The 144179-nt window shown below is 44.0% G+C and overlaps 2 protein-coding genes across 4 annotated transcripts in view; one reads left to right on the top strand and one right to left on the bottom strand.

Annotated features, from left to right (window-relative positions):
* The window catches only part of FKBP9 (FKBP prolyl isomerase 9), a 60901-nt gene extending 18845 nt beyond the window's left edge, over positions 1–42056 (bottom strand). The window contains exons 1-5 of the mRNA XM_063452068.1: positions 41609–42056; positions 9065–9210; positions 6677–6866; positions 2921–3066; positions 2396–2585 (exon numbers count right to left, since the gene is read on the bottom strand). Of these exons, the coding sequence (XP_063308138.1) occupies positions 2396–2585; positions 2921–3066; positions 6677–6866; positions 9065–9210; positions 41609–41874 (938 nt within the window). The 5' untranslated portion in view covers positions 41875–42056. The remainder of the gene's footprint in view (positions 1–2395; positions 2586–2920; positions 3067–6676; positions 6867–9064; positions 9211–41608) is intronic.
* Positions 42057–56830: 14774 nt separating this feature from the next.
* Positions 56831–117854, top strand: LOC134608006 (membrane-spanning 4-domains subfamily A member 4D-like). 3 transcript variants are annotated; one of them, XM_063450637.1, is made up of 7 exons: positions 56831–56902; positions 61637–61725; positions 76882–76971; positions 89624–89680; positions 109720–109810; positions 111159–111272; positions 117614–117854. In XM_063450637.1, exons 2-6 carry the CDS (start codon positions 61651–61653, stop codon positions 111266–111268), a joined length of 423 nt encoding a protein of 140 aa, XP_063306707.1. In that variant the 5' UTR covers positions 56831–56902; positions 61637–61650; the 3' UTR covers positions 111269–111272; positions 117614–117854. The 3 variants fall into 3 exon arrangements, with proteins under 3 accessions (XP_063306707.1, XP_063306706.1, XP_063306709.1); XM_063450636.1 differs by lacking the exon at positions 109720–109810; XM_063450639.1 differs by lacking the exons at positions 89624–89680; positions 109720–109810.
* The last annotated feature ends 26325 nt before the right edge of the window (positions 117855–144179 follow it).

Genomic DNA, 144179 nt, shown 5'->3' with positions numbered 1-144179 from the left:
CGGTGCCCGGCCGGAGTGATAGGAAGGTGCACACTCAGTGTGCACTTCCTGTCAGTCCGGCCGGTTATAGGAAACAGAAACTCCTGTACCCTTCACACATACACACACACGCCTCACCCTTCACACACACACTGCCACACTGCACCCTTCACACACACACACACACACACACAGGGAAGGTGAGGGGAGGGGAGAAGCTGTGCTGCAGCCGCCTGAGGCTCTTAACAGAGCGCTCAGGCGGCTGTAGCATTAGTACCGGCCGCTGCGGACGGTATTAAAATTATTTAGGGCGGCCAGGGGGGCAATTGCCTCCCTGCTCCCCCGGCCCAGCCCGCCCCTGCACACTGCACCTTTCACAGGCTCACTGACCCCAAACAGACACACTGCATCTTCACACACACTGCACCCCTCACACACACTGCACCCCTCACACACACACACAGTACCCCTCACACACACACTAACTGCACCCTATTTACACACACACTGACTGCACCCCTCAGACACACACACACTGCACCCTACACACACACACACACAATGACTGCACCCTTCACACACACACTGCACTTTTCACACACACACACTGCACCCTTCACACATACACACATTTCACCCATCACACATACACACACACGCCTCACCCTTCACACACACACTGCCACACTGCACCCTTCACACACACACACACACACACACACACACACACACACACACACACACTACATTTCTGGCATACACACTCTGAATCCCCTGTGCACACATTAGATCCCCTGTAAGCAAACACACTACATTCCCTAAATACCATTCTTTACAACCCCTACACACATTACATCACCTACACATACATACTACAGCCCCAATGCACACACTCGCTACATCCCCTATACACACTATGCACCCTGTACATACACACTCTTTTTTTCACTCTCTACAGCAACAAGCCACACATATTACAACACAAGTAAAAATGACCTATTTACACAAAACACCACACCAAAATAAACACTCTACACACACACGCAATTCCATAAGCAGGCACATATACCACACACATGCACAATACCCTTTACTGGCCCTCTTCTCCTCTTGTATCCCAGTTATGGAGACACCAGAGACAAGTCACAAACAAACACACCGCAAGCATGTTAGTAAATGTATTTGCGCTGCTCAGAACAAATACAGGGCCTTTTTCTCATGCTAGAGCTCTTCACCAAGGCATTGGGTGACCTGGAAGAGCATTAAACCAACATGCTCACTCTGAGAGGGGGCATGCTTGTCATTGGTGGTGACAAAACACACCCCTCTCTGGCCCCGCCCCTTCTCAGTTGGCCGCTGTTTTAAAAAATGCCCTGGTCAGATTTTTTCCCAAGTCCGGCCCTGCATTTATGCCAAGCTCAGGGTGCTGTCAACATAGTACACCCTTAGTTGCCCAGCCTGCATGATTGGCAGACAGCCTGGCATGCATTCATGTTTTGATTCTGGTTTCAATCTGTTTTATTCTGTAATGTTTGTTGTTGCTTCTGTTAACTATGCCAGCTACTTCTCGGCTCCATATTGCCACTGCATATTAATTACATTGCCAGCTGCAAATGTAATAATGAGTATATCAGTATCCTACTGCTTTAACCTTGTGTATACTGTGTGCTGTGAGCTAATAGTGAGTCAGGAGTAGCTGACATGGTTGGAGTCTATTACTATCTTGATGCTTTCACCATGTGCACACTGTGTGCTGATAGCTAATTGAGTAGCCCATATGTTTCATAACAAGAGCTCTATTTAATTGAAAGCTAAAGTAGTACTATTGAAGATGAAATCATGAGAGGTAGAGATAAGAGAGGGCTAAGAAGATAGAGAGCACTAAAGCATTTTATGGAAACATGCTTTGTGTATTGTATAGGTATCTTTGTATTGTGCCCTGCTCTGGGTATTAAATCTCTATTGTTTCTCATCTCTGTTTGCGGTATGGTTATGTCTGTATTGTACTCAGGTCTGTGTATTTTTTAGATATCTATATGTTGTGCCCAGCTTATTTTGTTGTATAATCATCTATGTATTATACTCAGCTTTCTATATTGTATGAGTATCTTTGAACTGTATAGAGAGGAAAAAGACTCTGGGGGAGGAGAGTGGCACCCACTATCTTAAAACGTCACCAGTCGCCACTGGTCAGCTTCTTTGGCCTTAAATTTGACATTCTCTTAGAATTCACTTTGAATTGTCAGTTTAGTAAATAACCCTGTTGTTTGGTATGGATACAGCTGAAAATTGCTTTCCATAAAGACAGGCATTATATATTAAAATGACTTAACCATAAATGGTTGCAATACACATAGAATGAAGCCCATTACGTTGTTACAGATACACTTTCCACAAAATAATTTTATTTTCTAACCTTGAGTCAAATAATGTGCCATCTAGAAGTGACCCATTGTAGTGGTATCTGATGTAGTCCCCAACTTGAGTTTTCCGCTCACAGTTGTCAGGCACATACTGGCTCTCCACAGTGATACCGTCTTTTGGGTTGTGCAAATCCAGCAAAATCACATCAAAAACTAGAGAAGCCTGAGAAGGAATATCTTTACCTATAAAAGGGATAAAACATACATGTTAAATGAAAGTTGTATTAGTTAATGTGTAAGCATTGTCATGGTACTTTGGTTGTTTTTATTCATTAGATTTGATAAATAACAATTGCCATTACGTAGACGAAAATATCGTGGTAGCTTGTCCACAATGTTAATTTTCTTCTAGAAGAAAAATTGGGGCTTTGATGTAGCAAATATCGTAACATAATTTTGTCATATGGTGTGACTAAATCTATTATCCACTCTAGATAAGTGTTAAATAGCAATGAACTATTTAAGACTGTATTTTATATGTGCACGGATACATCTACAGAGTTATACATTCACTTTACCATCTCCATCTTCTCCATATGCAAGGAATGGTGGAATTCTGATCATGCGTTTTTCTCCAACACACATTCCTAGGAGCCCATTATCCATGCCAGGGATGAGCCAGCCAATTCCAACATAGGTGTCATAAGTTCTCATACGATTGTGACTGGAAGAACAAATACTGATAGGTCACATAACATTTCACAAACGTGTTACTGTGTAATATATAACTCTTTCTGAAGATTTTAGACGACCAATAAACCTTGATAAGTTCTGAGTTTCATCCTAAATTATTCATCACCAAAACCCAGTTATACAAAAAATATGTTTTACAAATCAAGACAATTTGTACTAAATTTTTCTCTAACATTTTTAAGTATGGCTTTGATTACAAGCTACCATTACAGACATTAGCAATGTTGACTAAATCGCAATAACAACTTTCCAATGTTTTTGACAACACTTTTGGCATTTTCAGCCCAGTGAAACACCTTCATACAGTGAGGAAATCACAAAGACCACAATGTTACCATTTGTTTCTTGTTACCCTTGTAATCTTGGCATATCTTGCCTTCAGGGGATATTTTAGTTTTATATTTCGTTTTAATTTATGTTATTATTTGTATTCACTTTTTTTGTCTTGGAGGAAGTCTTATTTTAGATAAACATGTTGTAGAACCTTTTTTGTTTTTTATTTTATATGTTTTCTGATTTACTTAATTAAATAATATATTTGTTACTTTTTAATACCTAACCTTGAGTCCTGAAAATTCTCGTCTGATCCTGCCTTTGGATTACCCCTTTATCTGTACTGTGTTTTTGGATTTTGTCTCCTCCTTGTGCCATCTCCTGCAACTGGGCTCCAGTTCCATAAGTCCCCAGGTGACTGTTACATAATGACCAGATCTTTACCATGGAGCCCGCGGAGATGATGAATGTCCTGAGTACCCTCACACAGCAAGTGACCCTCCTGTCCCAAACTGTAAGTGAGCTGCAGCGTGATTTTGCTGAGTTAAACACATACCATGCTCCTGAACCTGACATTGCATTACCTGACAAGTTCACTGGGAAAAGAACTGAATTGCAAACATTTATCACAGCCTGTGAACTGCTCTTCACTTTAAAATCACGCACATACCCCAATGATTATGTGAAGGTTCGCACTACTATTGCCCTGCTGTCGGGTAAACCCCAAACCTGGGCACACCAACTCCTGCACTTAAACAGTCCAATACTGGACTCCTGAGACTACTTTGCTGCAGCAATGCGTACATTATACAATAACACCCTGAGACCCTCTGCTGCACGCACTGCCCTCCGTTCCCTCCTGCATGGGAGAAGACCAGTGGAGGATTATACTACAGATTTCCAGGAGCTAGCTGCTGACACCGGTCATAATGAGACTAGTCTAATAGAGCAATACAGATTGGGTCTGTCTGAGGCATTAAAAGATGAACTAGCCAGAGTTGGGGTACCCATTTATTTTGAAGATATGTTCCTTCTGGTCACCCAGCTAGATCGCCGGTTCAGAGAAAGAAAGCAGGAGCAATTTGAAACCAGCTTTTTGCCCCATCATGTTCCAAACCTGCTGGTGAGACCTATACCCCTATCCCCACCATGGACATAGAGGAACCTTGCTCACGGTAAATGAAAAAGCCAGAAGGAGAGCCAAAGGCCTTTGCTTCTATTGTGGCAAGGGAGGCCACTACATCAGCTATTGCCCGATATATCCTCCTCGCCCTAAACATTGCCATGTGGGGCTCTGTGTCACCATCCAGCAATTCCTCCATGGCAGCCTATGTTTTGTTCCTGTGGTACAACTCTGCATGCGACCATACCGAGCAGACCACCTAACCAGACCAATGGCACCATCATGGTCCCAGCTAACCCTGATCCTGTTACAGAGCCTCAAAAAGAGGCTGTTGTGGCTACTTTCCAATCCTCAGCCTCTGTCTCCCCTAACGTTTCCTGCTTCCAATCCTCAGCCCCCAGACTGTGTAATTGCCTCCAATGAAACCGTGGTCCGCAGAGAAGATCTAAGGCTCTTAAGGCCAGAGCTGCATCCCCGTCTTGCCTCCACTGCCATTTTGCCTGTTTGGTGTTTCCTGCTGGATCTTTGCTACACTACTGACTGATTTCCTGGACTCTGACCTCTGCCCTCTTTACCGACTACGTTACTCCGCTGCCAGCCCTGACTTCTGCTTCTCGTCTGACCCTGCCTTTGGATAACACCCTTATCTGTACTGTGTTTTTGAAAATTGTCTCCTCCTTGTGCCATCTCCTGCAACTGGGCTCCAACTCCTGGTAAACTGTTCCAAAAGTCCCCAGGTGACTGTTACACAGCTGCGCAGTGTCCTTATTTGTTTTAATTGTATTACGCTATGTACTAATTTTCATTGCAGATTAAGATCTGTATTCCCTTTATATATTGTATTGTGGATATTTTGTGAGGTGACATGTGCTGGGATATCCCCTGGGGAAAGCTGTACAGTATACCATGAGATAAGTTATTTGAGGATGAGATTGTGGGTTGTTTAAATATATATATATATATATATATATATAAACAGATGCAAGCTTGGCACTCTCCTTGAACAAGGCAACAATGTCTATCTTGCCTGGGTGCAAGTTTAAGGCGTCAAGTATATAAACAAAAAAATCAAGATGCACTCACAGGTCTTCCAGTATAAGAGAAAAATGGCGCTTTATTATTCCATGTGTGGTATACAAAAAAAATCAATCGACGTTTCGACCCTGCCGGGTCTTTTTCAAGAACTTGAAAAAGACCCGGCAGGGTCGAAACGTCGATTGATTTTTTTTGTATACCACACATGGAATAATAAAGCACCATTTTTCTCTTATACTGGAAGACCTGTGAGTGCATCTTGATTTTTTTGTTTATATATATATATATATATATATATATATACACACACACATATCAATCTTGAGACTGTGCAGACATGTAATGACCATGTCAAAAGAAGAGGTCAGTTTTAAGAAGAGGCTTAACAGTGGCATTACCAGCTGAAAACGGTTAGGGCATTTTACGAGTGTGGACCCTAATGAAAACTTGCACGTAATACCATCCAACATTCAGAAAGAGTTGTCCCACGAAAACAAGAGAAGGACTGTGATCTAGATATCAACTTGTAAGCCTGAATCTACTGATAAAACAACTGTTTTTGAAGGTAACTGTAGGTCGCAACAACAGTACTGTAAAGGGACAGGAAAATTAAGAAAGAAAATACAATACAAGCTATTAAAAAATATGCACAATCTAATAACTGTAATTAATATCTTGATATATGTATATGCTATGATGGCCTAGGCTCATTAGTGTACACCCTTAAAGTAAAACTATAAGCACCAGGACCATTACATCTTAAAGGGATACTATAGGCACACTACTATGAACAGACAGTTTCCCAGAGTTTAGCTTAGTTTTAGTAATGTTTAATCCTTGCTGTTAGTGAAAACTCCCCAAGTCATATGCTAACTACTTCTGTAATATATCTTACTCTTGAGGATCCCAGTCTGGAGAAGTTGTCTAACACACACATGGAGCATGTCTTATGACACACTACCATTGACATAGAAATACTAGGATTTGAAAGTAAACAGCATATTTTACTCCTCACAGCTGGGATTATTGTACTTGTTTTGCAAATTCATAGATAACTAACATGTACCTTAAAGGCTATCATCCACAATCTGATTATAGAAAACAAAAAAAAAGCCAATGTATATTGTGTATGCAACTATATAATGCAGACCTTGAATCAAAAAGTGTTCCATCCATCAATGTTCCATTGTAATGGTATCGTATGAAATCTGACACTTGGACTGTACGAGAACAATTCTGTGGTTTGAAATATGTCTCCACTTGCACTGAGTCTTCTGGGTTCCAGATATCAAGTAAAAGGACATCAAAGTGAAGCACAGCATTTGGAGGTATGACACCAGCTATGAAAAAAAAAAGTAAAATGGATAGATAGTAAATTTAAAGTAGAAGTGTCCACAAATTTAGAATTCTAATAACTGTCTCAAAACCATTCATGTTATCGTAAAACTATTCTTACAATAACATCATATAGACCATGGATAGGCAATCTTTGGCACGCCGGATATTGTACAATAAATCTCCCATAATACTCTTACAGACATAATGCTGGCAAAGCATCAGGGGAGATGTAGTCCACAACATCTGGAGTGCCAAAGGTTGCCCTATATTCAATGTGAATCAATTGCATAATTTTAAACTAAAAAGAATTTAAATAATTTATATGGACAAGTATATTTCGTTAGAAAACTACCACGTGACAATTTCCCTTTAATAAGAAAAGAATACCTAGAATTTTCAATGGCTCATTGAACTGTCATTTTCTGGAATTTACACCTCTAAACAAAATATTGAAAATAATATAAAATAACCTTTTTTTTCATAGGGTGCTCAATTCTCTTTTACATTTATATTATAGATTTAGAAAATTCATAATTTAATTCAGACAAGGCAAATCCAGGCAAATATTGCAAATGAAGAGGAGAAGTAGATGGGGCAACCAGCTACAGTATAAAGAAGATGTGGATTTCGACATTAATTTTATTTGTACACCTCACAAATACATATTTGTTAAATTAGGTATAAATAAAATAGTATTTAAAAAAAAAAACAACAACAGGTAAATAACAGGTTCCCATTGTCATCCCTGTACAGACAGTCTATTACCTGTGCACACTAGTTATACTTGTTTAACCCCTTAAGGACCAAACTTCTGGAATAAAAGGGAATCATGACATGTCACACATGTCATGTGTCCTTAAGGGGTTAAACTACTAGTGTGTTTAAAGGGACACTATAGTCACCTGAACAACTTTAGCTTAATGAAGCAGTTTTGGTGTATAGAACATGTCCCTGCAGCCTCACTGCTCAATCCTCTGCCATTTAGGAGTTAAATCCCTTTGTTTATGAACCCTAGTCACACCTCCCTGCCTGTGACTTGCACAGCCTTCCATAAACACTTCCTGTAAAGAGAGCCCTATTTAGGCTTTCTTTATTGCAAGTTCTGTTTAATTAAGATTTTCTTATCCCCTGCTATGTTAATAGCTTGCTAGACCCTGCAAGAGCCTCCTGTATGTGATTAAAGTTCAATTTAGAGATTGAGATACAATTATTTAAGGTAAATGACATCTGTTTGAAATTGAAACCAGTTTTTTTTCCATACAAGTTCTGTCAATCATAGCCAGGGGAGGTGTGGCTAGGGCTGCATAAACAGAAACAAAGTGATTTAACTCCTAAATGACAGTGAATTGAGCAGTGAAATTGCAGGGGAATGATCTATACACTAAAACTGCTTTATTTAGCTAAAGTAATTTAGGTGACTATAGTGTTCCTTTAAATTAAAAATATGTAGTCACTTTAAAAAAAATATTTTTTAGTTATTATTGTATTCATTGTATTGATACAAATGCCGAAAGGGGCACTCTAAATACCTAGTGTACTTTAGCTTGCTAAAGTGTGAAGAGTGTATCATATTATTTCATTTTACAAAATCACAGATTTCAATAGAAACTGGCACTTTAACCCCTTAAGGACACATGACATGTGTGACATGTCATGATTCCCTTTTATTCCAGAAGTTTGGTCCTTAAGGGGTTAAAAAAATGTACCTAGTTACATCTCTTGGTTGCCATTCGGACAACCTGTCCTGTTACTTCCAGGTGGAGCTAAACTCAAGAGGTAGCTATTGCTGTTACCACCTGCCTTGCTAAGAATTCTCAATGAGCTGCATTGGGAAGTCTGTGATTGGACCGCCACAGAAAGTCTGGGCTGTGAAATAAGGGGTGGGTATGCAAAGGCGGCATACAAGAGATCTGCAGCTTTTGTAAGCTGTTTTCAAATATACCCCAAAAAGAAAATGTGTAATTAAATGCATGTCTTTATGGGGGTATATCTACTACATAGTGTTTTTTCAAGTGTATTTGGGCAGTGGAGTGTCTGTTTAGGCATAAACTAATGAAGGTATAAACCAAAGTATTGCTTCAAATATATAAATACACTATCACACAAACTGTTAATAGCGGTAAGCTTATTTTTAACTCTTTCCAAAAGAAAAATGAACATTAACTGTCTTACAATGAGATCATGATGGTAGATGACTTACATACACCTTCGCTCCCATAAGCGAGATTGGGTGGAATTTTTATCAGTCTCCTCTCATTTACACACATTCCAATCAGGGCTTTGTCCATTCCTGCAATAATCTTCCCTTTTCCAACAAACACATTGTAAGATGTTCCTCGGTCATAACTGCAGAAAATAGAGTTATTGTTAGCAAAAATATATCCTGACTGTATTATTTCCATTATAAAGAAAGTTGTATGTCTTCCAGGATAGATGCAAGAAACAGGCAACTCAAAAAGTGTTTCAGAGTAATATAGTCATGGGTTGACCAGAAATGTAGATCCCAGGTGTAGAATTAAAACTTTGAGGATGCTTTGACAGCCTCCAGGGATTTTTTGTAAATTTTAAATTAAATACGTCATGTTAACAAACAGTTGAGGACTTCATCAAGTAAGTCAAGGTTGTATTTACAAACTAAACAATCAAACGAACAGATTGCCGCAGCTATGATCTCATGTAATATCTTTGCCAGTTATTAGATGCATATCATGTGGATTTAACATACACATCCTTTGTGCTGGACTTATCCTCAAACGATACCTAATGACTGCACACTCAGACCTTACTAGCAGGGCTGCCATCAGAAATTTTGGGGCCCCTGACAAAGCACAAGGTCTGGGCCCCCCACCCCCTCCCGGGCCCGCCCACACCCTACCTAGTCCGCTGACAATGATGCGGGACTGAATGTGGTGTGTATAGTGGAAGTGAATTAGATTGTGTGTAATGGATGTAGTGTTTGTGTGTATTAGATACTGTTTGTGCAGTGAATGCAGAGTGTGTTAGTGTAGCGGATGCAGTGTGTATAGTGAACGCAGAGTGTGTTTGAGTAGTGGATGTAGTGTGTGTACAGTGATGTAGTGTGTGTTTGTGTAGTGGATGTAGTGTTTGTATGTACTAGATGAAATGTGTTTAGTGGATGCAGTGTCTGTAGTTGATGTAGTGTGTGTATTAGACGCAGTGTCTGTGTATAGTGAATGCAGAGTGTTTCAATTTGTGGTGGATGTAGTGTGTGTACTGTGAATACAGGATGTTTGTGTAGTGGATGCTGTGTGTACAGTTAATGCAGAGTGTGTGTCAGTATAGTGAATCCAGAGTGTGTGCATAGTTTAGTGAATGCAGAGTGTGTGTTAGTGTGTAATGAATGCAGAGTGTGTGTTAGTGTGTAGTGAATGCAGAGTGTGTCAGTGTAATGAATGTAGTGTGTGTGTTAGTGCAGTGAATGCAGAGTGTTTGTAAATGTGTAGTGAATGCAGAGTGTGTGTTAATGTGTAGTGAATGCAGATGGTGTGTTAGTGTGTAGCGGATGCAGAGTGTGTGTTAGTGTAGTGAATGCAGAGTGTTAATGTGTAGTGAATGCAGAGAGTGTTTGAGTAGTGGATGTAGTGTGTGTACAGTGATGTAGTGTGTTTTTGTGTAGTGGATGTAGTGTTTGTATGTACTAGATGAAATGTGTTTAGTGGATGCAGTGTCTGTAGTGGATGTAGTGTGTGTATTAGACACAGTGTCTGTGTATAGTGAATGCAGAATGTTTCAATTTGTGGTGGATGTAGTGTGTGTACTGTGAATACAGGATGTTTGTGTAGTGGATGCTGTGTGTACAGTTAATGCAGAGTGTGTGTCAGTATAGTGAATCCAGAGTGTGTGCATAGTTTAGTGAATGCAGAGTGTGTGTTAGTGTGTAATGAATGCAGAGTGTGTGTTAGTGTGTAGTGAATGCAGAGTGTGTCAGTGTAATGAATGTAGTGTGTGTGTTAGTGCAGTGAATGCAGAGTGTTTGTAAATGTGTAGTGAATGCAGAGTGTGTGTTAATGTGTAGTGAATGCAGATGGTGTGTTAGTGTGTAGCGGATGCAGAGTGTGTGTTAGTGTAGTGAATGCAGAGTGTTAATGTGTAGTGAATGCAGAGAGTGTTTGAGTAGTGGATGTAGTGTGTGTACAGTGATGTAGTGTGTTTTTGTGTAGTGGATGTAGTGTTTGTATGTACTAGATGAAATGTGTTTAGTGGATGCAGTGTCTGTAGTGGATGTAGTGTGTGTATTAGACACAGTGTCTGTGTATAGTGAATGCAGAATGTTTCAATTTGTGGTGGATGTAGTGTGTGTACTGTGAATACAGGATGTTTGTGTAATGGATGCTGTGTGTACAGTTGATGCAGAGTGTATGTTAGTGTAGTGAATGCAGAGTGTGTGTCAGTATAGTGAATCCAGAGTGTGTGCATAGTTTAGTGAATGCAGAGTGTGTGTTAGTGTGTAATAAATGCAGAGTGTGTGTTAGGGTGTAGTGAATGCAGAGTGTGTCAGTGTAATGAATGTAGTGTGTGTGTAAATTTGTAGTGAATGCAGAGAGTGTGTTAATGTGTAGTGAATGCAGAGAGTGTGTTAGTGTAGTGAATGCAGAGAGTGTGTTAATGTGTAGTGAATGCAGATAATGTGTTAATGTGTAGTGAATGCAGAGAATGTGTTAATGTGTAGTGAATGCAGAGAGTGTGTTAGTGTGTAGCGGATGCAGAGTCTGTGTTAGTGTAGTGAATGCAGAGTGTTAATGTGTAGTGAATGCAGAGTGTGGTAATGTGTAGCGAATGCAGAGTGTGTGTCAGTATAGTGGATGCAGTGAGTGTGTTAGTGTGTAGTGTATGCAGAGTGCATGTTGTATTAGTGAATGCAGTGTGTGTATTGTATTAGTGTATGCACTGTGTGTGTTAGTGTATGCAGTGTGTGTTGTATTAGTGTATGCAGTGTGTGTGTGTTTGTGTATGCAGTGTGTGATGTATTAGTGTATGCAGTGTGTGTGTTAGTGTATGCACTGTGTGTTGTATTAGTGTATGTAGTGTGTGTGTTTGTGTATGCACTGTGTGTTGTATTAGTGTATGTAGTGTGTGTGTTTGTGTATGCAGTGTGTGTTGTATTAGTGTATGCAGTGTGTATTGTGTTAGTGTATGCAGTGTGTGTTGTGTTAGTGTATGCAGTGAGTGCTGTGTTAGTGTATGCAGTGTGTGTGTTGTGTCAGTGTATGCAGAGTGTGTGTTGTGTCAGTGTATGCAGTGTGTGTTGTGTTAGTGTATGCAGTGTGTGTGTGTTGTGTTAGTGTATGCGGTGTGTGTTGTGTCAGTGTATGCAGAGTGTGTGTTGTGTTAGTGTATGCAGTGTGTGTGTTGTGTCAGTGTATGCAGAGTGTGTGTTGTGTTAGTGTATGCAGTGTGTGTTGTGTTAGTGTATGCAGTGTGTGTTGTGTTAGTGTATGCAGTGTGTGTTGTGTTAGTGTATGCAGTGAGTGCTGTGTTAGTGTATGCAGTGTGTGTGTTGTGTCAGTGTATGCAGAGTGTGTGTGTTGTGTCAGTGTATGCAGTGTGTGTTGTGTTAGTGTATGCAGTGTGTGTGTGTTGTGTTAGTGTATGCGGTGTGTGTTGTGTCAGTGTATGCAGAGTGTGTGTTGTGTTAGTGTATGCAGTGTGTGTGTTGTGTCAGTGTATGCAGAGTGTGTGTTGTGTTAGTGTATGCAGTGTGTGTTGTGTCAGTGTATGCAGTGTGTGTTGTGTCAGTGTATGCAGAGTGTGTGTTGTGTTAGTGTATGCAGTGTGTGTTGTGTTGGTATATGCAGTGTGTGTGTTGTGTCAGTGTATGTAGTGTGTGTGTGTGTTGTGTCAGTGTATGTAGTGTCAGTGTATGTAGTGTGTGTGTGTGTGTGTTGTGTTAGTGTATGCAGTGTGTGTTGTGTTAGTGTATGCAGTGTGTGTTGTGTTAGTGTATGCAGTGAGTGCTGTGTTAGTGTATGCAGTGTGTGTGTTGTGTCAGTGTATGCAGTGTGTGTGTGTTGTGTCAGTGTATGCAGTGTGTGTTGTGTCAGTGTATGCAGAGTGTGTGTTGTGTTAGTGTATGTAGTGTGTGTGTGTGTGTTGTGTTAGTGTATATAGTGTGTGTGTGTAAATGTCCAATGAGGAGGGGGAGGGGGGCATTTTAACATTATTTTTAAAAAAAAATGTAATTAATTAAATTGTTTCTCCCCCCTCCCTGCTTACCTGTGTCTAGGGAGGGGGGAGATTCCATCCCTGGTGGTCCGGTGGCATGGTGGGGCCCCCCGGCTTCCTGTTACCGCAGAGGGGGTCCAGGCAGCACACAGCCTCTCCTCTTCTCTCCTCCAATAACTCTCGCGAGACCCGCGGAGCGTTGCCATGGCAACCGGGTCTCGCGAGAGTTATTAGCAGGGAGGAGAAGAGGAGAGGCTGTGTGCTGCCTGGGCCCCCTCTGCGGTAACGGAAGCCGGGGGGCCCGCGGCTGCACACATAGATCGCGATATTCGCTATCTATGTGTGCAGGGAGGGAAAGTGGGGCCCAGGACTGCCAGAGCAGTCCGGGCCCCCCAGGGCCGCCGGGCCCGTGACAACTGTCACGGTTGTCACCCCCTGATGGCGGCCCTGCTTACTAGTATATTCCACTGCACACCAATCTTCTTAGAATAGGTATATATATATACATATATATATATATAGTTCAAGTAGAGATTGTAGCCGTATTAGTCCAGTGATGTAGATGTAAAAAACAGATAAAATTCGTATCTTGTAATACCTTTTTTCTTGGACTAACAGAATTTTTTAGTGACAAGCTTTCGGGATAACCTCCCTTTCTCAAGTCTGAAGCATTTCTGAGCAAGACGACACATAGAATTCAAAGTTGAGTTGTGATATAGGGGTTAAAGCGACATGAGTGTAGATAAGACACAGGTATGTTAGAAAATAGACACCATCTTTGCAGAGGGTCATAAATATCTTACTGAAGAGCAGAGTGAGGGGGGAGAGAGGGAAAAGAAAAACAAACAAGCAGACAGTGCAGAGGATGGTACACTTTATACATGCACACACACATAAATGTGTATATGTGAATGCATAAACACATGTACATATACCGGTATATATATATTATTTATTTTTTATGCAAAAAATATAAAACATGGAAGTACAAGCAAAAAATTGCCTAGAACACTCCTCATATGCACCAGTCAAATATCATATAGTATGTGAATGTTGATATTAACAACATTCTGTTTGAATCAATGCTTTTCTATGGTGAAATAGCTGACACTGGATGTCCTAATGCAGCCACTGGAGGCTGACTTAGTGCTTCAATGTATACATTGCAGTTTCTCTAAAACTGCAATATTTTACATTGCAACACTAAGTAGAAGAGGGACATTGTACCCAGACACTTCAATGAGCTGAAGTGGTCTGGGTGCCTATAGTGTTTCTTAGATAGTTCGACCAAGGCAACAATGAGATAATACTACAGCATAGAAAGATTATTGTGAAGTCAGCCAGATAACACCCTTATAATAATCTACAATAATAATCTTTACTCTGACTTTAGTAGCAATACCTCAAAGAGCAATATAAAAATAAAGATGGTGCCAAGTGGATGAACAATCACAAGTGTGGCATTTAAATGTAGAATTCTAAACTGATTTATTGTAAATAATTGGTAATAACTTTTGGTGTATATCAAATACTTGCATTTATCCCAACCTAATTGTCCATTGACGTGGATCTGTCATGTACAAATGTGTAAAAATGTTTGCTTTTGCTCAGAAGTAAAAAGTATCATCAGGTCGTGAGTAGATAGGTTAGCTGTTAGGGTTGTATTGACCTCCTCTACTGCAGGGTCCAGCTTGAGAGGTTAGAGAAAAAGGTAAGTTCCATCTCTTTGTACGGCAGCTTTATCTTGCCCATTTTGGAACATTTTGGTTCAACTGGAGTTTTGGTATGCGAAACATGCCATCCAATTGTATTATTTTTGCTTGTTTAACCCCTTAAGGACCAAACTTCTGGAATAAAAGGGAATCATGACATGTCACACATGTCATGTGTCCTTAAGGGTTTAAGGGGCCGTGAATATCCTGTGTAGAAAACGTGGTCGTTCTGGCATGGTAATTCCACTTTCTTTTATCCTCCATGGCCACTAGTTTCTAGTTGTAGCTGGTTTTGGGCTGAGATCAGGTCGCCAATTGACTTTCTGACTGAAGGCTCAGAGAGGCAGACCTGCAGCAATTTTTACACTTACCACTTTTATCAGACAATAACCATGATCTTCAAAGGAACATTTACCTATAACATTCTAATAAATCTATATATTTTTTTAATGATAGAGACCCCTTTGTTTTTGTTTCCATTATTGTGCCTCCCTTGTTAAAAAAAGAAAAAAGTTTATAATCGCTAAAGAGAACTCACCTGCAATCCAGCATGGGACACTTTTCTCTACTGACTTTTGCCCAACTCAATGCATATTATCAAGATGCATTTAGGACATAGGGCAATTGCCGTGCTCCACTAATCTTCATTTTTCAAGAACAGAATCCATTACTTCTCTATAATAAGCATTAGGTGTTTTAGTGTCAAAATGCTGTGAAAAAAGGTCATTAATTAGGAAGTGCCTCTAGTGGCTGTCAGTCTGCCAGACAATATGTCTTTGAACTCAAACTACTTCATTAAAATGAAGTGGTTTTGTTGCTTTGTGTTCCTTTCATTATGTACAGTTTAACAGATACATATGAAACTATGTATTGGTTCTTTGCTGCATAATTGACGTAAAAAATAAGAACAATCCAGCTATTGCTGGGCCTGTCTTTGAGGCCGTAGCCGCTTGCAGGATGGAGCTGTACACTGGGGTACTCCTGTTTACAAGCAATAAGCTGAATGAATGCCCAGCTCAGTCTATCAGTTACTGACTCTTATTTCACTTTAGGAATTCCAGCACTAACACCCTTCTCACAATGAAAACAGCACCACTATGTGAAAGTCAAAAGCAAAAGTGAAGACGTGGACAAAGAATCATGTTTCACCTTGCCCCTAATTGAGATCAGTAGAGCACTGCTGCAAAACAGTTATATTTATTTAGGCTGCATATATTACAGACAATTTGTTTTATTACTGAAATGCCTATAGGGGTGAATAAATTGCAAACATGTTTATTGGAGTATGTATCTCTCCTCTAGTATCTAATAGCTCAAGTTGTATAAAAAATAAATACATTTTTAAAACATGCCCTTTTATATAGCATATGTCTTCATAGTTCTGTCCTTATCCACAGCAATTCTGTCTAAGGATGTAAATGTTTTCCTATGGGAAAGAATTGGATTGGCTGAGATCATCAAGTTTGATGATCTAAGCCATGGAGGCAGAGGCAGCCACGGCGAGATTGGTGTGGCATTGGAGAAAAGGGGAGTAAAATCACTTTGTCAAAGTGATGCAAGGTGGCCGGTCACCTAAACAGCAACACCAACATTACAGTGTCAGGAATACTATAGGAATATTACAGTGTCAGGAATACCTTTAAGAAGAAATTCAGGACTCGATATTTTTAGAGAAAACAACAGTTACACAAATACACAGGGCTCCGGCAAAAAAAAATGGAACCAGACGAATACCCAGTTAAAAAAGTTTGTTTTTTACTAAATCATATTTACAAAAGCAGCTGCAAAGCTGTGTGCTTTCTTACATTGATTGCCAATTAGCAGCAAGTGCCTGCTGTAAAAGGATCTGGTAACTGGCATTTTGATAGATGAGTTTTAAAATAATTTTAGGCAATTGACAGCCAAAAGAGGTAGATAGACAATGCCCAAATTGCAGGAATGTGATACAAACTGCAAAATTGTTAAAAGTCATGGAGAACATTATGACAAATGACAGCACATGCCACACACAGACAAACACACAAGTAAAGAAAAAAGCGTATGCAAATTCACAAATTTTTAATCTTCAAACAATGCTACCGTTGGTGGTTTCTTTCTCAATACAGTGGTCAAACCACATCAACGTATCTCTCACAATTCCGATTCCTTCAAATAAGGAGGAAGTTGCGGAAATTCAAAAAGCTATAGGATCATATATTTATTAATCTGGCTTCCACACATAAAAAAAAATTAGTTTGCTTAAACATAAACCAAGTCCGACTTCTGACACACAAACAATTGCAAACTACCACAGCTGCCTTTTAAGTCCTTTCTGCAGCTTGGATGAAATGTACGTACTATGTCAATTGCCTACATGCTCACCTATAAAGTCATGGCCGGCTCAACCATAAGAGAGCTACAGGGTACCTGGGGGGAAAATAACACACACAGAATTGCTGAGGGGATGAAAGAGGCACACAGGTTGGGGGGAGAAAGAGACACACGGCCCTGGGGGAGAAAGAGAAACACACAGAGGGGATGGGAGGAAGAGAGACACAGAGGGTCTGGGGGATGAAAGAGAAACAGAATTGCTGAGGGGATAAAAGATACACAGAGAGGGGCTGGGAAGAGAAAGAGGCACACAGTAAGGGGAAAAAGAGGCAAAAAGGAGCTGGGAAAGGGGTGAGAGAGACACACAGAGGGGTTGTAGGAGAAAGAGACAAACAAAGGGGCCGGAGGAGAGAGACACACAGAGGGGCTGGGGAAAAGACACACAGAGGGGCTGGAAAATTGGAAAAAGAGACACACATAGGGACTGAAGTGGGAAAAATAAACATTTATAGGGGTTGAGGAATGGAAGAAAGAGACAAATTGGCTGGGAGGAGACAGACACTCACAAAGATGATGCTGGGAGGAGCAACAGACATACATAGAGGTTGAGGGGAGTAAGAGATACACTGGGGCTTGGAGGAAGTCAGAGAACCACAATGGGGGGTAAGAAATACACAAGAGGTAAAATGAGGATAAGATACACTTAAGGGGGTGTAAGACATAAAAGAAGGATAAGGTAGACTAAAGGGGGTAAGACATTTAAAAGAGCAGTTAAGAAGCAAAAAAGAGGCAAATAATTTAAAAGGGTGAAGATGCATTTCTTGTTGGGGGGGGTGGCGGCAAATTGCATCTTTGCCTATATAGCAAAAAATCATTGCACAGGCTCTGCATAAACTGAGAAGTAGGATTAAGGATAAGATGATTTTATTAGAAAATGTGAATGGTAATGTGTTGGCTCACCTTGATAAAAGAATATGTATTTCCTGATAACTTTACATAACCACTCACCATTACATTCTAAGCAACATGGACTAAATTAATGCAATCAGAATATTTATGTGTTGACTATCCCTACCCAACTACTGGACTCTCTACAACCAACACCTCAGAAGCTAAAAGTTACCCTTAGGTTATTATAAAACATTCATGTCTCTGCTTAACTACTACAGTACACTGTAATGGCACCAGGTAAGAAGTTAATCTGTTTGTGAATGCTTTGACTTCTTACCTGGGGTCAGGTGCCGATCTTGAAGGGATTCTATAGTGTAAGGAATACAAATCTGTATTCCTTACCCCATAGTTCCCTCTGCCCCATTCCCCAATACTGCAAGGGTTAAAAAAAGCCTTTCTAAAACTCACAAAATTCCAACACTAAGCTCTGTCGGTGCTGCGTCAGCGCTCTGCCCCCTCCAACATCACCCAATGCTACCAGACTCCTGCCCTGCTCCACTGGATATTCCCAATGGTATCAGACACCTGTTGAAGGTGTGGAGCGGGAGTGGGGACCACGCAACATATATGGTGGGATTACCCTAGGATATCGCCATACTGGAATGAGATCATAACCATAACGGCGGAGATTTTGGGGGAGTCACCGGACTTCGATATCACGAATGTGCTTCTGCACTCAACTAAACTTCCCATCTCACAATATAAAAAAAATCAATCCTGCAACACAGCCAAATCGTTTTTCCAATTAAATGACTTTTTCTGCAGCAGTTTTTGTTTAAACTGAAGGACGTTCACTGATGCAACAGACTGGATGTGTGGGAAGGCTTTGTTATTATGAGGGTGGAAAGGGTAAGTAGGTGGTCAATTGTCCACAGACATTTTCCTTTAGTTTTTGGATAAATTCCCATTTTTTCAATAAAATGACTCCCGCTCTCCATTTTTCATTAATACAAGATAGCAAAAGGCAAAAGATTAAAATGAATCATTATAAAACTATGTTGTATATATTTATTGTTCAACTGAACACCGAACAGAGGCATAACTATGTAACATGGCACCCAGGACAGAAATGTATTTTAGCACCCCCATCCTCTGCACCACCCCCAACTCACTCCCTTACATACACACACTGACATTCAAATACACATTCATATTCAGATGCACTTTATCCATGTACAAACATACATTGATACACACACACACACACGGAGATAAATATATATACACACACAAGGACATAGGCACACTGGCGCATACCTTGATATACATAAACACACACACTCTTATACACACATACTTACATTCATGTACATAGTCAAACTCATACACAAACACACACATTCATATATATATATACACAGACTGTATGCAGAAGCGTATACATAAGCATTATTCACAATCACACATTCATGTACATATTCAAACTCATATACACACACATTGATACACACTGGTTCATATAAACACATACATCCATATACACACACTTAATTTTTATTTTATTATTATGATTTTTTTTTTTGCAGTGACCTAGTATCCCTTTTCTTACCTTGAAAGGGAGACGTGAAGTGGAACTTCATCCCTGTTGTGGTTAGCTGCTACTTATTAAACAGCTCCTTGCAGCCCTGTACTAATGCCGGAGCTGTGGTGACGTTAAACCCTGGCTATTATTAGTATTCCACTGACTCTGAATGTAAAGCTTGGGGAAGTTGAAAGGTTTTGATTGGGAAGACACTTGAGAAGTGTCTGCTAATGTCTCTGTTTCTCTGTTTAAAAAAAAATAAAAAATCTGCTTTCCACATGTGATAGACTTGCCCAAAGTTGAAATCTTCTTGGTCTGACAAGCCCTTGCCATATTGGATGAACTTACTAAACAGCCACCCATGACGTTCTCTTAACATGCCCACCAGTTGTTCTATTTTACCCAGAGACATGACAATTTGTCTACTCTATCAATATCTACTTTCCACCCTCTCTCTGTTTTACAATTTTTCTATATGCATGCTGGAATGTGTGGTGTTTCTTCCTCTTTTTTCCAAAATAAAGAATGTAAAAAAAATGGAGACGCAAGTCAAAGTTCACTGATGGTACTAGACAGACACTTCACAGGATAGTTGCTAAATTCCACAAAAAATCAGCCTCAGAAATTAACTCTGTGTGGAATGTGTCCCTATAAATGCACATTATTATTATTTTATTATTTATATAGCGCTATAAGATTCCGTAGCGCTGTACAAAGGGTATCATCGTGAGCTTCACAAAATTGTAATTCTAGGTTGGACTTCCATTTTAAAAGCACTTTAATTCCTGGTGTAAGTGACCTTTGGGCAATGGAATATGAACTATAAAAGTCAAAGGACGTATTGAACACTCAATGTTTGTTGTCTTCTGTTAAATATGATGAGAGATATGTGATGGCATAACCAACCATTTTGTGGACTTGAACATTTCTCTACATGGCTGAATACAAGCAAGGCCATTTTATAAGACATTTTATAAGACCAAGACTCCCCTATCATGGTCCTGTATTTCAGGATAATTATGCCTCCATACACAATGATACATAAATAATAGAGAAGGTTTATGAGCACCAGTATGTAGCTAAACTTTTTATCAACAAATCGAAACATTATGGAACCTGAAAGGGAAATTCTTGAGTGCATAGTGTGAAGTAGTTTTCCACCTTCTGCTTCTTTAAACAAAAAAAACAAAAAACCTCCTGGAAGGGTGCTACATCCATTTGCACACATATCAGGACTTCTATGACCACATTCAAAGAAACAGAGGGAAGGGAAATAATCTGACACTACAAAAGATAACAATCAGGTGTATTTGTTTATCTTCTCATGAATCAGATACAGTTTTGATACCTCCACGTCTCTGTCAATCTTAAAGTCTCTGTTAATAAAGTATTTATTCTATGGAAATTTAAACATCTGAGAATCACTATTGCATCCACTATATGGCCAAAAGTAAGCAGCTACTCCTCTGGGAGGATTTCCACAAGATTGTGTCTGTGAGAATGTGTGTCCACTCAGCCAAAAGTGCTCTTGTGAGTGAGTTCAAGGCATCAGAAAAGTGTCAGGGCGTCGTGCAGTCCCTTCAAATTCCTCCATATTAAACGTGTGCTGGAACAGGACTGATACAACAAAGCTGGAATCATCTAAATGTCTAAAATGCCTTTGTATCCTTTAGCATTAGCTGGAACTTAGGGGCCTAGGCCAAACCCTGATAAACAGCCCAAACATCCCTACTCTACTAAACTTTACAACAATCACTATGCATTCCAAGAGTTAATATTCTCCTGGCTTTGTCACGCCCAAATTCCTTCATCAGAATTCCAGATAGTAAAGTACAATTCATCACTCCAGATAACACATTTCCAATCCTCCAGAGTCCAGTGGTGGTATTTATTGTTTGGCTACTGTGGTGGAATCTCGGTAAAAATAAATTTAGTAGGCCGAAGATTACCACGTGGCATGTGTACGTGCATATGCTGACGTATCGATCAGTTGGTTGCACGAGGCAAGATACGATCAGTAGTGTACGGAGCATGTGCAAGAATACAGGATGTAGTATTCCCCCTCCTCCATTGTGCTGGACAAGCCATGCGGTCAAGCAGGAAGTTAATTCTTATTTGTATTGATTGGTCAAGAGAATGTGCGGGTGGAGCTTAATATGGGAGGAGTTATGTGCCTATATAAGGAGCCTGCACTATTGTCCGGGACTCAGAACTTGTGGTATTTTGGTGACGCTAGTCCCTCTGAGTCCCGATCGGTGATCCAATAAAGAATCTCTTCCTTCCTGAAGAAACCTGTGTCCATCTCTCTGTGCTTTGCTTCCGTCAGTTTCTCCGGTATTATTTGGTGCATTGGCCGGGAAGCTCATCGTTCAACGGTAGCTGAGAGGCAGAGGCGTGAGACGGTCTATCTTTGCCCACATTCTCTACGGCTGCACCCCTGAACTTCTGCGTGGACCTCCCTTCGTCTCGGCGCCACTGGTCTGTTGTCCAGGAGATCATCGGCCTCTACGTGAGAAGTGCTGGGGTGTCCCCGTCGATGAGTGTGAACTCAGGTTCAGGAACGAGGAGGTAAGACAACTGCTGTTTTAGACGGCAGAACCCACTAGGGGTATACCGATTGTGCGGTAGGCCCAAAGGGGTTTGAATCTGTGTATCTGCCCCCTCTGTCGGAGGGAAGGAGCGAGGGCGCACCGCTCGATCGAACGCTCTTTAGTCAGACCGTTTGATTCTGTTAGTCAGGCGGGGCTCTGGTGTAAATAGCCCTAGCCGGACACCGGTGTCTTGTCTAGACTAGCGTTCTAGGGTGTATATTTTGTTCGCTAGGTCGGAGGGACCGGGAGACTAAGCGGCGTCTGTGTAAATTCGGTTCGCTAGCTCTCAACCTATCTGGGCTAAGTGGGAAGGCGTGTAAATTTGGAACCCACTAGACTTTTGATAGTGCGACTAAGAGGCGTCTGTGTAAATTCGGTCCTCTAGCTCGCTATATATGGTGATTGGGCAGTGTGGCTAACCAAAACGTATGTAGATTGTTTTTAGGTAGTCCATTCAAGGTACTGGCCAATAGTTTAGTTGGGAATTGTAAATGTGATAAAGATTGTTTAGTAAAGTGTATATCTTGTTAGATAGCGCGAGCTCAGCCGTCTAGCGAGAGTGTTAATAGTGTGTTGCTGTATTATAGTGCACGGTACCATAACCCTGTATATTTACTGACACTGTATATAAGTACTAATCATTGTCGTCCATTGCATGTTTAACACCATAACCACTAATAATTGTATTGTGACCTTAACTTGTGCTTTGACCTTTGCTAACCGTACTGTAACCGCTATTTGTAAAAGACGATGTTACTGGGGTGTGTTATAGACGGGTAATTCATATATAGAGAATTATAGCGTGGGTGACTGTATAGTTACGCCAAAGGGCATAATATTGATTATTTAGTGACTGGTGTAACAGCTGTGTGTGTACGGGAATTCCCTGAGTGTTTATTGTTATTGTGTACGTTTCACTTGGTAACCGTACCACGTGGTGCTGTTGCCAGATGAAACGGGTGTGACTGTTGAATAGTACGTGTGTATAGTATTCGTTGTCGACGACGTTCCATTGTTAAGTATGGGTGCGTCGCAGTCAACGATTCCGGATCCCTTAGGTTGTATGGTGAAGAATTTTAAAAAGGGATTCAAAACTTGTGATTTTGGGGTTAAAATGTCTCCTGTACGTTTGGTCACTTTGTGTACTAGGGAGTGGCCTACTTTGGTTGCGGCATGGCCGCCACGTGGCAGTTTGGATCCAACTCTGGTACAGCGCTTACACGTGGCTGTATCGGGTAGGCCTGAACTTTACGGCCAGTTTCCTTATATTGATTGTTGGAGACAGGCCGTAAATGACTCGCCAAAATGGCTCCAGACATGCCACGAGGAGCAGTGTCGCCTCATGGTAGCTAGGACTTGTTTGTCCACTAGGACTGGTGTTAGGCCCATTTTGGACACGCCCCCTGAGTCCGAGATCCCTTTGCCGCCCCCTTACTTTCCGTTAAGAGGAAGTGATGCAAATGCAGGAAGTCCTGCAACCCTCCCCTCATTACCCCCATCCACTTCCGCTTCCTCCTCCAGTACAGGATCCACCCCCCCTCGTACTAAATCTCCCCTTCCGGAATCAGAACCAACCCCCATTAAAAACGAATATCCTGATTTGGCGCCACTTCAGACTTCCGGTCAAGCTTCATCTAGCTCGGCTCGAAGTGTTTTATTTACAACCTTTTCCCAAAACCAAGCTCCCACATCCCCATACCCTATTTCTCCCCGACTGGAACCTATGACTGACGCCCCTCCACGTAGCCCCATACAGACCCGACAGTTGACCGGTGCCCAACAATTAAAACACTATCAGATGCCTCTTCGTCTGAATCCTGGGCCAGCCTATATCGATGCCGCAGGCCAAATGGCACATGCTGACCCAGTCTTTGTATATGTCCCATTCACGACAACCGATCTCTTAAATTGGAAGACCCACAATTCCTCGTATACTGAGAAACCACAAGCTATGACTGATCTGTTCACCTCAATAGTACAGACACATAACCCGACATGGGCTGATTGCCAGCAGTTATTAATGACTTTATTCAACAATGAGGAAAGGACAAGAATTAATCAAGCGGCCATTAAAGCACTAGAGGATAAAGCCCGTACTTTAAACCAAGCCAATCCATCAGCATGGGCCGCAACACATTATCCCAACACCGATCCCGATTGGAATGTAAATGGTGCTGATATGGTTCAACTCAGAGCCTATAGAGACGCTATAATTGCTGGCATGAAAGCCGGAGGAAAGAAAGCCATTAACATGTCGAAGACAGTTGAGGTGATTCAGAAAAGTGATGAAGCGCCCAGTGTCTTTTATGACCGATTATTGGAGGCATACCGCTTGTATACCCCCTTTAATCCGGAAGACGCAGACAATTCCCGAATGGTGAAATCCGCCTTTGTCAGCCAAGCTTACGGAGATATTAAGCGCAAGCTACAAAAGTTAGAAGGGTTTGCAGGTATGTCTATCACCCAACTAATGGAGGTAGCGAATAAGGTATACATGAATAGGGAAACAGAAAGTAAGAAAGAGGAAGAGCGCAAGATGCGTAGAAAGGCAGACATGCTAGCGGTAGCGATCGCAGGCGTAGATAGATGGGGCCCAGATAGAGGCGATAGTAGATGGAATGAGGAACCTCTAAGTAGAAATCAGTGCGCATACTGTAGGGAAGAAGGGCATTGGAGAAATGAGTGTCCTCGAAGAGAACAGTGTGAGAAAGACAGACCTAGGATAGGTTATGGAAACTTTAGAGGCAGAGCGAGAGGTAGAGGAGGCCCCGGAGGGAGTAATGGTAATAGAGGGAGTAATGGGAACAGAGGAAGTGTTAGGGAAGACAGGTATTTTCCAGCAGCGCAAAGGTCCCGCGATAGAGAAGGTAGGGACTTTGTAGGATTGGCTGACACGGTCATGGAGGACTATTGATACCGACCGGGCTCCATCCCCCTTGGTCGAGCGGAGCCTATGGTCGATGTATCAATAGGGGGAAAAAGGAGTGCGTTCATGATCGACACTGGTGCTGAACATTCGGTGGTGACTGACCTAGTTGCTCCTCCATCTGGAAGGACTATTACTGTGATAGGAGCAACTGGAAGAAGTGCTGAAAAACCGGTTCTTAAAAGTCGACTCTGTACATTGGGAGGCCACGTAGTAAAACATCAATTCCTTTATATGCCTGAATGTCCAGTCCAATTGCTGGGACGTGATATGCTATCAAAATTACAAGCGCAGATTACGTTCCTACCAAATGGAACAACATCCTTAAAGTTTAATGGACCTTCAGGTATCATGACATTATCCGTACCAAAGGAAGAAGAGTGGCGACTTTATACAGCGTTGACTAGCCAAAACCCTAGGAGTGATGAGACATTATTTAACATACCAGGAGATTGGGCAGAGAACAACCCACCAGGACTGGCCCGCAATATTCCACCTATAAAAATTGAACTAAAACTTGGGGTTTATCCAGTGAGCCTAAGACAATACCACATTCCGCAGAAGGCTAAGAAGAACATCCAATCCTACCTGGATAAGTTCATACGGTATGGTATCCTAAAATTCTGTACTTCCCCCTGGAACACCCCATTGCTGCCTGTTCAAAAGCCCGGTACAGATGAGTATCGACCTGTGCAGGACTTGAGAGCAGTCAATGATGCGGTTGTTAGTATACATCCAGTTGTACCCAATCCATATAACCTGCTTGCCTTAATTCCGGGCGGGGCTACTTACTTTACAGTCTTAGACCTCAAAGATGCCTTCTTTTGCCTCCGAATTGCCGCAGAAAGTCAATGTATTTTCGCTTTCCAATGGGAGAACGCTGTAACGGGCTCAAAACGCCAAATGACTTGGACAAGACTTCCCCAAGGGTTCAAAAATTCACCTACCCTATTTGGTTCAGCCCTAAGTCAAGATCTACTGGATTTCGAGTCCATCCCAGGAGAGTGTGTATTGTTACAATATGTAGATGACTTGTTGATAGCAGCAGTTACAAAATAAATCTGTCAGCAAGCAACGCACGATCTACTACACATTCTCTGGAAGGCAGGATACAAGGTGTCTAGAAAGAAGGCTCAGTTGTGTTTGCCAACTGTCAAATATCTGGGATTCCATATCTCTGAAGGTCAAAGAATTATGGGGCCAGAGAGAAAAGAAGCTGTGTGCCAAATACCGATACCCAAGAATAGAAGACAAGTGCGAGAATTCTTGGGGGCAGCAGGCTTCTGTAGGATATGGATTCCCAGCTATGCGATACTGGCAAAACCTCTGTATGCAGCTATCAAAGGTACAGAGCACGACCCCTTCTTATGGACTCAAGAACAGCAAACGGCATTTGAAGATGTGAAGAAGGCTTTGATGAGTGCCCCAGCATTAGGTCTACCTGATCACACACGACCATTCTACTTATATGTACACGAGCAAAGAAGAATGGCTGTGGGAGTATTGACACAGTACTTGGGATCATGGCAAAGACCTGTTGCCTACATGTCTAAGCAATTGGATGCAGTGGCCAGCGGACTTCCACCTTGTCTAAGAGCTGTAGCTGCAGCCGCCCTGCTAGTAGCTGAAGCCGATAAACTCACTCTGGGTCAAGAACTTTATGTACGAGTCCCACATGCAGTACAGACGTTGTTGGATTACAAAGGAAATCATTGGTTTAGTAACAGCCGTATGACCAAGTATCAAGCAATGTTGTGTGAAAACCCAAGAGTGCATTTAGAGACTGTAAATACCTTAAATCCAGCTACCCTTTTGCCACAACCTACTGAAAGTCAACATGATTGTTTGGAAGTAATGGATGAAGTATTCTCAAGTAGACCAGATCTTCGTGATTTTCCCATCCAGAACCCCGATGTTCAATATTATACCGACGGCAGTAGTTATGTGAAAGAAGGGATCCGCTATGCAGGATATGCAGTAACAACAATAGACAAGGTGATAGAAGCTCGGCCACTGGCAAAAGGAACATCAGCACAAAAGGCAGAATTGATAGCACTGACACGAGCGTTACAATTGGCTGAAGGTTTAAGAGTGAACATCTACACGGACTCCAAATATGCGTTTTTAACCACTCATGCCCACAGAGCTTTGTATAAAGAAAGAGGACTACTGAATTCAGAAGGCAAAGAAATCAAATACGCAGCTGAAATCCTACAACTATTGGAAGCAGTGTGGGAGCCGAAAGAAGTCGGTATCATACATTGTCGAGCGCATCTGAGAGGAGATGGTGATGTAACCAAGGGAAATCGGATGGCAGATAGTGCAGCTAAGCGTGCTGCTGAATCAGGAAGACAGGAGTATGTGGGGCATATAGCTGCTCTTATACCAACTCCACTGTCTCAATGGACTCCAGTTTATACAGCTCAAGAAGAGGAGTGGTTAAAGACTGAACCGGGAAAGTATTTGGAGAACAAGTGGTATCAGCTAGAAGATGGAAGAATAGTCATACCAGCATCACTAGCGGTAGAAATTGTCCAAAATTATCATAACGGGACACATTCTGGGAGAGACAGTACAGAGGAATCTCTCAGGAAACATTTCTACATACCAAGATTGTCCAACTTGACTCAGGCCATTGTACGAAGATGTGTAACGTGTGCTAAAAATAATGCAAGACAAGGACCAGTAAAGCTACCAGGAGTCCAGTTTATGGGGGGACTCCCCATGTCCGATTTACAAATAGACTTTACAGTGATGCCTAAATCGGGTGGACATCGTTACCTGCTGGTAATTGTGTGCACCTATTCAGGCTGGGTAGAAGCATGTCCTACTCGTACAGAGAAAGCAGGAGAAGTTGTGAGATTCCTGCTACGAGAAATAATACCCCGATATGGACTACCCTGTTCTATAGGATCGGACAATGGTCCAGCTTTTGTTCATCAGTGCCTACAACAACTGACTCATATGCTTGGTATAAAGTGGAGGCTTCATACTGCATATAGACCCCAGAGCTCTGGTAAGGTAGAGAGAATGAATAGAACTATTAAGAACCAGTTGGCTAAAATGTGTCAGGAAACCCAACTTAAGTGGAACGTTCTCTTACCCATAGCTCTATTGCGAATCCACAGTACCCCTACCAGAATAATGGGCCTCTCTCCTTTTGAAATCATGTATGGGCGACCACCTCCCGTACTTGGTAACTTAAGGGGGGATTTGAGTCAGTTGGGAGAAGGAATTACCCGGCAGCAGGTTGTAGAGTTGGGTAAGACTATGGAGGAGGTACAGAAATGGGTACAAGATAGATTACCTGTGAATATTTATCCCCCTGTTCATAGTTATCATCCAGGAGATCAAGTATGGATTAAAGAGTGGAATAATGTACCGTTAGGGCCCAAGTGGAGAGGTCCTTATGTTGTTCTTTTGTCTACCCCTACAGCGATAAAAGTAGCCGAAGTGACTCCGTGGATACATCACTCCAGGGTTAAACCAGCAGCAGTCGATTCTTGGCAAGTTACAGCAGATCCAGAGAATCCCTGCAAGATCCGGTTAAAACGCACTACTCAGTCGGAGTAACGAGGAACTATTGTGGATTACAAATTTTGTTGTTACAGGGATTTGGTGAAGTGAGTGTTTTTAGACGGCCATAATAAAGCCTGTCCGCTTACCGACATATAGTTTATAAGCCAGGGAAAGTCTCGAAGGGACTCCTGTGAAGACGAGCAGAACTCCATTCCCTGCAGCCCTTACATCCTGGAAGCTGAGGTGCCTTCGCACGGACGAAGACTGAGGATGACGGCGAAAGATGTGTTTTTGATAGTGTTTATTTATGTGTGTTTTTATATTCAGGAAGGTAGAGGTACCGACACTCCTAGCTGTGAGGTATGCATTAAGACTACGAGAACAGGTAACCATATTTCCCAAACCCTAATTTGGCATTCACAATACGAGTGTAAAGGAGATGTATCGAGATGTAGATACTTAAATATAGATTATAGTGTGTGCCATTTAGGAGTAGGAGAACCTAAGTGCTTCAGTCCGGAGTATCAACCCCGTACAATTTGGTTGACTCTCAGGAATGGAGATCCTCAGGGGACCCTAATTAATAAGACGGTGTTAGAATCCGTACATTCTTCGGGTGTTTTGCTATTTGATGCGTGTAAGGCAAGTGGTAGAAAGCCGTGGAATGTATGTGGGGATCTTAGATGGGAGAGGACGTATGGGTCTAATGATAAATATATTTGTCCCAGTAGTAAAAATAAATATGTGAGTCCTAGATGCCCAAATAAAGACTATAACTTTTGCCCATATTGGTCTTGTGTGGGGTGGGCGACTTGGGGACAGACAGTAGACAAAGACATGATAGTGACTAAGTTGCCTACCAGCCCATATTGTAAGTCTATGGAATGTAATCCCATCCATATACTTATAAATAACCCCGATAAGTTCTTAGACAAATATGGCAATTTATTTGGGTTTCAGATATACGGGACGGGTTTAGATCCTGGGACAGTATTGTTTATAGGGATAGAGACTGATACGGTATCCTCCCAAACTCATCAAGTATACCATTCCTTTTATGAAGAGATGAGCATAGATAATAAGATCCCCCATAATGCTAAAAACCTGTTCATTGATTTAGCCGAAAGTATTGCCGGTAGTCTTAATGTTACCAACTGCTATGTGTGTGGAGGTACTAACATGGGAGACCAATGGCCTTGGGAAGCAAAGGAGGTAATGTCCGGTTCTGAGGCAGTTGACCAATTAATATCTACACAAGCCGATTATCAGATGAGTGTTAGAGGTAAATCTGAGTGGAGATTAAAGACCTCCATCATAGGTTATGTTTGCATAGCAAGGAAATGAATAATGTATAATACTTCTGTAGGAGAATTAACTTGTCTAGGGCAAAAAGCTTATGATGATGATACAAAGAATACAACTTGGTGGTCGGCTTCAAATGTCTCAGAACCATCTAACCCGTTTGCTAGATACGCCAATTTAAAGGATGTGTGGTTTGATTTATCCATCACATCTACCTGGAGAGCCCCAGCAAATTTGTACTGGATCTGTGGTAAGAAAGCCTATTCGGAGTTGCCACAGGACTGGGAAGGGGCATGTGTGTTGGGTATGCTCAAACCATCCTTCTTCTTGTTACCGATTGAAACAGGTGAGACTTTAGGTGTTAAAGTATATGATGTGAATCATAGGAAGAAAAGGGGACCCATAGAGATAGGCGCCTGGGAAGATGATGAATGGCCTCCCCAGCGTATCATAGATTATTATGGGCCAGCCACGTGGGCTGAGGATGGTACCTTTGGTTACAGAACCCCTATTTATATGCTCAACCGTATTATAAGATTACAGGCGGTGGTAGAGATTATTACTAACGAAACATCACAAGCGCTCAATCTTCTAGCGAAGCATAACACCAGGATGAGGATGGCAGTCTACCAAAATAGATTAGCCTTGGATTACCTTTTGGCAGTAGAGGGAGGTGTATGTGGGAAGTTTAACCTGAGCAATTGCTGTCTTCAAATAGATGACGAAGGGCAAGCAATAGCTGAGCTTACTAGCCATATGGTTAAACTAGCGCATGTGCCTACTCAGGTATGGAAAGGGTATAATCCAAGTAGTTGGTTTGGTAGCTGGTATGAGTGGTTTGGAGGGCTTAAGGCAGTGGTAGGTGGAGTCCTACTGATTTTAATGTTGTGTCTACTCCTGCCGTGTCTTATACCCTTAGTAGTTAGGTCTGTGCAAAGCCTGATAGAAAATATAGCAGAGAGGAAGGCTGCTGCACAGATAATGGCGATTTATAAGTATAAGGCTCTAGATCAGGGAGAACCAATGCTGGAAGATGAGTGTTAAGGATTCACATCATAAGATAAGTCTGGTCTGGTTCATGGTAACTTGAGGTGTATGCAAACCAAGGTTAAGTGATGCCTCAAGTAATTGTAAAATATCAAGAGGCATCAAAGGGGGGAATGTGGTGGAATCTCGGTAAAAATAAATTTAGTAGGCCGAAGATTACCACGTGGCATGTGTACGTGCATATGCTGACGTATCGATCAGTTGGTTGCACGAGGCAAGATACGATCAGTAGTGTACGGAGCATGTGCAAGAATACAGGATGTAGTATTCCCCCTCCTCCATTGTGCTGGACAAGCCATGCGGTCAAGCAGGAAGTTAATTCTTATTTGTATTGATTGGTCAAGAGAATGTGCGGGTGGAGCTTAATATGGGAGGAGTTATGTGCCTATATAAGGAGCCTGCACTATTGTCCGGGACTCAGAACTTGTGGTATTTTGGTGACGCTAGTCCCTCTGAGTCCCGATCGGTGATCCAATAAAGAATCTCTTCCTTCCTGAAGAAACCTGTGTCCATCTCTCTGTGCTTTGCTTCCGTCAGTTTCTCCGGTATCACTACTAGTTTTTATATTGTGCTGTTACTGGATCTTGATCATTTTTCTCAAACATGTCTCTTTGACTGGATATATCATTCTTCCTTATTTCATTCTTAATATAAACCTAATTTACCAAAAAAAAAATTAAAAAAGCTACTGAACTCAATAAGTAATACTAATTAATTACTCAGTAATTAGTAGGGGTGTACACCCATGTTTAACCTTATAGTGCACATGCTGTTTGTGGCACAATTGGAAATCGCTTCAAATATTTTCATTTTTTTCTTTTGGATCAACCATAGAAACGTATGTGTGAAAGTAGAAGGCTTTTTTTCAAACTAGATTACTATGTTAACTTATATTAACTTAGCATATTTCAGAGTACATATTACCCGCATATGAAATTATAATGAGCATTTAAAATCCTGTTCTGAGAGATATTCTCAGCTATTCTCTGCATTTTGGGCATCGTATCTTACAGAGGAGACCTGACCGGTGCTCCCGGTGCTTGATTCACAAGGTTCCCGCATCACTGTAGTACTATGAGTGAAGTTACAAAACAGAGGTCTATGAAATATCCCATGAGACCAAGGGATCCTCCAACTTTTCTTATCCTCAGCTTGGTCTATAAGACAAAGCAGTCTCTTTTCTGAAATTGTAATCATTATCATTCAGTTCTAATCCTGTCAATATGTATACTTCAAAAAGAATGTGTCATGCTCTCTTTAATACAATATTATCAACCACACTCATAATTATACCACATCAGCCACTCATACAGACAAAAAATAGCTGAAAACTCTCACATACATAAACAGCTACCTCATTCCCTCCATATGTCTCATTCTCCCCCCAGCCGCTCTATATGTCTCATTCACTGCTCTAGACCCTCCACGTGTCTCATTCTCTCCTCCCATGTTTCTTATTCTCCCATCCCCCCATGTGCCTTATTCTCCCCACCCCCGCCCATGTGTCTTATTATCCCATCCCCAATATGTCTTATAAATCCCTTCTCTCCTGTACCTGTTGACTACATCTATCATGGCAAAGCTTTACCTGGTCTGACAACAAGAGTTTGTTGCTCTCAGTGAGTACTTCCTGTCATACTGGGGTTCGGTCATCCACGCTACATGCAGTGACTGGAAGGACCTTCCTGCTGATCACCCAGCCAACGTGCACCCCAGGCTGGAGCGGTCATGCATCAGCCCTGAAGTTATGTTGGCATATAAGTGACAGGCCAGCTCGCAGCTGCGACCGTGGTAGTGATGCCACTGGGGGTAGTAGACAGAGGCGGCTCTAGACTTTTTGAGGCCTTAGGCGAAAATCAAATATGAGGCCCCCCCTCCCCCGCGCGCCACGCGCGCTAAAAAGAAAAAATAAGCAGCCGATATTAAAATTAACTGTATAAATTATATATTTTAAGGCAAACATTAATAAACCTCATAATCTCACTATTCACAAACTTATTTTTGTTATTAAATTATTCTACAAAATACCTATACACAAACATTGGGTATAGATAAAAGGTTTGTGGCTGACTACTTAGTTATTCTTGTTGATGTCTCCTAAAACTGAAATAAAGTTGAAATAAAGTTCAACAGTGTATTAAAAGAATACTACAGTATCAGGAGCACAAATGTGTATTCCTGACCCTATCGTGTTTAACTATTTAGCCCCCACCCAGGGCCGCCATCAGAAATTTTGGGGCCCCTGACAAAGCACAAGGTCTGGGGCCCCCGGGCCCGCCCACGCCCTACCTAGTCCGCTGACAATGATGCGGGACTGAATGTGGTGTGTATAGTGGAAGTGAAATGTGTGTAATGGGTGTAGTGTTTGTGTGTATTAGATACTGTTTGTGCAGTGAATGCAGAGTGTGTGTTTGTGTAGCGGATGCAGTGTGTATACTGAATGCAGAGTGTGTTTGAGTAGTGGATGTAGTGTGTGTACAGTGATGTAGTGGATGTGTTTGTGTGTACTAGATGCATTGTGTTTAGTGGATGCAGTGTCTGTAGTGGATGTAGGGTGTGTATTAGCCGCAGTGTCTGTGTATAGTGAATGCAGAGTGTTTCAATGTGTGGTGGATGTAGTGTGTGTACTGTGAATACAGGATGTTTGTGTAGTGGGTGCTGTGTGTATAGTTAATGCAGAGTGTGTGTCAGTGTAGTGAATGTAGTGTGTGTAATAAATGCAGTGTGTGTTAGTGTAGTGAATTCAGTGTGTGTTAGTGTGTAATGAATGCAGAGTGTGTGTGTGTTAGTGCAGTGAATGCAGAGTGTGTGTCAATGTGTAGTGAATGCAGAGTGTGTGTGTGTTGTACTAGTGAATGCAGAGAGTGTGTTAGTGTGTAGTCAATGCAGTGTGTGTGTCAGTGTAGTGTATGCAGTGTGTGTCAGTGTAGTGGATGCAGTGTGTGTCAGTGTAGTGGATGCCGTGTGTGTCAGTGTAGTGAATGCAGTGTGTGTCAGTGTAGTGGATGCAGTGTGTGTCAGCGTAGTGGATGCAGTGTGTGTCAGTGTAGTGGATGCAGTGTGTGTCAGTGTAGTGGATGCAGTGTGTGTCAGTGTAGTGTAAGCAGTGTGTGTCAGTGTAGTGGATGCAGTGTGTGTCAGTGTAGTGGATGCAGTGTGTGTCAGTGTAGTGGATGCAGTGTGTGTGTCAGTGTAGTGGATGCAGTGTGTGTGTCAGTGTAGTGATGCAGTGTGTGTCAGTGTAGTGGATGCAGTGTGTGTCGGTGTAGTGGATGCAGAGTGTGTGTCAGTGTAGTGGATGCAGAGTGTGTGTCAGTGTAGTGGATGCAGAGTGTGTCAGTGTAGTGGATGCAGTGTGGGTCAGTGTAGTGGATGCAGTGTGGGCCAGTGTAGTGGATGCAGTGTGGGTCAGTGTAGTGGATGCAGTGTGGGTCAGTGTAGTGTAAGCAGTGTGGGTCAGTGTAGTGTAAGCAGTGTGGGTCAGTGTAGTGGATGCAGTGTGTGTCAGTGTAGTGTAAGCAGTGTGGGTCAGTGTAGTGGATGCAGTGTGGGTCAGTGTAGTGTAAGCAGTGTGGGTCAGTGTAGTGTAAGCAGTGTGGGTCAGTGTAGTGGATGCAGTGTGTGTCAGTGTAGTGGATGCAGTGTGTGTCAGTGTAGTGTAAGCAGTGTGTGTGTGTAAATGTGCAATCTGTGGAGGGGGAGGGGTGGGGAAAGTGGCATTGTTACATTAATTTTATAATTGTATATTAAATTAATTAAATGTTTCTCCCCCTCCCTGCTTCTTACCTGTGTCCAGGGAGGGGGGAGATTCCATCCTTGGTGGTCCGGTGGCATGAAGGGGCCCCCGGCCCCCAGTTACCGCAGAGGGGGCCCAGCACACAGCTTCTTCACATTCAGCTCATTGCCTCCAATAACTCTCGCGAGACCCGCGGAGCGTTGCCATGGCAACCGGGTCTCGCGAGAGTTAATAGAAGCGAGAAGAGGAGAAGCTGTGTGCTGGGCCCCCTCTGCGGTAACAGGGAGCCGGGGGGCCCGCGGCTGCACACATACATAGCGATATTCGCTATGTATGTGTGCAGAGACTAAAGAGGGGCCCAGGACTGCTAGAGCAGTCCGGGCCCCCCAGGGCCGCCGGGCCCGTGACAACCGTCATGGTTGTCACCCCCTGATGGCGGCCCTGCCCCCACCCCCCCCAATGTAGTAAAATGTACCTAATTTCTAGAGCTGCACAAGTCCGCCAGCGCCGGATCCGCCCAATTGGCTAACATAATCTAAACTGATGATCTCAGTCAATCACAATGCTTTCCCATAGGAAAGCATCGGATTGGCTGAGATCTTCAATTTTGATGTCAGTCAAGGAGTCAATACTATACTATAATACTATACTGTGATTATAACATATTACATATTATCATAATATTATTGTTAATATTAACATATTAACAATTAATATAGGGACACTCCAGGCACCCAGACCACTTCTGCTCATTGGAGTGGTCTGGGTGCCAACTCCCACTACTCTTAACCCTGCAAGTGTAATTATTGCAGTTTTTATAAACTGCAATAATTACCTTGCAGGGTTAGCTCCACCTCTAGTGGCTGTCTACTAGACAGCCACTAGAGGTCACTTCCTCCTTCATAGCACAGATTATGTGCTAGAGCGTCGCTGGACATCCTCACGCTGTGTGAGGACCTCCAGCGTCGCTCATTTCCTCATAGGAAAGCATTGAAAATCTTTTTCAATGCTTTCCTATGGGGAGCGCTAATGCCGCGCATGCGCATTAGGTCTCCTCGGCCGGTGGGCGGGATTAGTCTCGCCCACCGGCCGACGGAGACAGTAGGAGGAGCGGCGCGGAGGAGGAGACAGCGACGAGGGACAGCGTCACTGCCTCAGGTAAGTGACTGAAGGGGTTTTCACCCCTTCAGTAACCGGGTATTGGGGGGTGGGAGGGAGAGGGTACCTCCAGTGCCAGGAAAACCGATTGTTTTCCTGGCACTGGATTTTTCCTTTAATGATAATAATTAATATAATAATTAGGATAATATATAATTATAGTAAATAATATAATTATTATATTATTAATAATATTTAATATTGTTAAGTAATATTGTCATGATATTTTCTTTGTCTCTCCTTCCCCTCCCCTTTAATTTATTTTATTTTGCTCTCCTTCCCCTCCCCTTTAATTTATTTTCTTTGTCTCTCCTTCCCTTCCCCTTTCATTTATTTTCCTTTGCTCTCCTTCCCCTCCCCTCCCCTCCCCTTTAATTTATTTTATTTTGCTCTCCTTCCCCTCCCCTTTAATTTATTTTCTTTGTCTCTCCTTCCCCTCCCCTTTAATTTATTTCCTTTGTCTCTCCTTCCCCTCCCCTTTAATTTATTTTATTTTGCTCTCCTTTAATTTATTTTACTTTGCTCTCCTTCCCCTCCCCTGTAATTTATTTTCTTTGTCTCTCCTTCCCCTCCCCTCCCCTTTAATTTATTTTATTTTGCTCTCCTTCCCTTCCCCTCCCCTTTAATTTATTTTATTTTGCTTTCCTTTAATTGATTTTACTTTGCTCTCCTTCCCCTCCCCTGTAATTTATTTTCTTTGTCTCTCCTTCCCCTCCCCTTTAATTTATTTTATTTTGCTCTCCTTCCCCTCCCCTTTAATTTATTTTCTTTGTCTCTCCTTCCCTTCCCCTTTCATTTATTTTCCTTTGCACTCCTTCCCTTCTCTTTAATGTATTTTCCTTTGCTCTCCTTACCTTTTTCTCTCTTCTCCTCTGCTCTCCTGAGTCCTTCCGTTTTCTCCGTTTTCTCTCTTCTCCTCTGCTCTCTTTTCTTCAGTAGCAGCTACTCTTCTCTCTTCTTCTTGGTACCGCAGGCGGGGGAATGCAGGGAGGGGTTACGTCGTGACGTCGCCGCGTCGTGACGTCATCGACATCGCGGATTGGCCGATTACCAGGAAGTGTGCAGGAGGAGGGGAGGGGACTCACTCCTGCACGGGGAAACCCATTTGAGAGGGTTTCATCTTTTAATAGCGCCGGCGCCGTGGCAGTCTTGATGCGGCCGCCGACCGGCATTAAAGTATTTAATTTTTTTTTTTTTTTTTACTGGGAAAGAAAGCCCTGAAGCGGCTCTCTAATTACACGGTTTAGGCGGCCGCGAGGCCCCTTCTAGCGCGAGGCCTTAGGCGGACGCCTAAACCGCCTAATTAGAGAGCCGCCTCTGGTAGTAGATGAAGAATAAATACGCGAGCAATTTTTGGTGCCTGGGAAAATCTTTTGATATATCCTGACTGACATGAAGGAATAGTTTGGGTGCCAGGTCCTATTTTTGAATCTACACTGAGCAGGGCCGGATTAACATAGGGGCTGATAGAGCTGCAGCTCCAGGCCCAGGCCCAGGCCCATGGAATAGGCCCATTTAAAAAATAAAATAAAAAATAAATAATTTTTTTTTTTTTTTAACATTTTTTTTTCACACTACTCTTAGGTTTGCCATCTGAGTGGTATTTTAAAGCACAGCCGGTATTTAAGGCTGCCTGACCGTGATGGTTTTGCAGTAATACCGGCAATAAAAATGCAAATATTTTTCTCAGTATAAACGGACAGTACGCAATACCAGTACCGGCCAGTAGGGGTCACTGTGTATGGAGAGAGGCAGGGATAGGAAGTTACAGCTCTACTCACTGATCCACAGGGGAGCAGCTACACAGCACAGAGAGTCCAGACAGCAGCTCCCAGCCTGCAGAGACAGACTACAGCTCAGGTAAGTGAAGGATGGAGGGAAAGGCAGCAGGGAGACATGGGGTCACTGAGACACTAGGGGACACAGAGACGTGAGGACACTGAGACACTTGGGGACACTGGGAAACATAGGGACACTGAGACACTTGGGGACACTGTGAGACATGGGGATGCTGAGACACATGGGGACCCTGTGAGACATAGGGAGACACATTGGGGCACAGATACACTAGGGACACAGTGTCTCCATGTCTCCCAGTGTCCCCATGTCTACCAGCCAGTGCCCCTAGTGTCTCAGTGTCCCCTAGTCTCCCAGTGTCCCCTAGTGTCCCAATGTCTCTGTTCCATTGTCTCCCAGTGTCCCCATTTCTACCAGTGTCCCCATGTCTCCCAGTGTCCCCAAATGTCTGTGTCCCCATGTCTCCCAGTGTCCACATGTCTCCCAGCCAGTGTCCCTAGTGTCTCAGTGTCCCCATGTCTCCCAGCCAGTGTCCCTAGTGTCTCAGTGTTCCCATGTCTCCCAATGTCCCCAAATGTCTGTGTCCCCATGTCTCTCAGTGTCCCCATGTCTATGACCACAAGTCCCCCTATGCCTCCCATTGTCCCCAAGTGTCTCAGTGTCCCCATGCCAGTGACCCTAGTGTCTCAGTGTCCCCATGTCTCCCAGTGTCCCCTAGTCTCCCAGTGTCTGTGTTCCCATGTCTCTCAGTGTCCCTAGTGTCTGTGACCCCATTTCTCCCAGTGTCCACAAATGTCTCAGTGTCCCCATGTCTCACAGTGTCTGTGTCCCCATGTCTCTGTGTCCCCATGTCTCTGATCCTATTTATCCCAGTGTCTCCATGTCTCCCAGTGTCCCCATGTCTGTATCCACAAGTGCCCCCATTTCTCCCAGTGTCCCTAAGTGTCTCAGTGCCCCCAAGTCCCCCAGTGTCCCCAAGAGTCTCAGGGTCCCCGGGTCTCTCAGTGTCCCCATGTCTCACTGTGTCCCCATGTCTCTCAATATCCCTTAGTATCCTAGTGACATGGGACACAGTGAGACATGGGGACACTGGGCAACATGGGGACACTGACACTGTGATACATAGGGACACTGATGCCAGGCTGGCCTTCAAATTCTTTGGACAGACATGCCCCCTTTTTGGGTATGTTCGCCTCTTTTTGGCAGTTCTGGTCACGTGATTCGCGTCAGTGGCCCACCCTTTTACCTCGCCCATTGACTTCCTGCTTCACTGGACACTGCTGTTAGGGGGTATGGATTTATTTGAAAGATGAAAGCATAAATTAGAGAGAGATTAGCATAGAGTATGTGTTTTCTTATAGTTGCATCCTTTGAGTTTTCCTTCAACACCAACTCCATCAGATACATGACGCTTGAGAGGTATGACTGTTTTAGTGTTTTTGGTCAATAAGATTCTGTAATTAGGCCCATCATAATTGTCAGCACCAGGCCCATTGGGCTCTTAATCTGGCCATGACACTGAGCCCTTAACTTGTCAAGTCTTGGCCTACACCCTGCAGTCCCATATTAATGACAGTATGAGCAGGGTTAAGGGGAGGGGGGGGGCAATTTACCCCCTGGATTGTGCCATGCTCTCCCTACCTGCTCCCCCCTGCTGGTCTTCAAGATAAAATATCTCCCTCATCCAGTGTTCTATAAGATTCTGTTTCCCCAGCACTCCGCAATCTCCAGATCGATGCATTTTTTGTCATATAGGCTGCCAGTGTCTGCCCCTCTCTGCTCCCTCCCTCCTCCAATCATTTCTGTTTTGAATTCTGCTGTTAGAATGGGATGTATAGTAGGGTCCTATGAGCGCCTCCACAGAGAGTTATGATACAATATTGTAAACAGTTGGTGGTCGGCTTAGGACCCTACTATACATCCAGTGCTAACAGCAGAATTCAACAGATGAATGGATGGAATAGGGAGGCAGCAAAGAGGGGCAGGCACTGGCAGCCTGTGTCACAGAGAAGGCGGAGTTCAGACAGAATAGGTGGTTGCAGAAAAGCACATTCCCCACTGGACCGCCAGGAAAAAGGATTCCCGTTCCTCCCTTGCCAAAGGTAAGGCTCAGGGAGGGGGGAATCTATGCTTTTTTGTGTATTTTTTATTATTAGATTTAAAATTTATATATATATATAAATATAAAGCCTACAATATCCCCTCACAACTGCCCCATTACAGCTACTACCCACAATGTCAGCTCCACCCCCTATGCTCAACCACAACCTACTCTCCCCAATCCCCCTTTACCCACTACAGCCCCTATTAGCCTATGCACCCACTACAGCCCTTATTACCCTATGCGCCCTCTACAGCAGTACTGCCCAATACGTAAGTACCCAGATGATGTAGAACTGAAACTCCCATGATGCTTTGTCACTCTACAGGCATTAAAAGCATTATGTGAGTTGCAGTTCTACATCTGGGGATCTACCTATTTAGCAGCCCTGCTCTATAGCCCCTATTATCCTATGCACCAACTACAGACCCTATAACCCTATGCATCCTCTACAGTCCCTATTATCATATGCACCATCTATGGCGCCTATTACAGCCGCTATCCCCCTGCACCCACCACAACACCTAGCCCCTAGACCCACTACAATCCCTATGCCCCTTATACACTTAAGATTATCCCTCTCCTACACCCACCCACTACAGCCAGCCCCTAATACCCCCCTGCACCCACTAAGCACTCTATTACCCCTGCACCCACCAGAGTCGCATTTTTAGCTGTTAATCACAATCTTGGTTAAGTGAAATACTATGCTGATTCAAAATCAGCATGAAAATGCAATTATTTTGTTTTTATATGATTATATTGATTATATGATTAGCAGATTATGCCTTTAACTTCAGAAACTCTATATTTAACAGAAAGTTAGGATGAGCGAGGGAAAAAAAATGGCTGGTAAGTCAAATCTGTATTCTGATAGTATGTGTAATGCTTTCACACAGAATACAACTGGAATCCAATTCATTCATCAGCAACCAAAAAAAAACAAAAAACACAAAACAGGATAAACCAATTGCAGCCCAGAGACTGCTGTAAAATAAATAATATACGAGAATAAAAAATATATATGCATGCTTTGTAATGTTAATGCATATATTTTTCTGTTTTTGTCAAATGTACATATTCTTTTATAGGGAAGCTATTTAATTTTTTAAGAAAGATTTGGAAAGCAGATCTGTAAATCATTATCTTAGATTCCTAAGACAAAATGAAGTATGTGCACTTAAAAAGCTAAAGTGTTTGACAGTTTTCTCCTCATAAGTGAACAGTGACCATCCAGGGATAGGCAACCTTCGGCACTCCAGATGTTTTGGACTGCATCCCCCATAATGCTCTTACACCCATAGTGTCGGCGAAGCATCATGGGAGGTGTAGTCCAAAACATCTGGAGTGCCGAAGGTTGCCTATGCCTGGACTAAACTATGACTGTCTACCGTGACCAGGATGTTTTAATAAAACCTATAAACAGCTTTATAAACATTCAGCACCGTCCAATGGTCTGAATGAAGACAATTTGATCTCATGAAAATAGTTTCTTTGTAAGTACGTTTTATCGGCCAGCGTGACATTTTGGGAAACATGGCTCATTTAGAAACTCTGCACAGTATCATTTTGAAATATGTAACTTGTATAAAGCTAGATAATGGGGGGCAGGGCGGGAGGTGGGAGATGGAAACAAAATCCACACAGAGACTCTGTGTATAAAGTTATATTCTGGCAATGTGCTATAAATGTGTAGCAATCAGCAGGTATATTCCATGGTTTCCATGGTGAGCTGCTCTACTTGGAGAAGCAGTTGTATGGCTGTTGATGTAAAATCACAGCTGTATCTCAAATAATGTTCCCCTATGGGATAGCCATTCAAAAAGTCAATTGCTACTAAATAATAGTATAATTATATCTATGGGTATTAAGCATGTGTGCCAATTTACCTGGAGTCGAATTTGCTGCCATCGGGGAATGTGCCATGATAGTGGTACCGCACGAAGTCTCCCTCCTTAACAGCTCTGGGGCAGCTGTCGGGCACCGATCGCTTGTCGATTTGCAGCTGGTCCGAGGGCACGGGAGGGGCGTCATTGCAAGCCACGAAGCTCACTAGAAAGGCGGCCTGCAGGGCCAGCACCGGCCAGCGGCTGATGGGCATCATGGCACGGGGCAGAGCGGCACTTGGTCCCGAGTTCGATCTCCTAATACGCATTACTGGGTGGGCGAAGCCAAGAGGAGGCCAAGTGGTATCTGATGGAGTCTACGGGGGCAAAGGAAGAGGGGCGTCCCTGGTCTCACGGTGATGGGTGTATGTAGAGGGAGAGAGAGCAAGGGGGAGGTTCCAGCTCTCTTTTCCAGTGCTTGGGAAGAATGCAACGTGTTTAGGGCTCCAAAACTCGAGCCATGGAATCAGGAGGAATTTTCTATCCCACTGGGGAGTTATTTGCACAGGAGAAAGTGCCTGTGGGCCACAGAAAAAAACCATGTTGCCCTGGGCTTGCTTATTTTGCAACTATGCAAACCTGTTAAAAAACAAGCACGGACAAGCATCAATGGGATGCAGGCAGTACTGAGATGCAGTGATTTGCAGAGAATAAAAATACAAAAAATACAAAAAAAAAATCAAAATAATATGTCAGTGCATGTGATTATGTAAACCAAGCAACATTAAAGCAGAGCAATTTGCAGACAAACACTGTATGATTAGCTATAAAACAGTGTATTTTGCTTAAACACATTTTTGCAATTCAATGTTTTGTCAAAAAGATTTAACAACGGAACGGATGTAGCAAGTCTGTGGCAGCTCATTTACTGTCCAAAACGTCAAGGATTCAATACATAAATATAATATAGTGTATGTACGTTACTAGTTACAGTAACTGTAAAAGCCTTTACAAACTTTAAATGGGAGGAGACAGGGTCCAGATGGTAAGAGGAGGGGTGATGCAGCCCCCTACTTTATAATGAATATCAAATGATCAAGAAACTACAAATGTGTTTCTTTTCCCCCAAAATATAACACGTTTTGTTGCTGCCTGCCTAAGCTAATGTGTAATGAGATGTGGGAAGGATCAGTGATTTGATTGCAATGAGGAATGTGAAATGGTCTGATAGACAGGGTCTAACATAGGCCGCAACTGTAATAAGGATCACTAGTCATCCTACGTGGCTGATGTGTTGGCACTTATTCCAGAGTTGTAGGGTGGGAGTGTAACTGTGTCAGCCCTCCCTTCGTGCTGTCATCCAACCAGAAAATGTCTACTCCTGGTTGCCAGCAAAACTCAGACATTCATCAAGTTTATATCTTATTATATCTTAACCAGGAGACTAAACTATTTGCAGTATTTTGCTAGTGCCGTTAACACTGAATGAAATTTGTAACTATGGGAGATGGATACAAATCGGTTTACCATTTTCTGTAATACTATACTTTTGTAGAATAAAATGTTAGATCATATGAGTAGTAAACAAACTGAGCTAATATTAATGCTATGAACACTGTATCTAAATTTGTTCTATAACATGCTTAATTGCTAATCAACATTTGTGATACCTGCAAAGCAGAACTATGAAAGCACAATACTATTTTTTCTGTGGTGCAGAGATTAAAATTATGTATATTTCTCTTATTCACATTTATTACTATGCATATCTGTGATTCACCCTTTAACCCCTTAAGGACCAAACTTCTGGAATAAAAGGGAATCATGACATGTCACACATGTCATGTGTCCTTAAGGGGTTAACACTGCACATTATTGATGTTGAGTGCTGTGACACACACTCATACACCTAACATTTTGTTTTTTTCTTGGGAACTCTGCTTTGGAGACCTGCAACACAACTATGAGTTCTGGAGGTCTATGATACACTAAAGGAGTTTAAACCAAGGAGGTAAATAATGTTTAATTTTTCAGGACTTGTGGTATTTTATAACTGTGATAATGGATGTTTGCAAGATTGATGATTATACTCCGTCCAGGGTCCATGCCTCTTTGGCAGGTGTGAACGAGGGTCTTCTCTGGAAGCTCACATTAGAGATCTGGAGAAGCAAATTGCAGCATTGAGAGATATTGACAATCTTGAAAGGGATCTTCTGCTCATTGAGCAGAGTTTAATGGGGGCATGTGGAGTGAGAGGAGATAAAACAGCTCTGGACCAGGCATGTAGCTGGGTAACATTACCAGTTTGCTATCTCCTGGGTGCTCGTGTCCAGCATGTTGCGGACAGAGTGGATAAAAAATTGGGATTGGTTGGGTATGTCCCAGCTGTCATTTTCCATATTGATACCAATAACAAAGTCAATGGAAAATGGAAGATCCTTTAGAATCAATTAAGGGAATTAGGAAGTAAAGAAAAGGATCTTTTTTAGAAAGATATATAAGAAAAGGCAAAAAGAGATTAGGGAGGTTAATGCATGTCTAAAGTCATGGTGTAGAAGGAGGGTTTGGGCTTTTTATAGCACTGGAACAATTTTGCTCTTGGTTACAATCTTTATAGCTGTGATGGATTGCACCTAAATGGAAGAGGTTCTGCTCTACTGGGGGACAAGATGGCTAGAAGGTTGGAGAAGATTTTAAACTAGTGGTAAGGTGGGATAGACACATAAATCTACAAAATGGAGATAGGGTAGAAAGGAGGTGGGCTTTAGCTAAGCACAAGGGGATGCAGATTGGGGGAGGGGCAAGATCGGAACAGAGGAGGTATGTAATAGTAAAAACAAAATGCACAGAAAGTAGAAGTGATTCATTATTATTTAAATGTATCTTACTAATGAAAGGACCCTAAATAACAAAATGGAGGAACTGCAAGCTATAGCGTACACTAAGCAATATGACATAATAGGCATAACAGAAACATAGTGGGATGAGACACGTGACTGGGCAGTGAACTTAAATGGGTACACACTATTTAGGAAGGATAGCAAAAACAGGAAAGGTGGTGGGATATGTTTATAAGTCAACCTTGAGTTAAAGCCAAATCTTAAACAAGTGGAATGTGACAAGCAAAATGTGGCAGCTTTACAGGTAGATATCTGCTTGAGGCAAAAGAAGGGAAATCAATTATCGGCTGGGATATGTGATAAACCACCTAATGTTAATATTGATGAGGAAGAACAGCTGTTAGAGGAAATTGGGAAAGTTGAACATCTTGGTAACATGTTGATTATTGGAGATTTTAATCACATACATTGTGAGACAGGCGCTACTAGTTCAGCTAGGGGGGATGAGGTTTTTGAACATGTTAAGTGACACCTTCATGTCACAACTGCTAGAAGCACCAACTACAAAGGATGCTTGTCTGGATCTGGCTATAACAAACATTGTTAATCTTTTGACCAACATTCAATCAGGGGAGCACTTGGGAAGTAGTGATCACAATATGATGGGTGTCTTTTAAAATAAACTCAAAAAATGCCAAAGCACATGGGGTATACTAAAACATATAATTTAAAAAAGACAAATTTTAATTAGGGCAGCTTTACAATATAGTGACTGGCATAAACTCTTTAGTGAAAAACACGGAGGATAGATGGAATAGCTTCAAACAAGTATTAGAAAGGTACATTTCTCATTATTATTAGACCTCCTGCAAATCCGATAGGCTGTACCTGACTTTTTACCCCAAAATGTGCATGTGCATGTGTGCATTACCGCGGGTGGACGTGGGGCTATAATATGGTGTGGATCTGCAGCGGCTGGCGTCCACCGACATGTTGCAAGAGCCAGGCATTATGGCGTAGGACTGAAGGTAATTACTACTGTAATCTTTATATGGAGAGGATGGATACATGACACTGGACCCCTCTGTGTTATCATACCCTAAATACCATTCCACAACCTGCTGCCTGCCTGGGGCGAGGGCCCCTTGAGGTACTGCCTCATCGCATCACCCACTTAAATGGAGCATCATTTGCTGTAAAAGACATTTCCTACCCGACCCTCTGTTTACCTTAGTAAGGGTAAGGGCTTGGTTCCAGTGAACACCAAATCCCAAGACCATGGACTACCGATGCTGGCCCTCACACGAGCCTGGGGCTGGAGGAGAGCCTTGATTTGCTCCGTCTTAACAGCTATGCTTCTGGACTATCCTCTAATAGTGATGTCACGAACGGTTCGCTAGCGAATAGTTCCCGGCGAACCTAGCTTGTTCGCGTTCGCCACGGATGGCGAACATATGCGATGTTTGGTCCGCCCCCTATTCATCATCATTGAGTAAACTTTGACCCTGTACCTCACAGTCAGCAGACACATTCCAGCCAATCGGCAGCAGACCCTCCCTCCCAGACCCTCCCACCTCCTAGACAGCATACAATTTAGATTAATTCTGAAGCTGCATTCTTTTTTTTTTTTGTATAATTTTTGTTGTTGTTTTTTTTTGTGTTTGTGTTTATTATACATTATCCTCCATAGCCAGTAACCTGTGTTTATTATACATTATCCCTCCCATAGCCAGTAACCTGTGTTTATTATACATTATCCTCCTATAGCCAGTAACCTGTGTTTATTGTACATTATCCTCCCATAGCCAGTAACCTGTGTTTATTATACATGATCCTCCCCATAGCCAGTAACCTGTGTTTATTATACATTATCCTCCCATAGCCAGTAACCTGTGTTTATTATACATTATCCCCCCCATAGCCAGTAACATGTGCTTATTATACATTATCTCCCCCATAGCCAGTAACCTGTGTTTATTATACATTATCCCTCCACAACCAGTAACCTGTGTTTATTATACATTATCCCCCCACAACCAGTAACCTGTGTTTATTATACATTATCCCCCACAACCAGTAACCTGTGTTTATTATACATTATCCTCCCATAGCCAGTATACTGTGTTTATTATACATTATGCCTCCATAGCCAGTAACCTGTGTTTATTATACAGTATCCCTCCCATAGCCAGTAACCTGTGTTTATTATACATTATCCCCCCCATAGCCAGTAACCTGTGTTTATTATACATTATCCTCCCATAGCCAGTAACCTGTGTTTATTATACATTATCCCCCCCATAGCCAGTAACCTGTGTTTATTATACATTATCCTCCCATAGCCAGTAACCTGTGTTTATTATACATTATCCTCCTATAGCCAGTAACCTGTGCTTATTATACATTATCCTCCTCATAGCCAGTAACCTGTGTTTATTATACATTATCCCCCCCATAGCCAGTAACGTGTTTATTATACATTATCCCTCTCATAACCAGTAACCTGTGTTTATTATACATTATCCTCCCCATAGCCAGTAAACCTGCGTTTATTATACATTATCCCCCCATAGCCAGTAACCTGTGTTTATTATACATTATCCTCCCATAGCCAGTGACCTGTGTTTATTATACATTATCCCTCCATAGCCAGTAACCTGTGTTTATTATACATTATCCCCCCATAGCCAGTAACCTGTGTTTATTATACATTATCCCCCCATAGCCAGTAACCTGTGTTTATTATACATTTCCCCCCATACCCAGTAACCTGTGTTTATTATACATTATCCCTGCCATAGCCAGTAACCTGTGTTTATTATACATTATCCCTCTCATAACCAGTAACCTGTGTTTATTATACATTATCCTCCCCATAGCCAGTAAACCTGCGTTTATTATACATTATCCCCCCATAGCCAGTAACCTGTGTTTATTATACATTATCCCCCCATAGCCAGTAACCTGTGTTTATTATACATTTTCCCCCATACCCAGTAACCTGTGTTTATTATACATTATCCCTGCCATAGCCAGTAACCTGTGTTTATTATACATTATCCCTCTCATAACCAGTAACCTGTGTTTATTATACATTATCCTCCCCATAGCCAGTAAACCTGCGTTTATTATACATTATCCCCCCATAGCCAGTAACCTGTGTTTATTATACATTATCCCCCCATAGCCAGTAACCTGTGTTTATTATACATTATCCCCCATAGTCATTTATCATTGGACCTAGGCAGCATGATGTCTTAGGCTGGCCCAGAGAGTGAGTGAGTGAGTGAATAATATAATATATATGTTCAGAAACATATTAGTAATATATGTAAATCGGGTTCATGCAAAGAGGGTGAAAAGGTATTAAAGAAAAACACATTTAATGCATCAAATTTACAAAGCCAAACTTTTAAAAGCTTTCCTCATTTCTTTCTCGGGATGAGGAATATATAGGTTGTAGACTGAGGATTTCCATCTGCCCAATCTTTTAATAATATGCACTGGAGTGTCAGTGTTGAAGGAGACCGAAGCTGCCCCTATTCTAAATGAAAGACCCGAGACATGGATACAACCCAATCTTAGGAGTAGTGTTCTAATGTAGAAGATGAATTTAGCCATAGTCAGAGGGATTTAGTGAGAGTGGTGAAATGTGTGTGGCATGACTGAGTGTGGGTAAGAATCAAGTATTTTAACTGGGCACTAGTTCTAGGTGGGATAAAGTGGTATAGCGGATGGTTGAGTAGTTTGGTTCGTTTTAGAGGTTTGTAGAGAAAGTATATAGTGATCAGGATTTTTAGCGATATACAATATTTTTAAGGTGGTCTCAAACAAACATAAAATGCTATATAAAATTTGTGGGAATATCGAATAGTCGTGTACAGTAAATCAGAGAGGGCTCAGAATATCGAACCATCGATCAGTAACCTGGATGAAGTAGGGGGTCTATCTGTTATTAAATACACGGTAATATGCTTTTAATGGGATAGGATGTTATCAAAGGTGTGTGATTGGGATAAGTGGTTGTGGCTGTATTTACCTTATCCTGGGACCGACCTGGCTCCTAAGCTTAAGCCGCGCGTGGCTGGATCACTCCTGCCTCCACATGAGCCGCATGCGGCTTGATCTCCTCTTCTGACTTAGCCGTGTGCACTGACCGCAGTGATCGGTCACGTGGCCCGTCTGGCACTAGGAGCACGGCTCGAGTCACGAGCTCGCTCTTAAAGGGGCAGTGGGAGCCAAAAGTTGATTCAGGCTCCCATTGGCCCACGTCATTCCAGCACCCCCACACACAAACGTTTTGGGGGCGTAGGCATGACGTGGGCCAATCAAATGTTAAAGGATATTTAAACTTCCCTAGCCCTATCCACTTTGTCCTATCGTGGTTTCTGTGTCAGTACCCTTTAGTGCATTCCTTGATCTATTTTGTTTATTTTGGTATCGACCATGACTTTGTTCTTGACTCTGAATTTATCTTCAACCCTTTCCTGTCTTGTTTGCCCGTGCGACTGAATACCATCTACCTGACCGCTATTAAGCATGTCGGGTCGGTCAGGTAGGAGCAACATTGCTGGGTCATCCCCTTCTGGAGTGAAATTTGCTTGTTGATAGCTGCTTAAAGTGAGATATTGAGGGAGCTCACACGAAGTGCGTCTTTCCTCCATGACAGCTAGGCCCCGCCCCCCGGAAGCTGCATTCTTAGTGAGAGAAGGGACAGTGTAGCTGCTGCTGATTTAATAGGGAAATCGATAGCTAGGCTAGTGTATTCAGTGCCCACTGCAGTCCTGAAGGACTCATCTGACCTCTGCTGTAAGGACAGCACCCCAAAAAGCCATTTTTAGGGCTAGAACATCAGTCTGCTTTTTTTTCCCTGTGTAATCTAATTGCAGTTGCCTGCCTGCCAGCGTGTGTGTCAGGCTCACAGCGTATACTGTGCCCACTTGCCCAGTGCCACCACTCATATCTGGTGTCACAATAGCTTGCATTTAAAAAAACAACAACTTTTTTGACTGTAATATAATAGCAGTCAGTTTCCTTCACACGTGTGCGTTTCAGGGCCTGCCAGGGCACATTGTCACACCAGTGCAACTCATATCTGGTGTAACAGTAGTGTAAATTAAAAAAAAAAAATACAGGGGGCTTGTTGTCACCTTTCGGGGACCCTTGGTGTTGTACGTGGATGGGTGGAGGAAGAGACCTTCAATGACATCAGTGAGGACAAGGAACAGGACATGGCTAGCTTGGTATCCAACCTTGTGCAAATGGGGAGTTTGTGGTTGTGCAAATGGACTGTTTGCGGTTGTTTGCGGTGCGTTAAACGGGGAGTTTGGTCTGTCACTGTGAAGCGGGCGTAACCCTTACACTACCTGATCGATACAACATCATACCTGATGTTTTAAAGCACGTTATTCCAAACAATATAGGAATGTTAGGTGATTTATGCCCTTTATGGATTAAAACCAGACTCTGCATCAACTATGTAATTTTCCATGGGAGTTTTGCTATGGATCCCCCTCCGGCATGCCACAGTCCAGGTGTTAGTCCCCTTGAAACAACTTTTCCATCACTATTGTGGCCAGAAAGAGTCCCTATGGGTTTTAAAATTCGCCTGCCTCTTGAAGTCTATGGCGGTTCGCCCGGTTCGCGAACATTTGCGGAAGTTCGCATTCGCCGTCCGCGAACGGAAAATTTTATGTTCGTGACATCACTATCCTCTAACTATACTACCTTTATGTTACCTTCCTGCAAATCCCAGATGCCTCCAAGAAATGGGAATCAGGTGATGGAGACTCTTGCTGGCTATGTGCCTGCCGTAAAAACTTGCATGTGATGTATTTTCCTTAATGGCTATCACCAAGCTCTAATATTTTTATTTTTTTCCTTTTGACATGTTGTCGTTTCACATTTATGTTATTTCTCCAGTGGTTAAACTAACACCTTACATGCCATCAATAACCAATATGATTAGTCAGCCATGTCTCTAGATGTTCTCGCTTACTCTAATACTGTAAGTGTCCTTAATCTTAGAATAACTATATTTGATATCGTTCGAGCGTGTTAATTTTACTACAAAATTGGGCTAATTGCCTGTATGCCATGACGCTGTCTATATACACTTGCTGTCATATGCCTGTATATGCTGGTGTGACATTACAAGCCTGTCTGTTTTAGTTTTAAAAAAAATATCCAAAGTTATATCTGTCATGTCAATGTTACCATATGTCATATTTTACCTTGCATGCAGCAGTTGTTGTGACTCTACACTCTCATATGTACTCTCATGCATACCCAAAATAAAGATTGACAAAAAAAAATTATTTTCATTGAATTGGTTCACGTGTAGTTTAGCTGCACCATTTTTTATTCTCAGTGCCTTACCCACTATTTTAGTGTTTATTACCTAGTGCCCACTGCACAGCGAGATTGTGTCTAATGAAGTTTTATTTATTTTTTTGTAAACTATATTTACACCTTGTATTTTACAACTATGTAGCAAGACATACATCTCTGGCCAAAAATGTTAAAACACAGCATGAAACTATAATAAATGTTACAATTGCAAATATCTCCATCTAGTGTTAAATGCATGCAATTTTACATTTTTTTTTTTTTTTATTCTTTATTTTTGCAGTGCTTAGATTTGACAAACACGCTCTTATCGCCACGTTAGCAGGTACAATCCGATGAAATCATACAAATTATACCGCATCTTGGCGATCATTAACAGCACTTTTTTTTTGTTTAGTTGAAAGCTTGATAAACAGTATGGTAAAGATAGAGTTAATGTTAAGGATCATGAGTCTTGGCATGCATAACATTATAGGCATAGAGGGTGGTAAACAGGCTAAACATATTATAGACAGGGCAGGAGTCCAGCAGTGTACTATGATATATGAGCGATGTCAGAAAGAGTCGACTCATGCTGCAGGTGTAAAGTAACAAGAAGCATATACAAAGCTAGGGTGCAAGATGAAAAACCACAGCGTTTTTGTTCCTATCTGCTACACAGCTAGTAACCCCTAATGGTAAGAGCATAAGGGGGGAGGGGGGGAGGGGTCTGCGGCTGAGAGGCTGCAGCATATTATTAGGCAAATAGCACTTATCGGTATGCATTTAGTCCCAGAGTCTGTTCATGGTTTCCACCCCACGCCAACTCCTAAAGCTGGGTCTTTCTGTTCCAGGTTGAGGCTGAGTAGGGGTTCTCCGAGGTGTGTGGTAGTTGGTTTTGGTTGCTGGTTCTTTGAGCCCGGATTTGTGAGTGATGCATAACCCGATACTTGGGGTATTCTCCATTCCGTTGTCACCCCCAGGGGGTCTGTTGCTGAGGTGTTCTTGCCCCTGGCCTCCCTGGCTCCCGCCATTCAGGTGCTGCGCAGGGCTGATCCAGGTGTGTTAGCAGCCTGTCTCTGCGGTGCATGGGGTCAGCGTTGCGTGTGGGCGTCGTGGTGGTGCTGGCAGTCGCCATCTTGGGTGAGCGGATTCCTGCTGCCACCTCCCAGCCATGCCCGTCTGTTAGGGCCCAAATGTACAGGAGCTGGTTTGTGGATACTGTGGCAGACCGGGATGACCCCCGCCGGTCCATAGGGGGGGGAGGATTCTTCGGTGTTCTGCAGGACTTTGGAGTTGGGAGACCGGCCGCATCCCCCACCCCGCATCAACTGCTAGGCCACAAGTCGGACCTGCCACGGCAAATGTGCCCGGAGAGTTCGCAGTGCCCCTGCCCCAATCCCACTGGGTGCTTCGTGGGGTAGACAGGTGAGGTACCCGTTTAGTTTGGCTGGGTGTCTGTAAATCAGGCTTAATGTCGGCCACTCGATCGGAGCTCCGAGCGGTTATGCGATTTCTCCGCATGGCGGTCAAGCTCCGCCCCACAATGTGTTATTTTTATACTTTTTTTTTGTAAAAAGTTTGATTCATTTTTTTCCCCAAAGATCACATAAAATACACCAGAAAATCTAATAAATACATACATTCATCTTCGTATGTTAACGTTAATTACACAGCTCTAGTAATCAGGATCAAATATCATCTCTCATTTATCAAAATTAGATCAATACCCTATTTCATATATTTTCCCGCTTCTACCAGAGAACCTCTAATATCTCCGACTTATGAATTTGTAGTGAAGGCCCAACTATCCATATAAATGTGCACATACCGATGAAACACACACACATAGCATACACTGTTCCGAGAGTCGAGGAGGGCTGTGGAGGGCACAAACTTTGCTACATCTGTAGATCTGTAGATCCAGGGTTTGAAACATAATTATCCCAAATCAACCCTTTATGTTTCGGGACATTATATAGCACCCACATACCCATCATTCAGTTCAAAAGCTCTATTTCTCTGCATTTCAGTTTCAATGTCCGACCAAAGAGGCATTCTTTCGCCCTTCCATTTTAACGCTATAAGCCATTTGGCTACCATTAAAGAATGTAATAGAAAACTTTTCACTTCAATTGAAATATTATTGGGATGAATATGAAAAAAAACTAATTCTGGGCCCATTTTAAACTTTTTCCCCAATATTCGAGATATCCAGGCAAAAACATCCTTCCAGTATATTTGGATTAGAGGGCAAAACCACCACATATGTAGAGCTGGACCGGTTAGTAATCTCTCTCTAATGGGTGCACAGTTCTCCATGTATCATAAAGTCTGTATTTTATCAATAGCTTATAAACGTTTTTAGAATTGTGCACCGAATGAGGGTCTAGATTCGATTCCACCATGGATTTCCTATCAATACTTGGGTCTACCTGTAAATTAAAATCTCTAAAAACAATTAGGGATACCATAAAAAAATATTTCGTTAATTTCAAGGTATGACTAATACATTTAATTTGTCCCTTATTTGGAGCATAAATATTTAAGATTGTATACTTTTGAGAATTGATCAAACCTGTCCATAATGCATAATGTCCTTCCTTATCTCTTATAAAGATCTCCTCTTTCAGTTGTTATCTTTTATTACAAATTATTGATACTCCTCTTGTTTTATTTTTTGCGTAAGGGGCATTATAACCAATTGTATAATGTTTGTTACAATAGTTTGGAATTTTACCTGTCTGCCACTGGGTTTCTTGAATGCAAATCACATCCGTTTTTTCTTTAACCTCTTAAGGACCAAACTTCTGGAATAAAAGGGAATCATGACATGTCACACATGTCATGTGTTAAGGGGTTAAAAAGATATTTAAATGCAATATTTATTTTGCCCATTATATTTAATCCCTGGAAATTTTGGCTAATAATTTTCAATGTCATGGGAAGATAGACCGTCTATCCTCCTGAAGATTGATTACCCCCAATGTTCCAGCCCTCTCCACCTATAGTTCCGGAACATCTAATCTAACATAATAGGACACACATCTACACACATTCATTACAATAATTAAAACCCTTATTGCTATATTATTCATATAAGGATTTACCAACTCATAACACCACCGCACTTCCCCCTACCACTAAGAACGGCGGTGAGTGAACTAAGATAAGTCGAACTAAAATGAATTTGAGACCCTGGCGGAGGTCTACATAATATCAATTTTATAAGTCTATTTTCAACTTCTCTATTTAATAATTGGAGTCCTCTGTTTTGCTATCCTCTTATATACAACAGTGAGCTTCTATTTCCTAGGCATGATGAAAAATTACTATAGGGCACCATAAAGAGCCCTGTGACATATAATATTTCTATAAAGGAACCTTGTTAGAAGGTACTAACTATGTATAAAATTATGTGAAAATATTAATAAACTCTTACTAACCATTTAGTCTATAGGACATCATGAAGGGCCCTATGACATTGAATATTCTTATAAGGAAACCTTATTGGAGGGAAGGAACCGTGTATAAAAATTGTGTGAAAATATTAATAAACTCTTACTAACCAGTTAATCTGGCTTCAGTGCTCTCCGTATCAAATATAATCATTACACACTTGACCGTTTAAGTGTTTTTATATAAATTAGTTATTATCAGTAAATTTAACCATTCAACTCTAAAGATTACTGAAGTGCAATGTGTCACCTCTAATCTTTATCTATTCCTGCCAATAATTACATATTATATTCTTCTTGTGAAATTCAGCAGTTACTAATTTGCTGATCAAACATGAACCAACCTTTCCTATACTTTTTTTATTTTTCCTTGTTCCCTTCTTTTTGTGTGCATTAATTTTTATATATATAAGTGTTGTGACCCTCAAGTGATTTTATTCATTTAAATATTCATGTCAAACTAACTTGATTGCGTTCTATGAAGAAGTAAGTAGAAGTATAGATATAGATATAGTTTCAGTATATGTGATCTATTTGGATTTTGCCAAGGCATTTGATACAGTTCCACACAATAGATTAGTGTTCAAACTCAAGGAAATCGGTCTAGATGAAAATGCTTGTTCTTGGGTAGAACATTGGCTTAAAAACAGAGTACAAAGAGTTGTCATTAATGGTAAATTTTCAAGCTGGACAGAGGTGGCAAGTGGTGTCTCTCAGGGGTCTGTTCAGGGACCCCTTCTATTTAACATGTTTATAAATGATCTTGAAAACAGCATTGAAAGTCATGTTTCAGTGTTTGCAGATGACACAAAACTCTGTAAAATAATACAATGTGAGCAAGATATTACTTTGCTGCAGCGGGATTTAGATAGACTGGGGGACTGGGCACTCAAATGGCAGATGAAATTTAATGTTGAAAAATGCAAAGTTATGCACTTCGGCGTAAAGAATACACAAGCAACGTATACCCTTAATTGAAGCGAATTAGGGATAACAACACATGAAAAGGACTTGGGAATTGTTATGGACAACAAACTATGCAACAATGTGCAATGTCAATCAGCAGTGGCTAAGGGTTATTAAGGTATTGTCATGCATGAAAAAGGGCATTCATTCTCGGGACGAGAATATCATTTTTCCTCTTTATAAATCACTGGTAAGACCACATATTGAATATGCTGTACAATCTTGGGCACCTGTTCTAAAGAAGGATATTATGGCACTAGAAAAAGTGCAGAGGCGGGCTACAAAATTAATAAAAGGAATGGAACATATCAGCTATGAAGGTTAACAAATTGAAACCTATTTAGTTTAGAAAAACATTGCCTGAGAGGGGATATGATAACATTATACAAATATATTCGGGGCCAATACAAACCATTGTGTGGAAATCTATTCACAAACCGGACTTTACATAGGACACAAGGTCATGCGTTTAGACTGGAAGAAAGAAGATTTAGTCTAAGGCAAAGGAAATGTTTTTTTACTGTAAGAACAGTCAGGATGTGGAATTCTCTGCCTGAAGAAGTGGATTTATCAGAGTCCATACAGATGTTCAAACAGCTACTAGATGCATACTTGCAAAAACAGAATATTCAAGGATATAATCTTTCAATGTAGGGTAATAACTGCTTGATCCAAGGATAAATCTGACTGACATTCAGGGGTCAAGAAGGAATTTTTTTCCTAGTTTGCTCTAAAATTGTGCTTCAAACTGGTTTTTTTGTTTGCCTTCTTTTGGATCAACAGCAAAAAACAAATGTGAGGAAGGCTGAACTTGATGGACGCAAGTCTCTTTTCAGCAATGTAACTATGTAAAATATGTGCTTCAAACATCCATCTTTATAAATCTACATATAATCCCTTGTGTTACCAGGACCTGAAAATTAGGACTGTCCTGACAAAAGTGAGGCTTTTGAGAGGCATGAGAAATGCTTGTTCTTGGTGTGCCCCAATTCCCCCCTTTTTTTTTCTTTCAAAAATGATATTGTCATGTTAGACACAAAAAATCTATGAGACAGCCACTAGAGGCACTTCCGATTAACCATATACCACTGATGCTGAACGTACTTACGCTCTACATGAGGACATCCAGTGAAATCCCCATAAGAAAGCATGATCCAGTGTCTAATGCACTTGCCACGCATTTGCATTTGGTCCCCTGTCAGATGACGTCGGAGGAGGCAGAGCGCCGACCCAGCGCTGAGGGGCCTTGCTGCTGGAATCCGTTGAGTAAATAAATTTTTTTAACCCTTTATGTGAGGGTGTGGTGGTCCGTGAGAAGGGTGGGGGCCAGAGGGCTCAATAGTGTTAGGAATTTCAATTTTTTATTTCTAAAACTATAAAATCTCCTTAAGCTTTGTTATACATCCAGGCACCCCAACAATATGGAACTCCTAAAAAAGAAGGACATAAGGATAGAAAAGAGGGACAGAGGTATTTGTGCCCGAAATAAGGACTGTTTCTCCTAAATAGGGACACTTGGCGTTATGCAATTGTTCTCTCTTAGATTTCTTCATCTCTAAAAAGTAATAACACAAGGAAGCCATTGCCTTGCTACATGCTTACTGTTAAAAGCAGAAATCTTCAATTACCTCATCCTTTGATTTCATCATACAAAAGTACAAATGTGGTGATCTTGTCCCTCTCGACAATATATTCTCAGATGTAAAACTGTTGATCGTCTAATGGTGTGAGAGCCTCACTGGTGAGAACATACAGAGGACAGACATGTGAGTTTTGCTTAATGGCTATTTTTAAATATAAATCTGAATTTTATAAATATTAAATACAGCAAATTGCAGAAATTTGACAAAAATCTCTTTGGGAGCCAGGAGAAAATAGAGGTTGTTTATGGCACACAATTAGTTATTTTAAATATGTGGAAGTAATTCATTAGATAACAATATAAGTGTATGATATCATAAGCACATATATGTATTTAATTAAGTATTTTCACACCCAAATATGATTTAAAATAGTTAAATTCTTCAAATCTGCTGTTTTTCCACTTAAATTTGCAGTTCCCTTGTCAATAAAACATAATTCATATCATGGTAATTAAATCCCTAAGATAATGCTAAGAAAATTATATTAAACCTAATAGCATAAGCGTGCGCAGCACATTACATTAGGGAGTGCACCATGAGAAAATGATCTTATCAACTTCACTTACAAAATACTAATTTAACAAAAGAGGTGCAAAATGCACATTCTTCTTGTAGTGATAACAAGATGTACACAAACAATATCTTCAAAAAATATAGTTATGTTCAAGCAGTGGTGTATTTTGGATCTGTGCTGCCCTAGGCTTGATGGAACCCGGGCAGCCCCCAATTTGCATTTGCCCCACCTCTTCCTGTCAATGCCAGACCTCTGCCTGTTAAAGACTAACACACACTTTGACTGACAGACACACACTCTCAGATACACTGACATACGCACACACCGATTTGACACAATCTGACAGACACACACAATCACTGACTCACTCAGGCACGCACACACTTACTGACATACACACACAATGATGCAGACACACACAAACACTTACAGACACACACACTGTCAGGCATACACAATCACTCAGACACACACACACACTCACACATACACATTCACTCACAGGCACACACAATCACTCAGACACACCAGCTCCATCACAGACACACACTGACAGACATACACATACACTCACAGACAGGCACACACAATCACTCAGACACACAGGCACCCTCACAGACACACACACACACTCTCACTCACAGACATAAACAATCACTCAGACATCCACTGACAGACTTACACACATTCACTGACAGACACACACGCACACTCACACACACTGACATATATACCAGCCCTGCCACTTGTGCCTGGAGAGGACTGCTTGCCAACCTCTTGCCCTGTGATTATGGTCCCTGGGAGGTTTGGCCCTTGAAATAACAGATTTGGGCATAATGGATTTTTGTTGTGCTGCTGCTGGCCCTTTAACTCCCAGAGAAAGGATTTGTACTTTTAAATTGGCAATTCAAATGCCGTTGAAGTGCCGAAGTAGTCGAAGTGGCCGCCATTAGAAAAACGAACACATGGCGGCGGCCATCTTGGTTCATTTAATGCGGTCAGCGGTATGTGTAGCCAAATTCATGGAATTGAAATCGTCTACACAGTTCCGCGAACACCGCTGAGCCTTACCTTCTCCCACAATGATTTTGCAGTCGTAGAGACTAAGTCCCATTCGAAGATTCGAACGCACGTTCGAATGGGACTTAGTCATTTTTTCAGCCTGAAATAGACCGACTGCACAGCCCAAATCTATGGAACTGTTTTGGGCATGAAAATGTCATAAAGGACTTCCATCTAACTTTTTTAACCCCTGAACCGATTGCCCTGATTTTTGAGTATGTGTTTATTTCCCGCATGCTGATTATGAAAATGTATGTTTTATGTTCGTGGCATGTATATTTTAGAAGTTATTAATATTGTGTAAAAACTGTATTCCTCTGCCTGTGATAATGATATTACCCATTGTGTTCAGTAATCATATCACAGGCAGAGGGGATGATTTTGTGTGGGAGTGTCTGTGTGTATTGTACGGATTGATTGGTTGTTCTGTAAAACCCTGTGGGCTGTACTATGTTTGTGGATTGGGAATAAAAGAGACTGTATGTGCCAGTACAGTCAGATTCTGCTTAACCCTCAAACCGAAGTGTCGTCTCATTATTGGGGGATTTGGATTGTATGCCGATTGCCAGGAGTGTAAGCTGATTGTATGCTTTTCCTGTTCGGCTGTTTCCCGGGTTTGTGTGTTTCCTGTTCAGGAGTTGGAGGATTCGTGTAGTTTGCAGTTCGGGAGATTGGTGCTTACAGTAGCTGCCTGCGCATCTGGAAAGGGGAATATCGCCTAAACGGTTTTCAACCTCTTGTGTGCAAAACGGTCCGTTACACACACACAGACACACTGACAGATATAAACACACAATGACAGCTAGCCACACACACCAGGGCCGGATTAAGAGCACACTGGGCCTGGTGCTGACAATTATGATGGGCCTAATTACGGAATCTTATTGACCAAAAACACTAAAACACTCATACCTCCCAAGCGCCATGTATCTGATGGAGATGGTGCTGGAGGGAAACTCATAGGATGAGGATATAAGAAAACCCATACTCTATGCTAATCTCTCAAATTTATGCTTTCATCTTTCAAGTAAATCCATAACCCCTAACAGCAGTGTCCAGTGAAGCAGGAAGTCAATGGGCGGGGTAAAAGGGTGGGCCACTGGTGCGAATCACGTGACCAGACCTGCCAAAAGGGGAGAACATGCCCAAAAAGGGGGCATATCTGTCCAAAGAATTGGAAGGTCAGCCTGGCATGAATGCATGTCAGGCTGCCCGCCAATCCTGCAGGCTGTCCAACTAAGGGCATACTATGCAGGCAGCACCCTGAGCTTGACATAAATGCTTCTAATGATGCGCTCACTCCATGCTTTCTAAGGACTGCCCCCTAGCACTCACATGTCCACTTGTCTCCTTACCTTCTTACTAGCAGGCAGAAATTCTTGGTATATAGTCTGAGACAGAGAAAATGTGTTTGTAGTGAGTTTAGAAGAAAGGGAACATACCACAATGTTAGAGAGACCAACGTCTGCATTACCTAAACTAATTTCATTGTCAGCCAGTCCACACAAGTTTTGTTCCCATACATCTCTCTTAAGCTTCCAAATTTAAAGGGACACTATAGTCACCATAACAACTACAGCTTATTGTATTTGTTCTGGTAAGTAGAATCATTCCATTCAGGCCTTTTGCAGTAAACACTGCCTTTTCAGAGAAAATAACTCCACTGGCCACTCCTTAGATGGCTGCTAGAGGTGCTTCCTGGGGCAGTACTGCCTAGTGTGCAGCACTGCCACTCAGTGTCTCCACCCTCTGCATGCAGACACTGAACTCTCCTCATACAGATGCATTGATTCAATTTATTTTTATGAGGAGATGCTGATTGGCCAGGGCTATGTTGGACTTGTGCTGGCTCTGCCCCTGATCTGCCTAGTTGACAGTCTCAGCCAATCCAATGGGTAAGTATTGTAATTTGCTCAGACCACCACTTCTGATGATGTCAGCAGACAGTCAGTTCAGAGGCAGAGCCAGCAACTGCAGACTTGAACACAAGTTATATTTTACTATACTTAGGGAGGCAAGAAGGGGCCAGAGTGGTGGTTTTAACATAATAGGGTCAGAAATACATGATTGTGTTCCTGACCCTATAGTGCTTCTTTAAGCAAGAGTATTTGAAGAGTAGTTAGGGTTGCCACTTTTCTTTGAAAAAAATACCAGCCTTAATCATTTGCATAATCACAAGGAGTGACATCAGAGAAAATTCTGTAAAATCACCAACAAACTACTCACAGTTTGATTCTGCTGTATAGATGGATTGCTCCCAGTGTCTGTCTCGCAAGCCACCCAGGGTCTGTGTCCCTATGTATCACAGTGTCAGTATCCCCATGTCGCCCAGTCCCCTAGTCTCCCAGTGTCTCAGTGTCCCCATTTCTCCCAGTGTCCTAGTGTCTCAGTGTGTCCCCATGTCACTAGGATACTGGGGACACAGAGACATGGGGACACAGAGACATGGGGACACTGAAACATTTAGGGAAACTGGGAGAAATGGGGACACTGAGACACTAGGGACACAGACACTGGGAGACATGGGGACACTGAAACATTTGGGGACACTAAGACACTAGGGACACAGAGACATGGGAACACAGACACTGAGAGACTAGGGACACTGGCTGTGAGACGGACACTTGGAGACATGGGGACAGTTGTGGACATAGACATGGGGACACTGGGACATATAAGGACACTGGGACACATGGGGACACTAGGCACACTGAGAGACATGGGACACAGACACTGGTAGACTTGGGGACACTGAGACACTAGCGACACTGGATGGGGGACATGAGGACACTGGGAGAAATGGGGATATAGTGTCTCCGTGTCCCAATGTCTCCCAATGTCCCTATGTCTCACAGCATCCCCATGTGTCTCAGCATCCCCATGTGTCTCAGCATCCCCATGTGTCTCAGCATCCCCATGTGTCTCAGTGTCTCCCAGTGTCTGTGTCCCCATGTTTTCCAGTGTCCCCAAGTGTCTGTGTCCCCATTTGTCCCCTAGTGTCTGTGTCCCCTAGTGTCTCAGTGTCCCATATGTCCCCCAGTGTCTCAGTGTCCCCGTGTGTCCCCTAGTGTTTCAGTGTCCCCATGTGTTCCTGCTGCATTTCCCCCCCATCCCTTGCGTGCCGCAGAGTCATCCCGGGAGCTGGAATATGACGTCAGTGTAAAAGTTGCTTAATACATAAAATAGAAGATAGACTCAGCCAGAGCATCTCACCCAGCCTCTTATTTAAGTATGGCTTACATCTACCCTTTTGATACTAAATTTGAATCCCTTGTTTACAGTCACTTTTATTGTCATGGATACAACATCTGGTCAGCTCCCTGAGGAATGGAAGGCGGAATTTCTAAAAATGAAACCAATCATACCAGCTGTGAGTACTTTGCCTCAGTTTGCCACGCATGGCTAACTAATTAATATAGGTGTTTAAATGATTCAGCAATATCCCTTATACCAGGGGTTTCCCAATATTTTTTTTCCAGGGGAACCCTTTGATATAAGGTACCAACATGGTGGAACCCCCCAAAAAAGAATTTGCATGGTAGCACAAACCTTTAAATTAGAAGAGCGTAATGCTTTATTTTTTGACAATTTTTGTTTTTATATACACTAATTTCTACAGATAGTAGTACTTAGAAGCAGATGTGCTTCTGTGTGTAGAGTTGGTGTTTGTATATAATTTCAGCATTTTAACCCCTTAAGGTTGGCGGACGTACTATGCCGTCCTTGGGGACCCGGTCCTAAACACCGGACCACGTCGTCTTTAGTGTAAAAGTAAATTATATATATATAAGATTTTTATATATATATATATATATATATATATATGTGTGTGTGTGTATGTATTATAAATAAATATATACAAACATACATACACCAACACTACTATGTCTAAGTGTATTTTAATATTAATTAAGTTCAGCTTCCAGTGGGTAGACCTCTCCTAGTCCAGAGAGCAAAGCAGGCTGCTCTTACAAGAGCAAGTGTTGTAATCCAAGGGAGTATAGTGATTATAGCAATCCCCAGGGTGAATATAGTTCTCCAATCCCCCAAACATGAGCCTAGACTTCATGAAGGGGTAAAGCGTTCTGTTTAATGGGACCACACACGGCCTTTTATGTCAGTCCCCATGCAATGGGTTTCCTCAAACATATTCCAGGGGCATTCCCCACTGGACCTGAGAGTAGACTACAGCAAAAATATACACATGATTACATTGGCTCTCAGGTCCAGGACACTCCCACACCAACAAGATAATCCCTCCCCTGTGCCTGGGAAATAATTGAGTCAGGAATTATACTAAACTCAATAATCTCCAGGCACAGAAAACATACATTTTAAAATACCCCAAAAGTACCCCCAAAACACATGGAAACCCCACAAAAGTATCTGGGGGACCAAAATATCCAAAAATCACCCAGATCGGTTCAGGGGTTTGGGATTTCCATGGAAGTCATAATTTGACTGAATGCACATGAGGCTCCTGCCCAAAACAGTTCCAGAGAATCAGGGCTTGCAGTCGGTCTAGTTCGGTAGTTTAAAAACCGAACAAACTATCGAACATAAGAGTCTTACCCTGGAGCTTGTTCGTGGGAACGTTTCCACCGAACAGTGCCCTTCTAAGTTGTGTAGAACCGAACATCGCTGCCTGCGTTTGCGGGAAGAAGATGGCCGCCACCTCATGGTCGTTCATGCGAACAGCTGCCACCCAGACGAACACTTAGAACACTGCAGTGGAAAGTGTTACAAACTGTCAATTAGGCTTAACAAGCTCCCGGATGGTCTCTGGTTCGTGCGCCTGTTCGGTTCCCTAACCAAATATAAAATCCAAGGAACCAAGTCTGCTCACATCGTTTTTTAAAGGGCCCATAGTCTTTTGGCAGGAGCCTGGCAAGCAGGCCCCTCCAAGAACCCGTGACGAGGTTCCGTTCGTCACATATATATAATATAAAATAACTTAAATAAAAAATAAATAAATAAAAATTATATATACATGTGTAATTTTGTTCGAACTGTATTTTTATAATAATATATGATAGAACAAAATTATATATATATACATATAAATATATATGTATATATCTCTATAAATCTATCTATATATAAATAAAAATAATAAAAAATTTACACACATATATACATATATATATATATACACACATATTTAAATTCTACATATATATTCATGTAATATTTTTACATAATTAAGTAATTTTATTAATTACAGTTTGAGGGACCTGCTTGATAATCCAGACAGAAAGTTCACAGAAATTTGTTTGCAGGCCCTCTATTTAACCCTGTAGATTTCCAAGACACCATAAAACCTGCACGTAGGGGGTACTGTATTACTCGGGAGACTTCGCTGAATACAAATATTAGTGTTTCAAAACTTTAAAATGTATTACAACAATGATATCGGCAGTGAAAGTGCCATTTTTTTAATTTTTCACACACAAACAGCACTTTCACTGACAATTTATTTGTTGTGATATGTTTTACGGTTTTGATACACTAATATTTCTGTTTAGCAAGGTCTCCCAAGTATAACAGTACCCCCCATGTACAGGTTTTATGGTGTTTTCAAAAGTTACATAAAAGGTTTGCATTTCAGTTTTTTCACATTGAAATTTGCCAGATTGGTTATGTTGCCTTTGAGAGCGTAAGGTAGCCCAGGAATGAGAATTACCCCTATGATGGCCTACTATTTACAAAAGTAGGAACCCAAGGTATTGCAAATTGGGTATGTCCAGTCTTTTTTTAGTAGCCACTTAGTTACAAACACAAACACTGTCTGACTGCCTGCCTGTGTGTGACTGCCTGCCTGCCTGTGTGTGTCTGCCTGCCTGTGTGTGTGACTGTCCGTCTGTGTGACTGTCTGTGTGTGTGACTGTCTGTGTGACTGCCTACCTGTGTGTGTGTGACTGTCTCCATGTGTGTGTGACTGTCTGTGTGTGTGACTGTCTGTCTGTGTGTGTGTGTGACTGTCTGCCTGCCTGTGTGTGTGTGACTTTCTGCCTGTGTGTGACAGTCTGCCTGTGTGTGACTGTAACTATGTGTGACTCCAACTGTGTGTGTCGTTGTAGCTGTGCCGTTGTGTGTGCCTGTATGTGTGACTATCTGCCTTTAAGTGAGTGTGTGTGTGCCTATCAGTATGCATGAGTGTCTGCATGTCTCTAACCAAGTGTGTATCCTTCCTGGGTCATGGCTTCCTAAATTGCATCCAAACATTCAGTTTCTCCTCCCTTTGCATGCAGACACTGAACTTTCCACATAGAGATTCATTGATTAAATTCATCTCTATGAGGAGATGCTGATTGGCCAGGGCTGTGTTTGAATTGTGCTGGCTCTGCACCTGATCTGCCTCTTTGTTAGTCTCAGCCAATCCTATGGGGAAGCATTGTGATTGGATCAGGCTACCACTTCTGCTGATGTCAGCAGGGAGTGGGCAGGTCTAAAGGAAAAATGGACACAGTATGCAGCTGCAGACTGGAATACAAGTAAGATTTTACTATATTTATGGAGGCATGAGGGAACCAGGGTGGCTAGATGGTGGTTTTAACCCTATAGGATCAGGAATAAATTTTTTGTTTCCTTTAAGACTGATACGGGAGCGGTCATTACCATTATTTAATTGTTTTGCAACACTCATAAAAATGCTACAACGACCACAGCTTGAGGACATTATAGTAAACGTTCAAAGCCCTGAAGGTTGCAGTGTTTGTGTTAGGCAATTTCTTGCGAGAGTGCATGTTTGGAGATCTTTGAATATAGAAAATAATCCAGGCACTCCAACGAATTCCACACAAGGCAGTTTTAGTGGACCCAAAGGGTCCAAAGGGTTTTTGTCAAACCCTAAGGGGTCGAAACGTTGCTTTCTGTTTTTTTGGTCCAATAAACTCCCTTGTTTGGAATTCGTTGGAGTGCCTGGATTATTTTCTAAATTCAAATTTCATATTTGGTCCCTTCTGGTACTGGGACCTATCCAGTACAGCACCCAGGATTCCAGGACGAAGGTTGAGTGCACTTCCACCACCTACATGGCTATGTTTGGAGATCTTGGCCACTTGAATTGTGAGACGGTCCGAATACATACTCAAGACTGATGCGATTCCATACAATATCTCGTAGAATTCTATTCCCAATTTTGTCACAGGTTAAAGTGGAACTTATGAAGTGGATGGGTGTTATTGAGGAAGTCACTGGTGTGCTCCCATTGTGCCTGTTGCTAAGAAAAATGGGAAAATTCGCATTTGTGTGGATTTAAAATGCCTGAATGAGGAAGTGAAGAGGGAGACATATATGCTGCCGACAATGGAAGATATAGATCCAAGGTGGTCAGGGGCTAAATGCTTGACGCTTCCAGTTGATTTTGGCAAATACTTCTATACCCATGGAGCCGCAAGCTGACTACCTTTATTATATCTGTAGGTCAGTTTTGTTTCCACAGACTCACCTTTGGGATATCTTCTGCCCCTGAGATCTGATTCTATGTGATCATAAGGGCACTGTAGTAGTAATGGATAACATCCTAGTGTATGGGTCCACTCAAGAAGAGCATGATTAGCGACAGAGAGCAACTGGACTGAAGCTAAACAAAGATAAATGTCACTTTGCGTAAACAGAACTGTGCTACTTTGGTCATGTTATTAGCAGAGATGGCATTAAGCCAGATGCCAGTAAAGTTCTCGCTATTAAGAAAATTAATAGCACTTCTGACAGTACTGAACTGAGACAAATACTGGGCCTTGTGAATTATTTGGGCAAATTTCTACCAGATGCCTCACTGAGACATACCAGATGTCTCACTGAGATGCCAGAGACTTTTGATGAGAAATTAAATGTTCGGGTAGTGCATGGTCAGAGGAAGCAACTTGGTGGCAGATACACTTAGTGGTGGCAGATACACTTCTCCAGGCTCCCACTGGCTGCTGCTGAAGTGTCATCAACAGAATTAGATGTTAAGGTGTACATGGATTCAATATAGGCATCCAAGTCCATCTCGTTTGGGAAATGTAAGCATTTTAAGAGATAGAGACGTGTCTGCATACTAATCTCCATGAAGTTATTAGTTACTTAAAGAGTGGCTGACCTGAGAGCCGAGCAGTGTGGATGCTGCCGAGTGCTTTCCAGTCAGAGAGAGCGCATCTCACAGAACTGGATTGTTTAGTGCTATTTCAAGCCAGTATATTGCAAGAAATATTAACTAAAATTCATAATTGCCATTTGGGGATTTCTAAGTGTAGAGAAAGAGCAGCCACTGGATGTGGTGGCCTGGAATCATCACTGACCTAATATCTACCCTGCTGCTTGTGGGCCCCAGGCAGAAGATAGTTGCAGATTTGTGTGAATTCAACGGAAAAAAACATCTGGTTGTTGTAGACTACTACTCGAGGTATCTCGAAATTGCACCCATAGGTGAGGCAACCAGCATGGCTGTCATCACCCATCTTTTTTTCTCATTTGTCTTTTTATTGAAACAAAAATATAGTTCAGACATTGTGCAGCGCAGTGCAACGTTTAACTCCTATACCAGCACAGTCGCAGCTGTGGGCTCAACTCCTGCATGAGGCTTGGTTAGCATCCTAACGTATGAGTTATAGACCCTTCGACATTTTCCACCGGTTTTACTCTCGGATGTCACATATACACTCGGACATAGCAAATGGTATGCTACATATTCTACCTGTGTTACATGCGTTACAATCTATCACAATGCAATGGTAACCTCTCGTATCCTGGTGCACGTTTGATAAACATTTGTATTGCTATTAATTTTTAAACATTTAACTGATGAGACGGGAAGGGTACAGAAAGAAAAGGGGGAAGGGAGGGAAGGGGCGGGGCGGGGGTACCCTAGACAACACATTTTTTTCCTTGGTGAATTCGACTTGGTAGATTTGACTCTCTTCATGCCACTGGCATGATTACCTCTGTTCACCCTAAACCTTTTGCTTTGTAACACCTATGACATCATGATCTCCGTGTACCTGTCTAACACACAGCTGGCCAGCTGCCCCAATCTTTTTCGTATCTCTCACTGCAACCGTTTACCCTGCTTGCCATCCTTTCGTATGCGCTAATGGTGTCCATTTTGTTAGTGATGATATCTATGGTTGGAATTTTGTTGGTCTTCCAACAACCTGCCAGCACTATTTTCGCTACTGTGAGTACATTAATAATCACCTTCTTATGAGGGTGGGTGGCAATATCGGGTATGAGGTGGAGAATGTAGTGTTCTGGTTTCACAGGTAGGGTTGTACCCGTCCTGCACAATAGGAGGGAGGATATCTTTTCCCAAAATTTTGCTAGCGAGGGGCATGCCCAGAAGATGTGATGTATAGTCCCTTCATCGGTATTGCACCTCCAGCATTTCCCGGATGTCCCCGGGTACATACGTGCCAGTCTGTATGGTACCAAGTACCACCTCATTAGGACTTTGCAGTAAGCTTCCCAAAGGGCGAGGCTTTGCGATGCTCTTTTCGTGGTTGCTAGGGCCATATGCCAGTCTGTTGTGGGAAATTTGAGTCCCAGGTCCTCCTCCCATTGAATCATGTATGCCGGCTTATCATGTGCTATCTTGGTGACAAGCGCGTTATAACATGCTGACATCGGTTTCATGTGCCCGTGGGATAGTGCCTGCTTTAGCGTTAGCTGGGGTTCGATAGGGAGGGCACTGCTACGTTGGATATGTGAGTGTACTATGTTTTTTATGCGGAGATATAGGAAGATATCTTTCGTCGGAAGCTTTAGATCGTTGTGCAGGACGGGGAACTGCTTTACCTTTTCCCCCTCTAGTATATCCTGGACCTTGCCCGCTCCTCCCTCCCTCCAACACTTCACCTGCAGGTCAGGGGAGAAAATTGCTAATGTTTCCAGAGGGGCTGCGTAAAAGAGTGATTTGGTGTCTACTATATGTGGGCTCCAGTTTTTCCAGGCCTCTAGCAAAAATTTCGAGCATTGCAGCATCTTTCCTGTTGCAGCTTGGGAGTATCCCCCTGCCCACAGGTGCCTCGTCATATCTTGTGTACCTAGGCATGCACTTTCCATCGCTAACCAGATGGGTTTTTGTTGCGCATTTGTGGGGCGTAATAGCCTGAGTCCTTGCGCCAGTGCTGATGCCTTGTAGTATGCGTTAATGTCAGGCATACCCAGTCCCCCACTAGTACATGGGAGCCCCAGAGTACCCCTTGCTACTCTTGGGGGTTTCCTTTTCCACACATGTGCATTTATTGTATTCTGTAGTAGTTTGATTAGTTTGTTAGGGAGGGCAATAGGCAAGGTTCTGAACAGGTACAGTATATGCGGCATTGCCATCATCTTCACTAGGTTGATGCGGCCTAGCCAGGACACCTCTAATCGTTCCCATTTCTCGAGTGTGACCTTAAGTTTGTGTATAACCGGGTAGTGGTTTTCCTGTGGTAGGGACTGGATAGACTTTGTGAGCTTGATCCCCAGATACTGCAGGGAGGTTTTCCGCCAGTCAAAGGCGTGTTGTGCTTGTAGTGTTGTGACAGTAGAACTAGGTAGATTGATAGGCAGTGCCTGTGTTTTCAGGGAGTTGTTCCTGTAATAAGATACCTGCCTATATGTATCTAGTCTATGTAGTAGGTTTGGGATTGAGGTTTCCGGATGCGTTATAAATAACAGAACATCATCCGCAAATAATGCTAGTTTTTTTGTGCCCCCTGGTGTTTGGAGTCCCTGTATGGTTGGGTCATGTTTGATAAGGCGTATAAGGGGTTCCAGACCTAGAATGAATATGAGGGGTGAAAGGGGACATCCCTGCCGTGTACCATTCCTGATCTCTATCTGGTCAGAGATGAAACCCGTGCTGAATACCCTGGCAGTTGGTTTCCGGTAAAGGGCTAGAATGCTTGACAGTATTGCTGGGGAGAATCCCATTTTGGCTAGCGTTTGTGTCATATAACCCCAATGCAGGCGATCAAAAGCCTTTTCGGCGTCTAGCGCCAAAATCAGGCCATTCTGGGACGATGTTGTCGCCCAGTCTATTAGGTTCAAGAAGTGTCTGGTATTGTCCCCCACCTGTCTCCCTGGAACGAAACCTGCCTGTTCTTCGGAAATGAGATCCGGGAGTATTGTTTTGAGTCTTGTTGCTATCAGTTTGGCGTATAGCTTAGTATCCGCGTTAAGAAGGGATATTGGTCGTAGGTTGGCACAATGGGTGGGGGGTTTGTTAGGCTTGGGCAACGTCACAATGAATGCTTCCAGCATTTCCTTGGGCATTTCCCCTGATGTTTTAATGTTGTTAAAAAGTTTGGTTAAGGGAGCGATCAAGTGATGTGCTAGCTTAATGTAATAGTAATTTGACAGCCCATCCGGGCCAGGAGCTTTATGTTTGGGAAGGGACTTGATGGCCTTCTCTATTTCCTCCTCTGAGAAGGGTTCCTCTAGGTAGGAGCATTGTGTGTGGGACAAGCGTGGCATGTCTACCTGCTCAATAAACTGTGCTATCTCCTGTTTAGTCGGTTGGTGAGTCCCCATGTCCCCGTCTAGTTGGTATAGGGACGCATAGTACCGTGCTAGCTCGTTGACTATGTCCTGGGGGTTGTACAGTTTCACCCCTTGGTCAGAGGTGATATAGGGTAATTTCGATTGTAGTTTTGTTTGGTGGACCTTCTTAGCTAGGAGCTTACCCGCCTTGTTTCCCATGGAGTAATATGATTGTTTGAGGAATCGCAACTTTTTTTCTGTTTCTATTAGTTGTAGGGACCTAAGTTTTGACCTGAGTTCTTCTAATTTTTTGTGCGTGCTGTCTTTGGGTTTGCGTTTGTGTGCCTCTTCATGTCTGATTATGTCTTGTTCTAATCGTATTTTCTCGGAGGTGAACAGTTTTTTAGCCCTCGCTCCTATCTGGATTATGTCTCCCCTTATAACTGCCTTGTGGGCTAACCATTGGGTAGTTATTGACGTCTGGCAATTAGCGTGATTCTCGAAATAGTTTTTTACCTGGGTCTGTATTTGCCTTAGATGTCCCGGGGTGTCTAAGAGGCCCTCATTGAGGCGCCATGTGCCTCGCCCTCTAGCTGGGTATGGAATTTTGATCGTTATCAGTTGTGGGGCATGGTCGGACCACGTGATTGGTCCTATGCGGATGCTTAGTGCAAATGGCAGAGTTCTGGTGTCAAGGAGGCATAAATCTATTCTGGTGTAGGTCATGTGCATGGGCGAGTAATAGGTGAAGTCCCTCTCTTGGGGGTACAGGTTCCTCCACGTGTCGTAGTAGTCATGCTCATTCATGAGACTACTCAAGTGGTGACCCAAGACCAGGGAGGCCGACTTTGGCGATTCATCGTTCGCCCTGCGGATATCAAGGGAGGGGTCGGGAGTACAATTAAAGTCCCCACATATTATAGTGTGACCCTGTTTATGTCGTGATATTGTACGGAAGGCCATACTTAAAAAAGATTTCTGTGAGTCATTTGGGGCATATAGTGACACTACTGTCACTTGTAGGCCATTTAATGAACCCACCAAAATCAGTAGCCTCCCATCCCGCCTGGCGTATTGTTTGGAGAGGGAGAACGCCCAGTCATTATGAAAGTATATGGCAACGCCCCTGGATTTAGTTGGAGCAAAGGCATGAAAGTTCTGGGCATATTGTTTAACTGTGAATTTAGGAGGGTTCCGGATACAGAAGTGGGTCTCCTGCAGGCAGACTATTGCGGCTCTAGCCCTGACCATTTCTTGCGCTGCCAGCCTACGCTTATGGGGGCTGTTGAGGCCTTTCACGTTTAGGGTTAAGATTTTTAGTGTGTCATCCATTCTGTCCTGTTCGGATTTGCTTATGTGGAGCGTATATGTGTGGATGGTTAGGTAATGCAAGTAAGGTCGGTGCTGTCCAGGTGGGATAGGTTGTGGGAGAAAATTGGGGAAATAACACTAAAAACAATAATAACAATAATAAAATTAGGTATATACATAGCGCCATATCCAACTTCAGCGCTTTTCCGAAGGTATGCAGGAGTCGGGAGATTGTCCCCTTCCTCGCGCACACCCTAGGGGTCTGACTGACGATGAGAACCGTGTTCATGACCTCATATGCAGTTATTGTACCGCCCCTTATCCCTAAGTGCCCTGCCCCGGAGGGAGTTGGCAACCTGTCTACAGAGCCCTGTAGGTAGGTGTGAACACCTGCATAAACTGCGCACCTTGCCTGTGCTCGGTGCTGCTTTGTATCTCGTAGAGCCTTACGAACTGGGGATCAAGGTCTCCCCCCGCCCTTAAATCCCCGGCCCCCAGTTGTTACTCAACCCATACTGCTGGATTTTCTCTTTTTTTTTTTTTTTTTCTGTTTGTTTTGTTTATCCTTTGTTACTAGTCTCTCAACGAGTCCCTGCCGTTAATGTATGGTGCTTAGTTTGTGATGTACAATCTTGTGCAAATGTGCATATGCATACATACTCACAACATTTATCAGTTCATTAGTCTGACGATAATCAGAACAGTCTCTGTGCGTCATATGGCAATGCCTGGTTGAGAGGGTCCATTCAGAAGCTTTATTTCAAGGTGGGTGAGCCTGCCATCTGCCACTCTCTCTGCGGGCGTTTCGGCGACTCTGCCGGTGCTTTATCCGGAGACCCCACTGGGAATAGACCCCATTCTTTTAGTAGCCGCATGCCCACCTCCGGTTCGTGTACTGTATGTGCTCTTCCATTTCTCCAGTCGATGATCTTGGTTGGGTAACCCCATTTATATTGGAGGTTGTTGTTTCTGAGCGTCTTCGTGACTGTCACAAATTCTCGCCTCCTGCTCATGGTCAGAGCCGAAAGATCTGCAAACAGTTGGACTGTTTCATAGGGTGCAGGCAGGGTCAACGCTTTCCTGGCCGCTGCTAGAACAGCATCTTTAGCTTTAAAGTAATGGAATCGCACCACAGTGTCACGTGGCGTATCCTGCGCAAGTCTCTGGGGCCTTGGCAAGCGATGCGCCCGGTCCATAAGCCACTCCTGTGCTGGTATTGTCGGCACCAGGGTCTTGCATAGTGACAATATGTATTCCACGAGGCTGTCATTTGACACGGATTCCGGGATCCCGCGGAATCTGACGTTATTCCGCCTTGAGCGGTCCTCCATATCAGCCAGCTTTGTTTTTAGGGACTTGTGCTCTTCACTTAGTTGCTGTACAGTCGCTGCCAGCATATCATGCGCTGAGCACATGTCATCCTGCCTGACTTCCAAGCTGTTCGTCCTCTCCCCCAGCTCTGCTATTTCCCTTTTGATGTCATTAGTAGCCTGGCGAAGGTCTTTCTGCAGAGTGACTCTGAAGTCCTGCAGCATTGTGAAGAGCTTCCTTTCTGTGACCGGGGCATCGGTATAGGAGTTTACCTCAGTCTCAGGTTCTTGTGCTGAATCCGAGGTTTGTGAAAGCGCGGGCCCTTCGGCGCCATCTTGGGCGGCCCGTGTCTTGTCCTTTTTTTGCGGGCGGATCGGGTCCGTGAGCTTCGTTTGCTTGGCAGGGGCCATGGCGACAGGTCGGTAGAGGTATTACCCACTTTAGGTTACGTTAGGGACGGTTTGCTTCGTGGTTTCTAGCTTTGAGGTCCTGTACGGCCGGGAGCTCTCACACCATGCGACCGCTCTCCTTGGCCGCTAGCCACGCCCCCGTCATCACCCATCTTAAAAGCATGTCTGCCAGGTGCAGAACACCATTGAACAATGGCGACAATGGGCTGCAGGTCACTTCCATGGAGTTCAGATCTTTCACTTCTCTCTACTTCCAGTCCGCATTACCCACAGGCCAATGGAATGGGGGTCGGAGCGGCAATGGACACAAAACTCCAGGGGGCCCAGCCACCGCTGTGACCCCTGCAGCTGTTACCCGACGGCATACCTTAAAGTCCAGTGCACAGCCGCACCGGCCAGGGGCAAGGTCCTAGGTTGACCAGCAGGAGGGCAGTGCTGTGCTGCTCCTGGTGGCACCGCAGCAGTGACCAGGTACAGGAGGGGAGGGTTGAGAAACACATGCAGGAGTCTGTGGGGCAGGGAATGGGACACATGTTAGGGGCTTTCTTGGTGGGGGGATGAGACACATGGATGAGCTTGAGGAGGGGATGAGACACGTGGAGGGGTTTGAGGTAGGTATGGAACATGTGGAGGGGCTGGGGGAGGAGACACGTGCAGAGGCTTGGGGTAATGAGACACATGGTGAGGCTAGGGAGAGGGAATAAGACACATAGAGGGGCTCAGGTAGGGAATAAGACGCATAGAGGGCTGGTGGGGAAATATGACACATGGATTCACGGGGAGGGGGGAGGTAGACACTTGGATGGGCGGAGTGGATGAGACACATGGTGGAGCTGGGAATGAGACACATGGAGGGGCTGGGGGAGAGGATGAGACACATGGGGGGCCAAGAGCTATTTTCGCACCATGTTCTGGTGGTTTCTAGTTACGCCTCTGGAGCGACTGAATGCTGTGTTGATGGCTGAATGCTGTGTTTTGCTGAGGGAGGATGTGTTGAGTTGTGTGTGGTGGTTGATTGTGGCTGCATATAATGAACCTTGAACACTAGTATATTGGTGTGATTACCTGTACTACTCTATGAGTTTTATTTTTTCTTTACGGTAGATTTTATCTATATATTTTGTATTGTGAGGACTGGGGGGGAGTCCTGTCATCCCATTCTACAGTTTAAAGAGTGCTTTTTATGTATTTTATTTCAGCTATTTACACTGTGTCTTTCCACATAATTTTAAGGGTGATACTTTGTGTTGTTTTTTTTTGCTTGTTGTCACCTTGAACACTAGTATATTGGTGTGATTAACTGTGCTACTCTATGAGTTGTATTTTTTCTTTACTGTAGATTTTATCTATATATAATGAATACATTTTGTTTGTAGAGTAGAATGTCTGCGTGCAGGGCCGGCTTTACCATAGATGGCACAGATGTCCGCCTTCAGACACACCAGCTGGGGGGCGGTGCAAATGTCAGTGTGCACAGTACTCCTCTCCTGCCGGTCACTTTATGTAGTGTGGCTGAGCTACAGGCCAGGCGCACAGGGGTGACGGAGGAGATCAAGAGATCTCCCTGTCAAGCCCCTAGTGGGCTGGTGCTAGAAAAGAAGAGAGGAGGAGGATGATCCACGGCTGCCCGGAGGAGGGAGTTCTCAGTCCGTACCTCTCTCATCCCAACCCCTACCTCTCCCATAAAAGCCCCTACCTCTCCCATCTCAGTTCCTACTTTCTAATCTCAGCCCCTAACTCTCCCATCTCAGCCCCTACTTCCCATCTCAGTCCCTATCTCTCCCGTCTCAAACCCTACCTCCCCATCTCAGCCCCTACCTCTCATATCTCAGATCCTATCTCTCCCATTTCAGTTCAGACCCTACTTCCCACATCTCAACTTCTACCTCCCCATCTCAACCCCTACCTCTCCCATCCCATATCTCCCCCATCTCTGCCCGTATCTCCCCCATAAAACCCCATCACAGCCCCTATCTCTACCATAACAGCCCCTATCTCCTCATAACCACCATCACAGCTCTTATCTCCCTCTTATCACCCTATCCACCACATCACTTTTATTCCCCCCACTACTGCACCATATCCACATTACTGCCCCTACACCCCTTATAACAGCCCCTATAGACCCATCACAGCCATTATCCCCAGTAAAGCCCATCTACAGTTCCTATCCGCCAGTGCTGACCCTACCCTCTATCACAGCTAATATCCTCCCATCACAACCCCTACCCCCCATCATAGCCCTTATTTCTCTACATAACCCCACACACAATGAAATAATTATCCCTTGTGTATATCTTCTCAAATAATAAATGGTGATGGGGCTGGGCTATTGAATTCGATCCACAGATCAGAGACAGAGAGCATGATTCCCAGGGACCTGATTGGCTAAGATGTAGGTATGTAATTGAGACATAACTGTCTGTGTCTGTGTGTCCTGTATGTGTAGACTGTATGCCTATGTACTTATATGACTGGGTTTGTTTGATTGTATGCCTTTTGTGTGTCTGTATATCTTTGTGACTGTGAACCTGAATAACTATGTCTGTGCGCCTATGGTTGCTTGTCTGTATTTTTGTGTCTTTGTACATGTATGTATTTTTGCCTGTATATCTATGTCTATATGGAAGAGACACAAGAAGGGGCTGGGGAAAGTAAGAGACAAGTGAGAGGGGGGTTGTAACAGACACACAAGGGGGTGTAAGACACACAAAAAGGGGGGGGGATAAAATACAAGACATTCAAGAGAGGGGATATGAAACACCAAAGGGGGTAAGAAATTCAAAAGGGGGGTTAGGAGACACAGTTGGCAAAATGCATTTTTGCCTGAGTAGCCAAAATTCCTTGTGTAGGGGTTGTGTGTTGTGGATTAGTGGGAGACTGTGCTGTGTGACAGGGGATGAGTCTGAGTGTATGAGGGGAGGCCTCCCAACACATATTTAATTATTTTTTTTAACTTAAAGTTACCCCCTTCCTACTTAGCTTTTGGCAGAGTAGTTCAGTTGAGAGATTTCTGGGCAAAATCCCAGGGTGGGAGATTTTGGTCTGCACCTCTGTTAGGTACAGGTCACTTTAAGAGCTCCCTTTAGTTTCCAGCACTGAGTCAATGACTCTAAGTCACAGAGAAGGGCCAGATAGAGGTGCAGACCAAAATCTTCCTCAATGTAGTTAGGGAGCCCAGGGCTAAGTAGAGAGATCTTTTGATCTCCCTGCTGGCTCAAGGAAGCCCCCTCACAATCGCAGCCGGGACTCCAAACACTGACAAGGGAAGTGCCCCCTAAGCTGTCTAAAGTGTAACCGGGCTCTGACTTTAATATAAAACTACAGATCCTACATGGGATAAAATGTTTACATGATGGATGAACATATGGAGAAAGTAAATAAAATGATTGGTAGTGTAAGGCATGGTTTCTCCAATTGCGGTACTTGTGCACAAATCAAAAGCCTGGGGTAAATGGCTAGCTGGCCCCACAGGAGGCGGCCGGCTGTGTGCTAAGGCGGAGTAGGCAACTGCTTACCCGGATGTGTGTGTCAGTGTCCTCTCTGAGTAGCAGTGAGTGTCAGTGTCCTCTTTGTAAATTTGTGTGTGTCAGTGTTCTCTGTGTGTCAAGGTGTGTGTCAGTGCCTTGTGTGTAACTATGTGTGTATGTTATATTTTCATTTTGTGGCTTTTATACTTCAGATTAACTTACATGTTATGTGTTTACATGTTTTAAATGTAATTGTCCTATTTATAGTTACATCCCCCCTCTCATAATATTGTAAAGCGCTACGGAATCTGTTGGCGCTATATAAATGGCAATAATAACAATGATAATAAATTAATAGAAATTACTTTCTCAAGGCACTTGGATTTTTTTTTTTAGACCTGCATGGATACTTCTCCGTAAAAGGTTCAGAAACACTGGTGTAAGGAACATTATAAGTATTCAGGAAAAGCAAACAGTCCTGAGGCATTTACTTGTTAATAAAATGTCCACATACACAGCACATGATAAGTTGCATTTTGCTTAACTATATTTTTTATGTGTTTTTTTGCCTTTTAGATTCTCCAACTTGTGACAGCATTAGTAATAATCATATTTGGATGTTTTGGAGAAGTTCATATTGCAACACCATGGTGGGCCGGAATACTGGTAATTTTACATATACAAAGAAAAACAAATGTTGGCTCTCATAACAAGAAAGGCATACCGGTTATATGATCGATTCAACCTGATGATTCTGTGCATCAATCCAACATTACTGTGCTGGATAATAATAATAACAAAGTATTTTACCAGGAAAGGTACATTCAGATTGCTCTGGTTTTCAAGTAGGTCCTGGGGATGTTACCTTAATCAATACATTATGTCCTTTTTATCATTAAACTAATCTAAATAAAAATATTCTAATTGGCATACTACAATCTATGCTAATTATTTTGTGACATGATTTGTGACATAATCTCTAATTACTAGCTCCAGAGCAGCAAAGAAACATATAGAAAAAAAAGAACCAATCACGAGAGAGTATGATGTACATGAGGTATGGTGACCTTAGCACTTCCTCTTTAAGACAGCAACATCAAGCAGAAGTAAACATATAACATATAAACAATTACAATAACTCCTAAATCCAACATCAGAAGAAGCAAACTTCCCGAGAATTCCACACGAACAACCAAAACGTCTTCAGGGACGAATAAAACTGAAAAGAGAATGTGTGACAGGTTTAGACACATAGTCATGAATGTGGAAATCCAAGTAACACACAGTATACATCATTTCATAGTAGTAATTTGTAAACTACAATCTGATAACTGAACAACAATCATATAAAACTCCAAAGACAATTCCAAACCAATGGAAATAAAATCATCAATGTAAACACAAAACATTAAGAGCCCTTAGGCCAGTGAGACATATGAAGAAAGCTAAGAGAAAAGAATAGAAAACCAAGGAAGAAAATCCGAATAGTGCAATGACAGACATGGACCGTAACAAGAGGATCCTTGCTCACCAGGAATCCCCAGACCGGGACATGGGCCGTTGAACTGGCTGAATTTACCACATTAATGGGTTGCGGTTCCGTTCCAAACACCAACCAGACCGTGAATGCCCAGATGGAGAGGTAGCATTGTCGTGTCCCTGGGGCCCAAGAGTCCCATAAGCGGTCCCTAGCAGCCTGCGATAGTCTGCCGATCTGCTAAGAACCCCAGAAAGAGTCCAGGCCACCAAGGTCAGCCGACCCTCCAGGAGTAGGAGGTGTGGGTTTCCCTTTTGGGTCCGTGAGGAGCGTCGGGTATGAAGGCAGGTGGAGGAGATCCTCACCGGACAGTCCCAGACGGTCCGGGAACCAAGGTTGTCTCCGTCACAGTGGCGTGTCCAAGGTCAGTGTTACTCGCTGAACACAGAGGTGATGGAGAAAAGCGTACGCCCCCAGGGGAGGCCCATCGTGCGCTCCGGATCCTGCAGCCAATTGAAGAACGCTGAAGTCTGGTGATCCCTCTAGAGGTGGGAGAGCCAATCTGTGGTGAGATGTGTCACCCCCGGGAAGTTTAGACACGTAGTCATGTGGAAATCCAAGTAACACACAGTATACATCATTTCATAGTAGTAATTTGTAAACTACAATCTGATAACTGAACAACAATCATATAAAACTCCAATGACAATTCCAAACCAATGGAAATAAAATCATCAATGTAAACACAAAACATTAAGAGCCCAACCTACCTTAGACCAGTGAGACATATAAAGAAAGCTAACAGAAAGGGTGGAATAAGAAAGCAGGGTTGGAAAATACCTGCCTCCTGTCATTACTAAAATTAAGATTATTAGTACACTAAAGCTAGTATAATCTTCAATTTACAACATGACACGAGGCTTCATATTTTGTAATTTTCACGCTGAAAAGACGAGAAAACCAAGGAAGAAAATACGAATAGTGCGATGAGAGACAGGGACCGTAACCCCGTCGGGGGAAAAAGGAAAAAACATCCACATCGAAAGCCCTCAGGGGATTCTGCTAGGGAGGTAGAAATCGAAGATGCCTTTCGTGATGCCTGATAGGAGACATGAGTAGGTTTCGTCCAGGAGATTGATATAACAAACTGCCGACGCTCTGTCCATCTGGAGTAGGATGCAACAAACGGATTACTCCTTCACAAGGCTGCGCATAGTGAAGGATCCAGTTCCTCACAGGTAATGAGAAGGGGTAACTCCAGAGTTGTGCACACACCTTTGTGTGTACACTCTCAAAGGTGGTTTCCGCAGCCCCCATAGGCTAGTATCCGACTCCAGAACAAAGTACGGCGGGTCATAGGTGGGTTTCGCCCAATGAAACCTCACCATGTCCTGGTTAATGTAGCTGTAGCGGAGAGCTGATATTCCACAGCTATTCTCCACTTAAGATCCCAGTGAGGCTCATGAACAAGTATTATAGATCCATAGAGTAGTAATTCCAGCAGGTAAAATAATCCAACAATATCCCAACAGCACTCCCAATAACTGGACGACACACAGCATCAGGAGCAGAACTGAACTTTTATTCCCACAGTCTCCTTTTAAGAGTTTCTCCCATGCAAGGGAGGGATTTACACACATTAGGACATCAGCCAATACAGTAATAGTTAATTCCCACACATCTCCTCCTCTCAAGGTGACTCATAATCCTATTATTTGTACCATACAATTCCCCAAAACCTGGATGTACCCCTAAACCAGTAGATAGCATAATCCTGATCTGTGTGAATAATATATCCAAAATTCACCCAGATCGGACCAGGGGTTCGGGAGTTAGGTGGAGGGTGAAGTTTGACCGACCGCACACGAGGTAGTATCCGAAAAGGGTTCCATGTGTTTGGGCCCTGCGGTCGTCTCCGTTCGGCAGTAAAAACATATAACAATCCTTGCCATCCACACTTAATATTACCTGCATTGTAGTTCCCTTGTTCGGTACTCTGTTTCTACCGAACGGGAGTTACGGAACTTTGGAGGTCTCAGCGGTGTTCGGTTGTCTGAGTGTCCGATTTGAGTTCCAGACACTCGACGACCAAACACCGCTGAGATTTTTATGCGTAAGATGGCCACCACGCGTGGTTCGTATACTGAACAGCGGCCACCCAGGCATTTACCAATTACCCATTAAGCTGCGGTTTGGGAGAAGTGTGAACGCTTAACGAGGCGCACACTTCTCACTGGGGTGATCTGATGGTTCGGTAGTTTAATTCCTATGAGACTACCGAACCCACATCCGAAAATACACATCTATTACATATATACACGGATACAATAAAACAAATGCAGTCTTATCTGAATATTACAGGACAGGCTTGATGCAATCCGCTACAGTAGCGGTCCAAGAAGATAGTCTGGATGGAGAAGGACAGTAGCCCATGATCCGTGGGAGTGTGTTGAGGGGCAAAGTGTTGCAGCGGAGGACCTTGCAAATTTCCTTGAAGCTTGAGAAGGGGGAAGCTTCAGGTTGCAAGACGCAGAGTCGATTATGAATCCTAAGAAGTGGACCATCCAGGAAGAAAGGCCATCGCAGACTCCTGTCGATTCACTATGAAGCCCAATGATTCCAGCCAGACCTTTGAGAATTGCGAATGTTGACATAGTCTTGACCACTCGGTACCGATGGATATCCTCCAGGCAACCCGCTAGCCCATGCGTGAGCAATTACTGGTTTTAGTAGTGTCGTTAAGCACCAAGGAGCTGAGCTGAAGAGGCAGGTGAAGTGCCAAGTTTGACTGCATCACAGGGAACATAGATATCATCGTCAAGAGGGGTGGAAAGGGATCAACAGGACGTGTCTTCATGTCCACTTTTGCAAACCAGCCCCCTACCTGACGAAGGTCCCTTTTAAAGTTTGAATGCCTTCCACCTTGAAGTGATGGTATCTCATGTGGGCATTGTAGGAAGCACATTCGATAATACCATAGAGACATTTTACCTGAGGAAAAACAGAATCTAGCGCATCTGTGCATTCCGTGTCCTCCGTCTGATCAGCTGGAGTACCCCACCCACTTCGGGTAAAAAGGAAGTGGTAGCGAGGTATAGGGGTCTGATGGTCCAAAGCGGTTGGCAACATGGCCCCGCTGTCGACCAGCCCAGCTGAACCCTGCTAGATGGGTTACCACGGAACACCTTCCTCCTGGAGGTTTGGATCTTGATGAGGAAAGTGAGAACATTAACATGTGCAATAATCTCTCTCAGGAAAGCCTCCTCAAAGAGCGTGCCTTGTGCCTGTGGTGCCAATGTTTTGGCACCCAGATCCGCTAACTTTCCGTCAATACGGAGGAGCGCTGCTATGCGCTTCTCAGAGGAGAGGAAAACATTGGTGTTTCTGATGAAACAGAAACATCTCTATGCCCATTCACAAATATCTTGAGCCCATTCCCGGATGGTGCTGGTATCATCAGGTATTTTATCCTTGAGAGATGCCAATAGAGACCAGCAATTTGTCTTGGGCGTCTCTGGATTCTCTCCTGAAACCCTTGCGGGGTTGCGGCCACCCACAGCCATGAAGATCATCTTCTGCTGATCAAACACAGTTGTCTGTGTCATTCTGTCTGGAAGGGAAGGGCGTGGGCAGTCCGACTGCAAGCAGTTACAGACATCTTTATTCAGAGGCTAGCAAAGCCACAGGTGCATAAAGTTAGCCAGTTATTTGGGAGGGGGCCAGGACCCGAACATGGGTGGCGGATGTTGTGTGGGTTAAACAGCTATTGACCAGTAGGATCCAGGATCACTTCCGTGTCTTCTTGGGCAGTAGCGTGTGAGGTACCGTCAACCTCAGCCATCTAGGGCTCACCCAGGAAAGTCTTGTGTACAAATGCAGAGCCATGTGTGGATTCCGAACACCAACATTAGTTGGGGGCACACTAGTAGTGAGAGATGGTGGACATTAGATGGGGACACATTATAAGTGAGGGATGGGGGACATTAGATGAGAGCACACCAGTAGTGAGGGATGGGGGGGCATTAGATGGGGGCACACTAGTAGTGAGGGATGGGGGACATTAGATGGGGACACACTAGTAGTGAGGGATGGGGGGACATTATATGGGGGCACATTAGGGATAGGGGGACATTAGATGGGGGCACACTAGTAGTGAGGGATGGGGGGCATTTGATGGGGGCACACTTGTAGTGAGGGATGGGGCATTAGATGGGGACACACTAGTAGTGAGGGATGAGGGGACATTAGATGGGGGCACACTAGTTGTGAGGAATGGGGGGACCAGGGCCGCCATCAGGGGGTGACAACCGTGACAGTTGTCACGGGCCCGGCGGCCCTGGGGGGCCCGGACTGCTCTGGCAGTCCCGGGCCCCACTTTCCCTCCCTGCACACATAGATAGCGAATATCGCTATCTATGTGTGCAGCCGCGGGCCCCCCAGCTCCCTGTTACCGCAGAGGGGGCCCAGCACACTGCCTCTTCTCTTCTCCTCCCTGCTAATAACTCTCGCGAGACCCGGTTGCCATGGCAACGCTCCGCGGGTCTCGCAAGAGTTATTGGAGGAGAGAAGAGGAGAAGCTGTGTGCTGCCTGGGCCCCCTCTGCGGTAACAGGAAGCCGGGGGGCCCCACCATGCCACCGGACCACCAGGGATGGAATCTACCCCCTCCCTAGACACAGGTAAGCAGGGAGGGGGGAGAAACAATTTAATTAATTCATTTTTTTAAATTTTTTTTTTAATAATGTTAAAATGCCCCCCTCCCCCTCCTCATTGGACATTTACACACACACACTACATACACTGACACAACACACACACACACACTACATACACTGACAAAACACACACACTGCATACACTGACACAAAACACACACACACACACACTACATACACTGACACAACACACACACACACTGCATACACTGACACAACACACACACACTACATACACTGACACAACACACACTACATACACTGACACAACACACACACACACACACTGCATACACTGACACAACACACACACACTACATACACTGACACAACACACACACACTACATACACTGACACAACACACACACACTACATACATTGACAAACACACACTACATACACTGACACAACACACACACACACACTGCATACACTGACACAACACACACACACTACATACACTGACACAACACACACACACACACTACATACACTGACACAACACACACACACTACATACACTGACAAAACACACACTACATACACTGACACAACACACACACACACACACTGCATACACTGACACAACACACACACACTACATACACTGACACAACACACACACACACACTACATACACTGACACAACACACACACACACACTACATACACTGACAAAACACACACTACATACACTGACACAACACACACACACACACTGCATACACTGACACAACACACACACTACATACACTGACACAACACACACACACTACATACACTGACAAAACACACACACACTACATACACTGACAAAACACACACACTGCATACACTGATACAAAACACACACACACACACACACACACACTGCATACACTGACACAACACACACACTACATACACTGACACAACACACACTACATACACTGACACAACACACACTACATACACTGACACAACACACTGCATACACTGACACAACACACACACACTGCATACACTGACACAACACACACACACTACATACACTGACACAACACACACACTACATACACTGACACAACACACACACACTACATACACTGACACAACACATACACTAACACAACACACACTGCATATACCAACACAACACACACTGCATATACCAACACAACACACACACACTACATACACTGACAAAACACACACACTGCATACACTGACACAAAACACACACACACACACACACACACACACACACACTACATACACTGACACAACACACACACACTGCATACACTAACACAACACACACACACTACATACACTGACACAACACACACTACATACACTGACACAACACACACACACACACACTGCATACACTGACACAACACACACACACTACATACACTGACACAACACACACACACTACATACACTGACACAACACACACACACTACATACATTGACAAACACACACTACATACACTGACACAACACACACACACACACACTGCATACACTGACACAACACACACACACTACATACACTGACACAACACACACACACTACATACACTGACAAAACACACACACACTACATACACTGACAAAACACACACACTGCATACACTGATACAAAACACACACACACACACACACACTGCATACACTGACACAACACACACACACTACATACACTGACACAACACACACTACATACACTGACACAACACACACTACATACACTGACACAACACACTGCATACACTGACACAACACACACACACTGCATAAACTGACACAACACACACACTACATACACTGGCACAACACACACACACTACATACACTGACACAACACACACACACTACACACACTGACACAACACATACACTAACACAACACACACTGCATATACCAACACAACACACACTGCATATACCAACACAACACACACTGCATACACTAACAACACACACTCTGCATACACTGACACAACACACTCTGCATACACTGACACAACACACACTGCATACACTAACACAACACACACTCTGCATACACTGACACAACACACACACTGCATACACTAACACAACACACACACTGCATACACTAACACAACACACACTCTGCATACACTGACACATTACACACACCGCATACACTAACACAACACACTCTGCATACACTGACACAACACACACTGCATACACTAATACAACACACACTGCATACACAAACACACACACTGCATACACTAATACAACACACACTGCATACACTAACACACAAGGTACATACACTAATACAATACACACACTGCATTCACTAATACAACCTGCACTCTGCATACACTACACACTAACACACTCACTGCATCCACTATACTGACACACACTCTGCATTCGCTACACATTACCACACTCTGCATTCACTACACTAACACACACTCTGCATCCGCTACACACTAACACACTCTGCATTCACTACACTAACACACACTCTGCATCCGCTACACACTAACACACTCTCTGCATTCACTACACTAACACAGACTCTGCATCCGCTACACACTAACACACTCTCTGCATTCACTACACATTAACACACTCTCTGCATTCACTACACTAAGACACTCTCTGCATTCACTACACATTGACACACTCTCTGCATTCACTACACATTAACACACACTCTGCATTCACTACAAATTTACACACACACTACATTCATTACACTGACACACTCTGCATTCACTACACCCTAACACACACTCTGCATTTATTACACACTAACACACACTCTGCATTCACTAAACTATGCACACACTCTGGATTCACTATACTGACACACACTCTGCATTCACTACACTAACATACACTCTGCATCACCTGTACACACAGCATCCACTACACAAACATCCTGTATTCACAGTACACACACTACATGCACCACAAATTGAAACATTCTGCATTCACTAAACACATACACTGTGTCTAATACACACACTACATCCACTACAGACACTGCATCCACTAAACACATTTCATCTAGTACATACAAACACTACATCCACTACACAAACACACACTACATCACTGTACACACACTACATCCACTACTCAAACACTCTCACATTCACTACACATTAACACTCTGCATTCACTACACTAACACACACTCTGCATCCGCTACACATTAACACACCCTCTGCATTCACTACACATTGACACACACTGCATTCACTACACATTTACAAACACTCTGCATTCACTGCACTAACACACGGGGGGGGGGGGCAGACCTTGTGCTTTGTCAGGGGCCCCAAAATTTCTGATGGCAGCCCTGGGGGGGCATTAGATGGGGGGACACTAGAAGGGAGGGATGGGGGACATTAGTTGGGGGCACACTAGTAGGGTAGGGATGGGGGACATTAGATGGGGGCACACTAGTAGTGATGGATGGGGGGCACACTAGAAGTGAGGGATGGGGGACATTAGATAGGGGCACACTAGTAGTGAGGGTTGGGGGCACACTAGAAGTGAGGGATGGGTGACATTAGTTGGGGGCACAATAGAAGTAAGGGATGGGGGACATTAGTTGGGGGCACACTAGTAGTGAGGGATGGGGCATTAGATGGGGGCACACTAGTAGTGAGGGATAGGGGGAATTAGATGGGGACACACTAGTAGTGAGGGATAGGGGGCATTAGATGGGGACACACTAGTAGTGAGGGATAGGGGGCATTAGATGGGGACACACTAGTAGTGAGGTATGGGGGGACATTAGATGGGGGCACACTAGAAGTGAGGGATGAGGGACATTAGTTTGGGGAACATTAGAAGGGGACACACTAGTAGTGAGGGATGGGGGGACATTAGATGGGGGCACAATAGAAGTAAGGGATGGGGGACATTAGTTGGGGGCACACTAGTAGTGAGGGATGGTGCATTAGATGGGGGCACACTAGTAGTGAGGGATAGGGGGACATTAGATGGGGACACACTAGTAGTGAGGGATAGGGGGCATTAGATGGGGACACACTAGTAGTGAGGGATAGGGGGCATTAGATGGGGACACACTAGTAGTGAGGGATGGGGGTACATTAGATGGGGACACACTAGTAGTGAGGGATGGGTGGCATTAGATGGGGACACACTAGTAGTGAGGGATGGGGGGACATTAGTTGGGGGCACATTAGTAGTGAGGGATGGGGGACATTAGAAGTGAGGGATGGGGGACATTAGTTGGGGGCACACTAGTAGTGAGGGATGGGGCATTAGATGGAGACACACTAATTGTGAGGAATGGGAGGGACACTAGATGGGGGGATTCTAGTAGTGAAGGATGGGGGGACATTAGATGGGGACACACTAGTAGTGAGGGATGGGTGGCATTAGATGGGGACACACTAGTAGTGAGGGATGGGGGGCATTAGAAGTGAGGGATGGGGGACATTAGTTGGGGGCACACTAGTAGTGTGGGATGGGGGACATTAGAGGGGGGCACACTAGTAGTGAGGGATGGGGCATTAGATGGAGACACACTAATTGTGAGGAATGGGAGGGACACTAGATGGGGGGATTCTAGTAGTGAAGGATGGGGGGACATTAGATGGGGACACACTAGTAGTGAGGGATGGGTGGCATTAGATGGGGACACACTAGTAGTGAGGGATGGGGGGCATTAGAAGTGAGGGATGGGGGACATTAGTTGGGGGCACACTAGTAGGGTAGGGATGGGGGACATTAGATGGGGGCACACTAGTAGTGATGGATGGGGGACATTAGATAGGGGCACACTAGTAGTGAGGGTTGGGGGCACACTAGAAGTGAGGGATGGGTGACATTAGTTGGGGGCACAATAGAAGTAAGGGATGGGGGACATTAGTTGGGGGCACACTAGTAGTGAGGGATGGGGCATTAGATGGGGGCACACTAGTAGTGAGGGATAGGGGGAATTAGATGGGGACACACTAGTAGTGAGGGATAGGAGGCATTAGATGGGGACACACTAGTAGTGAGGGATAGGGGGCATTAGATGGGGACACACTAGTAGTGAGGTATGGGGGGACATTAGATGGGGGCACACTAGAAGTGAGGGATGAGGGACATTAGTTTGGGGAACATTAGAAGGGGACACACTAGTAGTGAGGGATGGGGGGACATTATATGGGGGCACAATAGAAGTAAGGGATGGGGGACATTAGTTGGGGGCACACTAGTAGTGAGGGATGGTGCATTAGATGGGGGCACACTAGTAGTGAGGGATAGGGGGACATTAGATGGGGACACACTAGTAGTGAGGGATAGGGGGCATTAGATGGGGACACACTAGTAGTGAGGGATAGGGGGCATTAGATGGGGACACACTAGTAGTGAGGGATGGGGGTACATTAGATGGGGACACACTAGTAGTGAGGGATGGGTGGCATTAGATGGGGACACACTAGTAGTGAGGGATGGGGGGACATTAGTTGGGGGCACATTAGTAGTGAGGGATGGGGGACATTAGAAGTGAGGGATGGGGGACATTAGTTGGGGGCACACTAGTAGTGAGGGATGGGGCATTAGATGGAGACACACTAATTGTGAGGAATGGGAGGGACACTAGATGGGGGGATTCTAGTAGTGAAGGATGGGGGGACATTAGATGGGGACACACTAGTAGTGAGGGATGGGTGGCATTAGATGGGGACACACTAGTAGTGAGGGATGGGGGGCATTAGAAGTGAGGGATGGGGGACATTAGTTGGGGGCACACTAGTAGTGTGGGATGGGGGACATTAGAGGGGGGCACACTAGTAGTGAGGGATGGAGCATTAGATGGAGACACACTAATTGTGAGGAATGGGAGGGACACTAGATGGGGGGATTCTAGTAGTGAGGGATGGGGGGACATTAGATGGGGACACACTAGTAATGAGGGATGGGTGGCATTAGATGGGGACACACTAGTAGTGAGGGATGGGGGGACATTAGAAGTGAGGGATGGGGGACATTAGAAGTGAGGGATGGGGGACATTAGTTGGGGGCATACTAGTAGTGTGGGATGGGGGACATTAGAGGGGGGCACACTAGTAGTGAGGGATGGGGGCATTAGATGGAGACACACTAATTGTGAGGAATGGGAGGGACACTAGATGGGGGGATTCTAGTTGGAGGGATAGGGGGACATTAGATGGGGGACTCTAGTAGTGAGGAATGGGGAGACATTAGATGGGGGGACACTAGTAGTAAGGAGAGATAGCTATGTCCTGTGTTAGGACATCTGTAACCACTACAAATTCTGTTTTTTTTCCCCTGAATGCTGAGATTTGTGTGCATTGTGCTTCTATGTCTATAAAGACAGGTATCTTTATTTGAATTAACTACAGAAGAGTTTCAAAAATATGCTGTTATACAACCAATGCTGTGCTGAGGCTGGTGAGAGTGGGTGCTGTTTTAACTCGGTATCACTGCTCATTTGTGGTCCATAGAATTCACTTAAGATATAGGATATAGTTTCATAAAGGCACATTGATCAAGGCAGGGCTTGACAAATCCCAGGCGCCATGGCGACTTAGAATTTTAATCTAACTTAAAGTAGTTTTTTTTTATTTTGTTTACAGCATTTTCTCATTTCCAAATTTATTTATTTTTACTCTTATGTCACTCCTTCTGATGTATATACTGTGATATCATAACCTGTGATGTCACATATATATAATTAATTATGAAAATTAGTATGGCAGGTATTTTTTTCTAAGAAAGGTGGCAACCCTAGGCTCACCCCAGGTGCACAGGGTATGAACCCTTGAGTGCCGGCCACAGCCTTGATAGAGCGCACTAATCTGTGCTCAGACTGTTAATTCACGGTTATGGGAGAATGGGAGATAGTCCTTTAAAAGGGCAGGGAGCTCAACACTCACACGACCTGCTCACAGACAAACCACACCCCATCAATGTTATCCACTACACCCGTCAGTGGTTATAATGTTGTAGCTGTTCAATATGTACAAATTATTATATTACTCATAAGATATTGTGCGGCTTGTGGAATTGAGACCGACTTCCCTTGTCATGTGGCTATTAAATATTTTATGTCATTCTACATTGCACATTATTTACCTGCTGTTTTGTTGTTTTTAGTTTATTTTATCTGGGACATCATTTTGTTTCCTATTCATCTGGCCATTGGTGACGCTGGTAAGTAATAAATCAGGTATTGAGAATATTGTAATTTTATGGTTTATGGTTAAATGGTTATGATGAACAGGTTATTGTACATTTGTTTCAGTCTGACTAGATTGATTGACAGAGAGATGGATAGACATCCAGCATGTCGCAGTGGCGTCGCTAGGGGGGGGCCATGGCCCCCCCTACATCATGCTGTGCCCCCCCTTGTGCACCCCCAAATGCCAGCAACCTGCTGGCTATGTGTTTAAATTATATTCCCTCGGGCTGTAACAGCCTGTGACAGCCCGAGGGAATGCAGGGCAGAGCAGCTGGAACTGTGCAGGGGGCTGTCTGGGGCTGGAGGGAGCACTGACAGGCTCCCAGGCACAGGCCCCGCCCCCAAACGAAGCCCAGCCCCCACCGTTAAGCAGCAGCCCATGCTGCTGCTGGAAAGCATGGAAGATGGCTGCCTGACCCTCAGCTACAGTGTGGTGGAATCTCGGTAAAAATAAATTTAGTAGGCCGAGATTACCACGTGGCATGTGTACGTGCATATGCTGACGTATCGATCAGTTGGTTGCACGAGGCAAGATACGATCAGTAGTGTACGGAGCATGTGCAAGAATACAGGATGTAGTATTCCCCTCCTCCATTGTGCTGGACAAGCCATGCGGTCAAGCAGGAAGTTAATTCTTATTTGTATTGATTGGTCAAGAGAATGTGCGGGTGGAGCTTAATATGGGAGGAGTTATGTGCCTATATAAGGAGCCTGCACTATTGTCCGGGGCTCAGAACTTGTTGTATTTTGGTGACATTAGTCCCTCTGAGTCCCGATCGGTGATCCAATAAAGAATCTCTTCCTTCCTGAAGAAACCTGTGTCCATCTCTCTGTGCTTGGCTTCCGTCAGTTTCTCCGGTATCATTTGGTGCATTGGCCGGGAAACTCATCGTTCAACGGTAGCTGAGAGGCAGAGGCGTGAGACGGTCTATCTTTGCCCACGTTCTCTACGGCTGCACCCCTGAACTTCTGCGTGGACTTCCCTTCGTCTCGGCGCCACTGGTCTGTTGTCCAGGAGATCATCGGCCTCTACGTAAGAAGTGCTGGGGTGTCCCTGTCGATGAGTGTGAACTCAGGTTCAGGAACGAGGAGGTAAGACAACTGCTGTTTTAGACGGCAGACCCACTAGGGGTATACCGATTGTGCGGTAGGCCCATAAGGGGTTATTTGTGTATGGAATCTGCCCCCTCTGTCGGAGGGAAGGAGCGAAGGCTCAATCGAACGCTCTTTAGTCAGACCGTTTGATTTGGTTAGTCAGGCGGGGTTCTGGTGTAAATAGCCCTAGCCGGACACCGGTGTCTTGTCTAGACTAACGTTCTAGGGTGTATATTTTGTTCGCTAGGTCGGAGGGACCGGGAGACTAAGCGGCGTCTGTGTAAATTTGGTTCGCTAGCTCTCAACCTATCTTGGCTAAGTGGGAAGGCGTGTAAATTTGGAACCCACTAGATTTTTGATAGTAATCGACTAAGAGGCGTCTGTGTAAATTCGGTCCTCTAGCTCGCTATATGTGGTGCTTGGGCAGTGTGGCTAACCAAAACGAATGTAGATAGTTTTAGGTAGTCCATTCAAGGTACTGGCCAATAGTTTAGTTGGGAATTGTAAATGTGTTAAAGATTGTTTAGTAAAGTGTATATCTTGTTAGATAGCGCGAGCTCAGCCGTCTAGCGAGAGTGTTAATAGTGTGTTGCTGTATCATAGTGCACGGTACCATAACCCTGTATATTTACTGACACTGTATATAAGTACTAATCACTGTCGTCCATTGCATGTTTAACACCATAACCACTAATAATTGTATTGTGACCTTAAATTGTGCTTTGACCTATGCTAACCGTACTGTAACCGCTATTTGTAAAAGACGATGTTACTGGGGTGTGTTATAGACGGGTAATTCATATATAGAGAATTATAGCGTGGGTGACTGTATAGTTTCGCCAAAGGGCATAATATTGATTATCTAGTGACTGGTGTAACAGCTGTGTGTGTACGGGAATTCCCTGAGTGTTTATTGTGTTATTGTGTACGTTTCACTTGGTAACCGTACCACGTGGTGCTGTTGCCAGAGGAAACGGGTGTGACTGTTGAAAAGTACGTGTGCATATTATTCGTTGTCAACGACGTTCCATTGATAAGTATGGGCGCGTCGGAGTCAACGATTCCGGATCCCTTAGGTTGTATGGTAAAGAATTTTAAAAAGGGATTCAAAACATGTGATTTTGGGGTTAAAATGTCTCCTGTACGTTTGGTCACTTTGTGTACTAGGGAGTGGCCTACTTTGGTTGCGGCATGGCCGCCACGTGGCAGTTTGGATCCAACTCTGGTACAGCGCGTACACGTGGCTGTATCGGGTAGGCCTGAACTTTACGGGCAGTTTCCTTATATTGATTGTTGGAGACAGGCTGTAAATGACTCGCCAAAATGGATTCAGACATGCCACGAGGAGCAATGTCGCCTCATGGTGGCTACGACTTGTTTGTCCACTAGGACTGGTGTTAGGCCCATTTTGGACACGCCCCCTGAGTCCGAGATCCCTTTGCCGCCCCCTTACTTTCCTTTAAGAGGAAGTGACGCGAATGCAGGAAGTCCTGCACCCCTTCCCCCATTGCCCCCATCCACTTCCGCTTCCTCCTCCAGTACAGAATCCACCCCCTCTCGTACTAAATCTCCCCTTCCGGAACCAGAACCAACCCCCATTAGATCTGAATATCCTGATTTGGCGCCACTTCAGACTTCCGGTCAAGCTTCTTCTAGCTCGGCTCGAAGTGTTCTATTTACTAACTTTTCCCCAAACCAAGCTCCCACATCCTCATGCTTTATTACCCCCCGACCGGAACCTCTAACTGACGCGCCTCCACGTAGCCCCATACTAACCCGACAACTGACCGGTACCCAACAATTAAAACATTATCAGATGCCTCTTCGTCTGAATCCCGGGTCAGCCTATATCGATGCCGCAGGTCAAATGGCACATGCTGACCCAGTCTTCGTATATATCCCGTTCACGACTACCGATCTCTTGAATTGGAAGACCCACAATTCCTCGTACACTGAGAAACCACAAGCTATGACCGATCTGTTCACCTCGATAGTTCAAACACATAACCCGACATGGGCTGATTGCCAGCAGTTATTAATGACTTTGTTCAATAATGAGGAAAGGACAAGGATTAATCAAGCGGCCATTAAAGCGCTAGAGGATAGAGCCCGTGCTTTGAATCAAGCCAATCCAGCAGCATGGGCCGCAACACATTATCCTAACACCGATCCCGACTGGAATGTAAATGGCGCAGATATCGTTCAACTTAGAGCCTATAGAGACGCTATAATTGCTGGCATGAAAGCCGGAGGGAAGAAAGCCATTAATATGTCGAAGACAGTTGAGGTGATTCAGAAAAGTGATGAAGCGCCCAGTGTCTTTTATGACCGATTATTGGAGGCATACCGCTTGTATACCCCCTTTAATCCGGAAGACGCAGATAATTCCCGAATGGTGAACTCCGCCTTTGTCAGCCAAGCTTACGGAGATATTAAGCGCAAGCTACAGAAGTTAGAAGGGTTTGCAGGAATGTCTATCACCCAACTAATGGAGGTAGCAAATAAAGTATACATGAATAGGGAAACAGAGACAAAGAAAGAGGAAGAGCGCAAGATGCGTAGAAAGGCAGATATGCTAGCGGTAGCGATCGCAGGCGTAGATAGACGGGGCCCAGATAGAGGCGATAGTAAGTGGAATGAGGAACCTCTTAGTAGAAATCAGTGCGCATACTGTAGGGAAGAAGGGCATTGGAGAAATGAGTGTCCGCGAAGAGAACAGTATGAGAGAGACCGACCTAGGACAGGTTATGGAAACTTTAGAGGCAGAGCGAGAGGTAGAGGAGGCCCCGGAGGGAGTAATGGTAATAGAGGGAGCAATGGGAACAGAGGAAGTGTTAGGGAAGATAGGTATTTTCCAGCCGCGCAAAGGTCCCGCGATAGAGAAGGTAGGGACTTTGTAGGATTGGCTGACACGGTCATGGAGGACTATTGATACCGACCGGGCTCCATCCCCCTTGGTCGAGCGGAGCCTATGGTCGATGTATCAATAGGGGGAAAAAGGAGTGCGTTCATGATCGACACTGGTGCTGAACATTCGGTGGTGACTGACCTAGTTGCTCCTCCATCTGGAAGAACTATTACTGTAATAGGAGCAACTGGAAGAAGTGCTGAAAAACCGGTTCTTAAAAGTCGACTCTGTACATTGGGAGGCCACGTAGTAAAACATCAATTCCTTTATATGCCTGAATGTCCAGTCCAGTTGCTGGGAAGTGATATGCTATCTAAATTACAAGCGCAGATTACGTTCCTACCAAATGGAACAACATCCTTAAAGTTTAATGGACCTTCAGGTATTATGACATTATCCGTACCAAAGGAAGAAGAGTGGCGACTTTATACAGCGTTGACTAGCCAAAACCCTAGGAGTGATGAGTCCTTATTCAACATACCAGGAGTTTGGGCAGAGAACAACCAACCAGGACTGGCCCGCAATATTCCACCTATTAAAATCGAACTAAAACTTGGGGTTTATCCAGTGAGCCTAAGACAATATCACATCCCGCAGAAGGCTAAGAAGAACATCCAATCTTATCTGGATAAGTTCATACGGTATGGTATCCTAAAATTCTGTACTTCCCCCTGGAACACCCCATTGCTGCCTGTTCAAAAGCCCGGTACAGATGAGTATCGACCTGTGCAGGACTTGAGAGCAGTCAACGATGCGGTTGTTAGTATACATCCAGTTGTACCCAATCCATATAACCTGCTTGCTACTTATTTTACAGTCTTAGACCTCAAAGATGCCTTCTTTTGCCTCCGAATTGCCGCAGAAAGCCAATGTATCTTCGCTTTCCAATGGGAAAACGCTGTAACGGGCTCAAAACGCCAAATGACCTGTGTGGCGAAACCAGCTTCGCCACTGTGAACTGGAGAGGCCTGGCTGCTAGCCTCCTGCCCTGCGACTACGGCCCATGGACATATTGCTCTATAAACACTATATTTGGGCATGTAATAATTTATATTGCTGCTACTGGCCCTTTAAAATCAGCGATGGACATATTGGGACTTATGTCCCTTTAAGACTTTGTAACATATCACAGTAATACTGTCTTAAATATTATGTAGGTATTTATGTGTTCAGTTAAACTGGGGATATGTAGAAATGTGTGTTTTGTGTGTTGAATGTATCAGTGTGTAATTTTATGTCTTTTACTGTCTTTTTGCAACCATGTGGTTAATGGAGTCTGACTCTAGTCCTAGATAATTGGATTACTTCTCCAATTATCTCCAGGGCTGAAGGGAGGAAGCCGGCATGCATTGTGGGGGATGTTTTACTTCTGTTTGGGCCAGATTGTGCCATGCTGCAAGCCAAGGCCCAAAAGATACTTTTAGTAACTTTTAAACCCCTGGTCGGATCCATGCCATTTTTTAATATGTTGTTCCCCTGAATGGATTGATTGTGGATGTGTATTTTTGTGTGAATGTGATGTATGGTTTTGGGGTTGTGAAAGTTGTGTGGAAGTGTGTTTTGCTCTGTATGCATAATGGGATTGTGTGTCACACTGGGGGGAGGGGATGTGTGGAAGGTGGCATCTATGTCATTGGTTCTTTTGTGCCTCCCCCTGGGTGTGGCCTGTATGTGTGAGTTGGAAATGGAAGCCAGACTGGGTGTCCCAGTCTAGAGTTCTTGCTTAACCCTCAAAGCGATGTGTCGTCTCGGTCTTTGGGGGAATGGGATTGTATGCTGACTGCCAAGAGTGTAAGCCGATGTCTGCTTTTCTTGTTCAGCTGTTCCAGTGTTCGTGTGGTTCCAGTCGGGAGAATGGTGTTTGCAGTAGCTGCCTGTGCATCTGGAAAGGGGATTATCGCCTAAACTGGGTTTTATCCTCTTGTAAGTGAAACGGTCTGTTACAATTGGTGGCAAGCGGCGGGATCGTTCCTACAACCAGAGGGACAGCTACAGACAACACCATTTCTGGATTACAAATTGAGGGCAACGCTAGTATCCGTACAGCGACCCTATCTACAAAGGAAATCAGGAAAATGGAAGGAGACAGAGTCGCAGCTGCTGCAGCACCTCCGAGGGAGGAGGAGGAATCCGAGTTTGCCAGGGAATATAGGACCAGGATGGCTCTATTCTCACCAGCCCGAGCAGAGCGGATGGCAGACCGGGTCTACAACGATGTACAGGCGTACCTCATGCTGCGAACGACGCATAGGAACCAACAAGCTGCGGGATTGTTCCTACAGCCAGAAGGACAGCTACAGAACACCAATTCCTTGGAGTTACAAATTGAGGGCAACGTTAGCACTCGTGCAGCGCCCCTGGCAGCAGAGGTATCCAGCGACTTGGAGCAGACAAGTATGGAAGGCTCTGACGCTGAAGATGATTTTATGGCCAAGGTGAGGCAGCAAGTGGCTCAGTATGGGGGTTATATATCCATGGACACATTCCAGGGGATCTGGAACCAGGTCATGGCTGAGCAAAACTCAAAGATGGACGAAGAGTATGATGAGCAGGAAGAGTGGTACAGCAGCAGAGTAGAGGCTGCATCCGAGGAGGTTAGCCGCCCCCCCCTGAGGCGGCTGGAAGAACCCGAAGTAGGGGTCCTCATAGATTGGTCCTGTGAGGAACCACAACAGGCAGGTGGAGATGGGACCGAGGTCTCTCTACCAGCCCTACAGGGATGCTGGGCAGTCGGCCCAGATCCCCAGCGGCAGTGTATAACCCAGGGAGCTGATGGTGTCGTCCATCCTCCCCAGCGGCAGAGTAAGTCCCAGGGAGCTAAAGGTGTCGTCCTTCCTCCCCAGCGGCAGATTGTATCACAGGGAGCTGAAGGTGTCGTCCTTCCTCCCCAGCGGCAGTGTGTGTCCCAGGGAGATGAAGGTGTCGTCCTTCCTCCCCAGCGGCAGGCTGAGTTACAGGGGGCAGAGGTTGTTGTTCCTGCCCCCCAGCAGAAAAGTGATATGCCAGGAAGGCAGTGTGAAGTAAAGGGAGAGGAGAGCAGCGTCCTCCCTCCCCAGCGGCAGTGTGTGTCTCCGGGAGCTGATGGTGTCGTCCATCCTCCCCAGCGGCAGGCTGAGTTACAGGGGGCAGAGGTTGTTGTTCCTGCCCCCCAGCAGCAAAGTGATGTGCCAGGAAGGCAGTGTGAAGTGAAGGGAGAGGAGAGCAGCGTCCTCCCTCCCCAGCGGCAGTGTGTACCCCAGGGAGATGAAGGTGTCGTCCTTCCTCCCCAGCAGAAAAGTGATGTGCCAGGAAGGCAGTGTGAAGCGAAGGGAGAGGAGAGCAGCGTCCTCCCTCCCCAGCGGCAGTGTGTACCCCAGGGAGATGAAGGTGTCATCCTTCCTCCCCAGCGGCAGTGGGTACCCCAGGGAGCAGAAGGTGCCATCCTTTCTCCCCAGCGGCAGTTTGCCATCCAGAGAGAGGAGCTTGTTACACCCTCTCTCCCACGGCAACCTAACCCACCAAGGGGAGCTGTTAAGCCCCACAGCTGTGCAGATGGGACCGTAGTCTCTGCACATACAGCACAAGGGATAGGGACGGTCGGTCCTGTTCCCCAGCCTCAGTGTGATGTATCCAAAGGGGAGACAGTCGGTCTCCCCCTCCGGCAGTCGAGCTGTGCACCTAAAGGGGAGACAGCCAGTCTCCAGCAACCAGGCGCCCACCAGACTACTCCCGTGGTAGTGCTGGCAACAGGACAGAGTACCGCTGGTCTCTGCCCCCTCAGCAACCCACCAAGGCAGCCTACCCGTCTCCCACCCAGCAGTGGTGAAACACCAGAACTTGGACAAAATCCTTCCTCACCCAGATGTAGTAACCGGTTAGTGTGGGTGGGCTGCTCTGTTATTTCTGTTTCGTGGGTGGGTTGCTGGACTAACCAGGGCACTGACCGGCAGAAAGTCAGGTACCCTGTTAGTCTAATTGGCAAAGGGGAGAAATGTGGCGAAACCAGCTTCGCCACTGTGAACTGGAGAGGCCTGGCTGCTAGCCTCCTGCCCTGCGACTACGGCCCATGGACATATTGCTCTATAAACACTATATTTGGGCATGTAATAATTTATATTGCTGCTACTGGCCCTTTAAAATCAGCGATGGACATATTGGGACTTATGTCCCTTTAAGACTTTGTAACATATCACAGTAATACTGTCTTAAATATTATGTAGGTATTTATGTGTTCAGTTAAACTGGGGATATGTAGAAATGTGTGTTTTGTGTGTTGAATGTATCAGTGTGTAATTTTATGTCTTTTACTGTCTTTTTGCAACCATGTGGTTAATGGAGTCTGACTCTAGTCCTAGATAATTGGATTACTTCTCCAATTATCTCCAGGGCAGAAGGGAGGAAGCCGGGATGCATTGTGGGGGATGTTTTACTTCTGTTTGGGCCAGATTGTGCCATGCTGCAAGCCAAGGCCCAAAAGATACTTTTAGTAACTTTTAAACCCCTGGTCGGATCCATGCCATTTTTTAATATGTTGTTCCCCTGAATGGATTGATTGTGGATGTGTATTTTTGTGTGAATGTGATGTATGGTTTTGGGGTTGTGAAAGTTGTGTGGAAGTGTGTTTTGCTCTGTATGCATAATGGGATTGTGTGTCACACTGGGGGGAGGGGATGTGTGGGAGGTGGCATCTATGTCATTGGTTCTTTTGTGCCTCCCCCTGGGTGTGGCCTGTATGTGTGAGTTGGAAATGGAAGCCAGACTGGGTGTCCCAGTCTAGAGTTCTTGCTTAACCCTCAAAGCGATGTGTCGTCTCGGTCTTTGGGGGAATGGGATTGTATGCTGACTGCCAAGAGTGTAAGCCGATGTCTGCTTTTCTTGTTCAGCTGTTCCAGTGTTCGTGTGGTTCCAGTCGGGAGAATGGTGTTTGCAGTAGCTGCCTGTGCATCTGGAAAGGGGATTATCGCCTAAACTGGGTTTTATCCTCTTGTAAGTGAAACGGTCCGTTACAACCTGGACAAGACTGCCCCAAGGGTTTAAAAATTCACCTACCCTATTCGGTTCAGCTCTAAGTCAAGATTTATTGGATTTCGAGTCCATCCCAGGAGAGTGTGTATTGTTACAATATGTAGATGACTTGTTGATAGCAGCAGTTACAAAGGAAATATGTCAGCAAGCAACGCACGATCTACTACACATTCTCTGGAAGGCAGGATACAAGGTGTCTAGAAAGAAGGCTCAGTTGTGTTTGCCAACTGTCAAATATCTGGGATTCCATATCTCTGAAGGTCAAAGAATTATGGGGCCAGAGAGAAAAGAAGCTGTGTGCCAAATACCGATACCCAAGAATAGAAGACAAGTGCGAGAATTCTTGGGGGCAGCAGGCTTCTGTAGGATATGGATTCCCAGCTACGCGATACTGGCAAAACCTCTGTATGCAGCTATCAAAGGTACAGAGCACGACCCCTTCTTATGGACTCAAGAACAGCAAACGGCATTTGAAGATGTGAAGAAGGCTTTGATGAGTGCCCCAGCATTAGGTCTACCTGATCATACACGACCATTCTACCTGTATGTACATGAGCAAAGAAGAATGGCTGTGGGAGTATTGACACAGTACTTGGGATCATGGCAAAGACCTGTTGCCTATATGTCTAAGCAACTGGATGCAGTGGCCAGCGGACTTCCACCTTGTCTAAGAGCAGTAGCTGCAGCCGCCCTGCTAGTAGCTGAAGCCGATAAACTCACTCTGGGTCAAGAACTTTATGTACGAGTCCCACATGCAGTACAGACGTTGTTGGATTACAAAGGAAATCATTGGTTCAGTAATAGCCGTATGACCAAGTATCAAGCAATGTTGTGTGAAAACCCAAGAGTGCATTTAGAGACTGTAAACACCTTAAATCCAGCTACCCTTTTGCCACAACCTACTGAAAGTCAACATGATTGTTTGGAAGTAATGGATGAAGTATTTTCAAGTAGACCCGATCTTCGTGATTTTCCCATCCAGAACCCCGATGTTCAATATTACACCGACGGCAGTAGTTATGTGAAAGAAGGGATCCGCTATGCAGGATATGCAGTAACAACAATAGACAAGGTGATAGAAGCTCGGCCACTGGCGAAAGGAACATCAGCACAAAAGGCAGAATTGATAGCACTGACACGAGCGTTACAATTGGCTGAAGGTTTAAGAGTGAACATCTACACGGACTCCAAGTATGCGTTTTTAACCACTCATGCCCACGGAGCTTTGTATAAAGAAAGAGGACTATTGAATTCAGAAGGCAAAGAAATCAAGTATGCAGCTGAAATCCTACAACTATTGGAAGCAGTGTGGGAGCCGAAAGAAGTCGGTATCATACATTGTCGAGCGCATCTGAGAGGAGATGGTGATGTAACCAAAGGAAATCGGATGGCAGACAGTACAGCTAAGCGTGCCGCTGAATCGGGAAGACAGGAGTATGTGGGGCACATAGCTGCTCTTATACCAACTCCACTGTCTCAATGGACTCCAGTTTATACAGCTCAAGAAGAGGAGTGGTTAAAGACTGAACCTGGAAAGTATTTGGAGAACAAATGGTATCAGTTAGAAGATGGAAGAATAGTCATTCCAGCATCACTAGCGGTAGAAATTGTCCAAAACTATCACAACGGGACACATTCTGGGAGAGACAGCACAGAAGAATCTCTCAGAAAACATTTCTACATACCAAGATTGTCCAACTTGACTCAGGCCATTGTACGAAGATGTGTAACGTGTGCTAAAAATAATGCAAGGCAAGGACCAGTAAAGCCACCAGGAGTCCAGTTTATGGGGGGACTCCCCATGTCTGATTTACAAATTGACTATACAGTGATGCCTAAATCGGGTGGACATCGTTACCTGTATGTGTGTATGGACTCAGCAATCTGTATGTGTGTATGGACTCAGCAGTCTGTGTGTGTGTGTGTGTGTGTATGGACTCAGCAGTCTGTGTGTGTCTGTATCTAGGACTCAGCACTCTGTGTGTGTGCGTGTATGGACTCAGCAGTCTGTGTGTCTGCCTGTGTGTGTATGGACTCAGCAGTCTGTGTGTCTGCCTGTGTGTGTATGGACTCAGCAGTCTGTGTGTCTGCCTGTGTGTATATGGACTCAGCAGTCTGTGTGTGTATGGACTCAGCAGTCTGTATGTCTGTGTGTGTGTGTATGGACTCAGCAGTCTGTGTGTGTGTGTATGGACTCAGCAGTCTGTGTGTGTCTGTATCTAGGACTCAGCAGTCTGTGTGTGTATGGACTCAGCAGTCTGTGTGTGTGTATGGACTCAGCAGTCTGTGTGTGTCTGTATCTAGGACTCAGCAGTCTGTGTGTGTATGGACTCAGCACTCTGTGTGTATGTGTGTGTGTGTGTGTGTGTGTGTGTGGACTCAGCAGTCTGTGTGTCTGTCTGTGTGTATATGGACTCAGCAGTCTGTGTGTGTGTATGGACCCAGCAGTCTGTGTGTGTGTGTGTATGGACTCAGCAGTCTGTGTGTGTGTGTATGGACTCAGCAGTCTGTATGTGTGTATGGACTCAGCAATCTGTATGTGTGTATGGACTCAGCAGTCTGTGTGTGTGTGTGTGTGTGCGTATGGACTCAGCAGTCTGTGTGTGTGTGTGTGTGTGTGTGTGTATGGACTCAGCAGTCTGTGTGTGTCTGTATCTAGGACTCAGCACTCTGTGAGTGTGTGTGTGTGTGTATGGACTCAGCAGTCTGTGTGTCTGCCTGTGTGTGTATGGACTCAGCAGTCTGTGTGTCTGCCTGTGTGTGTATGGACTCAGCAGTCTGTGTGTCTGCCTGTGTGTATATGGACTCAGCAGTCTGTGTGTGTATGGACTCAGCAGTCTGTATGTCTGTGTGTGTGTGTATGGACTCAGCAGTCTGTGTGTGTGTGTGTGTATGGACTCAGCAGTCTGTGTGTGTCTGCATCTAGGACTCAGCAGTCTGTGTGTGTATGGACTCAGCACTCTGTGTGTATGTGTGTGTGTGTGTGTGTGTGGACTCAGCAGTCTGTGTGTCTGTCTGTGTGTATATGGACTCAGCAGTCTGTGTGTGTGTGTGTGTATGGACTCAGCAGTCTGTGTGTGTGTGTGTATGGACTCAGCAGTCTGTGTGTGTGTATGGACTCAGCAGTCTGTATGTGTGTATGGACTCAGCAGTCTGTGTGTGTCTGTATCTAGGACTCAGCAGTCTGTGTGTGTATGGACTCAGCACTCTGTGTGTGTGTGTGTATGGACTCAGCAGTCTGTGTGTCTGCCTGTGTGTGTATGGACTCAGCAGTCTGTGTGTCTGCCTGTGTGTGTATGGACTCAGCAGTCTGTGTGTCTGCCTGTGTGTGTATGGACTCAGCAGTCTGTGTGTCTGCCTGTGTGTATATGGACTCAGCAGTCTGTGTGTGTATGGACTCAGCAGTCTGTATGTCTGTGTGTGTGTGTATGGACTCAGCTGTGTGTGTGTTGGATTCAGCAGTCTGTGTGTAAGTGTAAAAATCAGCCTGTGTGCATTCAGCAACGTCTGTGTGCATTCAGCAACGTCTGTGTGTGTATTTAGAAGTTTCTCGGTGTTCGTATGTGTGTACTGTGTGTATGTACTCAGCAGTCTATCAATAATTACAATTTTTAATTGTACAACGAGTTGTTGTGTAGGAAGGGCCCAAGTGCACTGCTTTGCCTGGGGGCCCTTAACACTGTTAAGATGGTGTGTCCCTGTGTGTGTCCCTGAACTTCTTTGTAGTGAGCCTTGTGTTTATACAAGTGAGTTTGTCTGCTCTCTGTCTTGGGATATTATACACAAACAGATCTGTATTTACAGAGAGCAGCACTATACAGGGAGCACTGACTGTCCCAGGATATTATACACACAGACATGTATTATACAGAGAGCAGCACTATACAGGGAGCACTGACTGTCCCAGGATATTATACACACAGACATGTATTATACAGAGAGCAACACTATACAGGGAGCACTGACTGTCCCAGGATATTATACACACAGCCATGTATTATACAGAGAGCAGCACTTTATAGGGAGCGCTGAATGTCCCAATTTCTCAAATGTTGGCAACTATGGCACTATATCAAGGGAAATGTTTGTTTTTTTAATAATCCCTGGTGGAAAATAAGGAATCCTCCACCAGGGATTATAAAAAAAAACAAAAAACACATTGTGTCGGGGGCGGGACTTAACATGCGGCAGGGGCGGGGTCAAACTGTGGCGAGGGCGTGGTTAAATGTGCCCCCCTACTTTTGTCCCTGGCCCACCATGTGCCCCCCCTAAAAATTTATCCTAGAGACGCCACTGAGCATGTGCTGTGCCTTTTTTGCACCTTTATAGGTCAGAAATAAATTAATGTATTGCTGAGTTCTTTTGATAGAAAAACATCTTTAAGATATTCTCATATGCCTCATGCATGCACTATTTTGCTATTCTTATACCCGGAGTAGGATGTATATCTCACAGGGCCTGGCCTAGCTAGGTTATTGGCTGCCCGCCTTCCCTATTCATTCTCCACCAGCTTGCGTCCCCACCTCTATTCTTATTAGGGATAAGTAAATCCAGTCAAATTCATGCTTCCACGGCTCTTCTTACTCCTGGTCACCTAAGGTCACATTATAGTTACTCCTGCACGATAATACACAATAGTAATATAATAGTTACATCTAAAAAAATTAGCACAGTCATGGATTGTTAAACCTGCAGTAGCTATATTGTCCCAAACCCCACATCAATGCCACCATAAATTTACCATTGAAGTAAACACATCACTTTCCATCACACCAACATTGGGCAGCTGCCTGTGTGATCTACCAATTGGGTGTGAATACTCTGAAGGCAAACTATAGCACTCTCCCTTACTGTTGTGGACCCCAATAAAATATCATACTAACTCTGGCTCTACTACTGTGGCTGTAATATAGGCACGGAAAAAATTGACCCATAATTATAATCACAAATAACAGGAGATAGAATGCAATGCCGCTAACCACGTCAGAACCAAAATGGCTCCTGAATTATATTTTCCCTTCTTTGTCCCTTGAAAAGAACAACTCATGTGGACTAACCTGCTCAGATCATAACCTACATGTTGTCTTGCTCCAGAATATGGTGCAAAAAAGCCTTGTTCTTTATTTAAACATTTACAAGCAGATTTTAAAGAAAGGGGATGGTCAGGTACCATATATTACCAGATGGGTTCCATAATTGGTCCCCTGTGTTGTTGTTTTTTTAGTTGTGCATAACTCTAATGATACTAGGGGTCACCTCATAACCATGAAAGGGGCATCGAGTAAACATTGCATAGTGGTGTTGCATCAACTGTGAGTGTGAAGCAGAGAAAGCAAATTATGTTTAGTGGGCAGTGAAAAATATTTTTTTTTCTGTAATTGTTGTGGGTGGTGCTATGTGTGTGTATAACTTCAAGAGATAGGCTATTACCATTCTTTCAACTGTCCCAGATCCTGTGGGACTATCCTGAATCCAGGCTTCTGCCTCACAATGCCAAGGTAGGCCCTGTGGAGTCAGCACAGCTAAACGGACAAGGGCACATGTATGAGTGTGGGGATGGTGCTAGTAATTGGCTATATGTATTTCGGGGAGTGGTTATGGGTTTATAGTGGGGCAGGGATCATCTTACCTCAGTGCCTTTTGGGATTCTGGCCAGCAAACACCTCCCCTGCCTCTGCGCTCCTGTTTGTCCTGGGCCTGGTGACTTTTCCTGCTTGAGGGATGGCTGTGGATTCACTCCTGCTGCCCTCAGAGCTGCTGCTGCCCTGGATGATGGCAGGCACCTTCAGGAGCCATGTGCTCCCCTCCAACCTGGCCTACCCGCCGGTGTGGGTTCACCCCCCGCGGTCAGACCTCTCCTGGGGCCTCCCATGCTGCTACAGCCCTGATCACCCCCCCTTCGGGCCCGGTATGGGAGCTGGAGCCCAGGCCCCAGGCACTACCAGGCCGCTCCATCTGCTCCATCTGACACGCGGCCTGCATCATCTGCCACCCCCCGGCCGTGGACAGCGGGCCAGGGGGGCCAGAAGACCTGCTGAGGATCCTGGGGGGTCTGGGAGGCCTTCCCAGCCCCCACGTGGTCAGCACACGGCAGATCCAGAGCCGGGTCGGTGGTGGTGAGTGGGCCCCTCAGGGCCACGTGGGGCACAGCTGTGCTGCCGCTGGGGGGTGAAGGGGGGTCCTCCCTGGGCTCTGATGCCTTTTCTGGGGATGAGGGTCGGCCAGGGGGGTCCCCCTTTTCTCCCCCGGGTTCTGTCCACAATTCCCCCCTCCCTCCTTCCCCTCCCTGTGGTGCCATCCCTTGTCCCCTCTCCCTCTGGAGTCCCTTGGTGTTTACCTCCTCCTCCCCCCTGTTGCTGCTGGTCTGTGTCCCTCTCCTCTCTCTGTGCTCTCTCTTTATCTTTCTCCCTCCTCCCCCTGTTCCTGCTGTGTTGGGTGTTCCTCCTCTCTCTAAGCCCTCTCCTGGCTCTCTCTGTATCCCCCTGTCCCTTCTGTCCCTATTCTTGGTCCCTATGTCCCCCCTCTGGGTACTCACCTCGGCTGCCCTCCTTTGCGGGGTGTGAGCTCCTCTCCACGGCTCTTCACACATGATCTGGCTGCAGTTCCTGGAACCGTCCAGCAGATGGCACCTGGTGCTGCTGCAAGGCTGAGCAGTGCTGAAAATGAAATTAACTCTGTCCTGCCTGGATCATCTTCATTTCCTTTGCCGCGGGAGGTTCCTCGGGCATCGGTTGGTGAGTTCACTAATGTTTCTTCTTTTCAGTCCGAGGGTTCCTCGCTGGGGGGTTTCTGTCAGGGCTTAGGGGTTTTCTTGATCGGCCAAAAAAAAAAGAAAAAAATAAATAAATAAATGAAAGAAATGTAAAAAATAAATAAATAACGGGAGCAGGGTGCGCAAGCAGGTAGGGTCCCCCCCGTTAGATGGTCAGCTTCGGTTAGTGTGGTCCCAGGCGCTGCAGCCACAGGGGGTTTTGACTGTTTCTAGGGGTCCCTACGGGTGTTGCTGCCATTTCGTGTGAGTCCGTCTATGTATTGATCAGGGCCCTTGGGCTTGCACCTTCAACAGGAGATTCGTGAAAAACTTTGGAGGGGAGACTTTGTTGAGATTTTTCCCTCCTTCCCATGGAGGAGGCTCCTCCTTTCATGGAAAAGGACGGGTAGGAATCCAAAAAAAAAAAAAGACAAGGAGACATACCAGTACCGAAAGATCCCTAAAACTTGCGCGAATTGGATTTGCGCGTTTGCAATCCTGACCAGTATAATTGGGGAAAGGGCTCCGCAGAAGTGCTCCGCATTATTCTGCTACCTGGATACCATTTGGAACGCTTGTCGTACCTATGGCGGTCTGGGGTGGTGGAAATATGACGAGCAGTTCCGTCAACGGTTGGCGGTGCGCACCTCAATTTCGTGGGAACAGATTGACATTGGCCTCTTGCTCTCCACTGTGACCTGCCCGGCCACACAGCAGGGTGGGTTCTCGTCCTTTCTCAGGGGGGCGATGGGGAGGGGAGAGATAGGGGATTTGGGGTCAGAGGGCGATGGCGCCAGGGGTCATGAGCGCGATACGCCCTTGGCTCACCAGTTTATAGGAATCTTCGGGCGGCTGGCATCCTACTGGATGGGTTGAGCATGGGTTTTGGACACATACCGTCTGATTCGCCATTTATCGTACCCCCGGGTGGGGGGGGGTTGGTAAATGACGACATCTCTTGGGAACTCTGCCGGGTATCTTATGCATCCTTTGACGTGGCGGTTGACATGTTCAGGGCCATGGGCCCTGGGGCCTTGTTGGCCAAGGCTGATGTGGATTCGGCCTTCCGTCTACTGTCGGTGCACCCGGAATGTCACCATCTTCTGGGCTGTGTTTTGTAGGCATGTATTACATGGATATGTGCCTCCCTGTGGGTAGTTCCATATTCTGTTGTTACTTTGCATGCTTCAGCATGTTCTTGGACTGGGTGGTGAGGGAGGAGACTGGGATAGACTCCTTGCTACACTACCTCGATGATTTCATTTGTGTGGGTCCTGCCAATTCGACAGCCTGTGCGCTGCTGCGACGGGTTCTGGGTGAGGTGTTCCATTAGTTTGGGATCCCGTTGGCACACAGAGAGACGTTGGGCCCGGTCACTTGTCTCAGCTTTCTGGGCATTGAGATTGACCCTTTGGCGGGGGACTACCGCTTGCCTTTGAATGTGATTCAAGGCGGGCGGCGCGAGGGGGCCTTGGCCATGGGGCGGCACGAGATTCAGCTGCACTGCCTGCAGTCGCACCTGGGTGAGCTGAATTTTGCCTGTCGGATCATGCCCGTGGGGCGGGTCTTTAACCAGCGTCTGGATGCGGCGACAGCTGGGTTCTCCGGGCCTCGCCATTTCATTCGACTCAGTTGGCCGCTGCGGGAGATTTTGTCGGTTTGGGACTCCTTGTTAGCTGCATATAATGGCCGGTCCTCCTGGCAAAGGCCCGAGGTTTCTAACGCCGACCTCCACCTATTTACGGACGCGGCTGGCGTGGTGGGGCTTGGGGCCATTCTGGGCTCACAAAGAATGTGGCCTTTTTGGAGCGTTTCCCCATTTTGGTGGTGGGGGAGGTCTGGCGGTCACATTTTAAGGATCTAAGGGTAGTGTTTCAATGTGACAATTTAGGGGTTGTTCAAGCCATTACTCGGCTCACAGCCTCCTTCCCTCCAGTGGTTCACTTGCTTAAGGGGCAATCGCCTCACAGGCGGATCTGGAGGGGACGCCTTGCCGGCGGACTCATGGTCGCTCAGTCTGGCAGAGTGACGGAATGGGTCCATGGATCAGTTTCCACAGCCACCTGGACGTTATGCTCCTGGGGGCCGTGCATGTTGGGGTATTGGTGATTCCTAGTAGGCCATGCGGTGGTGGGGTATTGTTTGCCACCATTTGGCGCCCTGCGGGTCATATCACTATAGGTATTTGACAATCCAGGTTGGATGTTTTTCGGGAAGGGTATGGCGGTTCGGCTGTTGCACTTTTCCTTTGTAGAGAACTGTGAGCTGCGCCCAGTATGCACGGGCCCTCTTTTGGGTTATGCGGATGGGATTTTTTCTTTCCCCTTCCCAATTTTTTGGGTCTTTCGCTCAAGTCTGATGGTTCTGGGGATTGTCGGCAAGGAATCTTTTCTTTCGGTTTAGCGCTGCCTTGGAGGCTTTTAGGATGGGTATGTCAGCGCACGTGGCGCAAAGAACCGGGAGGGGGTATGGTGAGATGTCTCGGTGAAGTAATGCTGGTTTTGTGGAATTTGTTCAATCCTTGGGGGGGGGTTCGGGTTCAATTCTCAGCGGCGGTGGCTCATCCATTCATTCCTTTGAGGTAGATAATTAAGTACCGCTTCCTTGGGTACGAGTAACAATTCCCAGTGTGCACTTGGAAAACAGATAATATCTGGATGTCCTTTTCCTGGTTATACTCCCAGGTGGGATGCAGGTGTCCATCCAGGAGGTGAGCTATTGGGTTGTGCGCCTTCTGGAGCGGAGGTTCGTTGGTTTGGTACCAGAGGTATGAAATGTGTTCGGCTCCTCCCGGAGCAGGTTCAGCTGTCCCACCTGTCCCTAATGTTCCGGTTATCCACCTGGCGGGAATTGAGCTTGGGACGATACCAAAGTGGTGTTTGGCGTCTGCCCCTAAAAGGTTATTGGTGCGTGTTTTAGTTGTTTCGTGATGCGTGGTGTTGGGTTCACTGTATGACCCTGTGTGTTAAGTTATATATGTTAAGTTATGGTTATTTATGTTTAACGTTTTGGTTTCAGAAAAGAAGAGAGATTATGGTTATAGAGATTATTATAATAAGTTCTGGATGTGTTATACAGGACTTGTCGTATGTTATAACAACAGCAGTAAAAAAAAAATAAAAAAAAAATAAAAAAAATAATAATAATAATAAATAATAATAATATAAAAAAAAAAATAAGGTCATTTCCCGTATCTTTTGGCAGCGGGCCCATAATCAGTGCATGGTACGCTGCCGTATGAAGCCAAATTGGAGGGCCTTTCGAGGTGTTTGAAGGTAAGAGGATTTTGGTTTGCCACAGGGTGTTTTCGCGCATGTGGCAGCTACTGTGTTTCTGGGTGATGAAGGTCGGGCTAGACCTTTTTTCGTCATGCCATGCAGGAAGTGGTGGAACAGGCCTGGTTGGTTTTGGTGGGGCTCCCCGCTGATTTTAGGTTTAAAACAGCGGGGTTTGTGGCGGGGAGCGTGTCCTTGCCAACAGGGTTGGGGACCAGATGGAATGTCAGGAGATGGACATGGTGGGTCTCAACCTCCCCTGCTCTGTAAGGTAAACTTTTAAGTTACCGAATAGGACGTGCCCACCGAGCAAAAAGCCGGCTGGTGGTAGAGCATTTAAGATGATGGGAATTTTTGGTTTGGACGAGGGGGGAGGCGAGACACCAGTGGGTAAAGTTTTGGTGCATAGGCACCTGGTTACGTTCGTTGGCAAGGACGGTTATTTAAGTTGGAGGCTGTAGGGCAATAAGTGTAATTTATATGTTAATTATGGTATGTATATATTTATATGTTTATTTATATCTGAATTAAAGAAAAAGAATAAAGTTCGGATGAGTCCTACAGTTGTAAGTTTAATAAATGCTGTGGCCTGTTTCATCCAATATTCGTTGTTTGTCATTATTGGGGGGAGAATTGGGGTAGTCTCCTTACTCTTAGTCGCACCACATTCCCCGCTACGTACATACATGTTTCCTGACGTCCCTCATTGAAGGATACCATGTAAATATGTAATGTTCTTTATTAACAAATATATTGGTCTTTATATGTATTGAATTAGCCTTACAACTAGAGGTACACAGTGAATGGGGACTGGGGTGATGGTACATCAGAAGCACAATTTTTTATTCTGGCCTGTAACTCTGGTTATGCCCCTGTGACGAGTTAAACTTATCTATTTCAATAAGATGGTGTTATAGAGACAATTTGATTGGCACAGCATGGCGTTGCATACACACTAGTTTCCCACTGTTCCTCTAGGGGAAAACATTGTTAAAGATCATATGCACTGATGATCTCAGCCAAAGAGGTGGAACGGCAGGGTGGAGACCGGTACAGCTTAGGCTGAAAAGTAAGTAAAGCTCACCTTACAAACCCTCTCAAGGTGGGGTGGCAGGATATTATATCGTTAGGAATACATGTTTGTTTATGGCCTTTCTAAGAGTTACTTAGTTGGTTCTGTAGTATTCCTGTCATCAATTGACTGTAATGCCAGTCAACATTGCATGAGTGAATCATTAGACACACTTGTGCTAGACAGAGTAAACTCAGGCATTAAGCTCATGCTCAGAGCTCTTCAGAAGCACTTGAATGTCAATCAGCCTGACTCTTCCCCACTTTGGGATGACTTGTCCACTTTATGGATGGACCCACAACTTTTTACCGAGTGGTCACCCTTGTTGCTGACTCATTTTGGCCTGGTTTTACCAGGTAAGGAAAAGGGGACAATATTTCTCCTCAAACCCAGCACAATGGTTTGGGCCAGAGCATGTTATGCAAGTATAATATATTTTATTGCTACAACCTTTTTTTCCATGATTGTTTATTTATTACTAGTTTTCAAAATTACTAGTAGAGGATGCAAGACCAAGACTCTTTTTAAAATGGGGGGATACTACAAACTTCCAGCAGATAATGTCTATGTCAGCCCTGCTTTTAAGTGGCAGTGATTATTTAATTTAGGGCAATATACAATGTGCATTAGTCTTTAATAGCCTGTGTAATTTCTTTATGTCTCTATGTAGTTATAATTAATGTGTATGGTAGTATGGTACATGGGACAAAAGTATTGGGACACCTGACTAACACCTACAAGAACTTTTATGACATTGCATTCTATATATATAGACATTATTATGTAGTTGGTCTCCACTTTGCAGCTATAACAGCTTCAACTCTTCTGGGAACCATTGATTGATTGACCTTGCTTTTTTCACTGGTGTTCACAATGAGGTCCACTCAGCCTCCTTTTCCTTATCTTGAATGTAGGCTGGAGTGGAGTGATCCCCGCAGCTTTGCCCTATGCCCTTTGCACAGCCAGTTAGAGGGCAGCCGCAGAGCAGGCACCTGCCTACGAGTGCTCTGTGTACCTCTCTGACACCTGTCACTCAGGGTGACCTCAGGGTATTGTGCTCACATTTCCCACTTAAAATACTCCAGGAATGTTAGCCTGCCCCTGAGATCAAGTTTATTGGTACTGTATGTGAGTAATACGAGGTGACATTTTTAAAATTGATTTTCAAAAGAAAATCTGAATAAAATGGTAGCAGATTGCATAGCCAATTTATCTCTAAGTTTGAAATGTGTTTTCTTCCTGGGATAGTTTGGGCCCAGCTCAGTTTACAACTCACCACAAGTTACTGTTTAATGACTGGCCTATTTTAAAAATGATTTTGACATTTCTTATGTGATCTTTACAGGAAATATTTTCTCTTGTGACAGTTGTGATAAGTATCTTGGCATCAGTTGCAGCGATCATAATTTATGCAGTGGAATTCTCCATCCCACAGCTATTTCCACATTACAATAGTAATGTAAGTTTTCCTGCCTCAATGTATGCATGTATATATATGTGCAAATTTCTTCTACATTTTCAGAATCTCTTCCCATTAGAGTGTATTAGTATATGCTCATTAGGGCATTATTGTATTATACCTACTGGTCTTATTAAGAAAGATAATATGGGATATATATAGATAAATTCATTTATAATTGTAAAAAAAATACCCATCACATAATATTCTATCACTTTCAATGTGGATTGTTCCTCTTCATAACCCAGTACATTTAAAAAGGACACTATAGTCAATTAGACCACTTCATATTCAATACGTTGGTATGGGTGGCATGTAGCCCTGCAGCTGGAAACACTTCTGTTTTGCAGAGATGGCAATATTTACATTGCAGGGTTAACCTGCCTCTAGTGGCTGCCCTGAGCGAAAGAATTCTCGGTGGTGGATGACGCTCAGCACCTGCAAAGTGGTGGAACGACCTCCCGCAATCTCAAGGGACACACCGGGTCACCCATGCACTTAGGAGCGTCCAATGGCCATCTTTGATCAGTGGCTGGTCAGGCTGGGAAGTGAGTTCAAGTCACTTCCTCCCAGCATATCAACAAGCTGCTCTGGAGAGCGAGAGAGGGGAGGGGCAGAGAGCCAGCCTAATGCAACTATATTATATATATATATATATATATAATTTGTGTATATGTGTTACCTGTGTGTATGTGTTATCTGTGTCTGTGTATGTAAAAGTGCATATGTTTCATCTGTGTGTTGTATGTGTGTGTCATTATGTATATGTTTCGTGTGTGTGTGCCAGTGTACATGTTTGCATCTATGTGTCAATGTGTGTATCTGTATGTCAGTGTGTGCATCTGTGTCAATGTATGTCTATATGTGTATGTATCTGAGTGTGTCAGTGTGTATCTGTATGTATAGGTCAGTGTGTTAGTGTGTGTATGAGTCAATGTATATCTGCGTGTGTATGTGTCAGTGTGTATCTGTGTGTGTTTCAGTGTGTATGTGTGGGGTAGTGTATGTGCATACATCCCAGCAATCAAATGTCAACTCTACATACAAACATATTCAAACACTAAACAAAAGGACACCAGTGCTTTCAAATAGCAACAGTACATACAAACATATAACGGCATTCAAATGCTAACACTAAACACAAATACATAAACACATTAAAACACACAAAATATGTTTACATTTGTCACTGGTTATTTTCTATTGCACTAAGCAGTGTTTATTCATAAAAAAATGTAATGTTCTTTTTTGTTCTGGCCTGTAACTCTGGTTATGCCACTGTGACGAGTTAAACTTGACTATTTCAATAAGATGGTGTTATAGAGACAATTTGATTGGCACAGCAAGGCGTTGCATACACACTAGTCTCCCACTGTTCCTCTAGGGGAAAACATTGTTAAAGATCATATACACTGATGATCTCAGCCAAAGAGGTGGAACGGCAGGGTGGAGACTGGTACAGCTTAGGCTGAAAAGTAAGTAAAGCTCACCTTACAAACCCTTTCAAGGTGGGGTGGCAGGATGTTATACCGTTAGGAATACATGTTTGTCCATGGCTTTTCTAAGAGTTACTTAGTTGATTCTGTAGTATTCCTGTCGTCAATTGACTATAATGCCAGTGGGCAGCTATTATGGGTCCAGATTCCATTTTCACCTATTCACCAGAAGGGACTTGAATAGCAAAGGATTTAGAGAGTTTCTAATTGGGCTTATTGGTCTTCTCTACTGCAGAAGCGTGAGTATGGTTGTGTATGGGGCTGAAGCATTACACATTACACATTGTTCCTCTGTGTGATGGAGCCCCCTCTGCCTTTTCTGCTGCAGGTTTTCTTTCAGGCAGGTATTGCCCCCTCTGCCTATTCCTCTGCAGCTTTGCTTACAGTGATTGCTACTGCCTTTTCAAAGGCACTTGTGGCTCTTTGGCCTAGCTCTCGTGATTTATCCCAGTGCTAGAGCGATCGTGCAGCCAGCAAACTGTCTGCAGAATTAGCAATATGCAAATCTACCTGAATATGCAAATGGCTAAGTCTTGCTATTCAGGTAGTGCACAAAACAGTTACTACCAAAAGATGGCACTACAGAGGCTCCACAGCCAAATCCACCTAGTTGGTAGCAAGCATCAGCAGGACTGGAGAGCAGACAAAACATTTAACAATAAACACATACATTACACACACCCTGCACCTGCAATGGGTACAGGGTGACTGAGACATAGGAGCAGTCCAGGGTCTTACATAAAGTGTTCATCTGAAACTCCTGGTGATGTTGACTAATGTCACACTCTTCATGCATGAAGTAAATTGAATGTGGTAACTCCACAAGAAGTTATCTGTTTGTGAGGAGAAAAACACTAGTAACAATGAAGTAATGAAATAAGGATCATCATTTGGAGCATTTGACTTGTGCGAAAGATATGATAATAATCTGGGTGTCACATTTTCCTACAGGGCATCTGAAGGAAATTTACCCTGAATAACAAACTCTGTTTTAAAAATCTTGAATCCCAACAGTGCTTGGCATTCATACCAATGATACCATCAATAAGATTGTTGGAAACTGCAGTCTAGTTTGCATTTAGTAGTGATCTAACACAGTGGTTCCCAATCCAGTTTACAAGGCACACCAATGGGTCAGGTTTCACCAGTATACATATTGGAACAGAATTGGCAAATAACTAAGTCCTGGACTGTTCAATTGTTTCAACTGGATTGAGAGTCACTACTCTAGCAGAAGGACGGTTTAACTAATCTCTCTTGCCAGCTTTTTTTTTGAGGTTCTGCTCTATTAACCCCTTCACGACGGGTGACGGACGAGGTCCGTCATCCAGGGGATACCCTTAACGACGGGTGACGGACCTCGTCCGTCACGCGGTAAAATTAACCCCAGATCGCCGCGATCGCGGCGATCGTGGGGTTAATGGTGCTCCGGTCTGCCTCTGCATTAGAGGCAGACCGGGAGCACCGGATCGGGCTGTCCCAGTACATGTGCCCGCTCTGACAGCATGTCTGAGCGGGCACATGTGCTCTGCATACTCACCTCCGCCTCCCTGCACTTCCGGGTTCAGTGTGAAGTGCAGGGAGACGGATCAGTGCTGATCCTGCCCCCTGGTGTTCAAAAAATAAAGTTTATTTAAAATCCCACCCCCCTTTACCCCCCCTTTACCATTTTAATAAAAAATTAACCCCTTCCCTGCCAATTGATCACTGACTACAGTGATCAATTGGCAGGGATTACATTTTAATATGATCTGATTTTTTTTTTAACCCCTGAGGGTTAATTCTTTTTTTTTTTAACCCTCAGGGGTTAAATTTATTTTATTAATTAATTTAAATATTTTAAAATTATAAATTTAGCTAGCTGGGGAGGGTGGAAGTTAGTGGGGAATTGGGGGATTTAGTGTTAGGCTAACTAGGGGTTAACGTTAAAAAAAGTTTTAAAATAAGCTTTAAAAAGTTAAAAAATTAAGTTAAAAAAAAGTTTTAATAACGTTTAAGTGAAAAAATTAAAAAAAAAAAAAAACCTTTACCCAGTCCAAATAAAAATTAACCCCTTCCCTGCCAGTCTATCACTACCTACAGTGATCAAAATACAGATCACAGTATTATACTGTGATCTAATTTTTTTTTAACCCCTGACGATTAACTTTTATTTATTTTTTAACCCTCAGGGGTTAAATTAATTTAATTAACTAATTTAAATATTGTATAATTAAATATTTTGCTAGCTGGGGTGGGTGGGAGTTATGGGAAAATGGGGAATTTACTGTTAGTGCTGCTTACTGCTAGTTAGGGGTTAACGGTAAAAGAAAAAGCTTAGAAAAATGTTAAATCTGTAAAAAAAGTTTTACGAAAGTTTAGGAAACTTTAAAAAAATGAATAAGCAAAACAAAAGTTGAAAAAATAGTTTTAAAAAGTAAAAAAGTTTGAAAAAGTTAAAAAATTAATTTAATAACGCTCATTACCACTACACCTGGTACAAGCTAGCGGAAAAATGATCCCACACTAAGGTTCAAAATATGCCTTTTGAAATACCCTGGGATGTCTTCTTTAAGAAATGGTATGGCTTTATGGGGTATTTGGATTATATAGCCTGGTAAAATACTCTAAAATGGGACATGGGCACAGCGTAAAAATTTAAAGTTTGAAAAAAAATGGAATGGCTGTGTCCCAAATGTGCCCCTCCGATGTCCACATATACCTGGCAAAGGTACATACGGGGGTATTTTTATACTCAGCTGACATAGCTGAGCAACATATGAAGTATTATACAGTCGTAGCACACATAAGGTTTGCAAAATATACTGTGCAAACTCACTTTGTGTGTCAAAAAGGCAGAAAAAACGCTCATTACCACTACACCTGGTACAAGCTAGCGGAAAAATTATCCCACGCTAAGGTTCAAAATATGCCTTTTGAAATACCCTGGGGTGTCTACTTTAAGAAATGGTAGGCCTTTGTGGGGTAGTTTGAATTCAAAACTTACGAAGATGCTTGGAAATTGCACATAGGCCCAGCGTCAAAATTCAAAGTTCTGTAAAAACTGATATGGCTTGGTCTCCAATATGCCACTGTAGCTTCACAAAATAGTGCCAAAGACATTCATTGGGGATGTCTTTTTACTCAGAAGACTTAGCTGAGCATAATTTGGAGGTTTTGAACTTATATATATATATATATGAAATATACAAAATGCCCAGAAAAAATGCAATCCGTATGTCAAAAAATGCACAAAATTATTTTTTACCACATACTTTGGCATATATTGGTGAAAAAATGGGGGCATGCTAAGGCACAATATGCACCTTATGATATACCCTGGAGTGTCTACTTTTACAAATGGTAGGCCTTTGTGGTTTTTTTTTGAACATTCAAACTGTTATAATACCCCAAATGGAAGCATAGGCTCATTAAATCCGTCTCTCAAAATTCTACTGTGAATACTGAAAAGGACAGGTCTCCTGTATGGCACTGTAGCTTCACGAAATAGTGCCATAGACATACAATGGGGGTGTCCTTTTACTCAGAAGACTTAGCTGAGCATAATTTGGGGGGTTTGAACTTAGTGGCACATATGAAATATACAAAATGCCCAGCAAAAATGCAATCCGTATGTAAAAAATGCACAAAATTATTTTTTACCACATACTTTGGCATGTAATGGTAAAAAAATGGGGGCATGTTAAGGCACAATATGCACCTTATGAGATACCGTGGAGTGTCTACTTTTACAAATGGTAGGCCTTTGTGGGGGTTTTTGAACAGTCAAACTGTTATAATACCCCAAATGGAAGCATAGGCTCATTAAATCCGTCTCTCAAAATTCTACTGTGAATACTGAAAAGGACAGGTCTCCTATATGGCACTGTAGCTTCACGAAATAGTGCCAAAGACATACAATGGGGGTACCGTTGTACTCAGCAGAAGTAACTGAACACATAATAAAACTTTGTACAGGAATAGCACACACCAACTTTACAAAATACACATGAGAAGTTCTTTGTTATACGTTTGTGTGCGAAAACCCCCAAAAAACACAATTTTACTCCAATATTTAGCAGAGGTTGGCGGTAAAATGGCTACGTAGAAAGTGTCAAAACAACCTTAGGTAAATAGCCTGTGATGTCTACTTTATATAAATATATACTTTTGTGTGGCAATTTTGTTTTATTTTATGGCTATTAGGCTTACAAGACAAACATACCAAATTCTAAAATCGCTCCACATTAAAATTTTATTTTACTCCTTGTGCTTTGTGACCTGTAACTACCAAAAAAAACTTAAAATCCCAGACACATTATATATTCTGTAAATCAGAACAAATAAATGAATTTATTTTTAATTACTTTCCTTAACCTGCACTAATTATGCACACATTATGATTGCAAAAACTGTAAAAAAAAACCAACATTTTTCTTTTTTTTGCATTTTTCTGTATTTTTTTTTATAATAAGTAAGCATTTATATATATATATGTTATATCAAATTAAAGCCCTTTCTGTCCTTTAAAAAACAGTATATAATATGTGTCGGTGCAATAAATGAGAGAGATGCAAATTGCAGTTGAACGCAAACAGCAAGAAAATGCAAAAATTGCTTGTGTCATTAAGCGTAAGTCAAGCTTCTGAAGCTCTGTCCTTAAGGGGTTAATATAACATTAATAGAGCTCGTGGCAATAAGTAACGAGGTTGAAAACTGCATAACTTGTGATCTTAATGTGAATCTTATGCAAATAATAAATAACTTGTTTTCCCATAATCAAGTTGTTGCACACGAGTAAGAAAAACAAATAAAAAAACATGTGGACATTATTCTAATTTATTGACATAATATTTACTCTTTCAGGTGTTATCGTATCAAGTAGATGTTACAATGCTGGCACTGTGTGCATTTGAGCTTGGAATTTCTGCCTGGATTCTCACTTTCCTAATCATATTGAGAAGGACAGCTTTATAAGTGAAGAACATGCCGTGTTTTGCAATACAACACTTTTTAAACTACCAATCATTTAAATGTGAAATTCTACAGCAGAACGCACTTATCGGCATTCTTTTCATATCTGTTATTAAAAGAACTATGAAACGATGATCTCCTTGTGTTTATATCACTCTTTTTGGGGTTAAGCTTTGTGCTCCAAATGAAGATCCTGCAAACAGAAAAACAACTATTTTTGAGAATATAACCCAGTGTAAATACCTCATGTCATATATAGGCACGGGGGAAAGGTTTGAACCTTTAAAAACCAGGGGTTGTGCTAATCATCATCACATGCCTGGAATGCAACAGAAAAGTTCTGGAAAGTAACTTGAGCACATCGGAGTAATAGAAAATCAAATTAATACTGTTGTAATTTATTTTAAAGGAACACTATAGGGTCAGGAACACAAATAATGTATTCCTGATCCTATAGTGTTAAACCACCATCTAGCCCCCCTTGCCACCCTAAGTATAGTAAAATCTTACTTGTATTTCAGTCTGGAGCTGCTGCCTCTGAACTGCATCTGACCTCTGACATCATCAGAAGTGGTGGTCTGAGCCAATCACAATGCTTCCTTATAGAATTGGCTGTCAATGAGGCAGATCAGGGGCAGAGCCAGCACAAGTCAAACACAGCGCTGGCCAATCAGCATCTCCTCATAGAGATGGATTAAATCAATGCATCTCTATGAGGAAAGCTCACTGTCTGCATGCAGAGGGTGGATACACTGAATGTTGTGATGCATACAAGGCAGGACTGCCCAAGCAAGCACCTCTAGCAACCATCTGAGGAGTGGCCAGTAAAGTTATCACTAGGCTGTAATGTAAACACTGCATTTTCTCTGAAAAGACAGTGTTTACAACAAGAAGCCTGAAGGGAATGATTCTACTTACCAGAACAATTACAATAAGCCGTGGTTGTTCTGGTGACTATAGTGTCCCTTTAATATTGGATTTTTAAGTGACTTTCAGATGCTCTAAATAGTATTTTGCTTTGTGTTATGTGAAATATCACAAGGATTTGACATCTATATTACCTATTCAACTACTGGTATATAGCAGGAACACACTATTACATACAGAAACGGTCAATAATTTATTATTTTGCATCACACTCCTCCCTGTCCCCTGCAAAATGAGTATTTCATAAAGATAAAATCTTTATGAAATACTCATGCAACTGAAATTTCAACCCAGTCAAAAGATATACTGAGACAAATCAGGTACTGTCTCCTATGGCATTTTTCCTATGCCTTACACTTGTTGACACCGCCGTCTAGAAGTGTCAGTCTCCCACCTGTCACCAGTGATGGCTGCAGAGATATTAGCGAGAGTACAGCAGTGACCTCAGCCATAATTCACAGACCCTTAGTATGGGGTCGCCATTCAAAGTGGCATAAGCCCACCCAGGCGGGACACAGAAAGCCGAACACAAATGAAAATACTGAAAATACAAATAATACAGTGAAGCACCCCTACATGCCATACATCCCCTGGAGGGCCAAACTGTCCAAAAAATGGCCTGGACTGGACCTGGATAACCCGAGTTATGGAAGTACAAATTTCAGCGAGACGCGGCTAGTCTCCAATCCGGTGCAGAGTTCTAGAGTGCTGGGTAGCGCTCTAGAACTCCTGACTAAAGCCCCTGCTCAGCCTCTTACAATAGAATTCATTTTTTATACAACAATATTAGCAACAGTCCAGTCCCAGTCACTCGCACACAGTTACAGGCACACAGTTACAGGCAGACAATTAAATCCCGTGCTCAGCCCCCCTTAAACAAAATCCCTGTCCCCCTTCTACAAACCCCTGCACCCCCTTCCATAAAACTCCTGCACCCCTCTTTCCCCCCCAAAAACTGACTCTCCCTCTAATGCCCCTGCTCAGCCTCTTACAATAGAATTATTTTTTTTATACAACAATATTAGCAACAGTCTTCAGAGTCCAGTCCCAGTCACTCGCACACAGTCACACACACAGTTACAGACAGACAGTCACACATACAATTACAGGCAGACAGTCACATGCACGCAGTCACCGGCAGATAGTCACACAGGCACACTTACTGGATGCATCCCCTAATCACAGGCAGACAGTCACACACACACACACACTCAAAGGCACACTGTCACACACAGGCAGACACACACACACAGTCACAGGCAGACAGTCACACACACACAGTCACAGGCAGACAGTCCTGGTGCAAGCAATTCTGCCGCCCTAGGCAAAGATCCATTTTGCCACCCCCTCATAAGATCGTTCCATCGTGTCATAAGTTTATGCACTAAACTCCAAAAGGAAACATTCCACAGAGTTCCTTTAACAATTTAGTAGATATACCCCAGAAGAAAATATGCTTTTTTTCTGCAAGTCCTCCAATCAGAGGCTTCTAATGGAGAAGCCTCTGTTCTGGGGCCGCAGTTGTGTGCATGCACATCCAATCACAGCTTTCTTATGTTTCCCATTGAGCTCAATGACTCCAGACATATAAAGCACTTCAGCAAGCTAAAATACTGTATGTGTGTGGAGTATTCCTCTCTATTAGCAAACTGCCTTATACATATAAACACATACTGCATAATACATACATACATACACACATACACACACACAGGTACACTGCCAATTACATACACACATAGAAAGTGCCTAATACATACATGCACACAAACTGCTTAATACACACACAGAAACTTTAGAATACATACATAAACCAAAACATAAAAACTGCCTCATACTCACACACACTGCCCAATACACACACAAACTGCATTATAAATACATGCTCACAAACTGCCTAATTAGAACATTAAAATATGATTATTACAATAGATATAATGAATATAGCAACAGACGCATACTGTCTCATACTCACACACTGCCTAATATATACACTCGCACACTCCCTAATACATACACACACACACACACACACACACACAAACACACAAACTGCTTTATAGATACATACGTGTGTATGGATGTTTCTTTTTCAATCTACTTGTCCAAGGGACTAAAGTGGATCCCTACACAAACTCATACATTAACACAACTTCAAACTAAAATAAATTGGTCTAGATGAATATTCTTGTTCTTGGGTAGAACATTGGCTTAAGGATAGAGTACAACAAGTTGTCATTAATGGTACATTTTTAAGCTGGACAAAAGTGGTAAGTGGTGTCCCTCAGGGTTTTGTTTTGGGACCGCTTCTATTTAACATATTTATAAATGAACTTGAAATGGGCATTGAAAGCCATGTATCAGTGTTTGCATATGACACAAAACTTTGTAAAGTAATAAAATGTGAGCAGGATATTGCCTTGCTGCAGAGTGATTTGGATAGATTGGGGGACTGGGCACATGGCAGATGAAATTTAACGTAGAGAAATGCAAAGTTATGCACTTCGGGGTTAAGAATGCACAAGCAATTTACACCCTAAATGGTAGTGAACTAGGGATAACCACACACGAGAAGGATTTGGGAATTGTTATAGACAACAAATTAGGCAGCAATATGCAATCTGTCAATCTGTCAATCTGCTGTTGCTAAGGCCAGTAAGGTTTTGTCATGTATAAATAGGGGCATAAATTCTTGAGATGAAAATATAATTTTGCCTCTTTATAAATCGCTGGTAAGACCACACCTTGAATATGCTGTGCAATTTTGGGCACCTGTTCTAAAGAAAGATATCATGGCACTGGAAAAAGTGCAGAGACGAGCTACAAAATTGATAAAAGGAATGGAGCATTTTAGTTATGAAGAAAGGTTAAAAAATGTAAATCTCTTTAGTTTGGAAAAACGGCGCCTGAGAGGGGATATGATAACATTATACAAATATATTCGGGGCCAGTACAAACCTTTATCTGGAAATCTATTCATAAACAGGGCTATACATAGGACATGAGGTCACACATTTAGGCTGGAAGAAATTAGATTTCATCTAAGGCAAAGAAAAGTTTTTTTTACAGTAAGAGCAATAAGGATATGGAATTATTTGCCTGAAGAGGTGGTTTTGTCAGAGTCTATACAGATGTTTAACCTGCAATTGGATAAATAGTTGCAAAAATATAACATACAGGGATTTCATTTCCAATTACCGTATATACTCGAGTATAAGCCGAGTTTTTCAGCCCATTTTTTGGGCTGAAAAACCCCAACTCGGCTTATACTCGAGTCAAGGTCTGTATTATGGCAATTTGCATTGCCATAATACAGACCGGGGGAGAGGGGGGCTGGCAGAGCTGTACTTACCTGTTCTGCAGCTCCTGTCAGCTCTCTCCTCCTCCGCGCCGTCCGTTCAGCACCTCGGTCAGCTCCCAGTGTAAGTCTCGCGAGAGCCGCGGCTCTCGCGAGACTTACAGTGTGAGCTGATAGAAGGAGCTGCACGGACGGCGCAGAGGAGGAGAGAGCTGACAGGAGCTGCAGAACAGGTAAGTACAGCTCTGCCAGCCCCCCTCTCCCCCCACTGAACTGCCACTGGACCACCAGGGAAGGAGCCCCCCTCCCTGCCATGTATCAAGCAGGGAGGGGGGACGAAAAAAAAAAAAAAAAAGAAATAATAATAAAAAAAAAAATAATAATAATAATAATAAAAAATAAAAATAAAAAAAGGGGGTATAAGGACCACTGTGGGGGGGGTATAAGGACCACTATGGGAGGGAGGGGGTGGGATAAGGACCACTATGGGAGGGAGGGGGGTATAAGGACCGCTATGGGAGGGAGGGGGGGGGGGATAAGGACCACTATTGGAGGGAGGGGGTGGGATAAGGACCACTATGGGAGGGAGGGGGGTATAAGGACCGCTATGGGAGGGAGGGGGGGGATAAGGACCACTATGGGAGGGAGGGGGGGATAAGGACCACTATGGGAGGGAAGGGGGGGATAAGGACCACTATGGGAGGGAGGGGGGGGATAAGGACCACTATGGGAGGGAGGGGGGGATAAGGACCACTATACCACTATGGAAGGGAGGGGGGATAAGGACCACTATCGGAGGCAGGGGGGTGGGATAAGGACCACTATGGGAGGGAGGGGGGGAGAAAAGGAACACTATGGGAGGGAGGGGGGGATAAGGACCACTATGGGAGGAAGGGAGGGGGGGATAAGGACCACTATGGGAGGGAGGGGGATAAGGACCACTATGGGAGGGAGGGGGGGGATAAGGACCACTAGGGGAGGGAGGGGGGGATAAGGACCACTAGGGGAGGGGGAAGTAAGGACCACTAGGGGAGGGGAGGGGGAAGTAAGGACCACTAGGGGAGGGGTGAGTCAGGACCACTGGGGGAGGGGGGTGAAGGAACACGGGGGTGGGGAGGTAAGGACCACTGAGGGAGGAGGAGGGGAGGTCAGGACATATGGGGGGGGGGGCAAATATCCTTGCACCGGCCCTGCACACACTGCATTCATACACTGCATTCATACACACACTGCATTCATACACACACTGCACTCATACACACACACTGCACTCACACACACACCATTCATACACACACACACTGCATTCATACACACACACACTGCATTCATACACACACACACTGCACTCATACACACACACACTGCACTCATACGCACACGCTGCACTCATACACACACGCTGCACTCATACACACACGCTGCACTCATACACACACACGCTGCACTCATACGCACACACTGCATTCATTATACACACACTGTAAATAAATATTCAATTAATATATTTTTTTTAGGATCTAATTTTATTTAGAAATTTACCAGTAGCTGCTGCATTTCCCACCCTAGTCTTATACTCGAGTCAATAAGTTTTCCCAGTTTTTTGGGGAAAAATTAGGGGCCTCGGCTTATATTCGGGTCGGCTTATACTCGAGTATATACGGTAGTAGGGTAATAGCTGCTTGATCCAAGGAGACATCTGACTGCTATTTTGGGGTCAAGAATGACTTTTTTCCTAGTTTGTTGCAAAATTGGAAGCGCTTCAGACTAGGTTTTTTGCCTTCTTTTGGATCAACAGCAAAAACACATGTGAGGAAGGCTGAACTTGATGAACGCAAGTCTCTTTTCAGCTATGTAACTATGTAACTATGTAACATTGACCTATACTGTGGTGGAATCTCGGTAAAAATAAATTTAGTAGGCCGAGATTACCACGTGGCATGTGTACGTGCATATGCTGACGTATGGATCAGTTAGTTGCACGTGGCAAGATACGATCAGTAGTGTACGGAGCATGTGCAAGAATACAGGATGTAGTATTCCCCTCCTCCATTGTGCTGGACAGGCCATGCGGTCAAGCAGGAAGTTAATTCTTATTTGTATTGATTGGTCAAGAGAATGTGCGGGTGGAGCTTAATATGGGAGGAGTTATGTGCCTATATTGCAGAGACTATTGTCCGGGGCTCAGAACTTGTTGTATTTTGGTGACATTAGTCCCTCTGAGTCCCGATCGGTGAACCGAATAAATAATCTCTTCCTTCCTGAAGAAACCTGTGTCCATCTCTCTGTGCTTGGCTTCCGTCAGTTTCTCCGGTATCATTTGGTGCATTGGCCGGGAAGCTCATCGTTTAACGGTAGCTGAGAGGCAGAGGCGTGAGACGGTCTATCTTTGCCCACGTTCTCTACGGCTGCACCCCTGAACTTCTGCGTGGACCTCCCTTCGTCTCGGCGCCACTGGTCTGTTGTCCAGGAGATCATCGGCCTCTACGTGAGAAGTGCTGGGGTGTCCCCATCGATGAGTGTGAACTCAGGTTCAGGAACGAGGAGGTAAGACGACTGCTGTTTTAGACGCGGACCCACTGGGGGTATACCGATTGTGCGGTAGGCCCATAAGGGGTTTAAATCTGTGTATGGAATCTGCCCCCTCTGTCGGAGGGAAGGAGCGAAGGCGCACCGCTCAATCGAACGCTCTTTAGTAAGACCGTTTGATTTGGTTTGGAGTCAGGCGGGGTTCTGGTGTAAATAGCCCTAGCCGGACACCGGTGTCTTGTCTAGACTAGCGTTCTAGGGTGTACAATTCGTTCGCTAGGTCGGAGGGACCGGGAGACTAAGCAGACTCTGATGTACATTATCGTTTGCTAGATCTCAACCTATCTTGGCTAAGTGGGAAGGCGTGTAAATTTGGAACCCACTAGACTATTGATAGAGTAGAAAGACTAAAAGGGTTCTGTTGTAAATTCCGCCCTCTAGTTCGCTATATATGGTGCTTGGGCAGTGTGGCTAACCAAAACGGATGTAGATAGTTTTAGGTAGTCCATCAAGGTACTGGCCAATAGTTTAGTTGGGATTGTATATGTGTTAAAGATTGTTAGTAAAGTGTATATCTTGTTAGATAGCGTGAGCTCAGCCGTCTAGCGAGAGTGTTAATAGTGTGTTGCTGTATCATAGTGCACGGTACCATAACCCTGTATATTTACTGACACTGTATATAAGTACTAATCATTGTCGTCTATTGCATGTTTAACACCATAACCACTAATAATTGTATTGTGACCTTAAATTGTGCTTTGACCTATGCTAACCGTACTGTAACCGCTGTTTGTAAAAAGACGATGTTACTGGGGTGTGTTATAGACGGGTAATATATAGAGAATTATAGCGTGGGTGACTGTATAGTTTCGCCAAAGGGCATAATATTGATTATTTAGTGACTGGTGTAACAGCTGTGTGTGTACGGGAATTCCCTGAGTGTTTATTGTGTTATTGTGTACGTTTCATTTGGTAACTGTACCACGTGGTGCTGTTGCCGGAAGAAACGGGTGTGACTGTTGCATAGAGTGTGTGCATACTATTCGTTGTCAACGGCGCTCCATTGATAAGTATGGGCGCGTCGGAGTCGACGATTTTGGATCCCTTAGGTTGTATGGTAAAGAATTTTAAAAAGGGATTTACAACATGTGATTTTGGGGTTAAAATGTCCCCTGTACGTTTGGTCACTTTGTGCACTAGGGAGTGGCCTACTTTGGTTGCGGCATGGCCGCCACGTGGCAGTTTGGATCCAACTCTGGTACAGCGTGTACACGTGTCTGTATCAGGTAGGCCTGAACTTTACGGACAGTTTCCATATATTGATTGTTGGAGACAGGCTGTAAACGACTCGCCAAGATGGATTCGGATATGCCACGAGGAGCAATGTCGCCTCATGGTGGCCAGAACTTGTTTGTCCACTAGGACTATGGTTAGCCCCATTTTGGACACGCCCCCTGAGTCCGAGATCCCTTTGCCGCCCCCTTACTTCCCTTTAGAAGGAAGTGATACGAGTACAGGAAGTTCTACACCCCTTCCCCCATTGCCCCCATCCGCTTCCGCTTCCTCCTCCAGTGCAGAATCCACCCCCCGTCGTACTAAACCTTCCCTTCCGGAACCAACCCCCGTTAGATCCGAATATCCTGATTTGGCGCCACTTCAAACTTCCGGTCAAGCTTCTTCTAGCTCGGCTCGGAATATTCTATTCACCGACCTTCCCCAAAATCAAGCTTCCACATCCTCATGTCTTACTACCCCCCGACCGGAACCTCTAACCGACGCCCCTCCACGTAGCCCTATACTAACCAGACAACTGACCGGTACCCAACGACCCAAACATTGCCAGATGCCTCTTCGTCTGAATCCTGGGTCAGCCTATCTCGATGCCGCAGGTCAAATGGTATATGCTGACCCAGTCTTCGTATATGTCCCGTTCACGACTACCGATCTCTTGAATTGGAAGACCCACAATTCCTCGTACACTGAGAAACCACAAGCTATGACCGATCTGTTCACCTCGGTAGTTCAGACACATAATCCGACATGGGCTGATTGCCAGCAGTTATTAATGACATTGTTCAATAATGAGGAAAGGACTAGGATTAACCAAGCGGCCATTAAAGCGCTAGAGGATGAAGCCCGTGCTTTAAATCAAGCTAATCCAACAGCATGGGCCGCAACACATTATCCTAACACTGATCCCGACTGGAATGTTAATGGCGCAGATATGGTTCAACTAAAAGCCTATAGAGACGCTATAATTGCTGGCATGAAAGCCGGAGGGAAGAAAGCCATTAATATGTCGAAGACAGTTGAGGTGATTCAGAAAAGTGATGAAGCGCCCAGTGTCTTTTATGACCGATTATTGGAGGCATACTGCTTGTATACCCCCTTTAATCCGGAAGACGCTGATAATTCCCGAATGGTAAACTCCGCCTTTGTCAGCCAAGCTTACGGAGATATTAAGCGCAAGCTACAAAAGTTAGAAGGGTTTGCAGGTATGTCTATCACCCAACTAATGGAGGTAGCGAATAAGGTGTACATGAATAGGGAGTCAGAAAGTAAGAAAGAGGAAGAGCGCAAGATGCGTAAAAAGGCTGATATGCTAGCGGTAGCGATCGCAGGCGTAGGTAGACGGGGCCCAGATAGAGGCGATAGTAGGTGGAATAGGGAGCCCTTGAGTAGGAATCAGTGCGCGTATTACAGGGAAGAAGGGCATTGGAGAAGCGAGTGTCCGCAAAGAGAGGAGTACGAGAGAGACCCACCCAGGGCAGGTTATGGAAACTTTAGAGGCAGAGCGAGAGGTAGAGGAGGCCCCGGAGGGAGCAATGGTAATAGAGGAAGTAATGGGAACAGAGGAAGTGTAAGAGAAGACAGGTACTATCCAGCAGCGCAAAGGTCCCGCGATAGAGAAGGTAGGGACTTTGTAGGATTGGCTGACACGGTCATGGAGGACTATTGATACCGACCGGGCTCCATCCCCAGGGCCGGATTAACATAGGGGCTGATGGAGCTGCAGCTCCAGGCCCAGGCCCATGGAATAGGCCCATTGAAAAAAAAATGTAAAAAAAAATTTTTTTTTTACATTTTTTTTTTTTTTTTTACACACACACTACTCTTAGGTTTGCCACCTGACTGGTATTTTACTGGCACAGCCGGTATGTGAGACTGCCTGGTCGTGCTGGTATTGCAGTAATACTGGCAATACAAATGCAGGTATTTTTCTCAGAATAAGTGGAGATTACTCTGCAATACCAGCACCGGCCAGTAGGGGTCACTGTGTGTGGAGAGAGGCAGGGATAGGAATATAATACCTAGACGCCGCATTGACCTCGGGGGGCCATGAAATGCGGGCGCAATTTTGGGCCGGTCACCCGGTGTGGTATTATATGTCTATATATTGGGACTTCTGTCCCTAATTTTTTTTAATTTACTTTGCCTTAGTGACAAATCTCACTTTAGTAAATAGTGATGTGATTGTTTGTTCTCCTATTCTCTTTATGCTATCTCCATGCGGACTTCAAAGTGCAAAAGACAGAGCTCACAATAATAAAGAGTTGTAAATATCTACATTTTATTTTGCACAGTTCCAAAATCCATATTAGTTAAAAATAGGTGAAAAGTAAATACATTACACATCAGGCAAAGACCCAGTCCCAGTTTAAAACATGTATATTAAGATGATAGATTGCGGGGTTAGTTCACTAAACTTATAATTTTAGCAAACCTAAATCCAAATGCAACACATAGTTTCAATCTGTAAATTCAAATAATTTCAATGTATTGAGTAAACTTAGTCAATAACGTAAATAACCACAGAGGTCTTAAAGCAGCAAATGTCAGTTAATTTTATTTAATATCCCAGGATTAAACATCATGCTACTGGATCTATACACCCTCCAGGTGGATTTTAAGACTAACCATGTTTACTTTGAGGACCTTGCTCTGCAGATCATAGACATATATATTTTATATATGTCTATGCTGCAGATCACACTGTGACCGATCCAATATGGCGGCCCCGCGGCTCATCAGCGCCAATAGGAAGTAGCAGTCAATGCGGCGTCTAGTATTTTATGTTTATGCATATCCCTGCCTCTCTGTACTACTCACTGATCCGTGGGGACCAGCAACACAGCACAGAGTCCAGACAGCAGCTCTATAGCTCAGATAAGTGAGGGATAGGGGGAAAGGCAGCAGGGACACATGGGGACACTGAGACACTAGGGAACATCAAAATTCAAATTCTTTGGACAGACATGCCCCCTTTTTGGGCATGTTCTCCCCTTTTGGCAGGTCTGGTTAAGTGATTCGCACCAGTGGCCACCCTTTTACCCCGCCCATTGACTGCCTGCTTCACTGGACACTGCTGTTAAGGGTTATGGATTTAATTGAAAGATGAAAGATATAAATTAGAGAGAGATTAGCATAGAGTATGTGTTTTCTTATAGCTGCATCCTATGAGTTTCCCTCCAGCACCATCTCCATCAGATACATGACGCTTGGGAGGTATGATTGTTTTAATGTTTTTGGTCGATAAGATTCCGTAATTAGGCCCATCACAATTGTCAGCACCAGGCCCAGTGTGCTCTTAATCCGGCCCTGTCCATCCCCCTTGGTCGAGCGGAGCCTATGGTCGATGTATCAATAGGGGGAAAAAGGAGTGCGTTCATGATCGACACTGGTGCTGAACATTCGGTGGTGACTAACCTAGTTGCTCCTCCATCTGGAAGAACTATTACCGTGATAGGAGCAACTGGAAGAAGTGCTGCAAAACCGGTTCTTAAAAGTCGACTCTGTACATTGGGAGGCCACGTAGTAAAACACCAATTCCTTTACATGCCTGAATGTCCAGTCCAATTGCTGGGACGTGATATGCTATCCAAATTACAAGCGCAGATTACGTTCCTACCAAATGGAACAACATCCTTAAAGTTTAATGGACCTTCAGGTATTATGACATTATCCGTACCAAAGGAAGAAGAGTGGCGACTTTATACAGCATTGACTAGCCAAAACCCTAGGAGTGATGAATCCTTATTCAACATACCAGGAGTAGTGATGTACCGAACTGTCCGCCGGCGAACAGTTCCCGGCGAAATTAGCGTGTTCGCGTTCGCCGCGGCGTGCGGACACATGCGCAGTTCGATCCGCCCCCTATTTGTCATCATTGGGCAAACTTTGACCCTGTGCCTCTCGGTCAGCAGACACATTCCAGCCAATCAGCAGCACTCCCTCCCTTCCACACCCTCCAACCTCCCTCCCAGCATCCATTTTCGATTCATTCGGAAGATGCATGCTTAGTGAGAGGAGGGAAAGTTTAGCTGCTGCTGATTAGATAGGGAAATTGATAGCTAGGCTAGGGTATTCAGTGTCCACTACAATCCTGAAGGACTCATCTGATCTCTGCTGTAAGGACAGCACCCCAAAAAGCCCTTTTCAGGGCTATAACATCAGGCTGCTTTTTTTTTTTTTTTTTTTTCCTGTGTAATGTAATTGCAGGTGCCTGCCAGCTTCTGTGTGAGGTTCACATTGGATACTGTGCCTATTTGCCCAGTGCCACCACTCATATCTGTTTTAACAATAGGTTAAGCTTTACATTTAAAATAAATATTTTTTTTTCACTGTAATAGAAGAGCAGTTGCCTGCCTGCCAGCTTCTGTGTCAGGTTCACATTGGATATTGTGCCCACTAGCCCAGTGCCACCACTTATATCTGTTTTAACAATTGGTTAAGCTTTAGATTTAAAATAAATATTTTTTTTTCACTGTAATAGAAGAGCAGTTGCCTGCCTGCCAGCTTCTGTGTCAGGTTGGATGCCTCGCCCATTTGCACAGTCAGTGCCACCACTCATATCTGTTTTAACAATTGGTTAAGCTTTAGATTTTAAATAAATAATTTTTTTCACTGTAATAGAAGAGCAGTTGCCTGCCTGCCAGCTTCTGTGTGAGGTTCACATTGGATACTGTGCCCACTAGCCCAGTGCCACCACTCATATCTGTTTTAACAATTGGTTAAGCTTTAGATTTAAAATAAATATTTTTTTTTCACTGTAATAGAAGATCAGTTAGTTGTCTGCAAGCGTCTGGGTGTCAGGCCTACTTCAGCGTGTGCTCTGCAGACCTGTGCCAGCGTGCTTTGACAGTTGCCAATCATATCTGGTGTCTCTTTAGCGTGCTTTTACAAAGAAAAAAGGTTTCCAGTGTAAGCTAATAGCAGACAGTCAGTGTCCTTCAAGCGGCTCTGTCAGGCCTTCCTTCAGCGTGTGCCCTGCACAACCCTGCCAGCGTGCTTTGACAGTTGCCACTCATATCTTGTGTCTCTATAGCGTGCTTTTACAACCAAAATTTTGTTTCCACTGTAATAGAAGAGTAGTTGCCTGCCTGCCAGCTTCTGTGTGAGGTTCACATTGGATACTGTGCCCACTAGCCCAGTGCCACCACTCATATCTGTTTTAACAATTGGTTAAGCTTTAGATTTAAAATAAATAATTTTTTTTCACTGTAATAGAAGAGCAGTTGCCTGCCTGCCAGCTTCTGTGTCAGGTTGGATGCCTTACCCATTTGCACAGTCAGTGCCACCACTCATATCTGTTTTAACAATAGCTTAAGCTTTAGATTTTAAAGAAATCATTTTTTTTCACTGTAATAGAAGATCAGTTAGTTGTCTGCAAGCATCTGGGTGTCAGGCCTACTTCAGCGTGTGCTCTGCAGACCTGTGCCAGCGTGCTTTGACAGTTGCCAATCATATCTGGTGTCTCTATAGCGTGCTTTTACAACCAAAATTTTGTTTCCACTGTAATAGAAGAGCAGTTGCCTGCCTGCCAGCTTCTGTGTGAGGTTCACATTGGATACTGTGCCTACTTGCCCAGTGCCACCACTCATATCTGTTTTAACAATTGGTTAAGCTTTAGATTTAAAAAAAATAATTTTTTTTCACTGTAATAGAAGAGCAGTTGCCTGCCTGCCAGCTTCTGTGTCAGGTTGGATGCCTTGCCCATTTGCACAGTCAGTGCCACCACTCATATCTGTTTTAACAATAGCTTAAGCTTTAGATTTTAAAGAAATCATTTTTTTTCACTGTAATAGAAGATCAGTTAGTTGTCTGCAAGCATCTGGGTGTCAGGCCTACTTCAGCGTGTGCTCTGGAGACCTGTGCCAGCGTGCTTTGACAGTTGCCAATCATATCTGGTGTCTCTATAGCGTGCTTTTACAACCAAAATTTTGTTTCCACTGTAATAGAAGAGCAGTTGCCTGCCTGCCAGCTTCTGTGTGAGGTTCACATTGGATACTGTGCCTACTTGCCCAGTGCCACCACTCATATCTGTTTTAACAATTGGTTAAGCTTTACATTTAAAATAAATATTTTTTTTTCACTGTAATAGAAGAGCAGTTGCCTGCCTGCCAGCTTCTGTGTCAGGTTGGATGCCTTGCCCATTTGCACAGTCAGTGCCACCACTCATATCTGTTTTAACAATAGCTTAAGCTTTAGATTTTAAAGAAATCATTTTTTTTCACTGTAATAGAAGATCAGTTAGTTGTCTGCAAGCATCTGGGTGTCAGGCCTACTTCAGCGTGTGCTCTGCAGACCTGTGCCAGCGTGCTTTGACAGTTGCCAATCATATCTGGTGTCTCTATAGCGTGCTTTTACAACCAAAATTTTGTTTCCACTGTAATAGAAGAGCAGTTGCCTGCCTGCCAGCTTCTGTGTGAGGTTCACATTGGATACTGTGCCTACTTGCCCAGTGCCACCACTCATATCTGTTTTAACAATTGGTTAAGCTTTACTTTTAAAATAAATAATTTGTTTTCACTGTAATAGAAGAGCAGTTGCCTGCCTGCCAGCTTCTGTGTCAGGTTGGATGCCTTGCCCATTTGCACAGTCAGTGCCACCACTCATATCTGTTTTAACAATAGCTTAAGCTTTAGATTTTAAAGAAATCATTTTTTTTCACTGTAATAGAAGATCAGTTAGTTGTCTACAAGCGTCTGGGTGTCAGGCCTACTTCAGCGTGTGCTCTGCAGACCTGTGCCAGCGTACTTTGACAGTTGCCAATCATATTTGGTGTCTCTATAGCGTGCTTTTAAAACCAAAATTTGTTTTTCACTGTTATAGATTGAATAGCAGTTACTTGTCTTCAAGCGGGTGTCTCAGGCCTACAGTGTGTGCTCTGCAGAACTGTTCCAGTGCACATTGCCAATCATATCTGGTGTCTCTATAGCGTGCTTTTAAAACCAAAATTTGTTTTTCACTGTTATAGATTGAATAGCAGTTACTTGTCTTCAAGCGGCTCTGTCAGTCCTTCCTTCAGCGTGTGCTCTGCAGAACTGTTCCAGTGCACATTGCCAATTTACGTTGCACTCATTAGAACCAAACACTGTGGGGTGATTTCACCAAGGACCACACGACGGAACAGGATCTGATTTTTAGGGTCCTTCAAATTGAAAAGGAGGATCCGGTATTTATTCTTATATCTGCTGTCAGTACACAGTAAAAGTTTAAATATTTCTTGTTCTACGTTCTCTGCAACTCCACGCACCGACTCATCCAATACGTGAAGATCTGGGGTTTCTCTGACTCTCCTCAGTAGTGTATCAAACAGAGTCTGCACTGTGGTAACACGGACATCTTCAGGACATAACTCAACTATTTGCAGATAGGCAGTCTGCAGCTTCTCTTTTTCACCTGTTCTCTTCTTTCTCTTATGCGTATTCTTGTCTATATGCAGGTGGTCTCTTGCCTTTCTTTTAACCAATTCGTTCCTTCCATATGGTTTCAAAAGATCTCTGGCATCATTACTTTCAACGCAAATAACGTCATCATAGTTAGTCTCCTCATTATTCATTCAAGAGTGTTTGCACTGACTACCCACAGCATGCTCTTGCCATTGCCTACTCCACCTTCAACGACAGGGTGCAAGTCCCAAGGAGAAGGATCATTCACTTTATTATCTGTCTTTATTTCACAAGTAGTGCCTGGAACATCCTCATGGGTCACAAGATGTAAATCTGGACTAATGTCAACCCCAGGGTCTGGAAAATCATCAATTTGAAATTTTTCGAATAATCCCAGTGGGCTGCCACATTCTTCCTCCTCTGATGGTATTAAAGTTTGCAGAGATTCACTATGGGGTGGTGTCAAGCGTTTTGGAGAACAATTAAGCATCTCCATCCCAATACGTTTCAGATGTCCTATCAGCTCTTCCACCCTATGCGATACTATGGGCAGGCTACCCGTGACGTCATTACTCATGGCCCTATTTCACGTGGACACTCTGTGTCAGTGTGTATCATGGTCTCTGTGGACAGGGAACAGTCTCTGTTCTGCTCTGTGTCAGTGTGTATCAGGGGTTTTGAGGACAGGTGTCAATCCATATCTGCCAAGTGACCCTATGTAGGGGGAACAGTCCCTATTCTGCTCTGTGTCAGTGTGTATCAGGGGTTTTGAGGACAGGTGTCAATCCATATCTGCCAAGTGACCCTATGTAGGGGGAACAGTCCCTATTCTTCTCTGTGTCAGTGTGTATCAGGGGTTTTGAGGACAGGTGTCAATCCATATCTGCCAAGTGACCCTATGTAGGGGGAACAGTCCCTATTCTGCTCTGTGTCAGTGTGTATCATGGTCTCTGTGGACAGGGAACAGTCTCTATTCTGCTCTGTGTCAGTGTGTATCAGGGGTTTTGAGGACAGGTGTCAATCCATATCTGCCAAGTGACCCTATGTAGGGGGAACAGTCCCTATTCTGCTCTGTGTCAGTGTGTATCAGGGGTTTTGAGGACAGGTGTCAATCCATATCTGCCAAGTGACCCTATGTAGGGGGAACAGTCTCTATTCTGCTCTGTGTCAGTGTGTATCAGGGCTGGGCTTTGAGGACAGGTGTCAATGTTAGGTGATTTCTGCCCTTTATGGATTAAAAGCAGACTCTGCATCAACTGTGCAATTTTCCATGGGAGTTTTCCATGGATCCCCCTCTGGCATGCCACAGTCCAGGTGTTAGTCCCCTTGAAACAACTTTTCCATCACTATTGTGGCCAGAAAGAGTCCCTGTTGTTTTTAAAATTTGCCTGCCCATTGAAGTCAATGGCGGTTCGCGCGGTTCGCGCGGTTCGCCGGTTCGCGAACATTTGCGGAAGTTCGCGTTTGCCGTTCGCGAACCGAAAATTTCGGGTTCGCGACAACACTAACCAGGAGTTTGGGCAGAGAACAACCCACCAGGACTGGCCCGCAATATTCCACCTATTAAAATCGAACTAAAACTTGGGGTTTATCCAGTGAGCCTACGGCAATATCACATCCAGCAGAAGGCTAAGAAGAACATTCAATCTTATCTGGATAAGTTCATACGGTATGGTATCCTAAAATTCTGTACTTCCCCCTGGAACACCCCATTGCTGCCTGTTCAAAAGCCCGGTACAGATGAGTATCGACCTGTGCAGGACTTGAGAGCAGTCAATGATGCGGTTGTTAGTATACATCCAGTTGTGCCCAATCCGTATAACCTGCTTGCTTTAATTCCAGGCGGGGCTACTTATTTTACAGTCTTAGACCTCAAAGATGCCTTTTTTTGCCTCCGAATTGCCGCAGAAAGCCAATGTATCTTCGCTTTCCAATGGGAAAACGCTGTGACGGGCTCAAAACGCCAAATGACCTGGACAAGACTGCCCCAAGGGTTTAAAAATTCACCTACCCTATTTGGTTCAGCTCTAAGTCAAGATCTACTGGATTTCGAGTCCATCCCAGGAGAGTGTGTACTATTACAATATGTAGATGACTTGTTGATAGCAGCAGTTACAAAGGAAATATGTCAGCAAGCAACGCACGATCTACTACACATTCTCTGGAAGGCAGGATACAAGGTGTCTAGAAAGAAGGCTCAGTTGTGTTTGCCAACTGTCAAATATCTGGGATTCCATATCTCTGAAGGTCAAAGAATTATGGGGCCAGAGAGAAAAGAAGCTGTGTGCCAAATACCGATACCCAAGAATAGAAGACAAGTGCGAGAATTCTTGGGGGCAGCAGGCTTCTGTAGGATATGGATTCCCAGCTACGCGATACTGGCAAAACCTCTGTATGCAGCTATCAAAGGTACAGAGCACGACCCCTTCTTATGGACTCAAGAACAGCAAACGGCATTTGAAGATGTGAAGAAGGCTTTGATGAGCGCCCCAGCATTAGGTCTACCTGATCACACACGACCATTCTACCTGTATGTACATGAGCAAAGAAGAATGGCTGTGGGAGTATTGACACAGTACTTGGGATCATGGCAAAGACCTGTTGCCTACATGTCTAAGCAACTGGATGCAGTGGCCAGCGGACTTCCACCTTGTCTAAGAGCCGTAGCTGCAGCCGCCCTGCTAGTAGCTGAAGCTGATAAACTCACTCTGGGTCAAGAACTTTATGTACGAGTTCCACATGCAGTACAGACGTTGTTGGATTACAAAGGAAATCATTGGTTTAGTAACAGCCGTATGACCAAGTATCAAGCAATGTTGTGTGAAAACCCAAGAGTGCATTTAGAGACTGTTAATACCTTAAATCCAGCTACCCTTTTGCCACAACCTACTGAAAGTCAACATGATTGTTTGGAAGTGATGGATGAAGTATTTTCAAGTAGACCAGATCTTCGTGATTTTCCCATCCAGAACCCTGATGTTCAATATTACACCGACGGCAGTAGTTATGTGAAAGAAGGGATCCGCTATGCAGGATATGCAGTAACAACGATAGACAAGGTGATAGAAGCTCGGACACTGGCAAAAGGAACATCAGCACAAAAGGCAGAATTGATAGCACTGACACGAGCGTTACAATTGGCTGAAGGTTTAAGAGTGAACATCTACACGGACTCCAAGTATGCGTTTTTAACCACTCATGCCCACGGAGCTTTGTATAAAGAAAGAGGACTATTGAATTCAGAAGGCAAAGAAATCAAGTACGCAGCTGAAATCCTACAACTATTGGAAGCAGTGTGGGAGCCTAAAGAAGTCGGTATTATACATTGTCGAGCGCATCTGAGAGGAGATGGTGATATAACCAAAGGAAATCGGATGGCAGATAGTGCAGCTAAGCGTGCAGCTGAATCAGGAAGACAGGAATATGTGGAGCATATAGCTGCTCTTATACCAACTCCACTGTCTCAATGGACTCCAGTTTATACAGCTCAAGAAGAGGAGTGGTTAAAGACTGAACCTGGAAAGTATTTGGAGAACAAATGGTATCAGTTAGAAGATGGAAGAATAGTCATTCCAGCATCACTAGCGGTAGAAATTGTCCAAAACTATCACAACGGGACACATTCTGGGAGAGGTAGTACAGAAGAATCTCTCAGAAAACATTTCTACATACCAAGATTGTCCAACTTGACTCAGGCCATTGTACGAAGATGTGTAACGTGTGCTAAAAATAATGCAAGGCAAGGACCAGTAAAGCCACCAGGAGTCCAGTTTATGGGGGGACTCCCCATGTCCGATCTACAAATTGACTATACAGTAATGCCTAAATCTGGTGGACATCGCTACCTACTAGTAGTTGTGTGCACCTATTCAGGCTGGGTAGAAGCATGTCCTACTCGTACAGAGAAAGCAGGAGAAGTTGTGAGATTCCTGCTACGAGAAATAATACCCCGATATGGACTACCCTGCTCTATAGGATCGGACAATGGTCCAGCTTTTGTTCATCAGTGCCTACAACAACTGACTCATATGCTTGGTATAAAGTGGAGGCTTCATACGGCATATAGACCCCAGAGTTCTGGTAAGGTAGAGAGAATGAATAGAACTATTAAGAACCAGTTGGCTAAAATGTGTCAGGAAACCCAACTTAAGTGGAACGTTCTCTTGCCCATAGCTCTATTGCGAATCCGCAGTACACCTACCAGAAGGTTGGGCCTCTCTCCTTTTGAAATCATGTATGGGCGACCACCTCCCATACTTGGTAACTTAAGGGGGGATTTGAGTCAGTTGGGAGAAGGAATTACCCGGCAGCAGGTTGTAGAGTTGGGTAAGACTATGGAGGAGGTACAGAAATGGGTACAAGATAGATTACCTGTGAATATTTATCCCCCAGTTCATAATTACCACCCAGGAGACCAAGTGTGGATTAAAGAGTGGAATAATGTACCGTTAGGGCCCAAGTGGAGAGGTCCTTATGTTGTTCTTTTGTCTACCCCTACAGCGATAAAAGTAGCCGAAGTGACTCCGTGGATACATCACTCCAGGGTTAAACCAGCAGCAGTCGATTCTTGGCAAGCTACAGCAGATCCAGAGAATCCCTGCAAGATCCGGTTATAGCGCACGACTCAGTCGGAGTGACGAGGAACCTTGTGGATTACAAATTTTATTGTTTCAGAGATTGGTAAGTGAGTGAGAAGGCCATAATAAGCTCACCGACGTATAGTGTATAAGTCAGGAAAAGTCTCAAAGGGACCCCTGTGAAGACGAGCAGAACTCCATTCCCTGCAGCCCTTACATCCTGGAAGCTGAGGTGCCATCGCACGGACGAAGACTGAGGATGACGACGAAAGATGTGTTTCTAATAATGTTTTTATATGTGTATTTTTATATCCAGGAAGGTAGAGGTACCGACACTCCTAGCTGTGAGGTATGCATTAAGACTACAAGAACAGGTAACCATATTTCCCAGACCCTAATTTGGCATTCGCAATACAAGTGTAAAGGAGATGTATCAAGATGTAGATACTTAAATATAGAATATAGTGTATGCCATTTAGGAGTAGGAGAACCTAAGTGCTTCAGCCCAGTATCAACCCCGTACAATTTGGTTGACTCTCAGGAATGGAGATCCTCAGGGGACCCTAATTAACAAAACGGTATTAGAATCCGTACATTCTTCGGGTGTTCTGCTATTTGATGCGTGTAAGGCAATATCAAGTGGTAGAAAGCCGTGGAATGTATGTGGGGATCTTAGATGGGAGAGAACGTATGGGTCTAACGATAAATATATTTGTCCCAGTAGTAAAAATAAGTATGTGAGTCCTAGATGCCCAAATAGAGATTATAACTTTTGCCCATATTTGTCTTGTGTGGGGGGGGGCAACTTGGGGACAGACAGCAGACAAGGACATGATTGTGACTAAGTTGCCTACCAATTCATACTGTAAGTCTATGGAATGCAATCCGGTCCATATTCTTATAAATAACCCCGACAAGTTCTTAGATAAATATGGTAATTTATTTGGGTTTCAAATATATGGGACGGGTTTAGACCCTGGGACAGTATTGTTTATAGGGATAGAGACTGATACGGTAACCTCCCAGACTCATCAGGTATACCATTCCTTCTATGAAGAAATGAGTGTAGATAATAAGATCCCCCATAATGCTAAAAACCTGTTCATAGATTTAGCTGAAAGTATTGCCGGTAGTCTTAATGTTACCAACTGCTATGTGTGTGGAGGTACTAACATGGGAGACCAATGGCCTTGGGAAGCAAAGGAGGTAATGTCCGGTTCTGAGGCAGTTGACCAATTAATATCTTCACAAGCCGATTATCATATGAGTGTTAGAGGTAAATCTGAGTGGAGATTAAAGACCTCCATCATAGGTTATGTTTGCATAGCGAGGAAAGGAATGATGTATAATACTTCTGTAGGAGAATTAACTTGTCTAGGGCAAAAAGCTTATGATGACGATACAAAGAATACAACTTGGTGGTCGGCTTCAAATGTCTCAGAACCATCTAACCCGTTTGCAAGATACGCCAATTTAAAGGATGTGTGGTTTGATCTATCCATCACATCTAATTGGAGAGCCCCAGCAAATTTGTACTGGATCTGTGGTAAGAAAGCCTATTCGGAGTTGCCACAGGACTGGGAAGGGGCATGTGTGTTGGGTATGCTCATACCATCCTTCTTCTTGTTACCTATCGAAACAGGTGAGACTTTAGGTGTTAAAGTGTATGATGTGAATCACAGGAAGAAAAGGGGACCCATAGAGATAGGCGCCTGGGAAGATGATGAATGGCCTCCCCAGCGTATTATAGATTACTATGGGCCAGCCACGTGGGCAGAGGATGGTACTTTTGGTTATAGAACCCCAATTTATATGCTCAACCGTATTATAAGATTACAGACAGTGGTTGAGATTATTAATAATGAGACCTCACAAGCGCTCAATCTTCTAGCAAAGCATAATACCAGGATGAGAACAGCAGTATACCAAAATAGATTAGCCTTGGATTACCTATTGGCAGTAGAGGGAGGTGTATGTGGGAAGTTTAACCTGAGCAATTTCTGTCTTCAAATAGATGATGAAGGGCAAGCAATAGCTGAGCTTACTAGCCATATGGTTAAACTAGCGCATGTGCCTACTCAGGTATGGAAAGGGTACAATCCAAGTAGTTGGTTTGGTAGCTGGTATGAGCAGTTTGGAGGGCTTAAGGCATTGGTAGGTGGAGTCCTACTGATTTTAATGTTGTGTCTACTCCTGCCATGTCTTATACCCTTAGTAGTTAGGTCTGTGCAAAGCCTGATAGAAAATATAGCAGAGAGGAAGGCTGCTGCACAGATAATGGCAATTTATAAATATAAGGCTCTAGATAAGGGAGAACCAATGCAGGAAGATGAGTGTTGAAGATTCACATCATAGATAAGTCTGGTCTGGTTCATGGTAACTTGCGGTGTATGCAAACCAAGGTTAAGTGATGCCTCAAGTAATTGTGAAATATCAAGAGGCATCAAAGGGGGGAATGTGGTGGAATCTCGGTAAAAATAAATTTAGTAGGCCGAGATTACCACGTGGCATGTGTACGTGCATATGCTGACGTATCGATCAGTTAGTTGCACGTGGCAAGATACGATCAGTAGTGTACGGAGCATGTGCAAGAATACAGGATGTAGTATTCCCCTCCTCCATTGTGCTGGACAGGCCATGCGGTCAAGCAGGAAGTTAATTCTTATTTGTATTGATTGGTCAAGAGAATGTGCGGGTGGAGCTTAATATGGGAGGAGTTATGTGCCTATATATGGAGCCTGCACTATTGTCCGGGGCTCAGAACTTGTTGTATTTTGGTGACATTAGTCCCTCTGAGTCCCGATCGGTGAACCGAATAAAGAATCTCTTCCTTCCTGAAGAAACCTGTGTCCATCTCTCTGTGCTTGGCTTCTGTCAGTTTCTCCGGTATCAATACAGAAGCACACTGACCCATACACACACTGCACATTAATACTGACCCATACTCAAACACACTGCACACTGACCCATACACAAACACACTGCATATTAACAATGTACACTGACACATACACAAACACACTGCACACTGGCATACACTGACCCACACACACACAAACTACACATTCTCTGAAACTCGCACGCAGAAAAGATTACTTGCAGCAGCCTGTCCCATGCTCACTCTGCCCTTTGTTGGCTGCCGGGTAATGCGTCACACTGAGTCTTGGTGGCCATGAATCTAGAGCAGTGGTTCCCAACCCAATTCTCAAGTACCCCCTAACAGTCCAGGATTTAGGGACTACCCAGTTGTGTTTATGGTGTTATTGGGAAAAAAAACACTTTAGACACAACAGGGTAATCCCTAAATCCTGGACTGGTTGGGGGTAATTGAGGAATGGGTTGGGAACCACTGGTCTAGAGCACTCTGAGGAGCGGTTGGATGCTTCCGCTCTTTTTTTTTTTTTTATAAATTCTTTATTTTGATAGGTTTTCATTTCTTTTTTGGGGGGAAGAGGGAGTACAGAAGAGAAAAAAGGGAGGGAGTGGGGTTACAGTTGTTGGTACAGGTTTCATTTAGCAAACGTTTTGCAAACATTTTCTTGTTGTATATGGATTCTCGGTTCTCAGTTTGCCTTGCTTTTCGCAGATGTATTTTTGGTAGACGGGGGGAGGAGGGGTTGGTTTACATAAGATAAGGGGAGGGAGGAGTACCAGGTACAATTCTATATTCATATTGTTACGGTTCTGTGCTTTTACTGTCTGTCTGGTTTGAATTGTGTGAACCAGTGTCTTTTTGTACCAGCGTGCCTGGCTGCCGGTTGAACCCTGGGTTGTTGATAAATGTTAAGCTTCTTGCCTGATGCTTCCGCTCTTTAAACCGCCCTGTGAGCTGCAGCAAGGCCCAATTACAGCTTACCGGTATGCCTGTCAGAGATACACTCTCTGCTTGGCACCAGCTTCCCCGATGCAGCCCTAAAAGAAGAAAAAAAAATCTTTCTATCCAACGCCCCGAACTGCATGTCCCAGGCGTTGGGCGATATAAATTCCACATCCCTGATATAAACTGCGTGCTTTATACATAATTGCAATATGTTATGATTACATACATGTACAGCTTTATGCAAGCCTTACATCACCAAATACAATGTCCAGCGTCGGATTGAGTGGTGTAAAGCAATCCGCCATTGGAGTGTGGAGCAGTGGAAACGTGTTCTGTGGAGTGACATTTTTCTGTTTGTTAGTCTCTTGGGTGAGTCTTGGGTGAGATTGTTAAATCCAGGAGAACATTACCTGACTGATTGCATTGAGCCAACTGTAAAGTTTGTGGAAGAGGGATAATGGTATGGGGCTGTTTTTTTGTGATTGAGCTAGGCCCCTTACTTCTAGTGAAGGGAAATCTTAATGCTTCAGCATACCAAGGCATTTTGGACAATGCTATGCTTCCAAGTTTGTGGGAACAGTTTGGGGAAGGTCCTTTTCTCTTCCAGAATGCACAAAGCAAGGTCCATAAAGACATGGTTGAACGAGTTTGGTGTGGAAGAACTTGACTGGCCCTCACAGAGACTTGACCTCAACCCAATTAAACACCTTTTGGATGAACTGGAACTGAGATTGCGAGCTAGGCCTTCTCATCCAACATCAGTGCTTGTAACGGATCACCTGGCTCCCCGACTGGGTACCTCTGTTGAAGAATGCTCCTAGCGCTTCCTGAGGGCTCCAAGCACTCCACCAGAGACCATAAGCACTACAATCCACACGAACTGCCGCAGCTTGGTTGGGGTCTCACCGTCTCCTCACCGTCTCCACTGGTACCCTGGACCTATGACAAGGCTCCAGGTTCCAGTGGGTGAACCTCTCTTTCCCCAGAGAGTGAAGTTGGAACAGGAACAAGCTCTTACAAGAGCTTAGTGATTATTCAAGGGAGTATGAAGAGCATAGCAATCCCTTATAGCAGATTTCCCCAATAAGAGACAGGACTCTAAATTGAGGGTGAAATAGAACTGCTTTAATGAGCACAAAGGCATTTCTTATATACAGTTTTCCCCACAAGGTTACCACCCACGTGGACCTTGTGGAGCACAGGACAAAAAGTCACAACAGCCAATCAAAACAGTATTGTACAGTTAGACACTCCCAGCTAATGTACACAAACTCCCCCCCCCCCCCCCCACTACAATTAACAAAGACAATGGACTAACTCAGTTACCACAGGCAGAAAATATCCAGTTTTACCCAAAGTCCAGAAACACCCCAAAACAACAACATATCCCCACAATCCTACATCAATGGATAGCCCTGATCTGGGTGAACAACATATCCAAAAATCACCCAGATCAGAGCAGGGTTTCAAAAGTTTTATGGAAGTCACATTTGACCGACCGCAAGCATGGCTTTCATGCCCAAAATAGTTCCACAGATTTAGGCTGTGCGGACGGTCTATCTCCTCCTCTATCCTGGAGATAATTGGCTTAAGTGGCTGTGGTAACTTAATTATCTCCAGGTTCAGGAAATATCTCTAAGTCAAAAACTGTTACAAAACCCACATAAAAAAATACAACTCTTATAATACAACGTTTAACCTATATGTCCAACATATCCCCAGATAGCTTGGATCTGAGCACTCAATATGTGCAATGTTAAAAGTGCCCTATAGTACAAGGAAGGGTGTGGTCAGACAATAGCAAGGGCTGATGGACGATTGAGGAGGGACAAAGCAGCCAGTTTCAACTGGTCTGGCAGTGTCCCTGGGACAACGCCCTGCTGGAGAAACAATAGGACAGAAAAAAGGGGGAGTGGAAGAGGCACATTTTCCCATGGAAGTCACTTTTTAGCATGTCTTCTTGCAGGGCCCATAGTCACAGGGCAATCAGGCCTCACCAAAAACCAGTGGCGAGGTCACAAATTACCTACTGGATGAATGGGCAAAAATTCCCATAGAAACACTCCAAATTCTTGTGGAAAACCTTCCCAGAATAGTGGTGACTTATCAACTACATATTAATGTATATGTATTTAAAATGCAATGTCATAAAAGTCCTTGTTGGTATAATGGTCAGGTGTCCCAATACTTTTGTCTATATAGTGTATATGAAATATGTCACATTAAATTAAATTAAAGCCCCTTTGTCCTTAAGACAAATGGTATATAATATCTGCAATAAATGAGAAATATATATATTTTGCGGTTGAACACTCAATAGCAAAAATAGCAAAATTGCTTGTGTCCTTAACCCCTTAAAGGACCAATAAAGTCACCCAGACCACTTAACCTCCGCAAAGCATCAGGACAACTAACATTGGTCCTGCAAAGAATGTCTAGTTGATCATCAGGAGGGCTGCCCTTAGGGAGAAATGTAAACATTGCCTTTTCAAAGAAAAGGCAGTATTGATAGTACAGAGTCTGACAGGTCTCCTTACACCAACACCACTCCATTAAAGAAACATTATAGTGTTAGAAATACAAACATGTATTCCTAACACTATTTTAAAGGGACTCTCCAGGCAGAGTCTTTTAC

Source organism: Pelobates fuscus, chromosome 4, assembly GCF_036172605.1.
Source record: "Pelobates fuscus isolate aPelFus1 chromosome 4, aPelFus1.pri, whole genome shotgun sequence".
Lineage (NCBI taxonomy): Eukaryota > Metazoa > Chordata > Amphibia > Anura > Pelobatidae > Pelobates > Pelobates fuscus.
Note: the sequence above shows the minus strand (reverse complement) of the source record. Positions and strands in the feature narration are given on the sequence as shown.

Coding starts and splice junctions, on each gene's coding strand:
- LOC134608006 (XM_063450636.1), top strand. CDS start 61,651: ATGGATACAACATCTGGTCAGCTCCCTGAGGAATGGAAGGCGGAATTT. Junction 61,726..76,881: donor TGAAACCAATCATACCAGCT/GTGAGTACTTTG, acceptor TTTGCCTTTTAG/ATTCTCCAACTTGTGACAGC. Junction 111,273..117,613: donor TTCCACATTACAATAGTAAT/GTAAGTTTTCCT, acceptor TTACTCTTTCAG/GTGTTATCGTATCAAGTAGA.